Source organism: Mus musculus, chromosome 19 (assembly GCF_000001635.26).
Source record: "Mus musculus strain C57BL/6J chromosome 19, GRCm38.p6 C57BL/6J".
Taxonomy (NCBI): Eukaryota; Metazoa; Chordata; class Mammalia; order Rodentia; family Muridae; genus Mus; species Mus musculus.
The window spans coordinates 35958031-36074754 of NC_000085.6; the positions used below are offsets into that span (position 1 = coordinate 35958031).

Here is a 116724-nt window from a genome sequence, read left to right on the forward strand (position 1 = left end):
CTTTTCCTTCCACTTGCCTGCCTCGGATCTAAGGTGCAGTGCACACATGGGATCTAGATCCCGCAGCTACCGTGGGGCAGAACGTGACATGTGAGCATTATAACCAGGCAGGGTAAGAAGTTGGTTTGGACAGTGGCCATCTTAATTTTAAAAAGTAAACAAATACCATGTCTAAATTAATCCGACTATCTAGCCATAAGGTCCTGCCTTACTCTGGTATAAAGAAAACTATCACTTTAGGCAACCTGCTATGGCACTTCGTTCTGCATTGATGATCTGACATATGGCTGCTGGCATCCTGATAGCAAATCCCTTAAAATAAGAACTATGTCACATCTTTGCCCTCCCAGCAGTGCCAATCCCAACAGGACCAAGAGACAGGTGTTTATCAAATCAACAAACACTTTTTTATTCAATTTTTTTTAATTACTAAAGAGATAGGTTTCTACATTGAAATGTAATTTAGGATAAACCTGTCAATTACTTTCTAGGAACTTTTTTAAAAATGTCTCTAGATGTAAACTCAGACTGTCTTCAAACTTGAGATCCCCCTGCCTCTGCTTCCTGTGTGTTAGGGTTATAGGTGTGCACCATCATCCCCAGGTACCTGTTAGAGGTTTAGCAAGCAAGCGCAAGCTCAGAGTATGCACCCCACCCCCACCATCCTTTGTAGAATAACATGTATGACATCAGACCTTTTATTAAAAACAATTACTTAAGTTACTTTATTACAGCTACAAATAACCTTTATTTGATGTGATGTAATAAAACATTTTTTTCAAATTTAACAACATGTATATGACATAATTGTTATTTAAATTATGAATATAAGTATATACGTTCACTCTAGCGAATCTGCAGCTCAGGAATTTGTACACACTTTGTCTGAAAGGACAGTGCCTACCTCCCCTCCACAGGAAAGGGGTCCTGCTCTCATAATAAACATCAGTGACATCTGGAAGAAGTCCATAATCCACTTTGTAACTCTATTTTATCCTGTGAAAGGACAGCCTCCTTAACTGTAGGAAAATAATATTCTCTTTCAGTTCTCTTTTTATCAAATAAAGGTTTTCATTCATGTCCCCTTGTAGGCATGGGTACTCTTCTGATCTGTGCCTTTCCCTCTCCTTCACCCAGACTACTACATAGTAACATTTAAATGATACTATCCACAAAAAAAACCTTTCTGTTTCCTTATCTGTCCTTAACTTTGACCATTTTTATTGGTGGGAGGGAGTTAAGGGACAGAATTCATCAGGCACACATTTGATTTAAGATACAGAGAACACAGAGACAAATTCTCCACATGAAACAGAATGGTGTTCCAGAGTATTAACAATGGGGGTTCAAGTGAGAGCTAATTCACACAATTCAAACAGTCCAGTTGGATGACCATGTTTATACTGTCTCCAGAAACAACCACAATCATTCATGGATATGCTATTGCCACACTCCCTGCTCATAACACACCATTATGGACCAGCCCCGTGGGCTCCTTGTACCCTTGTAGAAGATGAGAGTAAACAACATGCCAAGAATCATGTTAATATACAATGCAGTGATGCGGCATTCACTCTTCTCCAGTTACCATTCTCTCTCAGGAGCCTTCAGGAGTGTGAGTACAAGGAAAAGCTTTATTCAGGTTTTCTGCCTCTCTCCATCCTGAGATCTGTTCCTGAGTTACACCATAATGATAAAGGATTTAACGGTGGACATACACTGGTGGAAAGTCACAAGGACCCTGCAGAAAAGCCACAGTATTTAACAGAAGCTTTGAATGAACACTGCTCCGGGGAATCGCTTGTGTTCGCTGATGACTGGTTTCTGTTTTCTAACATGGACATGCAACACATTCAACACGATGCTTACTGCAGTTTGCTTGGAAAGACACCCTTCTGATAGACCACAAAATGAACTCTGTCTCATGAATGGTTCCTGAAGAGTTACCACAAAGCCTAGACGGGAAGCATGGGAATTGTGCGTTAGGATTTCCCCCCACTCTCATGGATGTGGATTTGTGGAAAGCACCAGAAACTGCTTCCCTCCCCTCCCAGAACCCAGCGCTGTAGTGTGCTTACCGCAGAGATGACTGGCTGTCTGACACTGAGCATTTTTTTTCATTTAAACACAATATCACTGATCCACAGAAAAAAACAGAGAGAGGTTGCCATCTCCCTCAAGATACACTTTGTACAACAGATCACCCCTTGTCACATTTCAGCCATGCCAAGAAGACAGAAGCCAAGTTCTGTTGTGCAGTCTCAGCCAATGGTTTCGTTGTTTCCCCCTGTTCTGCATTACTTCTTCTCCAGGGTTCCGCTCTGGATCATGTATCATGACCTTTTTTCCCACAGTGGTCACAGTTTTGTCTACAAAAGAGAGAAAGACAAGAAAATTAGCCAGATCATAAACATGGGTTTTCATTTCGTAGTTGGCGAGGATTTTTCTTTTTTATGGTAGCCGGGGATTTCAATCACTGGTGACTTACGAGGTTTCACGAGCATCTTTAATGGGGAAGAAAATGCAATGTGCCTCTTTTTATAAATGTCAAAAGCTTTGTAACTTACAAGCCTACAATATATTTGAGAACGAACCCCAGAAAACCCACTTAGAAATCTTTTCTAATATAGATGTACCCAAAAATGACTTGGCTTTCAAAAAAATCTTATAATCTTTACAAAATAGTATAACCTTTTTTTCTACTTGAAAATAATGACTGTTAAAAGAATAATTCCAGTATGAGGACAGATGGGGCAATGTTGGAATTGGAAAGACTTAAGCAAGGGTGGGGAGGAAGGGATGAAAGGAGACTAAGCCCAATATAAAGATGTATTAAAAAAAAAAAGACAAACAGAAAACCTATTTTGTAGACTAATTAAAATACAATTTTAAAAAAGATTTGAAGAAAGGTACCTGTATGGATGGAAATAACTGTTCTAAGAAGATGTAAGTTGTTAAATGAAAAGCCAACCCAGTGCGAGGCATAGGATACATCCCTGTGGATTTTTGACCAGGGAACTTAAGAGGCACCAAAACAATACAGACTATTGTCATTTTGGAGGTTGCTTTCCAACATTAGATAATAAGACTGCACTAAAGACATCATACTTTGTATGAAATAAAGCAGGAACTAACCTAAAAACTTCTTCCCTGATGGCTAGCTTTCATACTGCCAGAAGATGCTGCACAGTGTGCCGGTAAAGAAAAATCAATAGTCGTATCTAGTTATGAATCCTTCACTCTACAGTGACTACAGTGACCAATGTGCCCATGATGGTTCTGGGGTAACCAGCCTTCTGGTTGGATTTGCTCTTTAGGAGGGAATTTATGTCACATACTCTAAAATGTTCAAAGACGGATGGCTTGGTCAGTCATAGATCTAGCCACTATTATTACTTTGCTAAATGGACATGGTTTCAAACTGCCTTTTAAATATTCATGTTTACACCTATAGATGAGTGCTACTGTCAGCCAGGGTCAGAGATGTTTTTTTTGTTTCTGGTAGAAAATGATTAAGCAATCACAATCAGTCAAAGTACTGGGAATAACTGATCACTGAATTCTCAACCTTCAGCAACAAACCTACAATCGCTCTTGCCAAGCCCAGAGAGCACTGAGGAAGAGAGAAGAGATGGGGTATAACAGCAGGAAGATGGGAAAATGGGCTACAAAACACTGTCCGCTGGACATGGCATGGATATTACATTCATGAACTTGTAGAAGTGGTCGTCAAGAGTTGAGGAGGGGCTCATGAGGTTAAGTGGCTACTGGGGAGAGGGAAGTCATATTCCTCAGTTGTATAGCTTTCTCAGGTAAACAAACCCTCACCCATGCTCAAGAAAGCAACACTAAATGCAGTGGATCACACCTCACACACACACACATGAAAGAGAGAGAGAGAGAGAGAGAGAGAGAGAGAGAGAGAGAGAGAGAGAGAGAGAGATTGAGAGAGAGGATTGTTGGGGACCTTGAAAAGAAGAATGCATTTGGCAGAAGGGTTTAAGAAAGAATAAAGGGGATATAATCAAAGTTCAGAGATCTCTCCTCCTCCTCCTCCTCCTCCTCCTCCTCCTCCTCCTCTCTCTCTCTCTCTCTCTCTCTCTCTCACACACACACACACACACACACACACATAAAATTGTATTACTTCCACTGAGAATCATCACCATTTCAAACTTAGAAAGATATGGTCTAGTGATTGACCTACACAGAAGTCAGAATCCTGCTTCCCTCAAGGCCTGTCTTCTAGACTCACAGAAGTGCTCTGTGTCATAGAGAAGTTTAAGCAACAGCTGAGACAGTGCTCTGGGTCATAGAGATGTTTAAACATCAGCTGAGGCAGTATCCATTCTCCTAACACAGAACAACACTCCCACAATGCAGCTCTCACAGACCCTGACTTGCCACAGGAGCACTATGTTTAGGAACTGGGATAAGCAGTCACTGGCCCAGGACTATGTTTCCACCTTAGCCTCCCTGCCCCACGTAAGGTGTCCCTATATCCAAATCCCTTTATCGGAAGCTCTCCTCTCAGCCCCATACTTCATATAGGGTGAGGCAGTGACTGAATTTTCCTGCTGATAGACTCCATTTCTTCATGAGACAAAATCTCCAGCTTTGACTCTCAACCTCACACAATAGTTCATGTGAACAGTTGCTGTATTTCAAGTCCTAGTCCCACAGTCTTGTTGGAATGGAGACTGGAAATAAGATATATCCTCAACAAATGATGCTCCAGAGACATTTCTAGCCTGGGACCTTTGGTTCTTCTAGCCCAGTGGAAGGACCACACCTAGCATCCTTTTTACTCAGTTTTGCTCCCACTGGTTCCTAAACTCTACTGAGTTCCTCCTGGCTCCACTCCAACATCACCTCCAGAGTCCATCTTTCCTTATCACACACCTGCTAGCCACAGTGATGATTCCAGGTTCCAGGGTGCTCAGACATCTTTAGCCTCTCTCCTAGTGTCATTGACACCTTCCTAGTATAGCTTCTCCCCCTCAACTCCCAAGTCACAGACCTCACCTCTAACATTAGTCTCATAACACAAATCCTTTCTGCTGTTAGTACATTCTCCATCCATTGTGGCCAGTACAATCTGGTATCACTCTTGTCAAAATCACACCTAGATCCCTGAGCTAACCCCAATCTACCCAACATCCTGATATTACTAAAGACATGTCCCAGATCCCTTGCCCACCACCATCCATAGATGGAGCAACTGTTACCAGACTATACTATCCTTCAGCACTGAGCAACCCATATGCTATGTCTTCTACATCTCTTATAAAAGCGCTTCTTTCATGATTTACCACGTAAATTATCTTTCAAAGAATGCCCCCAAGCCTTATTTTTTTATTGTGTACATTTCTGTACTATTTAACTTTACATTGTGCTACCTGTATTTATTACCAACTAAGGGAAAAATGAAAAAACAAAAAAAAAAGAAGAAAGAGGTAGAAGAGCAAGGGTTGGGGCTCACTAGGAAAGTTTGTAGCATTTCTGAGGGCCCTGGCTTTGATCATCAGCATTGTATAAAATACTGCATAGAACAATGTCCTTCCTACTTTGAGATACCTCAAGGCAAAACTCTGGGCAACTGTAAAGCATGAAGCAAAGAAGTTATTGTCATTACTAGTTGATGATGTAATAAAGGAGAAGCACTGAACTTGAACTTCAGGCAATTAATGATGAAGAAGAAAAAATCCTGTGAGAGACTTTAAAATGCCCAGGGACTAGCAAGCTCTTTGTTTGCTTCTGCCATTAAGGCAGAGACCCATCACAGACGCCTAGGATTGCAGGGGGCTTGATGTTCCTTCCCAGTTTCCCCTGGGATGTACCTCACTTCATTTCCTTTAAATTATCCCTTTCCACAAAGGAAGCATGCAATCAGGTTGAATTCCAAAGCTGCAGCCTAAAGCCCAGAGCAGCAAATTGACAGAATTCATGGCAGAAACCCAAGGTTATTCTGCTAGGAGTCAGTGCTAAGAACCACTGCAATTGACAAGGATTATAAGAGGTTCTTTAAAGAGAGAGACAATGCAGCCACCAAGGAGAGGTAGGGAGACAGAAAGGAAGAGCTGCTTCAAAACAATCCCATGGTATTCTTTTATAGCAAAGTATTTTAGAAACTGCTTTTTAGTGCTATTCATAAGTGATGTCAAAGAACAAGTTCTCATGGCATGATAGAAACTATTTGTGGCAGTTCAAGTCTATGAGTAAAATCATTCAATTAAAGAGAAAGAAAGTACCCTTGACTGTGTCACATGGTTACATTTTGTTACTTCCTTTATTGAAACACTTGGGGAATAGTGAAAGGCTTACAATGAATAGTAGTGAATTAAAATTACCAGTGCAACAGAATTCACAGCTTTTATCCCTGTATTCACTCCGTTACCCCAAGGTAAATTCTCCAGTGCCTTCTGGACTCCTGAGGCTCCAGTCATGCTGGTTAAGAAAATGGGAAGGAATGGGTAAATATTTGAAACGAACAACATATAGTCTAGATTGCTCACACAGAAAAGAAAAAAGGGAAATTGAGGTGTAGAAGAAAACTAAGGGAGCCAAGAAAAGTGAGCAAGAAGCAAACATACACACACACACACACACACACACACACACACACACACACACACACACACACACACAGAGGAACCCAAACAGCTGGATGTGAAGAAACGGGCTGAAGAAGTTATATGGAGTTTCCCAGAGTCCATAGAGTGGCCACCAGATGTGTGAGGGAATGTGGGAAAGTAGGGAGTGTGGGAAAGTAGGAGGAGTCTAAGGTTTTCTCCTTTATTCTGAGCTGTGAATTGGATGTCTTTGTCACTAATGACCAGTGACTGATTACGTTATCACTCAGACTGGGTGAGTATAACCCTAAATGTCACCCAACCTAATCATATCAAAGAGCAAGTGAGCAAAGCATGAGGCTTCAAAAAGCAACATATGTCAAATCAAGCCAATTAGCAGCTTTCCAATTAGTGTTTGCTTGAATGTAACTGTGCCCTATAGACCATGTAGGTTCTTACTCCGGTTGAATGATAAAGTATCACTAACCTCAACAAGACCTAAACCCACAAGAGTGTGAGCTTCCGGAAATAAAGACTGTTACACAATTCTCTTTCCATCCCTGCCATGCCTGGTGCTATATCTCATACACAGAAAGCCTTCCGGTATTTCTAGAAATACCAGTGAAGAAACTCTCCAGCCTTCTGATTCTTCAGTGCCTCTGAATCAGTGTTCCCTATTCAGAAATATTCTGTATCCACTAGATACAGAAGATATAGATGACTCATTCCCGTCCACAGTAGTTTCCAAACCTCTCACCTTGTGGGTTAGGTAGGTAAGTCTTTTCTGTGGGATGCTTTGTGTGCATTGTAGGGTAGCTGACAGCCTCCCTGACCTATGCCAGATGTAGTTGGCAGTTAACATCCAGACACACTCCAGCTATGACAACAGAAAGTATCTCCAGACATTGTCAACCATCTTTACGAGAAGAAGCAAAAATTCCTCTCAATTCAGAACCTGTTGCCTATACTTAAAGTCCAAATTCTTGGAGGCTGGCATAAATCATTAGTAACACGGTCCATGTCATATCTACTCTGATCTCCAACTGTTTTCTCCCTCTAGAGTCTAGATCTTAGTCTACCCTTTGCATAAGCTCCTAAGTTGATGGCTCTACATAAATGTTTCCTCTGTTTACTGTTAGTTATAACTGCATTGACGAGCTTCAAGGATGCTCCTTCCACGAAGTCATCTCTGACTAGTATAAGCACTAGATACATTTCCTTCTCCTTTGATGGACATGGCTTCCTACGTGTGATTTTTCATCCTTACAGAAAAAGCTGAGTAACCACATGCTGTGGCAGATTCAGGCCAATGTAATGAAAATATCATTTTATGGACATTTATGGGCATGTTCTTTATGTTGAGAGACTAGAAAGTCCATGATTGGTTTAACTTGGTATCTGGTGAGGTGCTCTGTCTCTTTCATAAACCAGTTCCTCTACTCAATTTATAAGGGCTCCCATCCCATTCATGAGAGCTCTGCCCTCATGACCTAGTCACCCCATAGAGTTCCCACATTTTCATACTGCTGCATTAGAGTCTATATTTCAACAAACAAATTTGGGGGAAAACACAAATGTTCAGATCACAAAAGTATGCATATATACTTTTTGTGTAGAAATACATGAACAACAGCAAGAATGATGTTGTATTTTATGAATCCAGCATAATGTATGATAGTCATATAAATAAACCAAATATGAATCTGCTAATATTGGGACTGATAACAAAACCCCATGGTATAAAGTTCTAAAATGGCCTCCAAGTAAACTCTATACGATAGTCCTGACAGTAAATACTTCCTAAAGTTGTTGGGTATTTTTAAGCCAACAATCTTAACTGAATTGCTTATCCTGCATGGTTATAATTTCAAACTGAGAGATATGTAATTAGATACCATAATTCTCTCTTAAATCAAGGGACAGCAGACTATCACCTGGGGGCCTAATCTGGCTGGCCATCTCTTTTGTAAATTAGTTTTGTTGGTACATACCCATGTCCTCTTGTTTGCTTAAGTGGATGACAATGGCGGAGATGAACAGTTTCAGGAGAGCCATATGGTTTCCAAAAGCTCAAAATACTGCTGTTTGGTCCCTTGCCACATAAGTCAGCTGACCCTGTCTAGAACTAACAGGAAACAGCACCCAAGCCTCAGCATTAGCTGAGGATAGACAGGCAAGAATCCTTGTGCTTTATTTGAGCTGATTTATTTTTATGAAGGGCACGGTAGCATGAAGCTAAAAGCACTTCTGAACACAGGCTTCCTGGGCTGAAATCCAACTCTATCAATCTCATCTGAAGGACCATGGGGAAATGACTTGATCTCGCCAAGTTCTTGTTTTATCATCTTCAAAATGGAATGGAAAAAGCTACCCCATCACACGGTTTTGAAGGTTCAGTGGTTCTCAGTGGAGTGTCTGAGAATGAATCCTCCATTAATGTGGGCTATTATTTCAAACAGGAAAACCTGCTCATGTTACTTTAAAAAAAATACTATTCTTATACCTTAATTATCTGTGAATTTAATACCTAATCAGTGAAATTATCCTGAAGGTGAACCAATGAGGCCTGTAAATAGAGAGATGACCAGGGCATCATCTTTACTCACCTAATTTGCACACTGGCTGCCAAATGGGACCTCTTACCACTTGCCTCGAACTCTTCTCTGCCCTTCACACCATTTCCAAATACTTTGCTCAAACACTTTCTGCACTGTGTTACTCCTAAGAAATAAAACCAACACACTTTCCTCTCTGCCTAAACAATCCTGATGCCAGTCAGAATAACCTAGCTATTTGTCTTAAGAAATAGCTGTTTCCAGGGGATACAACAGTATGCAGACAAAATAGGTTATCTATCAAATACCTTGCTTTCTCCTACTTACTGATGCAAAGCTATTTGATCTAAAATCTGCAGCTGTCATCAGTATAACTGTCTTATGCCTCAAAACCGCCCAGACCAAGTCCTATAACTCTTATCACTGACCCGGCTTTATTTCCTGTATCTGAGAATTTCCTGGGATTCTGATTGGATGAGGCCCTCCTACTGTACAGCATATCTAGCAATCTCAGTTCACTTAGAGTAAAGAAGACATCCTAGATGTCTTGTTAGCAAGCTGGTGTCCACTATTCCTAGGTCATCCATGTGGTAGCTCTTCTCTTCACTATCTCAGACGAAACTCAACCAACAAGTAGAGTTCTGTGATGATTATGGGTACATGGGTACATCTACTGGATGATCCATCCTGTGACTATGTGATCATAAGTCAATTATCTTGTGCCAGTTACCCGGAGTCACAAGTTAATTTCCTGAGAACTGGGTAGCCTGGTAGCTATGGCCATGACCATTAATATTCTATGAATGCCAGGCACAGGAGTAGATTATGGAGATAGAAATTTAAGTTATAACTCCTTCCCTAAAAATTTCAAAGTTGAGGGGTGAGGAGTGAGCAAATATTCACTAAGTGGGATCCTGTACATTTTGAAAGGCTTTGGGGATTGCTGGTAATGAGTATTCCAGAGCCAGATGTTACATGCTTCTTTCTAAATGCTGCCTTGTGTATTGTGAATGATTGCATGTGTGCAACGAGTATACACAACAGAAGCTACACCCAGCTCAAGAACCAGAGTGGCTATGCTCTAACAACTTCCCGTGCTAAGACAAGCATACTCCAGCATTTGGAAGACATGTGGTCCTAGGATTGAGGTTATGCGGTATCTAGACATAGTTGTGACATAAGTGTAGGGCAATGTCACTCTGGCAGGGAAGGTCCCTTGGAGACAGAGCCCTCACTCCTCTCTCAGTTCATCTCTCTGCTCCCTCATCGGTGCCCAGGAACATCTCCTCCACCAGGGTCTTCTAGGATTTCATCCTAACTCTCCTTCCAACTGTCAAATCTCCTCTACATAATTTTTTTTTCTTTAAAAATGACTTCATTTTACCTGCTTGCCACCCGACCATCTTGCCTCCCTCCTCTGTGATATCAAATTTAGTAATATATGAGTTACTTGAGAGGCTCCCATGTCCACATCACCATTGACCATTTGTAGTACATTTTCAAATCTCAATTCCCATTGCCCCCTGGAGTGTTGGGAGCCTGTCCCAGGCAACATCAAAAACTAAACAACTCCAGCAGCCATCAGTTCATGGCTACCATGACAGGAAGCACTTCTTGACAGCTCAATAGCAGTCAGAGCCTTGTCCCTGCTTGTCATCTCCTGTATACACGGAGATTCCATGCCAAAAAAAAAAAATCACATCTGCTTCCTTCCCCCTAAAGAGTCATTTCTCTAGGAACTATGAGGTCACCAAATATGTTTCATGAAAATGGAGGTACAAAAGCAATTAAAATGGTGATGTCATATGAACTCAGCTTCACAGATGGACATATTGAGATGTTATTTAAGATGAAAGAAATGGAGAACTTCACCTCTCGTGTCACTGGGCATATGAAATAAATTTATCAGCAGACCAGTCTTCTCTTCCCATTCAAATACCAACCTGTCTTGTGGGTTCTTTAAAACTTATCTTGAGGGAAAGAAAGTATTCTGAATTTACACCTGATGATGTCTGGTTGATGATGATGATAATAATAATAATAATAATAATAATAAAGCTAGCCACTGATGCAGGGGGCTTTCTCCAACATTCAAGAAGCGTCATGAAAGAGGGAAGGGGATAAAAGGATGGTAGCGATAAATGACCTTACAGCACAAACTCGCTTCTCTCAGGCCTCTCAGCAAGTTTCAGGGCTTCGTGCATGCCTGCAGCAGAGAGCTTCCGGTTGATATTCCGGTACTGGCACTGGAGTAGGCTACGATAGGTGGTCCTCAGGTCCCGGTTGAAGAAGGCATATATAAAAGGGTTAATGAGAGAGTTTGCATAGCCCAGCCACAGACATGTCCTCTCCACCCACAGCGGGATGCAGCTACAGGAGGTGCCACAGATAAAGGGCCTTGCTGTGGACAAGAGGAAAAACGGCAGCCAGCACACCGTGAAGGCTCCCACGATGATCCCCAAGGTAGTGGCTGCTTTCTGTTCCCTCTTGAAGATGGAAATGTTTTTCCTTTCGTGTTTGAGCAGTCTCGAAAGGTTCGCACACTCTTCCACCTCCTTCTGGAGTTTCACCACGCCATTCAGGGAGATGACGCTCTCCGGCTGCACGCGTGGGAAGCCTGAGAACTTGTGTTTGGCTGCGCTCTTCCTGGCGGCCTTGTAAATCTGATAGTACATGAACAGCATGACCGACATGGGGATATAAAACGCCACTGCGGTGGAGTAGATCGTGTAGCCAAAATCCTGGCTGATCAAGCACACTTTGTCATCGTTCACATTCTGAGCCCATCCGAAGAGAGGAGGTAAGGTGATGGAGGCAGAGAGAAGCCAGACCGACAGAATCATTTTGGCCATACATTTCCCATTCTGCCTCACGGGGTACGTGAGGGGCCTGGTGATCCCAAGGTACCTAGCAGAGAGATGGAAAGATAAGAACTGAATACAGTCATCACTGGCCACCCATGGAGTGCTACCAGCCAAGCCCTAGTAACGATCCTCACAACAGCCCTGTGGAACTGTTACTTCCGTTTTGCAGAAAGGTAAATTGAGGCACTGGTACCTTACCTGCCTTATTCCATGTCATTTCGTTGGACTGAAGCACTGCCAAGTTTTAAGTACCCTTTTGGTAACGCTTGCCCGTTTTTTACTTACACCTTGTAGATTCTGATAACCTAAGCAGCCAAGGAGGTAAAAATGAATTGCCTGTCCTCTTAAAGACAGGCGGGCCTAAGACATCACTCCTCAAGTGCAAAGTTGTGGCACATCTTCACAGCTTCGTAAGGGGTCTGTCACACTGACATTACATGCCCACTCATCTCCACAGTCTTAATTCCGGCTAGCTTTTAATGCCTTCCAATGTCCCCTTTGCACCGGAAAGGAGACATACCCAATAGGATCCCAGGCTTGTGAGCAATCTGAGAACGCTTAAAACTTGCAAACAGAAGTAGGAAGTGATTATTTTTACAGCCATAAAATTCCCACAAAACAGCAACATCAGAGGATCATTCTTTGAAATTAAAAGCAGCTTGCCTTGTGCAGTTTTCAGATGGATCACAAAAAAAGGGACAGTTTTCATAAACAGTAGGCAAACCCAATGTCTTCCCCATGTATGCTTCTAGAGAGATAATTTTTTTTAAAATCAGGGATTAACAATGCCAAAGGGACAAAGCTGTCAGATAGAGAAAAACAAACACAGTGAGCTGTTTGGCTAAAGACTTAATATTTGTAAATATTTGGAATTTTTTCCTCTTTATATTTAATAGACTTTAGAAGAGCTTGTCATTCTGGTGGGGGTGTTTTGTTTTGTTTTGTTTTGTTTACGTGTTTGCTTCCATTATGCATATAGAGGCTATACCAGAGAATCATGGATGGCAGCAACTTTTCAGCTTGCTAACCAACAGCTCTTTTCCTGAAAGTTTTCAATTAGTAGTGAAAAACTATTTTAAAATAAAAAAATCTGCTAATGTTCTTGATGCTTAAGTTATCCCACAGAACTTCAAATATCATGCTCTTTTTGGGGGGGAGAGGGGGGTGAGCATTATTGCATTGGTTCATCATTACAAAACAGAGATGTAGTAAAAATAGACAAGTCAGATTTGTTTATTCGCCATGAGTGTCTATCTCTTCATCCTTCAACAGATACTCCACTTCTGGAATTGGCTCTAAGATCCTCAGACACCAAAGTTGTCCAAATCCTTTATGTGGATACCACATTCCCCCCCCCCCCACACACACACACAGAGCTGTTGACATAAATCATGTCTAGATGACTATAAAGATATAAGCACTATGTAGATAGTGTATTGCCATAGTGTATTGGTAGTCCTGGCAAGAGGACAAGTCTGAACATGTCCAGGACAGATACAACCATGTGGTTGACTGTGTCTACCAATGGAGAAATCACAATACATTGTCATTTTGTGTTGACCATAGTAATAGACCTATTTACATATCAGGTACTTCATAAATGTGGCGTATAGAGCAGTAAATTACAATGATAAAACTCTTTGAAAGACAAAGTGCAATCCTGAGGAACAGAGGGAAGGGCTGTAGCCACAGTAAGTAAAAAGAGATTGTCTGTGCCTTCCAGGGACTTAGGTATTCATCTCATAGTTTCCTCATTTCACAAGCTTTGCCGCCTCCTCTCATAGTAAAACTTACCCATAACTATGGGCTTATCAACTGAAGTTAGGACCATGTTTTGGCTCCCCAAAAGATAAAAAATACAAGTGATAAGCACCCACCTCCACCCTGAAGGCCAGAAGACTCCAAGAAAGACATTTAAGCGTCTGCCGCAGTCACCTCTATGGTGGACAAATTGTGATGGAGAGATGGGAAAGATGGGGTTGCAGTGAAGACATAGGAGAGAAAGTAAAGCCTAGGGGGTTATGCAATGTGCAGAAAGTAGAACCAGAGACTCAACTGTGATGAGGAACAGGTATGAGGAGGCTGTGTAACCACCTGAGGCCATACTGAGGCCATGGCTGGGTCCCTGGTCCCTCTGCAGTTGAAGTCTGTGCCAATACCTGTGGCCCAAGTGACCACCAAAGGTCAAGTGGAAGTCCGTCACTGGAACTGTCTGGATGTCTGCCATGTTACAGGGGTTGAGGGAGGAATATATGTGATCTCAGTGGCCTGAGCTGCCACCTGAGAGGGAGTGGGTAGTTTTCAGTAGTTCAGTGGGTGATAGATGTTTGTCATCATTTTATGGGGGTTGGATGCAAGTCTTTAATGGTCTTGGTCCTAAAGTAAAGGATGTTAGATTCAGGAATATCTCTATTTCTTTTTTTTCTCTCCCCTTCTTTCTCTCCTATCTAATGTTGGGGAGAAGGTTTGAGAAGGGATAAAAAGAAAAAGGAGAGTTATAGAATGATAGGATAAAAGGGTAGATTATTGAATCTACTTTTAAACTAAACATCATTAACAAGCCAAATAATTTAACTTGTAAAGATTCTCTATATTGATACAAAATTAAGATATTTACTACAACATACTGTATGTTTCAACTCTTGTTCAGGGTATTTGACCTATGCAACTCATTTAAAAATACAATAAAAGTTCTAGTCCTTGAAAGCTACTGTTACAAACTATTTAGGATAATTAAGAAATCCAAGTTAGTATGTAGTCAATCAATGACTAAATTGGTCATGTTAGATAATAGTCTACGTAATTCTAAAACCATGCTTTCTAAGTTAAACAGATAGTAAACAGAAACAAGTAATTTTTGCTTAATCAGACATACTATAGATAGAGAGATGGTCTCCAAAAACCTCAGAGATCTACAGAATATGGCATTTGAAAATCTTTTATTAATAAAGTCATTTCTTGACAGTGAGACATATCAGCTGCTGGCACCACCCCTGAAGTGGAAATTTCTGGTGTCTTTGGAGACTCAGTTATGTCCTGTGGTATTTCTCTGTAAGCTGTCTTATGAGAGGATGTTTTGCTGAAGCAGACCTGTGAGAGGATGGTTTTGCTGAAGTTGACACATGGGACGAGGTAGACACATGAGAGGACGCGTGATGTGTGGAAAGAGTATAAGCACAAGAATCCGATAGACAGTGAATGATGCTTTACATTGGTTCACCTTGCAATGTTTCACTGGTCTTTGCTGATGATGCTCTTGCAATGGTATACCTTGCAGCATTTTGCTGGTCTTTACTGATCTTTGTTTAATCACAACTTCATAGAGAGAAACTCATAAAAGAACTTCTCAAGTGGTATTCCTGCTGCTTCTTGTCACTTCCAAGGACTCATGTCAATTCAGTAGAACCTCATGGTTTCTTCTGGATCAAGCCTCTGCTACTGATCCGTATTCAGTGTTTGACACTTGGACTGGATTGCTGCTACTGATTCCCATTTAATGTTTTTGACTATTGCTATCCTGACAACGAAGATTGGAATTGCCCTCAAAGAACTACTTCTAAAGAGGTTCAATATCACCCTGGTCCTATTAACCATCTTTCTCTCCTACCTCTGGTCAGTAGGTTAGAAGGGAGGTTGAAGTGTTTAAGAACCCTTATTAAAGTAGATTCTGAAAAATCTAAATCCACACACCCCCACTCCACGTCAATGAGAATTGAGTAACATCCATATGGAGTGCTACAAATGTGGCAAGCTAGCCACTGGGGAAGAACATGCCCTTACCTCAAGTACAGACATCATGCTTTCTAAGCTGTGGACAAGCAGGACATGGAGTAAGTCAACTGCCAAGCTTTTTAAGGACAAGATGGGCAAGTACTTCATAATTCCTGCTTCACAGAAAAGTCTGTTGGATATACTGGGCCAGAAGGCCAAAGATGATGCTCCAATGACACAGAAGAACCTTGGGTGACAATTCAAGTAGCCAGAAACTTCTGCCATTTCTATAATTTTGGAAGGTGTTTGCTCTGTACTCCCAGTTTACTCAAGTAATATTTATACTTCTCAGGTCTCTTGTGGGTTGAAGACTAGATAGTTATAGTCTCACAATGAAGCTTAAGTTGTTTTATATTTAAAATAATAATTTAAGATCTAAGAAGACATTTTTAGGTTGGTAAATACAAGTTATGATACAAAGTAAATTATGTACAGAACTTTGAATTCTCCATGGTTGAGAATAGAATAACTTCTCCAAAGTTGCCAAATACAAATGCACCAGACATTGTGCATAGAATTCTTACCTGATAATTTTCATAATTATTCATATTATGTACTGTTAATTAGTGTTAGAGAAAAAGCCACTTATTTGACTAAGAGGGGGAAATGTAGAAATAATCTCTTGTCCAGTACGTAAAAGCCTCACCTGTCAATAAAGAGTTGGATGGCCAATAGCAAAGCAGGAGAGAATAGGCAGGATTTGGAGCAAAGAGATAGGAACTCTGGAAAAGAGTGATGTGCAGGAGGATTTGCCACTCAGACTCAGAGGAAGTTGGACATGTGATACTGAGGAGAGGTAACAAGCCACATGGCAGACTTAGATGAGTATTAGCAGAATAACTGAGTTATGAGCTAGTGGGGAACAATGCCTCCTATAAGGCCAATGGCATTTATAAATAAATATAGTTTCTGTGTAGTTATTTGAGAACTGGGCAGACATAGAAAAACCCAAAGGATTACAGGAAGCTATTCCCTTCATGAGAAAAGAAAGGGAGGTGACAGGGGACTAGGTACAGCCTTCAAAAGCATGACCCAGTTCCTTCACCTACTCCCAGCTCCTGAAATGTCAAGAACTTCTTGAGATAGTGCCACCCTCTGGGGGATAAGCACACAACACATAAGGCCAAGGAGGACACTCCATACTATTGTAACAATGCTTTATCTGAAATTCAACTTTAAGTGAGCCTCCTATGTATTCTTTGCTCTTTGCTGATGGTCAACCAAGAACAACAGATGCACTGTGTGATAACTGACTGCATGGTTTATCCTTGCAGGCATAGCTTGTCTAATGTAACATTTTAAGACTCTAATTACCAAGCAGTTCGCAGGCAGTTTTGTGAGAAAGGGGTATTTTTCAAAAATCTATGTCATGTATTCCTAATGTTTTTTCTGTGTAGTTATATACGTGTGTACTTACCTAGTAGATAGTCTATGTAGAGAATTCTTCTGGTTCTAGTTTGTTTCTGCATTTTGATTACAAAAGCTACACAATGGTTGTAAAAGAAAATAAACAGCTGTAATAAAATGTTTCTCTGCAAAAGGAATATATACAGAGAAGAAGGGGAAAAGGAAAATATAAAGGGAAAGGAAATGTGAAATGGGATTTGTTTTATGTGGAATTATCCTAGTTGCAAGCTATAGTAAAAATATCCGAAAGATCTTTTAAATAAAAAAAAAATGACCCTGAAAAAGTACCTTGGCACTGAAAGGAGCCTCAAGGTTAGGCTGATCTAGCCAAAGACTGAAAGTAGTTGTTCCACTAAACGTACATCAGGATCTGCTTTAACTTAACCAACCAATGTAAGGTTCCCCAACTGAGGTTGGTTCACACAGTTTCCCAGGTGATCACCCAACACCTACTTATGGGGTGAAGGGTTTGACTTAGTAAAACCTCCAGGGAGGCAATAGAATTGCTCACGACAAATTTTATTTGGGTGACTGCAAAACAAAAAAAAAAAAAAAAAAAAAAAAAGTTAGCACTTCCTGAATTCACAAATTCTTGACCATTTATTAAATACAGTTCAAGTGTACCTGTGTTTTCTTCACACACCCCTGGCAGATGAAGTAACTATACATCAAGCTCAACTGAAAATACAGCCTTTCTCCTGTCTATGTAGTACAGAGAGTTCACAAATATTTGTGATTAGAAATTAACCAATGGAGTGCTAAATGATAACTCAGAACACTAGACAAGCATGCCTACATGTTAGCACACTTAACATATTTCAGGGGTAGAAGCCAGACCGTAGTCTGCCCTCAGTGCACAAATCATGATCCATACACACTGTCACACTTTGGCTACATGCTCTTAAGTTCTTATATCAAAGTCTACAATAAAAAGGTTGTTTCTTCTGCCCTGGACTTCATTTGGTGAAACTTTAGAAAAGTTAAAATCAACTGAAAGATAAGATACACACTCCTCGAGTGTTCCCTAATGCTTCTGGAATATAAAAGAAATAAACAAAATCAATACCTTATGTGCAGATGATTAAAATTTAAATACTATAAAGAAGATTACATTATTTAAGAACCAAATATTAGTACAATTAATATTTAAATATTAGTAAAAGGCTTTAAAAATATTCAAGGCTACATGAAGAGCATATAAAGCTATTAAAACCCATAAAAGAACACTAGAATCCATGAAGAAAATACTTCTTTTCTTTAATAAGATTATCTAGTACTAAGAACTTGCCAATTTTCCATTAACAAACATAAATCTCATACAGCCCCAGTTGAATAGCAGTCCAGGACTTGTGTTAACTTGACCAAATGACTTCACAATTTGGGTCAGTGTGTAAAAGTGGACATGTAACTTGAAAAGTAACACCAAAGTGATAGCTATCTCACTATACTGAAGATAGTATAAAAGCTACAGAAATAAATTGTTTTTACATAAAAGCAGGAAGGTACAGGGCTGTGTCTCGACGGTGGAGTTCTTACTTAGCACACACAAGACCCTGAATTCAATTTTAAACACCACCAAAACTAAAAACGACAACACATTAACCTCGTGAGTCACTGCGTCTTGGACTTTTTGGTTAACAGCAGGAGTGATGTCTTATAAACTAGTTCAAATATTAGGGGAATCATATAAATTGAGACATTTTAAAATCAGCAATAGGTTAAATATCCATGCATTATGATAACTTACTAGCAAGCAGGGTAAAAGCAACACTTGCATTTTCTCTTTCATCTTATTAAATATAATCCCAATCCCGCAATACCTCTCCTCGGCATATATCCAGAAGATGTCCCAACCAGTAAGAAGGACACATGTTCCACTATGTTCATAGTAGCCTTATTTATAATAGCCAGAAGCTGGAAAGAACCCAGATGCCCCTCAACAGAGGAATAGATACAGAAAATGTGGTACATTTACATAATGGAGTACTACTCAGCTATTAAAAGGAATGAATTTATGAAATTCCTAGGCAAATGGATGGACCTGGAGGGCATCACCCTGAGTGAGGTAACCCAATCACAAAAGAACTCACATGAGATGTACTCACTGATAAGTGGATATTAGCCCAGAAACTTAGAATACCCATGATACAAGATATAATTTGCAAAACACATGACATGACACTCAACAAGAACAAAGACCAAAGTGTGGACACTTTGCCCCTTCTTAGAATTGGGAACAAAACACCAATTGAAGGAGTTACAAAGTTTGGAGCTGAGACAAAAGGATGGACCATCTAGAGACTGCCACATCCAGGGATCCATCCCATAGTCAGCCTCCAAACACTGACACCATTGCATACACCAGCAAGATTTTGCTGAAAGGACCCTGATATAGCTATCTCTTGTGAGGCTATGCCAGGGCCTGGCAAACACAGAAGTGGATGCTCACAGTCAGTTATTAGATGGAACACAGGGCCCCCAATGGAGGAGCTAGAGAAAGTACCCAAGGAGCTAAAGGGGTCTGCAACCCTATAGGTGGAACAACACCAGTACCCCAGAGCTCTTGACTCTAGCTGCATATGTATCAAAAGATGGCCTAGTCGGCCATCACTGGAAAGAGAGGCCCATTGGACTTGCAAACTTTTTATGCCCCAGTACAGGAGAATGCCAGGGCCAAAAAGTGGGAGTGGATGGGTAGAGGGGGGGGGGGTATGGGGGACTTATGGGATAGCATTGGAAATGTAAATGAGGAAAATACCTAATAAAAAGTATATATATATATATGTGTGTATATATATATATATATATATATATATATAACCCCAAGTAGGCCAAACATTATTATGCCAAAAAGTAAACTGACGACTACAATAAGAAAATATACAGATTCCTTCAACATAGCCTGATGGAGTTAGCTCACATACAACACAAAATATTGAACTACAAATAATACATTTATAGCCTTCTTACCTTTTTTTTTAGATAATAGGATACTTTCTTTAAGTTGTCAAATATAAACGTACTGGACATTATGAATGTAACTCTTAACAGTTTTCACAATTGTTTCAAAAGTACTTCTACTGTATGTAGATTTTTATTATTTACAAAGAGTACATTATTAGAAAAAAAAGGGAGCAATGTAGGCACAATGATTTTTGTACACTATGTAAGTTTACCCTTGGGTTATTCAAATACTTATTTCTCTGATTTTATATCTTTTTAAAAAATATTTATCTTTAAATTTTTTTTACAGTCCAGTCATTATCCCCCTCCTGGTCTGCCCTCTAACAGTTCCTAATCCCATTCCTCCTCCCCCTGTCTCCAAGAGGATGTCCCCACAAACCCCACCACCTTCACCCCAACCAACTTCCAAACCACTACCCTGCCGGGCCTCCCTACTCTCTGGGGCCTCAAGTCTCTCAAGGGTTAAACACATCTTCTCTTTCTGAGGCCAGAACAGGCAGCCATCTGCTGTAAATGTGTCCAGGGCCCCATATCAGCTAGTGTATGTTGCCTGGTTGGTAGCTCAGTGTCTGAGAGATCTCAGGTGATCCAGGTTAGTTGAGACTGCTGGTCTTCCTATGGGGCTGCCCTCCTCCTCAGCTTTTTCCAGCCTTTCCCTAATTCAACCACTGGGGTTTCTGGCTTCTGTCCATTGGCTGGATGTAAGTATCTGCATCTGGCTCTTTCAGCTGCTTGTTGAGCCTTTCAGAAGGCAGCCATGCTTGACTCCTGTTTGTAAGCACACCATACCATCAGTAATAGTGTCAGGCCTCAGAGCCTTCCCATGAGCTAGATCCCAAGTTGGGCCAGTCGCTGGACCTCCTTTCCCTCAGTCTCTTCTCCATTTTTGTCCCTGAAGTCCTTTTAGACAGGAACAATTCTGGGTCAGAGTTTTTGACTATGGGATAGCAACCCCATCCCTTTACTTGATGTCCTGTCTTTCTACTGGAGATGAATTCTAAAAGTTCCCCTTCCCTACTGTTGGGCATTTCACCTCATCTAAGGTCCCTCCCTTTGAGTCCTGAGAGCCTCTCACCTTACAGGTCTCTAGTACATTCTAGAGCATCACCTCACCTCCCACCTCCCACCTCCCACCTCCCAAGGTTGCATATTTCCATTCACTCTGCTGGCCCTTGGCCTTCATTCCTGTCCCCCTCACCCCACCCCACCCCCAATACCTGATCATGTTTCCCCTTTCCCCTTCTCCTCTCCTCTCCCACTAAGGTTCCTGCTTCCCTCTGCTTCCCCATGATTGCTTTCTTCTCCCTTCCAAATGGGAAGAACTCCCATTTACTCCCACATATGATAGAGGGCTAATATCCAAAATATATAAAGAACTCAAGAAGCTAACCTCCAAAAAACCAAACAACCCAATCAAAAAATGAGGTATAGAGCTGAACAGAGAATTCACAACAGAGGAATTTCGAATGGCCGAGAAACACTTAAAAAAATGTTCAAAGTCCTTAGCGATCAAGGAAATGCAAATAAAAATGACCCTGAGATTCCCCTTATACCAATCAGAATGGCTAAGATCGAAAATTCAGGTGACAGCATATGTACATGGAGAAAGAAGAACACTCCTCCATTGCTGGTGGGATTGCAAAGTAGTACAACCACTTTGGAAATCAATCTAGAGGTTCCTCAGAAAATTGGAAATAGATCTACCTGAAGACTCATCTATACCACTCTTGTGCATTACCCAAAACATGCCCCACCATGCCACAGGGGCATGGGCTCCACTATGTTCATAGCAGGCTTATCTGTGATAGCCAGAAATGGGAAACCCAGATGTCCCACAACAGAAAAATGGATACAGAAAATGTGGCTCATTAACACAATGCAATACTACTCAGCTATTAAGAATGAGGATGTCATGAGTTTTGCAGGCAAATGGATGGAACTAGAAAATACCATCCTGAGTGAGGTAACTCAGACCCAAAAGGATCTGCAATGGTATGTACTCACTAAGAAGCAGATATTAGCCAAAAAAATACAGAATACCCAGGATACAATCTACAGAAGTCAAGAATCTTTTTACTTTTTATTTCAAATAGAAAACAATAATGGTGGTGGTGGTAGTGGTGGTGGTGGGGTCTGGAGAAAAGACTTGGCAACTTAGAGCACTTGCTGATCCTACAGAGGGTCCAAATTTGGTTCTTAGCTCTCATATCAGGTGGCTTGCAATGACCTTAACGCACCTCCAGAAGACATCATACCCTTCTCTGGCCTCCATGGGCACATGCATAAACATGTGCAATACATGCATGCAGAGACACATCACACAAGTAAAAACAAATAAAATTTTTTCCTCTGGAAAAATTAGCAAGTGGCATTTATTTAAATTTTAAAAGCACTACAGGAACAACTAAAAGTCAAACAACAAACATCTCCCAGCAGCTCCAACACTTGCTGGAGACCCAGCGGACAGACCAGTTCTGATCCAGGAATGGTGCATTTTTAGGCCCTAGTTAGAGCAGATTTCTTTGTTGTTGTTGTTTTTGTTGTTGTTGTTTTTGTTGTTGTTCTTGTTGTTGTTGTTCTTGTTGTTGTTATTTTTGGTTTTGGCTTTTGTGCAGAAGACAGCAGTTAACATAGAACTTGTCAAGGTGCAGAGGCAAATGACTACAGAGTGCCAGCCACAAATGGAACATCCATAACATACCTCTCATGAAAGCCAAGGAAACAACATGGAAGAAGGGGTGAATAGGTTGTAAGAGCTAGAAGCCAGGCAGAACAGGAACAAATCAGTATATTCTGAACATGTCAGGACCACTACTGGTGAGGTCATGGCAGCTCTTGTTGCCTACACAAGATCTGAACAAGATTAAGCCAATCAACATTCAAGCATGGAGGGGGAAGAGGCTCATGAGTCCCCACCCCTAACTAAAGAGCTACTGGCAATTCTAGGGGAGGGAAAGCCAGTCTTCTTTAAGGATATAGTTCCTAGTATGTTGGCCATGTGCCAGTTGATGGCTCTACACTCAGAAAGATGTGGTCAGCACAGATTGGAGTTGATGAGTTAGTACGTATTTTAAAGTAGACACGAAGTTTAAGGATAAGCAGATGGGGATCAAGATGTAAGGAGTTAAGGGAAATAGTTGAGGTAGGGTGAACAAAATCAAAACACATGGTTGTGAAATTTTCACAGGAGTAAAAATAGTTTTAAAAATAAGTAATAGTCAAACAAAAAATGGGATTCAAATGACAGTATCTTATTATTCATAGAACTCTGATGAACAACAAAAATTCCAATGAAATTTTTGAAGTAACTGACTGTGGTGGTTTGAATAGGTTTGGCTCCCCCTTGACATGTGTTTGACTGCTTGGCCCACAGGGAGTGACACTTTTAGGAGGTGTGTTCTCATTGGAATAGGTGTAGCCTTGTTGGAAGAAATGTGTCTCTGTGGGGGTAAACTTTGAGGTCCTGTACTCAAGGTCCTCCTAGTGTGGAAGATACCTTCCCACTGGCTGCCTTGGATCAAGATATAGAACTCAGCTCCTTCTCCAGCAACATGTCTACTTTCATGCATCCATACTTCCTGCCATGATGATAGTGGACTGAACCTCTGAAACAGTAAGCCAGCCCTATTTAAATGTTGTCCTTTACAAAAGTTGCCTTGGTCATAGTGTCACTTTGTAGCAATGAAACCCTAAGACAATGACCAAAGATGAAAATACTAACAGTCGATAAACACTTACAAATATGAAAACCTTTATTTATAATCAAAGAGAAGCAATTTTGAGATATGGCATATACTCTGATCCTTTCCCACGGTGTAAGAAAGACAAAATCTATACTGGAGAACTGGGGTAGCCGGAACTCCATTGCTCTGCTACAAGAGAGGTCTGAGAGCAACTTGTTAATTGACATCCACCATTATTTACCCTTTGGCTCAGAAACCAGACTTTGAATAATTTGTCTTGAGACAGTTGTGCAAAGGCAAATGGCTAATTTACAACGATGTTAACAAAAGACAGAGAAGGGTAAAGGTGCCATTTGACACTTTGACAAGAGAGTACATAAATGAGTGCGTCTCACATACCAGAATGTGATGTCATCAGCGATTCAAAGGCATTGTGCACGTATTTATTGAAAGACATGGAAACCAAAAAAAAAAAGGTGGGGGGGACAGAAAACAACATCTGGCCCTCAGGGATAACTAACAGATTATTACATCGCACGCTGTCTGGCTGTTCATGTGCAACCAGGTATATGCTTGTTTCTGTGCATATATAATGGTATATTCACACAAATGCACAGCAAAATGTCAATAGACATTTTATCTGAGTTGTACAGGTTTTGATGATTTAAATTTCTTTTTACAGTGCTTGTCCTGAAAGGTTTTGTTTGTTTGTTTGCTTGCTTGCTTGCTTGCTTGCTTGCTTGTCTGCTTTACTTACTCACTTTATATCCCACTCACTCCCCCCTCCAGGTAACCCCCTCCCACAATCCTTTCCCCATTCCCCTGCCTCTCCTCTGAGCAGGTGGGAGCGGTGAGTCTATAAAAATGTTGTTTTTCACTTTAAGAACAAAATAAAATATTTAAGATGATTCTAACTTTCCTAAATTACCTAAAGGCGTCTAACAACAGAGACAATCTAGTACATAAAACCCTTTGAAAGTGGATAATTAAATCTTATATTGTTTTATTTGATTAGCATGTCAAAAGTGTTTTATTACATTCACAGATTTGCACAATGGAACTCACGAGTATTTAAAGTCCTATAATTAACTATATTAAGCAATACTGCTATTCAGGGAAGTACTTATTCAAATTATACATTTATTCTCCCTAAAGCTTGTATAGGATAAATTTTACCTTCAACATGGAGAATTTTTTAAAAAGGGGAAAAATCATAGATTGATTCTGAATATTCCTTAATTGTACACAGTTAATATTTATAACACTAGCATTTAATTAGAAGGCTATGTATTTATGAAGCCTTCAGAAATGAACCTTAAAGTACATGCAAATGTTCAAATACAGTTGGTCTCTGAGACAAAGATGCCAAAGTAATATATAATTGAGAAATGCAAGCACCTCACATCAGGAGTTCAACTGAAGTAGGAGATTGAAAGAAAGAGGGTTAAGGAGCTATAATCCGCACAGAGAGGGATTGGAAACAAGCTTACTCCCATGCTTGCCTCCTGTTCTAGCTGTATAGAAATGTAGATAATGGCCCTTAATTAAACAGCTTCTCCTGCACTTCACTGCTGCGGGATAGTAAGAAGTATAAGAAATGGGTGGAATTGTTCTAAAATAAATTCGCACACTCAGAAAGCTTCTTCCACAGACTTTCTCCCTTTGGGGAAGAAAACGCCAGCCACAGGAGAGGTTCCCCAAACTGGTCAACACCATGGGCAGCTTCTGACACATGAGGGTCTACGGCCACCTTTCTCTTCCCAGAAAGTTTGAAGAGCCAGGAATGACTGTATACTTGGGGTTGTCTACATGGGGTCTTCACGGCAGACACTGGCAGGGTGTCTCCCTCTGTGGGTTCACAGGCTCTGTGCCTCTCTTCCTATGTCCTATCTCAGTTTCCAGTGCTGATGACCGATCATGTTTGTAGTCTCAGCTGCTTCTGTCCAAGGACTGCACTAAATGAGACAGTCTTAGCTTTTATGTCTTACTCAAGTTACAGGGGCTCTGGGTATGTAATACACAACAGGGTTTTGTAAACCTTTCTGCCACCATTCGTATTAAGAGATGTAACAAGCAAATTTACATAATTGATTAAAATTGGTATGTCTATATACATATAAAACTGAAATAAAGTCCTCTAAAAAATACCTAACATTATAACTACTATCTCCTCAATTCTATTGCATGCCATACTATTTAAAACTTTTTAGTGTGTGTTTGTGTGTGTGTGTGCGCGTGTGCGTGTGCGTGTGCGTGTGCGTGTGCGTGTGCATGTGTGTGCACGTGCGCGCGCGCACCTGCATGTGTGTGCATGTACATATGGAGGCCATAGGTTGACTTTAGGTGTCTCTTTGATGATCTTCCATCCTATCTTTTTTTTTATTAGATATTTTCTTTATTTACATTTCAAATGCTATCTCAAAAGTTCCCTATACCCTCCTCCGTCCTGCTCCCCTACACACCCACTCCTGCTTCTTGGCCCTGGCATTCCCCTATACTGGGGCATATAAAGTTTGCAAGACCAAGGGGTCTCTCTTCCAGTGATGGCCAACTAGGCCATCTTCTGCTACATATGCAGCTAGAGATATGAGCTCTGGAGGTACTGGTTAGTTCATATTGTTGTTCCACCTATAGGGTTGCAGGCCCCTTCAGCTCCTTGGGAGCTTTCTCTACCTTCTCCATTGGGGGCGCTGTGTTCCATCCAATAGATGACTGTGAGCATCCACTTCTGTATTTGCCAGGCACTGGTATAGCCTCATATGAGACAGCTATAACAGGGTCCCTTCAGCAAAATCTTTCTGGCATATGCAATAGTGTCTGGGTTTGGTGGCTGATTATGGGATGGATCCCCAGGTGGGGTAGTCTCTGGATAGTCCATCCTTTCATCTTAACACCAAACTTTGTCTCTGTAACTCCTTTCATGGGTATTTTGTTCCCTATTCTAAGGAGGAATGAAGTATCCACCAATTGGTCTTCCCTCTTCTTGATTTTCTTGTATTTTGCAAATTGTATCTTGGGTGTTCTATGTTTCTGGGCTAATATCCACTTATCAGTGAGTACATATCTAATGACTTGTGATTGGGTTACCTCACTAAGGATGATATCCTCCAGATACATCCATTTGTCCAAGAATTTCATAAATCCATTGTTTTTAATGGCTGAGTAGTACTCCATTTTGTAAATGTACCACATTTTCTGTATCCATTCTTCTGTTGAAGGACATTGGGTTCTTTCCAGCTCTGGCTATTATAAATAAGGCTGCTATGAACATAGTAGAGCATGTGTTCTTATTACCAGTTGGAACTTTTTCTGAGTATATGCCCAGGAGAGGTATTGCTGGATCTTCCAGTAGAATTATGTCCAATTTTCTGAGGAACCTCCAGACTGACTTCCAGAGTGGTTGTACAAGCTTGCAATCCCACCAGCAGTGGAGGAGTGTTCCTCTTTCTCCACATCCTCACCAGCATCTGCTGTCACCTGAATTTTTGATCTTAGTCATTCTGACTGGTGTGAGGTGGAATCTCAGGGTTGTTTTGATTTGCATTTCCCTGATGATTAAGGATGTTGAACATTTTTTCAGGTGCTTCTCAGCCATTCGGTATTCCTCAGTTGAGAATTCCTTGTTTAGCTCTGAACCCCATTTCTTAATGGGGTTATTTGAATTTCTGGAGTCCAGCTTCTTGAGCTCTTTGTAAATATTGGATATTAGTCCCCTATCAGATTTAGGATTGGTAAAAATCCTTTCCCAATCTGTTGGTGGCCTTTTTGTCTTATTGACGGTGTCTTTTGCCTGACAGAAGCTTTGCAATTTTATGAGGTCCCATTTGTCAATTCTTGATCTTACAGCACAAGCCATTGCTGTTCTGTTTAGGAATTTTCCCCCTGTGCCCATATCTTCGAGGCTTTTCCCTACTTTCTCCTCTATTAATTTCAGTGTCTCTGGTCTTATGCTCCACCCTATCTTTTGAGACAGGTCCTCTCATTGAACCCAGCGTTTGCCAAATGGCTGGACTGCTGGCCCGCAATCCCAGGGATCTGCCTCATTCTCATCGTCCCTAGGGATATAGAGACCATGCCTGTCTTTGTTACTCGGGTGCTGGAATCAGGTCCTTGTGTCTACACAATAGGTTCTTTAGTAACTGAGGCATCTCCCCACCCGTATTTCATACCTTCTAAATGTTGATTTTTTTTTTCTATCAGCAGTGCTGGACTCTCAAACTGAGAGTCCTCTACATGAGAGCAAGTATTCCACCACTGAGCAACATCCTTAGTCTTTAAATGCTTGATCATAATATATAAAAATTGATCGCATCACCTAATAATGGCTTATGACATAAAGTTGGAGAAGTAATAGTGTTCAATAAATATATGGAAAGATAGTCACCACATACCAAGAAAGAAATACACATAAAAGAACAATAAGATGCCTTGCCGTTTAGAGGAATTAAAGACGACAAAGATGATGATGATAAGTTCTGTGATGAAGCAACTTCAGTTCTTATACACCACTGGTAGGAGAGTCACTTAACCAGAAACTTTGAGAAACTGTTGCTGGGTCTGATCTGATTATACTACCTATAAAACTTAATAATATAATTCTCTGATCCAGTAATTCTTCTGGATAGGGAATGATGCTCATCCAAAGTGCCACATGTGTGCAAAGAATCTTCATAGAAGCACAATCTACAACTGTCCCAAATGAAGCTATATTACACTACGTGATAGAAGTGAGCACAGGGCTCCAAATACAATGGAGCTCTAGATTACAGCATGTTGACAGGATGGGAGTCTATGAAACAATGTGAAAGAACAGTCTACAGCTTAGCCATTAGCATTTGCTTTCCACAAACACTGCTGAGCTAAATCATCCCAAAACAAAAGAAAGCACATATTTTAAAAGTAGACAAAACTAGTTTAAGATGACATAAACAGAATAGTGATTAACTGAAGGAAAGAGGTTTATGAATGGGTAAGAGATTTAAAAATGGGAGTTCTATAAAGTCCTATCTCTTTATCTAGAAATAGTACATACATTTATGCACTTTCTAAAAAATAAACAAGCTGTTTAGCTATTTGTGCAATGTTCTCAATGTATGTAAATAATCTTATTTTTAATTAAAATTTAATACTTTTTAAAGATTAATTTAAAAACACACTAAGCCTACCATTTGACAATAATTTTCATGTTGATCAGTTCTATAATCCATTTCAGAATGATATTCTACTATTCCTTTAATCCATTTCACCCATGTTTCCAAGTTGCAATTATGATTTAGAACAGCAAACATTCTAGATTTCTTCCTCAAGTACTAATACAGAGGAATCGAAGCAGGTAGAAGAAGAAGAAGAAGAAGAAGAAGAAGAAGAAGAAGAAGAAGAAGAAGAAGAAGAAGAAGAAGAAGAAGAAGAAGAAGAAGAAGAGAAGAAGAAGAGAAGAAGAAGAAGAAGAAGAAGAAGAAGAAGAAGAAGAAGAAGAAGAAGAAGAAGAAGAAGAAGAAGAAGAAGAAGAAGGAGAAGAAGAAGAAGAACTGTGACAAAATACAATCAAGAAGTATGGAAATAGGATAGCAAAGTCCTCCTGTCTGAGAAAAATAAATTATTATAGAACAAGAAATTAGAGCTTTTGTTTTCAGAGATACTCAGACTAAATTAAAACAAATCAGTTAAGTCTACAAACATTTTTAAGATTTATAGATTATTAACTTACTGTTGCTACATTACCATGACTTAGTGTCTTAAAAATCTGTCAGTGTGGCTCAGTTCTGAAAGGCTCTGGCCACAGGTCAACTGAGTTCTCTACCACATGGTGTTACCAGGTTCAATCATGCTGTCCAAGACAGGGTTCAGTGTCCTCTGCCAAGTACACATAGTTGAAAACAATTCACCTCCTTAAGGCTTTAGAACTCATGAAAAACACCTCTCCAAGGTCACTTGAGAACTCTGAATCTCCCTGGCCTTTAGATCTTCCTTGAAAAGGGGCTCATCTTGTTAGATCATGTCTACTAACATTCGAGGGGAAGGAATTATACCAAGCTTGCGGGCTGTGGAAAAAGATTGAAAGCCACCTTGAATTTCTACCCCATATGATAACAGAAACTAGGGATACAGTTTTCTATTAATAGACTTAAACCATAACCTACTCACTACCTACTCAATAAGACACAAGATTTCCAACTGCACTTTACCTGAGAAAGTTGGTGGGTTGCGTTGTTGTTGTTGTTGTTGTTGTTGTTGTTGTTGTTGTTTTGTTGTTGTTGGTTGCTTAGTTGTTTGGTTGGTTGGTTTGGTTGGTTTGGTTTTTGTTTTTTAAGGGGAGATTGCTGTATTTTTAGTCAGTTCTATATTTCTCTTTCTTTATGTATATGAAAGCTACCAAAAGATTTTTAGGTCACTGAAGAAAATCATGAGAATGAATAGTAGTGTCAAAGATTAATGGTGACACTGAATTATGCTAATCATTTCAACTGTATCATCACTTACAATAAATTGAATTTTCCCACCTCAAAGATTTGGCCTTCGATTCCTCAGAAAGAAAGAAAAAAAAAAAAACAAAATTGGAAAGTCAAAATACTTACAACAAATAACAAAACAGACAAATGAAAGAGCTTTGCTTAGAATCCACAAGGTTTTAGAAAAGAAAACAAATTCTGGATTATGATCGCACGGCTTTAGCCCAACCCTACCCACAGAAGCAGTAATGATAAAAGAATGTAAGTGAATACATTCCTTAGAATTTGGTTAATAGGGACAAGGGGGTTGGAGAGATGTTCAGAAGTTAAGAACATCAGCTGCCCTTCCAGAGGTCCTGGGTTCAATTCCCAGCAGCCATGGCAGTTCAAAACTGTCTGTAGTTCCAGTTGCAGGGTATCCAGCATCTTATACAGACATACTTGCAGGAAAAACACTAATGCACATGAAATAAAAATAAATCATTACATTTTATCCTGTCAGTGGTGGCACATGCCTTTAATCCCAGCATTCAGTAGACCAAGGCAGGCAGATCTCTGTGAATTGGATGCCAGCCTGGTCTATGGAGCTAATTCCAGGACAGCTAATATATATAAACAAGCTTTGTCTTGAAAAACAAAACCAAACAAACAAAAAAGAATAATAAAAAGGAAAAAACAGGGCCAGCAAGAGGGAAAGGGGGTTCAGTGGATAAAGGCAACTGATACACCCGCCTGGTGATCCGAATCATCCAATCCTCAGAACCCTCATGAAAACAGAAAGAAGCGACTCAATCTGCAAGTTACCCCCTGACTTCCACTCACATTGTAATCATCTCATATTCCCTCTCCCTCCCCCCTCTCCCTTCTCCCTTCTCCCTTCTCCCTTCTCCCCTCTCCCCTCTCCCCCTCCCTCTCTCTCTTTCTCATCCTTCCTTCTCTTCCTACCTCCCTTCCTCTCCCTTGAGTGTGCCTGAAAATTAAAATGTATTTAAGTGTTGAAAGAGTAACTATAGAGAATCAAATAGAGGCACAAGAAGTCAGCAAACAGAGAAGTGGCAACCAATGAAGAACAGAAATCCTGAGATAGTTCAGCAGAGTCCATCACCAGCACTTGTCATCTCTCAGGACTGCAGAGAGAGAGAGATATGCCAAGTTCCAAAAACAGACACATCTTCTGCCTAGCAGAATATGTGCTGGGCCAGGACATTTAATGAAAGTCCATAATAACTGTAACAGTTACAGTGAATTCCACTCTTGTCCCTTCTCTCAGCCTTATTCAGGCTTCACAAAGTACCTATGATAAATACTGGCTGCAATGGACAGAAATAAGTGATGTTAAAGAAGGAATAGTACCAAGAGGCACCCAACCATACTGCACGAAGACAAACACTAAGTAAAACTAGTAACTGCACAAAGAATGAGCAAACCATCCAAAAGAACTCTGACGACAAAGAGTTCTGTACATATTACAAGACAATCTGGTCAATAATTACAATAATAGAGGGAACCAGAAAGAAGTGTGTGTAAGGCTTCAGAAGAATCAGCTCAAAAAGAAGACACGCATTGCAACAGAAGTAAAAGAAGACACGCATTGCAACAGAAGTAAAAGAAGACAAGCATTGAAACAGAAGTAAAAGACACGCATTGCAAGAGAAGTAGTCTTCTTACAAGTGCTTTCACTGTAAAGAACCATATTGCAAGTACCAATAATCACTGAAGCAGAGGCTCAAAGATTATAACAGAGCAGAATGAGATGGAAAAAGAAATTGTTGAGTTTGGGAAATAAATTGAGGCCAAAACATCATCAGGGCAGGTCTAATGATGAGTTAGAAGCAGCCTGGATAGAACAGACAGAGCTAAAAGCAAACCCTTTGTGTGAAGTAAAGGCTTGAGGCAATCACGAACAGCATGTACAGAAAAATGTATTCAAGGAGTCTGAGGTAAGGAGAGAGCACGAAGATCAGAAGGGTGACTCCTGTGTCTGACAAAAGAATGAACTTGAGAAAATGCAACAAAACGTATGTAGGTAAACAGAAGCAGACATGTATTATCCTATGTAAGAGCTGAATCTTAAAATGAAAGAGACATGCAACACAATTTGAAAAAAAAACTTATTCAAAATAATTATCTATGATCTCTATCCTGGCAACGTTACTGAGCTTTAAGAAATGAAAAAGACCTTTAGTGATATTTTGGTATGGAAAACAAATAACAAGAAATGTGTAAGGCAGAAAAATATCAGGCTAGTTCTCAACAGCACCATGTTGTACTAGAAAATACCAGAAAACTATTTTGAAAGACCTAAGGTATTAAAAACATGAATAACATTGGGCCTGTTAGCCAAGACTACAAAGTTCACAAGTAGACATTCTCAAACATTAAAGACCTCAAGGAATATGATACCCATAGGATCTCTGGAGTAGAGGAATAACATTCATCTACAAAATGATGATTCAAAATGAAGAATTTAAAACCAGAGATACCATAGCAACCACAGAACCTACTTAGTTATCAAACTAATGCACAGAAATTGCATTAGCAACAACAACAACAAAGGGAATGTAACTTTTACAAAATAAAAACACTGGAATCCAGGAGCTGGAGAAGTAATGTAGTCTTAAGAGCACACATCTCTTCAACTTTCATATACAGATTCATTATGCTAAATTTCAAAGTATAAACTCTTGCTATCTTCCCCATTTGCCCCTTAATTTTCATGTAAACTTTCACAAGCAAATATTTTTAAACTAATACTATTTATTTAAAGTTCTTACTTTGTTTTTTGTTTGTTTTTTTATTAGATATTTTCTTCATTTACATTTCAAATGCTATCCCGAAAGTCCCCTATACCCTCCCCCCGCCCCCCACCCCCCGCCCTGCTCCCCACCCACTCCTGCTTCCTGGCCCTGGCATTCCCTTGTACTGGGGCATATAATCTTGTTTTTTGTTTCTTTGTTTTTTGGGTTTTTTAAGTGAAGCAAGAGCCAATGAGATGGCTCAGCCAGTCAGTGAGCTCACCACCAAGGCTGATGACCTGAGTTTGATCCCCAGGACCAAAAGGGTGGAAGAAGAGAACTATTACAAATTGTCCTCTGACCTCCGGATATACACAATGGTGCATGTGTGCTCACTAACAAGCACATGCATACACATACACAAATAATACTAATAAATAATAAAATTTAAAATAAAGTAAGCTAAACTAGTTTTAACATTTTGTGAATATAGAGTATGATTTTATTCTTATAATTTTTAAACTGTGGACTTTCTGTCTACCTAAACTAGCCAACCAACTAGCCAACAAGCCCACCTTCTACTAGACATAGGCATAAAGAAACACCTAAAATACCTGCACCAAATTAGCATTCATTTCTTCTACCTGCATAAAAAGACTTTAGACAGCTTTTTTTACTTCCTTTCTTGCACTTTCTATAAATGCTTGACTTTTATAATGAATATGTATAACTAAACCGTTAAGTCATCACTCAACTACTGCAAAACTAGTTTTTTAATTTTATTTTATGTATGTGTATATGTATGTGAAGCGGCTGTGTGTCTGTGGCAAATTCATCCCATCCCATTTCAAAATGACAACTTTCCAGAGTTGGTTGTCTCCCTCCATTGGGAGTTCAGAGGTCATCAGGTCATCAGGCTTCTGTGGCAAGCTCCGTTACCCACTTCCCTAGCTTCACATCCTATTGTGATAAAATACACTGACAAAACACAGCATTAGAAGGTGTCTATTTGGCTCACAGTACCAGTGTGCACTGCATCATTTCAGGGCAGCAGGACTTAAAGTAGCTGGTCCCATTACACCCACAGACAAAGCATGTGTGCATGTGTATGTATGTATGTATAGGTCTGTGTGTGTGTAAGAGAAAGACTAGAACATCTAACCTCTTCTTTGAGCAAATTTAACAATACACTGCTGTCTGTAAGCCATCTTGTGACTCACAGTTTAAGGGCACAATATACTTCCTCTATCTTCTTTTTGTTTGTTTGTTTGTTTGTTTGTTTGTTTGAGACAGGGTTTCTCTGTGCAGTCCTGGCTGTCCTGGAACTCACTCTGTAGTCCCAGGCTGGCCTTGAACTCAGAAATCCACCTGCCTCTGCCTCCCAAGTGCTGGGATTAAAGGCGTGCGCCACCACTTCCCGGCTACTTCCTGTATCTTCTTGAACCATTGACAGGCAGGAGCTTGGGACAATTCCCAGTGATTGATTGAGCCATGTAGGAGAGCAACACCTGAACCAAATGCCATTTTTAAATAAGAAGAAAAAACGTACAGTCTGTGGTATAAAGACGTTATACTTCATAAATAGATTGTGTGTGTGTGTGTGTGTGTGTGTGTGTGTGTGTCCCCTCTTTCCCAGTTGCATCATATTAGATTGTTGTGTTTCTTCACGTATGTTAAGAGTCTACCATGTACTTCTGATCTAGGCAATGAAGACAGAATAGTAACAAAAGCAAGAAGGCAACTCATCACCCTTGGTTCTTTCAGAGTGTGAAGGACGTGGCGAGCTAGCTAACCGAGTCATCTGTGTAAATCCTAAAATGAGCAGCAGCCCTGTGGCCATGCAGGATTGAAAAAAAAATCCTTAGCTCAGAGGCCTATCCCAAGAACAAAACACAGCAGTGAACTCGGCCTTTCTAAAGATCTCGGCAGTGGCTAACATAGGTGGGTGGGAAGGAGAAAGGCAAGTCAGGGATGGCACAACTCTTACAGGTGGCATCAGGAGGCCTTCAGTCCTGTGCCAGTGTGATGAGAAACTCTAGAAACGCTGAGCAACAGCGACTGTCAACTGCCTGCTTACTTCAGTGGTGCTCACTCAGGTTGCTCTGTAGAGAAAAACCCTAGGAAGCAGGTTTCCAAGAATCTCTCAAAGTCATTCCTTCTCCTCCTCCTCCTCCTCCTCCTCCTCCTCCTCCTCCTCCTCCTCCTCCTCCTCCTCCTCCTCCTCCTCTCCCCCTCCCTCTCCCTCCTCCTCTTCCTCTCCCTCCTCCTCCTCCTTCTCTTCATCTTCCTCTTCCTCCTCCTTCTCTTCCTCTTCCTCCTCCTTCTCTTCCTTTTCCTCCTCCTCCTTCTCTTCCTTCTTCCTTCTTCCTTTTCTTCTTTCCTTTCTTTCTTTCTCTCTTTTTAATATGAAAGAGTAAAACTCTCTTCATTAACTTTTAAACAGGAGCTCTGACAATCTGTTCCAAAAATGGGATTTACAGCAGGATTGTTCAAGAGAAATATAATGCAAGTCACAAATGTGAACCATGTATGCATTTTAGTTTCTAGTTTTAAAAAAAAACAAACAAAAACAAAAACAAACGGAGTCAAATGACAAACAGGTGAGGTCTAGGCAGGTATCTCAGGCAAAAAGAAAATGCTTGCCCAGCAAGCATAAGCACCTGAGTTTGGTCCCCAGAATCCATATAAAAATAAATAATTAAAAATAGATCAGGTGTGGTAGCCTGCACTTGTAACAAATGTGCTGGCAAGGTAGAAACAAGCAGATGCCTGGGCTCATTGAGTAGCCAGCCTAGGCTACCTGGTGAGCTGCAGCCTGGGGAGGGACTCTATCTCAAAACCCAAGGTACACCCAAGATTGTCCTTACACTTCTACATGGGTGCTCACAAATGTACACATACACACAAACACACACACACATATAAACACACACACACATGTTCATTTTGATATTTTATTCAGCTCAATATAACCTAAATATAACTTGCACATATAATCATTATGAAAATGAGTAGGGAATTTTACTATGTTCTCTGCATGAAGTCTTTGAAATGTAGTGTGCATTTTGACAGCTTCCATAACTCTCACAAACTTCATTTCTAGTACTCCACATGCACCTCTTGGCTACTATGTTGGACATGGCCTTTTGAGAGGACAGTTTCCAGTGGCTTCTAGTCCTTTCTATTATATTCTTCATGCTACTTTATGTCCATGGTACTTCCTGCTTAATTTCCTTAACTATTTTCATTGTTAAAGGAATGGCTAGCTTGAATACGCAGCAGCGCTCAGCTCTCTTAGGCAGAAACTGCCTCTATCACTCTCTTGCTGCCTCTAACTTGTCACTTCAAAATGCTTGAACCCAAACATATTTTCGTGCATCTACTGACCATCTTCATGATTTGGTTGATCTTTTTCTTCCCTTTCTTGTGTTATGGGAACTGAACCCACGCCCCTGAGTATGTTAGGAAAGTACACTGCCACTTAGCAATATCCCTATATATTAGCCAACTCTAGTTCAGGTATATTTATTTGAAGAACCCAGAATCTAGGTAGTTTTCATGTCCTTTAACAAGCAGATAACTTCTATTAGGTATATATCACAGAAGATTAAATGTTTCCTCTGTATAACAAATTTAATTTATTCATACAGCTGATTTCCCAAACATCATCAAACATCACAATATATGTGAGACTGAAAACTCATGAGTTTTATTTTTACTTTAAAAAACCCATTGTGAAGCCAAGTATGAAGGTACATAACTTTAATCCCAGCACTTAAGAGGTCAGCCTGATCTACAAAGAGTTCCAAAGGGCTACAAGACTATAAACAGAGACCCTTTCTCAGTACACACATGGACACACGCACGCACACACACACACACACACATGCGCACCCGCGCGTGCCAAGAGTGGTGGTATAGCCGTCTAGAAGCTGAAGCAGCAGGATGATACAGAGTTCAGGACTATCCCAAGGTAAATAAAAAAACTTGAGGTTGGCCTAAACTATATAATGAAGACTTATCTTACAAAATAAATATTTAATCATAGTGGCAGATGTGAAAATATTGACTAACCAGACTACTTATGGAATAAATCTTACTAACTGAATTTCAAGATTAGGAATTTTTTCTCATACTGTAAAAATCTTTCTAAGCTATATTAGGCATGTTTCCACCTAAATAATATACTCTCCTGACTATGATAGAATTCCTTTGATGATTCCAGGAGTTGTGCCATCTCAGCAATGCTGGTCTCTAATAACCATCCATGCACAGAGGCAGAAAGGAAAGAAAATCCAATTAGTTAAGAGTCTTGCCTAGCTGAAGTAAGACAAGGATTTGTGATGACATGGTAAATCAAAGCAAGGCTTTTGCAGAGTTCTTGCGGGCATGGTAGTGTGGGAAGCTTTGAGCTGAGAACAGTCGTACCCAGTGTCAGGGGCAGTTGGCAGGGTCAGGTGAATCCACAAGGTCATTGGGGACCCAAGACCTTACTAAGTCTTAAAAAGTTCCAAGATTCATCTCAAACAGACATGCCTGTGGCTTTAACACTGACTCTACAAAACAGTGTCCGAAGCCATGTTCCAGGCAGAAAGTCAGGCCAAGGCAAGAAATAAGGCAACCAGGTCTACCTTGAAGGAGTTTTCTGATTGCTAGTCCCAAGAACTGTTTTTATCCCATTTATCATTTAAAGTATCACAAGTAAGCCAGGCAGTGGTGGCGCACGCCTTTAATCCCAGCACTCAGGAGGCAGAGGCAGGCATATTTCTGAGTTCCGGGCCAGCCTGGTCTACAGAGTGAGTTCCAGGACAACAAGGGCTACACAGAGAAACCCTGTCTCGGAAAAAAAAAAAAAAAGTGTCACAAGCACCCCTGAATTTTCCTTATTCTATGTGATCTCTGAGCTTGTGTTTAATCTCAGCTATCAGCAAGGAAGATCAGGCACCCCCAATGTCTGCACTGTTTACTAGACTAGGGGAGTCAACCACACTGAGGAGGGGGAACTGCTGCCCAGATTCTAGCCAAGAACACTGATGAGGTACCCAGAGAGAGAGAGAGAGAGATGGTACCCAGGATGTGAGACTGCCACTCCACGGTTGTTTACCTATGCAATCCCAGGAGCACTTCCTGCAAAAACAGGAATCACTCCCTGACCTTTAAAAAGAATTTTCAAGTTTTTCTTCCTCTGGAGAAAACTTCCTCTAAAGATTGGGACTGTGACAAACAGAAGATGGCGCTAACATCAGGAGTGCCAGAATGAAACTCTGTACACTTCAAAATCAGCTCAGAAGTAACACCTGGAGTGAGGAAGACTCCGTGCCTCGTCTTATAGAAGAAACAGCAAGACAGACAAGGCCTGCCCTGATCAGGCTCCTGCATTTGCCCCAACCTCACAGCAAGACAATCCTTGCCTCTATCTGCATTTTATTTTCCAGATACTCTATCAGTTCAAAGATACATTCTGTGCTGGTCACAGACAACTTCCAAATCACAGCATTGTTTTAACACATGTGACCTCCCTTCTGAGCAGAGGGGTCTCAGACAGTCCTCCTCTGTGAGAGGGTTCTGTAATGCATCTCCATATGAAGGAAAGAGTGCTTCAGAGACTCCACACCCACAGAGAAGGATCTTCCCAGAAAGCTAGCCTGCCACTTCTCCTCACATGCTGTTGGAAAAACCATCTGCTACAGCCTTGATGGACCAAAGCAGGCAGGGAAACGCATATAATTAATGGGCCTGTTTTGAAAATTAAAAGGTAATTTATATCATGCTCTCAAATTAGACTATCATGTATAAGATTTATTTAGATTATCATTATACATACTAGTGGCTTCTATGTGATATTGTAGCATGCTCCAATCAAGTCAACTTGCCCTTCCAAACCTTTAGCAATCTTTATTCTACTTTAAAGTCAACTTTCATTGTTTTAAACATCCACAAAGAAAACATACATCACTTATCTTTCTGCATTTGAGTTCTCACACTTACAAGTAATGCCAGGATGATTTAGTTATTCATTAGGGTTGAAACATATTCCCTGTGAATATAAACAATGTATTTATGCCTTCATCCACTGGTAAGCATCTATGTTGATTCTCTCTCTTAGCTATTGCGAATAACAGCCCACTACTCATTGACAGGCAAGTATCTCTGGTTTGCCAGCCATCCTCTGGATACTACCCTGTCATCTCTGCTTCTCAGAAAAGGCACCAAGAAGCTCCCAGAAGCAATAAAGGACAGGACTGTGAGTTTGGAAGTCAGGCAGACTTGATTCACACCTGACGGTTAATTCCTAAGCTATTGGGGGTCATTTGCTTTCTCCAAGGCTTCATTGCTCCATTTTAGCACAGGGTTAATAATGGTACTTATATAACACAGTTATAATAAAGTTATAAAAAGGTGGGATAAATGCTGCTTATAGTTTTGATTTAGAGCTGTGGCCCAAGGACCCATGTGTCAAAGGTCTGATCCTCAGCGCTTTGTGGTATTGGAAGGTGATGGTAAGAGGTGGGAACTACTGAGAAGCCAAGCCGTCAGTCACTGAGAGCATGCCCTCAAAGCAGATGTGGTACTGTGATCTCTTCCTCTTTCCCTTTCACTTCCCAGTCATTAGATCTTAGCTGCACGGGAAAATGCACCCTGTATTTCACTTATTTGATTACTAGAATGGTGTCCTGTTGCCTCTCCTTGTTGCCTGCTTCAGTTACTGTGCTGTTCCTGACATATTTCAGAGCCCTGACTCAAAATAATGCACCTGCACAGGACTCTTCTCTCTACTCTATCTGAATCCAGTTATTTACTGATAGTTGTTCTTCGATGGTCTGCTCCTAGGAGAAAAGTTACTATACAATTATTATTCTTATTCTGTGGCTTCAAGCAAGTGTTCTAAAAAATTTCATTCTTGACATGTAATGATAAAACAAATACAAAGAAAGATCACTATTAATTATACTTTTGCTAAGACAAGTCATATTGACTAGATGCTGTGAAACACATGTATCATATTATATAATACATATGTGGACTGGAGAGGTGGCTCAGCAGTTAAGAGCACTTGTCTCTTGTTACAGAGGACCCAGGTTAGGTTCCCAGACCCCACATGGTAGTTAACCATCTCTAATTCCAGTTTCAGGGGTTCAAACCCCCTTTTCTGACCTCCATGGGTGTCACATGGTACACATACATTTATGCAGTCAAAACACTCATATATAAGAGAATAAATAAATCTAAAACATTTATATATGTCACTATCCAGCTATATAATGCCAGCCAACCTGAAAGATATTAACATTTATCTCTCTATATTTTCATTATACTAAAATCAATCACAAATTAATCTTAATACCCCACTAATAATTTATTTGTTGCATGATCAATACCTATGTGTTATTCTTTCTCTGAGCTCCAAATGTTTTGGAGTCTGTGACCCACCTCTAGAACAAATAGCTGGGTGTGAATCCTATCATTAATGAAAGCTAAAAGCAGATTAGTTCATCTCTCAGAGCCTCTACCCTTCACCTATACAACCAAAATACCAGAGCCTTCCTTACGGGAGTGTGTTAGAACTTAAATAACATCGTTTTCTAAATGTATGGTACAGAGTTCAGTATAGCGTTTAAACTAAGTGGATGGCAATTATAATAGTTACATTGCCACCTATTTAAAAGACACACACACACACACACACACACCTCACTACAAAGGGAGTTCTGTGTGCATTAAATAATCTACAGCTAAGTCACAGTAACTGGAGGATCAGGAAACCAAGATGTGAGAGGAACAAGGACTAATGAGTGGCCCCCTTGACCATGTTCTATTCTGGGAGGCTCAGTCATGGGCAAGACTGGTGAGTCTCACTTTGATCTAGAATACTATGCAGCCCCTGTACACAGGACTTGGCCCCACCAGCACCAGCACTATATCATCTCCCTATATCCATCTGGGTGCATGGGGCCAACCATGCTGGAAGAGATTCTGGCTTCCACCGTCGCACAGGCAGCTGCTCTGCCTGGAACATCTCATGGTGTTCCTCAGACTAAGACCTATGAGTGTCCTGCTCTGTGTTCCAATGACATCTTCTCATTAAGTGTACCATGTTACAGGTACCTACTTATTTATTTGGACCTGCAGTGAGGTAAGATGCATTAAAATGAGAACCATGCTTCCCCTTGCTCAGCACAAAATCTACCTCTTATAGTATGACACAAGCAGTAACTACTAGTTGCATGTATTAATTAACTACTTACCTAATTAATGAAATACACAGTACTGCACCAATACTTCTTTGTCCCACAGACATCACTTAGACACAATCAGAAACAAAATCTATTTGATCCCTCCAACAAATGTAAATACTGGATTTACATAATCAAAATAGTGACAGAGAAGCCTACCTACCTACCGTACCTGTAATCTGAGCACTGAAGAGTCAGAAGCAGGAGGATCATATCAAATTGGAGGACTTCCTGATCTGCATAAGGAGTTCCAGGCCAGCCAAGCGACGAGTTACTTTTCTGTTGCAGTAATAAAGCATCATGACTAAGGCACTCTTATGGAAGGAAAGGTTTATCTGGGCTTGCAGAGGATAAGAGTCCATCATGGCAGAGGACTGTAGCAGCAGGTGGGTGTTCACATCTCCAACCCCAAGCAGAAAACAAGCCACGTAAATGTGAAATCATAGGTAGCTTTTGAAACCTCAAAGCTGCCCCCCAAACCCCGCCCCCACAACACTTTTTCAGCAAGGTCATCCTTTCTAAACACATGCAAACAGCGCCACCAACTGGACACCAAGTATTCATACATCTGAGCCTATGAGGACCATCTAAGTCAAACCACCATTCATAGTGAAACCTAGTCTTAGAAAGAAAAGGGGGACATTTCAAATTGCCTTCTCCGCATAAAGCCAATGGCCTTTAGGGACTTTTAAAACCCTAGCTGTAACTTCGGTTATGTCCCATCATCTGTCAGTCTGTTAGTCCTACCACCTACCCAACACACACACATACACACATAAGACCTCCATACAGCACAAGACTCAGCACCGGGTACTAAGCAAGCTATATCTGAATAGCATCTTACACTTTCACCATGGCCCATGTGACAGCATTTCAATCAAGTAACAGCAGAAGACTCACAAGGAGCCTCCTCCAGCCTCCGTTTGTGGTCCACTTTCAGTATCTCCACGGTTCATTTTTATCCTTTACACGGTCCTTCAGACTGTCTTGTTTCCCATTTCTTACTACTCCTCAGACTGTACCATACATCTAATGAGAAGGACTGAGCCCAGACTATGCTGCAAAGCTAGCTGAAAAGACTAACTAGAAAACAGACACTGCTGCCAGCCAAGCAGCCTGGGCAGGACACATCTGCCCCTGGTGTGTGTTTGTTCCCCTAAATTCATGGGAGCATAGAGAGGCGGCCTTTAGGCAGGGTACTTTCATACCAATTGGCTTCCATCTTGGATACTGCTCATTCCAGGTATTTCTGCAGAGAAGACCTCCTCAACACATAAGCCTGAGATTCTCTCTAACCCAAACCAGCCTAAATTCACATAATTTGGAAGACAGGCAGACTAATTCCTGGACTTCACTCAGCCTCACTCCGCATACCTCAAAAATCAGAATCACCACCAAGAGCCTCTACCACACTGTAGATCCTCAGGCAGGCCTCCATCTGGGAGGCTACATCTATTTCTCTGACAGGCACTTGCCTGTCGTGACAGATCTATCCATATCTCTCCAGGCAGCTCAGTGATTTTTTTTTTTAACCAAGTAGACTCTCTTGCAAAGTTGAAGCCAATAGGAAACCAGATGTAGTGCATTAATTAACCTCTCTGTGTGAATGTGTCCTGACGTCTGAATACAGAACACAGGGATGGACTACGAAACACTTCAAGAGATGGGAAAGTGAGGAAACCTGGGAATAACGGGCCAACTTGAGAGTTTAGCTCCCCTTATGCTTGGTGATTACCTGAACTTTTATTTTTGAACTACAAAGCCTTGGAATTCATGAATAATACAGGAAATCTATAAAGCGCCACTTTTCTGGAATAAGCGGGACATTAAAATGCAAATTGCAGTGCCACACACAGCTGTACTTGATGTGACAAATTAAGCCTTTCTTATTCTCAGGCTTGACATTTGCCGTCAAGATGTTTGTTGGCTGTACATAAAAAGCACCAAAGGGAGGTACCCAGGAGGGATGGAGACAGCAACCCAAGAGCCAGCCGGGGAAGACATCCTCACAAAGGCTTTGCAGGCACCTGCCCAGCTAACAGAACCCGCTGAGAAACTGTCCCCTGCATTACTAAATTTTCTCAGGAAGACTTCTCACGAAAATGGCATTGTTTAATAGCAAAGATATCTTTTTGGAATGACAAGGACATTTAGAAATCTAGAGGACACTGAGTAAGCTAGAAAGTTTCTGGCAGGGTACCCACTAAGGCCAACCTTGCACATTTTACAGGTTTGGCCAAGATGCACAGAGAGGTCCTCTGCCCTCCCTCCCTCACCAAAGGGTCCCTCCTTGCTGAGCTTTGTCACCTAATGCTGGCACCCCTCACAGGGCATGGTGAGTGAGTGCTCACTAAACATTTGATTCGCTGTTTATGACTGAATTCCACTTACCTGGGCCTGGAGCAACAATGGCAAGAATTAGCTCCATCTAGTGGATAGTGCCTGACACAGGCAAGAAGACCCTGTGGAGGGGGTGACAGTACAGTCAAGGCCACAGAGTTCAGGATAACTTGGGTTAAGGGGCTTTGCCACCACTCTACAGACTTCTGGCAGTTGCTTTCACAGCCTCTGCAGGCTTACTCAGAGGTGCATTCTTTAATATACATAATATATATACACACACACATGCATATATATATATATATATATATGTATATATATATATATATATATACTGCATATAGAATATACAGATAACATATATGTGCATACTGCATATAGTATATAAATAGCATGTATATACATACATGCATATATATATATATATATATATATATATATATGTACACTGCACAAAGTATATATGATAACATATATGTATACTTACATATATACTGCATATAGTATATATAGGTAACATACATATACGTACATGCATATGTATTTTTATATAGCAGCAGTAGGGGGTGGTACAAACATTCCAGGCACACATCTGGAAGCCAGGTGACAGAAGCACCCTCAGGAGCCGTTTCTCTCTTCTCACCTTTATGTGGGTCCTAGGGATCAAACTCAGGTTGTTAGAGTTTCCTTGCAAGTACTTGAACCTGCTGAGCCATCTCACAAGCTCAAATCAAAGGCTGGCCTTCCTGAGTAGGCTCTAACTAACAAGCTTTCGGTAGAGGTTAATATCTAGCTTCTTGATGTGTAAACAAAATTCCAAGCCCCAAACAGATGACTTGTTAAAAGAGTTTTAAAACATCGGGAAAGCGGAACATTTTTAACGGAGCTCTGCGGGGAAACCAGTGAGACTTGAGATTCTTACAGGAAAGACTGCTATGTTATACGCAACAGGACTTAACTTGAAAAGCAAATAAAACAAATCATTGGGGGGTGGGGTAGGGGTGAGAGCGGGAGAGTGGGGGATGGGAGTGGGCGGGAGAGCAATTCCAGAGTCTGCTCTTCTTTCAGCCCTGCTTCATAATCTGACAAACCCCTAGGCAACCTTGCTAGACCCTGTCAAGTATCCCCTCCACTGCACCGTCCTCCCAGTCTGCACCCTACCTCCAGCCAGGTCACCCCCAGTATGTAGCTCTCCACAAAACCACCAAGTATCCTAACAGTGCCAGCGCCATGAGTCCCCCTTCCTCTCTCATGAGTTTCCCAGCAGCACATCTGGCTGCTAAATGACCACTGGCTGTAAATAAGCATCTCTGAAACAAACGCCACTTTCTCTCCTATGCTCTGCATTGTTCTACAGCGAAATGTAAGACTGCACCAAGACCCAGCAATTCTGGGGCCTCAGCTTTCATTCTTCTTTCACGGTTTGGTTTGGTTTGGTTTTGTTTTTTCTCCTACATCCACTTTAAACCTAGTCTTCCCAAGCCACAAAATCAACAGTCATTGAAATGTAAAGCAGAAAGAAAAATAGCCTGGGCTTCGGTGTTTAAATGCTATTTTCTTCTCTTTTGCCAGAGATAAAGACCATCAGGAGGGAGGCCGCATGCGCAACCATCCGTGCATCTGCAATGAAAGGACTGTGGGAAGGTTGGCTGGCAAGATCAGATTCTACATCAATCCAAGCCAAGACAGTGCCTGTTTCTTCCGTTCCTGATGGCAAATGTACTGCTGAAGGTTAAGAGACGATTAAGAATCATCACATTTCCATGGAAATGAGAATCGAAACAGAAAGAGCAGCCTGGCATGATTGCCTAAAATCAGTTACAGCTAAACTAAAAATAAATAGGACCGTAGCGCAAAATGCATTTCGTTGGTATAGTCTAGGGGTTCAAAATTTGGGTCTGGGAGACTAAAAGGCCAGAAATGGGACCGGAGAATTAATTCGGTTAGTAAAATGCTTTCTAACAAACACGAGAACCGGAATTCAGTCTCCAGAAGCCATATTTTAAAAAAAGTTGAAAGCCAGGCATGGCAGCCTAGGGGAATCCCAGCACAGGGAAAGTGGAGACAAGATGGACTTACTGGAGAGCAACTGGATAAACTGCAGGGCAGTGGAAATCCCTGCCTCAAAAAAGAAAAGAGTGAGTTCTTCCCCTTGCCATTTCAGATTTGCTTTCTAGTCCATTTCCATTCTTCTGTGACTCATGCTGACCTGGAGAATCACTCTCTACCAGGAACCTAACTAACCTAACCTCCCCCCCTTCCCCTCCCCTCCCTTCCGTGATACACTAAGCTGGGCCTCAAATCAGTATGTTGCTCATCCCTCATCACAGAAACCCCTTCTAGAGAAACCCTGTCTCAAAAAACCAAAAAAAAAAAAAAAAAAAAAGCACACACAGAGACTCACAACTGGACAACATGCAGAAAGCGAGAGACTCTGCAACACTCAGTCCTAAGGAGGGGAAAGTGGACAAGGTTCCACCCCTAACCAAGAAGCTATTTGCAATTTATACCTGCTGGCAAAGGGCAAAATCACTTTCAACAACGAAGTATCACTGTACATCGACCATACTCCAGGTGGGCCCCATGTCCAGGAGCAGTTGGACACTGCAAACGAACTCCATGTTTTATTTTGTTGTGTTGTGGGTGTTTTCTGTTGTTTGGGCTGGGGGGGGGGTGTTATTATTTGGTTGTTTGTTTTTACATTTGTTTCATTTGTTTGTTTTGTTGTTTCTGTTTTGAGAAAGAGAAAACATGAAGTTAGATGGGTAGGTAGTTGAATAGAATTTGGAAGGAGTTGGTAGAAGGGGGAAAAAAATTGAAAATTTTTAAATAGAAAAGGTAAGGTAAGTGGCACCTAAGAAAGGATATTCAAGGTTGTCTTCTGTCCTTTACACATACATACATACATACACACACACACAGATATACACATACATACATACATACATACATACATACATACATACACACATATACACATACACATATAAACACATATATACCCATACATATAAACACACACATACACACACATAAACACACATATACTCAAATCCAGGCTCTGATGAACATATAAGTTGAACAACCCTGAACATAAACATAATCTCCCAATGCCTCTATTTTCTTCCATAATATAGGAAGGACAATATTTAAATCCTGGTTTTGTTATGAATGCTTCTGTGTTCGGCACACAGGAAAATCTCATTTGGTGGAGTTTACAATCGCTCTTCTTCTTTTCTAACTTACTCATCCATTGACTTTTAAAGACTAAGGACTTCATACACACACTTTGATCGTATTCTAGAGTCTTACCCACCATATGGTCACTGTTCACACCTTGAAAAGGAAAGGCATTAGACAGGGTGGAGCTTTCCCAGACCAGCCTCCATCATGCCAGAGGACCGTATTTAAGCTGCTACCAGGCCTCTGCAGTCACTGGATTCCCATTTCATTGTTAAGCTGTGTCACTCCTTTGCTAAAGTGGGTTAAAAGGCAGCCACACTCTCTTTCCTTCACTCTCATCTCTTGGCACAAGGTCCCGAGTGACTCTGGCTGTTGTGTCTACTGTGCTTTTGCTCTGTGACCCTTGACCATCAAGCTGCACTAGGAACATATTGGACCTCTTACAAGCTAACACTGATTAGGAAAACCACAGCTCTTGCTTTGTTTTTTTTTTTTCCATTTTTACAAAACTCAGACCTACACATGAACACATGTCTACTTAAAATTGTGCAACCAAATTCAATCCTGTGACATTTGTGGTTCTCTCAATTAAGGGACAAGATACATCCCCACGATATTTTCTGCCAAATGGTGGCAAATTAAACTGGCCAAGGAAGCCATTAATTGACTCCTTCAGCTGAGCACTTAATGGTCACTAACCACATTGCACTCTTACTTGCCGTGACTTAAATTTTAAGCAAGGATTTCCTACTCTTTAAGCTACTGTATCAGTTATGGAACAAGCTATTAAAAATACTGTAACAGCTAAATTAAGTAAACAGTTCTTAAAAGGCTGCCATTTTCATCTGTGTGGCTTTCTTAATGTCAGGCAAAGAAGGAAAAAGCAGGAGTGGGGAAGAAAAAGGGAGAGGAAGAGGAGGAAGAGGAGGAGAAGGAAAAAACCAAGTTAGACACTTAATTGAATGTGTCTGCAAATGTCTTACACACAGGTTGCCTCTGAAGTTTATTAAACTAGCTTGCTACTTCCCTGAATTATTATAAGAATGAAACATCACAAATTTAAACTAATAAATATATACTAACATTATAATTCCCTTAATCATTTTATGCATTTACATTTTAAACTTTCTTATCTGACACTGCATTTAAAACAGGCTTGGAGGGAGGCTCAGAAAGTTTTATACCAAGCCCTTCTATTTCGTGAGCACCTGTAATACATGTAAACACACACACATAACACGTACATATAACACACATATAATAACATAACACACATACATATAACTCACACACATATACAACACACATGCACAGGCATACTGCACAAAGTAGTTAAAAGGAGATAGATTTGGGGGTGACAGATTCTAACCTGGATGTTAAAGGCAAGTTATGTGGATAGCTTAGTGTTTAGGGGCCACATTGAACAGAATTCAGAGGAAAGGAGAAATGAAAAAATACCAAAGAAAGATCCAGAGATGAATCAGAGGATGCTCAGGACAGATAGGTGGTCCAGATGTGTGGGAATGCTTTGATTCATGTGTACTGAAAGGAAAAGGAACTATTATGGAGAATTCTTATAATTTTATATTGCACCATCAACCACTTAAAACATACGTCGAACTTTCTCATAACAGAAGCGAGTGACGCTTGGCTACGTTCCTAGTTCCTCATTGTGGTCAATCCGGTTATCTGCCTCATAGAAGTGCCTCTCAGTAGCCACTTCCCTGTGTGGCAGTTACAATCTGCTTGACAGACCTTGTTCACTTCCACATGCTGCACAGCCTGCACAAAGTCACTATAGAAACAAGTCTCCATCACAGAAGGAGTTCTTGAAGTTTCCTTTCTATCCACTGACAAAAATTTCCTGCAGAAAAACTTGTTTGGATAATGTGTTCTGAATCCATTAAAGGCATTGGCTCACAGGTCCCCATTTTTCTCTCTCTCTACTCCCTAGCCCTCATGTGTGTCTTACAGGTATCCATATGTTCTTATTGGCCTGTAAGTAATAATTAAGTAATAAAATACTTCCATCTTGCCTCTCTTAATAACTACAAGTGTGTTGCCCATCTTAAAGATCCTAAATGAAGACAAAAGTACAAGAAGATTTAAAGCTAGCCTAGAAAAACAAAGCAAAAAACAAACTAACAAACGAACAAAGAATAGCCCTCAAGTCTTTACTTAAAGCAAAGTTGCACACTGTTGGAAACCCCACCCCTAAGCCCACCTTCTGTAACCCAGCAACAACAGCAAGTCAGCAGCAGCAGGCAAAATACAACGCACTCTCCCTATGTGCATGCGCTGTATCTCTGTATAAAAACCAAGTGCCCTCTCTTCCTGCCCTCTTTTCCCTACCACCTTGCTCAGGGGCAGCCTTTGTAAAAAATAAAATAAAATGAAATGAAACAAAAACAAAAAACAAAATCTTCAGTGAGACCTGTTGTATGGTGTGATTTCTGCCCCAGCATTCCTTTGCTCCAAGCCACCAAGGATTTGTTTGTTTGTTTGTTTGTTTGTTTGTTTGTTTTTTTGAGAGAGGGTTTCTCTGTGTAGCCCTGGCTGTCCTAGAACTCACTCTGTAGATCAGGCTGGCCTCGAACTCAGAAATCCACCTGCCTCTGCCCCCCAAGTGCTAGAATTAAAGGTGTGTGCCACCACTGCCCTGCTCCAATCCACCAAGGGACTCTGCTGCTAAATCCTAACACACATTATATTTTGATCCTATCAACCTATGTCTAATGAACCCAAGGAGCCATGTTTTTGTTTTTTTTTTTTCAAATTGACTCTTCATTCTGCCTTTCAGCTTTTTTGGTTTTGGTAGTTAATTGGTTGGTTGGTTGGTTGGTTGGTTGGTTGGTTAATATTTTTTTCTTTTTTCCTTTATCTTTTTTCTTTTTTAGGGTGTTTTGAGACAGGGTTTCTCTGCACAGCTCTGGCTGTCCTGGAACTCTCTCCAGACCAGGCTGTCCTCAAACTCAGAGATTTGCCTGCCTCTAACCCTCAAGTGCTGGAATTACAGGTGTACATCACAATAGCTGGCTCCTTTTAATTTTTTTCATTTCTTCAAGATTTCTGGAAAGCAGAAGTTCAATAATAGCCCATCTCCTGGTCTTTCTTAGAAGTACCTCCCAAACATGAAATAAATTCCATTATCGGGAGTTTTGAGTCCTTGAGTCTGAATTATTCAGTCGCAGCTGTTTCCTGTAGATATTCGGTGCTTACCTGGGAAATCTCCAAATCTGTTTTTGGCATAACATAAAAAGACACATGACGCTAAAGAATTTTGAAAAGAGAAGTCGTGCAGCTCAAATTTCTCATTTTTAGAAGTCTCTGTCTCCCAGAAAGATTAGGAAACTGTTGAAAGAATGAGATTAAAGAGAATGAGAAACAAAATTCTCTTTGCGTGGATCCATCCCACTCACTCATGAAAGTGGCTGGAACATAATCATAATTCTATTATTCAAAATTTCGAATGTCTTGGCTTCTAGTAAAATACAAGACATGGTGGAGAATTAAAACAAGACAACACCAAGCCTCTGGTTCTGGAGGCACTGGTGTCTGACTGAGAAGACAAAGAAAAAAGTTGGGGCTTTGGTTTTGATTTGATTTGATTTTTTGTTCCTTGTCTTTTGGGGGGGAGCGGGCTTATTTTTTCTTCAGTGACACAAAAAGAGACTAATCTTAATTCTTGATTTAAAGCACTCTCAACACAGGTCTACGTGTGGCCCCTTTTGCTTACATACTTTTAGCTGTTCTATATTTAAAATTAATGAAACAAACAGCATAAATGACCCACCCATCTCCAAAACAAGAATACAACTGCATTTACCCTAGGGAGTCTCTTACCCTAGCCTCTCCTCCTGCCCTTCTCTCACAGGGAGGAAAACTACTTCTTGACATTGTAAAGCATGAATAGGGCTGGAAAAACAGCTCACTGGTTAAAAGAACATACCAGAGGGCCCAGATTCAGTTCCCAGCAAACATGTGGCAGCTCACAGCCATCAGTATCTCCAGGTTCCAGAGGATCAACTCCCTCTTCTGGCTCCCTTGGACTCCAGGTATGTATACAGTACAAAAATGTACATGTAGCCCAAATATACATGTAAAAATCAAAATAAATAGACTTATTTTTAAAATGCAAGTGTGAAAACCATCCCATTAACAACAACAAATGCATGACTCAAAAAGTTGGTCAGTTTGAGCCAAGGATAGTTGGTATGATTTTGTTATATAGAAAGGAATATTTGTATGCAAATAAAACAAAGTTCAAACGTACAAAAGTAGAACACAGAGAGTCTGCGTTCGTTATTGATACCGTAGCACATGGTTATAATCCCAGAAATCAGGAGGCAGTCAGTTCATAGCAGTCAGTTCATAGCAGTCAGGCTCCATGGGGAGGTCAAGGCCAAGACCAAAGCATGTGAAATTTGGTTCAAAATAAACAAATACTACAAAAAGGTTTAGAGGTAGGCAAAGGCATGTAAGAAGAATAATTGCACTAGACAACTTAATTGATGTCAGGGTTTCATGAGCTGCAATAGAAGACATATGTAGAGGTATAAAACTCTAAAAGCCACCAAAGTTTATTCTGAAGGAAAAGGGAGATAGTAAAGAACGTTCCTTATGGAAATAAATGATCAAAGTAAGATCCAAGTGGGAGTGTTGACAGATGGAAAAGGTATACTAAATGTAAAGAAAAACAATCAAAGCAAAAAGGGTTGTTTTAGAGCTAGAAAAACATCACAAATTGGCACCTGGCTACCATAGAGCAGCTCTCCATAAAAGAGAAGACCAAACCTAGCGCATTCCCACTGTCACATAAGAGTCTACCATCAACAAATACCCTCAGGGTGTCTCTTTTAATATTCAGTAACACATATGAAATAAACACAAATATAAAATCATAAAAAAATTAAAGATTATGATAAGGTATAAAATTAAAGGGAAGATAGGGTATTTGCTTGGCATGCTCAGAGCCTTGAATTCAAGGCTTCACACACATCTTTCCTGCTATAGTTTAAGTGTGAAATGTCACCCACAGTCTGAAGTATTAAGCAACTAGTCTCCAGCTCATGGAAAGTTCTAGAAACTTTAGTAGGTGGGGGCTAGTTGAAGGAAGTAGGTTACTAGGACACACCTTTGAAGGTTACACCTGGTCCCTAGTCAACCCCTTTCCTTGTCTCTGTTTCCAGTACGCCATCAAGAACCTCCCTCACCATGTTCCCATTGCCACGATGTTCTCCCCAAGTGCCAGCAGCGAGAGCACCATGGACTGAACCCTCTGAAGCTCTGAGGCAAAAGACATCTTCCCTTATTTAAGTTGTTTTGTGTCTATGTTGATTGTGGGTATTTAAAAGTAAAACATACACCATTGAAAAGTCAAAGAATGAAATAGCCACTAGGCAAATAAAATAAAGCATGCACAGGTCACCATATTTATTTCTGGTAATGTAGAATGTAAAATTCAGCTAAATTGCAATGTATGTAGGATATATATATATTTTTTAATATCTCCCCAGATCAGTATTCCTTGTAAATACATGAATAATACTGAAATAAACTGAAAATATTTTTCAAAGTTCTGAAACAAAACGGTTTCACTGATATATCTTCGTATATTATCCAAGAACACCAAGTTCAAAACTCCTAAAAGAAAAGTACTAGATATATCCTTCATGAATGTTGACGGGATGATCTCCACAAGTTACTAACAAACTAAATTTAATTAACATATTAATAGAATTATACACAATAAGTAGTATTTATTCCTGGAAAGCAAAGATGGCTCAACTTATGAAAATCAGTCACTATAACACAGCACATTAAAAAAAAAAAAAAAAGAAGAAGCTTTTTAAGGTCCAACACATTTTCATGATCAGACACATACAACCAAGCACATACTCAAAAGTAGATAGAACCCACCAAAACATAATGAAGGTCATCTATAAAAAGCTCACAAATAGCATCATAATTACCAATCGGTTGCCTGCCGCTGTGATAAAATATCCAAGAAAGTAAAATTAAATAAGACTTATTTTGGCTCATAGTTTTAGTCCATCATGAGCAACTCTGTTGTTTCTTAGCCATGGGGAGACCAAGTATAATGGGAGGAGATTATACAAGAGCAAAGCTGCTGACATCATGGCAGCCATGAAGAAGAGAAAGAGGGAGAGGAAAAGGGGGAGGGAAGGGAAGGGTCAAGTCCTCAGTGATCTTCTCCAGCTAGATCCTACATCCTAATGACCCATTTTCTTATGATTTGTCAAGGGATTAACCCATTGGTAAGGTTAACACCCACAAGACCCAATCACCTCTCAATGGCACCAACATCCAGGGCCAGCATCTTCAACACATGAGGCCATGAGCCCATGAGCCCATAAGGACATACACATGCCCATCCTAACATCAGTTAACTTGAAAGACTACAAGTTGTTTTTATTTCACCTATGATCAGAAACAAGCCAAGAACGCCTAGTTTAGCCACCTCTACTTAGCATAGAATGTTCCACTTATCCTAGACAGCGAAATTCGACTAAACAAATAGCACTCAAGCTGGAAACGTCTTTCTCTTTAGAAATAAAGTAGTCTTATATCTAGAAACTCTTGAAAGTTTTCCTCTTTAAAAAAAAAAATCGGTTACAGATAATAAATTCAAAAGAACTTCAAAATATAAAATCAACCTTTAAAAAAATCCATTTTTATGTACCATTGAATAATCTGGGAGTAAATTTCAAAACTTGTTCTGTTTACATAGGCAATCAAAACTAATGAAATAAATTCAGTCAAGGAGCCAAAAGACTTGTATAATTCAAACCACAAAACACTACAGAAAAAAAATTGAAGATGACACAAATAAATTTAAAAAAAAGAACCATTCCATACCCAGGTACTGAAAAACTAATATTGTTAAAATTTCATATTGTAAAAGCAAAAAAATAATATTATATGCAATGTCTGTCAAAATCTCAAAGATATATTTTGCAGATAAAGGACAATGTATTAAAGCATTCTTGTCAAGACTTAATGTGTATATTAAATAGACAGATTAATATTGAAAAAGGACAAAGCAGGATAACTCACACTTCCTGGTTTCAAAACTAACGACAGAGCTGCCATAGATAAAACAGTCTTTCACTAGCATAAAGACAGACCTTCAGCCCAAAAGAATTAAATGCAGAGTCTAGAATCAAGCTCTTAGACACAAACAAATAGTCACATGATCTTTCCCAAACTCCAAGGAAGGACAGTCTCATCAACAACCAAAACTGAGAAAACTGACTATCTACTCACAAACCAGTAAAGACGGATCCTTTTGTTACATGATGTGCCAAAAATCAATTCAAAATGGTCTCAAAACCTAATACCTCAGGTTATATAAAAGTCTTAGAAAAACATAGCTTCATCACAGTGGGTTTGGTAATAGTTTCACTTATGATACCCAAAGCAGACGCAACAGAAGTGAGGTTGAAGAAAGGTACAACATAACATTTTATAAGTCTATACCTCAAATAAAGAAATCAAGGGAGTGAAATAGTCATTGAGGAAATAAAGAGGGAAACACATTTGAACATAATATTCCTGATAAATACCTAATAGCCAGAATATACGAAGAACTCTTAAAACTTTATTGAAAAAAATATGAGCAAAAAACTAATTGACATGGCTTCAAAGAAGATACACAGTGACCAGGGATAGGGCTCAGCTACTAAAGTGATTGGCAGGGAAGAGATTCTAACACTGGTAGGTAGAGAGAGATTCCTGGTGTCAGGGACTCTGGGGCAATCTAGCCAATCATCAAACTGCAGGTTCAAGGAGAGACCAAGACTCAAAAAGTAAAATAGAGAGTGATAGAGGAAGACTCATGTTGTCAGTCTATTACCTCATGTGCACATGAGTACCCATGGACATGGACACAAAAACACCCACACACATACAAATTAAATGCATAGTAAGAGTCAGAAAATATGCTCACCACGAAAAGATGCCTCTTGCTCCCAGTACCACAGGCAACATAAAAAAATAAATAAACAAACAAACAAACAAAAAAAGAAAAAAAATAAGCTAACATTGCAGAAAAACATGGAGAAATATAAAACTGGTAAATAATATGCTTAAAATATTCAAAATGGTAAGTAAACTTTATACTATGTATTTTTACCACAATTAAAAATTAATGTTTTTCCAATGCATAGATTAAATAAGTAGATGAAAAGCTATGCAATTATTTTATGAAATTAATATAAACCTGATGTTAAATCAAAAGTCGCTCTAGATGGGGCTCAATCGTGAAAATTACCGATTCCATCATATAGACCTGTTCCATCTTCTCTTACTTCCCCTGGCGCTCACAAAGAGCCAACTGTGATCCAAGCACTATGCTAGCACACAAGGAAAAAATTATATCCACTTCCATCCTGGAATTTACATCCTGGCTATTTAAAAAGTAACTATAATAGGTACCATTATGGTTTGCAATTTTGTACCAAAGTACCCTGTGCTGAATGGTTGGTTTCCAGCATGTGGTACTATTAAAGGAAGGTGGAACCTTCCAGAGGTAGTCTAGTGGGAAGTCTTAAGTCATCAGGAGTGGGAGGTGGGTCCGAGAAGGGGATATGTGGGTCCCTGCCCCTTTTTCCCTTTTTAGCTTCCAGCTGCAGGGTGAGGCTTCCTCTGCTCTTGTCTTTCAATGATTCATGGAACCAAAGCAAGCAGTCATGGGAAACTTCCAGAACGATTACCCAAAGAAACCTGGCCTCTCCTTAAATTGTTTCAGGTGTTACCAAGGAAAGTTGACTAAGGGGTTGAAATGTGAAAAATCTGTGACAACACACTTAGAACTTTAAATAAACTAAAAAGAATCTTTAGTAGTGACCATGGAAGAGTCTAATCTAAGGAGGATAAAGTCAGTTTAATATTCGATAAGTACACCTGAGTACAGGGGAGGTAAAAGGCAGGATAGGAGATGGGGGATGGAGAAGTGAGGAAGACAAACCTACAGGCCTTAGAAGAAGATGAAGGACATCTTTCCTTTACAGTTCTTTCATTCGCCGATTCATGGACTCAGTTGTTTAAGACCCACTCATTTATGGACGTTTGGTGGGAACCAAGGAAAAAGCCGCTGAGTCCTTTCCTCAGGGAGCTAGTACTCTAACAGACCTATTATCTTATCAGTAACCGTAAAACCATGTTAGAAGACTATTTTTTTATAGATGAAATAAGTCCATTCAAATCAGATTAAAATGTGCATATAAACTCGGGTTTTTTGGGAAGTTGCTCTAGCAGGCCAGTTCACGATTGAGCCACAAGGAGGAAGGCCAGGGAAGCACCACCGTGGAAGAAGAAGGGGCAGGTGGAAGAGAAAGAGAAAAGGTTTGTGCACAGAGAGAATGAAAAAGGGGTGGGGGGAAGAAGAGGAAAAGGCAGAGGTGGGGAGATCAAAATGTCTGGAATATATAGGGAAGAGCCTATGGGGGAAGGGCAGCCCAGCCCACGTGCGGGTTGGGGATAGGAAGTGCCAAGTCCGGACTGAGGAATTCTGAGAGAACCAGGAGGCCAGTCTGCTTTCATATGTAAGATGTGCAGTTTAGCCCCTTGTCCCAGGGTCTGAAACCAAGCAGGTGGGTTCTAGTTCAATAAGATACACAGTAAGAAGAACTAGAAATCTTTTCCAAGTACAAAGTACAATTTGGGGTGCCAAATGCTTTGAGTTAACACAAAGCGATACAAAGACACAAGATACGGTCACAACTATTGGAACTGTCAAGGAGAGAGAAGAAAATCAAGCCACAGAAAAGAATGTATATGGGAAACAGTCCTTCAAAGGATTTTTTTTTTTTTTCTGAGCACTGGATGTTTAAGCAGCAAAAACGTTGATGAGTATTTTAAAGTGCAATCTGTCTAACTTGTGTGCTTTCCAGCCCTGGGAAAAGGGATCTATAAAAACAAACTCATCTAATGATTCAGCATCCTTAGCACAAAAGGCAGGTGCCATGCTGTGTGTGGCTCAGCCTGGCCCTCAGGAGCAGCAGCGAGGCTGTGAACGGTTCCCCAAAGCCAGACCCAGATCTCTATGTTTTTCATTCTTGAATGCTTTTCTCCAGCTTTTTATAGCTTTTATCTCAAACACATTGTACTTTAGAGTTATAAAGGACATGGAGATTAACTGGCTGAAGCCAGTAACTTTTCAGTGGAGGATGCCATTTCCCTTTCCGCACCCAGGACACTCTGGCTTCTGCTTGGCTGTTTTAAAGTGTTAATGTGCCTGCTGTGAGCCACTTGTCTCCCTTTTCTGCTTCTAGCCAGACAACTGGGAAGCCAGAGAAGCAAACTTGTTAGAACCGCACCAAAAATAACCATAATCTAATGAGGAAGTATTTGAAGAATTGGGAGTAAGCATTTCAAAGTTCTCTGGGGCCAAGCACCCTGCTTACTTCGAAGGCTCTTTCTATCTTCCTGTTTGGGTGGTTTGCTATGCAACACAAAAACTCTCCAGCCTTTCACAAGAAAGACACTAATTCTCTGAGAGTAAGAGCCTCCTTTTATGTGTGATGGAGTGAGCCTTGCTTCCCCTCCTTCCCCCACATGAAGGTTAAAAAAAGAAAAAAAAAAAAAAAGAGCCCAACCCAGAGGGATAATTGACCTTAAACATAGTCATTTGTTTGAAACAATGCTCCAAAAATGAGACTGTCTTCCTTTTCCATTTATTTAAGAAGGAGAGATCATGTTTGCAAAAGCTAACACAATATATTCTTAAATGCAGCTCAGCCCAGACTAGGTCCAATCATACAAGGGCTCTCCACAGGGTTTCTCAAAGGTCGACTTAGCAGAAGATGGCCTACTCATCATTGGGAAGAGAGGCCCCTAGGTCTTGCAAACTTTATATGCCCGAGTACAGGGGAACGCCAGGGCCAAGAAGTGGGAGTGGGTGGGTAGGGGAGCAGGGCAGGGGGGGAGGGTATAGGGAACTTTAGGGATAGCATTTGAAATGTAAATAAAGAAAATATCTAATTTTTAAAAAGTAACCCATAAAAATTTAAAAAAAAAAAGAATCAACAGGAGGCTATTAGAAAACTATCAGTTTATATCCTATGGGCAGATTCCTCTGGGCATCAAGTGCAGTACATATAGGCATATTTTGAGAGATTCCCAAATTATTCCTATAAAAGTCTGAGTTGGATTCAGTGTCTCAGGGAGCCCCTTCAATCCAAGCTGATACTGCATAGATCAAACCCACTGACAGGACCTGGAGAGCTGGATCAGTGGGAGCTAGAACCCACAGTCAGGAGGCAGGAAGATGAAAGCTAATGTACAATCCACTTGTGTGCAATTCACTTACAACTATTCACTCAGTCCTGAACTCCCATGAAACGGTGCCACCCACAGTTAGGCCAGGTCTTCCCACCCCAACTAACTCAGTCCAATCTCTTACAGACTTGCCCAGAGATTTTTTTTCTACATGATTCTGAAAAGACAACATAAACCCCCCTTGTCTCCACTTAAGAACTAGGCCTGATTTCAAAAAAGGCAGTAAGACACTAGCTTCAGGAATAGACCATAAGTCCTAGAAACTAAGTTATAAGGCACCAGCTCTAGGAACAAAATCATAAAAATTCCTTACCAAAAACAGCCTGGGGATAACCACAAAAATGGGGAAACACCTTATCGCAGAACAAGCCACCTGTGCTAGGCAGCCCCTATTTCATCACATGATTGAATGTTTATGACATATGCAAGTCACTGACCACCTATGAGCCCCTAGCACCCACTAATAATTACCTAATCCTTCTAGAGAATTCCACCAGTTCCCTATATGAAGGCCTGCATCCCTTTCTCTGTGGTCACCGTTTTAAAGAATGTTTGCCCCCCTCATGCTGATTGTTTCTGCAGAATAAATGCTTTTTGTGTTTGCATACTATGAGTCTGGGGTCTTCCTTCAGTGATTTTCAGACTCTTACAATTCTAGATCCTGTTAAATTGGCCATTAGTGTTAACCATTCCAGGTCTACTCCTTGTCAATTTCATACTCAAACATAATCACTCTGAAGCTATAACTTTCTACTTCTTCTCACCCTAAACTCAAGATGCAAAATGTGTCCAATCTCTACAGTCCTCAGTCTTCAGTGTTCAAAAGTATAAATGCAGAGTCTCTATGAAACTGATGCAATCTCTTAGCTATGAGCCCTGATAACATTTTAATAAGGAAAGTTATATACTCCTAACCTAAAAAGAGCACAAAGCAGACACTCCTACTCCCAGAGGAAGGAATTGGGACATAGAAAGTAAAGATGGACCAAACAAGACTGACACCCAGTAAGACAAACACAAATCCTGCAGTTCCATGCCCAGCATCTGAGGCTTATAAAGAAATCACCTGAGCTCCAAACTGAACTCAGCTCTAAGAACCCTGTCACCAGTGCAACACACACAGCCTTTCCTTGCATGCCTTTGCTCTGTGCATGCAGCTTTCTTTGGCCGGCATCCTATGGTCCTGCCATTTCTAACATCCTAGGGTCTCCATGGAAACTTACACTTCACATTTACAGCTTCACACAGTGAATTCTCAGAGCCTCTTTGCAGGGAATCTAACCCTTTCACACACTGCTTGCTTCCAGTGGCCTTCTGGAACCTTGGGACAAGGTTCAATTACTCTCAGTCACGCATCTATCATACCTGTAAGACCAGTATGGCACAAACTGCATTGCCAAGTTCTAATAACTTGATATATTGCCTGTCCCCCTTGGATCACAGTTGTACCCGCCTCTGGGTACCCTCCAGGCTAACTAGATCTGCTTACAACATTCTAAGGTTTTCTAGCTCCAAGTTTCAAACTCTTCCACATCTCTTTGCCGAAACAATTCCAAAGACCCAAGAACCACATGGCTAAGTTTATCACAGAGATGGATATACTTTTAGTCCCAATCTTTTTTTTTAGTTATTATTGTTTCTTGTTATTTTGACAGAATACTTCACAAAAGTTACTTAAGGAAGGAAGGAAGGAAGGAAGGAAGGAAGGAAGGAAGGAAGGAAGGAAGAATATATTTTGTTTCATAGTTGACAAGTAAATCCTTCATCATAGGGAAGCCCCAGGGCAAGAGATTGAGTTAGTCTCATTGCATCCACAGTAAGAAGGCAGAAAGATGAATACAGAGGCTCAGCGCATCCTCTCCTTTTGATGTTTTAAATGATTATTATATGTGTTTGTACATGGTGGGGGCACCTGTGCCACAGAATTCATGAAGGGGGGGGGGGGGTCAAAGGAAAGCCAGATGCAGTTTGTTGTCTCCTTTCACCTTCAAATAGTGTCTTTGCTTGGTTTTCTATTGTTGTGATAAACACCATGAATAAAAGCAACTTCAGGAAGAGGAGATTAGTTCAGTTGACATGGCCCAGTCACAGAGCATCATAAAGGGAAGGCAGAGCAGGAACTCCCAGAGACAGGAACTGAAGCACAGACCATAGAGAAATACTGCTTACTAAATTACTACCCTTGGCTTGCTCAGTCTCCTCCTCCTGTCTCATACAACCAAGAACCGATTGCCCAAAAAGGACACTGCCACGATGGGCTGGGCCCTCCTATATGAGTCATTAAATAAGAGAATGTCCACAGGCTTGCCTTCAGCTGATCTGATGCAATTTTCTCCACTGACATTTCTTCTTCCAAGATGACCCAAGCTTATGTAAAGTTGATTTTAAAAAAACAAAGTGGCACATATAGTCCTGGGGATTGAACTCAGGTCCTCAGGCACCAAGTGATTTTACAAGTTGAGCAATTCCACACTCATTTCCCCTTGTTATGGACTCCAGACCATGGGGCCATGCTACCCACAGTTAGGTTAGATCTTCCCATCTCCATGAACCCAGTCTAGAAACTCTCTCATGGACTTGCCTAGAGATTTGTCTCTTTGGTGATTCTAGATCCTATTAAACTGACAATCAGTATTACCCATCACGGTGTGAACATAAAAGACTGAAACTTCCAGGCACTGATGTTAGAAATACAGAATTGCCTTAGGAAAAAGGGTTGTCAGTGTTGTTATGTAAACATATTATATACTTTACAAAACTAAACATATATACTAGCAATTGTATTCACAGGTCTCTACCTAAGAGAAATAAAACCTCTGTCCACCCAAAAATCTGTATACAAATTCTCAAGAAAGAATTATAGACTAAGTTGTTCTTATCTGTGGGACCAGATGAATACCTAGGGTTTACATTTTTTTCATATTTAACACATTTGCATACACTTAGTGCTATAATCTGCTTGTATTTACTACAGCTAAAAGTAGAAGCCTTTCAAGTGTCTCCCAGCCATTGAATAGATAACCCGAATAGAATATACGAAGACAATAGAATCTATTCCGCAGAAACAGAGCTATTTATGCATACTGAAATATGGATGAACCTAAAGAAATATAATGCCAAGTGAACATAGACAAACATACATATTATATGTTGTATTGATCCATTATAAAATTTCCAGAAAAAGGTAAATCTATAGAGACAGAAAGCAGATGCACGTTGAGGTCAGAGAGCAAGCACAGGTGTAGGCATTGACTGGGAACTTTGGGGAACGATGAAAATATCAAAGACTGTATTGATACACAACATTCTTACTCAAACACACTAGTCTATAAACTATAATGTACTTACAGTGAGTAAGTGTGCCATATACATTATATTTTACTGAAGTAGTTGTCTTAGGATTTTACAGCTATAAGCAGACACCATGACCAAGGCAAGTCTTATAAAGGACAACATTTAATTGGGGCTAGCTTACAAGTTCAGAGGTTTAATCCTTAATATCATCAAGGTGGTAACATGGCAGCATCCAGGCATGCATGGTTCAGGGGGAGCTGAGAGTTCGACATCTTCATCTGAAGGCTGCCAATGGAAAACTGACTTCCAGGCAGCTAGGATGAGGTTCTTAAGCCCATGCCCACAGTGACATGCCTACTCTAACAAGGCTACAACTCCTAAAAGTGCCACTCCCTGGGCCAAGCATATACAAACCATCACAGTGGTTAAGCAACAAAAATAGATGAAAATATGGTGGAAATATCAAGTTTTCACTCACATTCTTTCTTCTATACCTTCTCTGACTCTTTATCTACTGTGGGCTGGATCTGACATCTACCGGAGTCTGCCAAGATTGGGAGATTCACTTCGAACAATGATTCCATTTTCTATTAACTTCTCCTAAATAACCACTGATTTGTGAGAGCCTTGGAAGCCCAAATCACCTCTCTTAAAGATCCCATTTCTTCCTCTAACACAACCACTCTTACTATCTCTAGGTTCCTTAGCTCATTTTTGTCTTACCTCTAGTTTAATTCAGCCATACTCCTCAAAACATAAAACCCTCCAAATATTAGCTCATAACCTAGGCCAAAACCTTCGTTCAAATTGACACCATTTAGTTTCCACCTCTGAGGTGGGGTGGAGTTAAGGCAGTATCTCAGAAAAAAATCCCACTCTTCTTGAAATATTGAAAAAAAATTTTAAACATTTTTCAAACCCACACACATTAGTAATTATACTTTAGTATCAGTTGATTGAAAAAGTACAGAATGACAGGATCTACTATGATAGCTTAAATGTTCAGTAAATTTGCACTTTATTCATCATAACTATGTTGACATTTATCAGATACAAAGAAAACTGCTATTCAAAGCAGAAAGAAATATTTGAAAGGTACTTCTTTATTCTGGAAAAATGTAGAATTTGCTTCAAAGAAAGTCGTGTCATTGTTTGAGATGACACAGTCCCTAGGCTTTGAAGTAGAAGGCTCTAGTCTACTGAGATAACAAGGGGTGAGTTCCCAAGCTGAAAAGAAATAAATTATTCTACAGAAGGAAATACTGTAATAAAGATCTTTTAAGTTGTTCCCTAGAAGTTTGAGAGAATAATGAATCTTTCTTTGGTTTATACATTTTATTGTTATTGCTGGAAGGGAAGGAGGGAGGTAGAAAAGTAAAGGAGGGAGGGAGGAAGAAGAGGGGCATGAACCCATAAAGAGATTTTGTGGGAGCAAAACTTTTGAAAGAAGGAATTGCTGAATGTGAATCCAGACCACAGCTACTGCTTGGTAGCCAGGTCTGGAGGCTGCCAGACATTGTGGCTACCAGAAAGGTACAATTGCTACAGGGAAAGATAGTCTCTGATGATGCTCTTACATTATCTAAACATCCTCCACATGGCACGAATAAAGATCTATTACAATTGGTTATTGATCAGATTAACTCATAAAAGGATAGTCATCTTTCAGTTGCTCAAACAAGGGGCAAAAATTCATCCTTAACTATTCTGTGCATCTTGCATAATCCATCTTAACAGTACTAAAATTTTGGCTGTAAGATTCATATATTGCTGAATATGCAGCTCTGACAAGATTCATCTGCGGGGATGCTGAAATGACCTGATGCTCCATTTCCCTTCCTCCTGATGCTGTTCCCAGAGACTTGCTTCCAGAACAGCTTCAGGAATAGCTGCTGAATCCTAATGGACTCTGTTCATCCAGCCTTTCAGACATATCTAGTCAGAATCTTAGTCAAGCCCTGAGCCTTCTAAGAGTACAGAGACTGGATAACAGATACTAAAGCTAGCTTTCTTAAGTCTATTTTTTCTAATTTTCCTACCCCTCCACACCCCTTAAATTTTTTTTTCATTGCCCCAATTCAGTAGGAAGAAGTTATAGAGAGTCGTCATCTCAATTCATTGGGTTTGGGTGTCTGGTTGTGGTTATTTTATAAATTATAGAGTGGTTGTCATTTTAAGGGATAATTTGGAAATGGTTATAATTTTGAACAGGGAGAAAATTAAATAGAGAACTTAGACTTGGTGATTTCTGTCCATCCTTTCCTCTTCTCTATCCTTTCCCTCCTAGGTAGAAGGAAGGGGGTTGAAGGGAAAAAGGGGAATAGAGTGATATTTATTATAAGATACTAGATATATGGGATGGATTACTAAAACTATTCATAAACAAAGCATTGTATAGTCATACCCTTACATTAGTAGAAATATTTATATTTGATGCAAAATTGAAGTTATTACTTATATTTATATAGAATTTGTATATTGATATGGGTTGAAGGCTTTCATTGATTAAATCTTTGTATATTGATAAAGCATTTGAAATTAGTACTGTTACTCTTAGATAGGCATGGTGCCTACACAACTCATTTAAGAATACACAGTTTTGACCAGTCCTTCTAATAGCTGCTATTACAAACTCTTTAGGATGATTAAGTAATGCAAGTTAAGGGTATTGCTTAATTACTTAATTAATTAGTAAACTAATGGCTACTAATTATAATGAGGTGCTTTCATTATTATTCAACTAGAAATAGCTAATAGTAGTCAAGGTCTAACACTTCAGATATACTATATACAAATAGTCTTCAAAAGAATCAGAAATCCACAGAGTATGACATTTAAAATCATTGCATTATTAATAGATGTTTGATTAAGAGACATTTCTGCTCCTGACAGTACCCTCATTCATTGTTCAAAGAAGATACTGAGCATCATAACCTCCATATAGAGTTGTTCCTGTTGTGGCAAGGTCACCACTGGTAAAGATTTCCCTAATTCATCTACAGACAAAAATTACTGTCCAGGAAAGGATACATGATGCAGAATAGTCAACAGCTTAGCTTTGCCAATACAGAGTAAGCTAGTCCTTCATAATTCCTGCTTCACTTAAGGTCTGTCAGATGGTTCTGGGCCAGAAAGCTGAAGACAGATGCTCCAACGTTTTGATGAATAGGGGATTTCCAGGTAGTAGTCAGCTGTCTCTGTAATTTGTTTAAGTTTTGGAAGCTATGTTTTTTTGTGCTTCCTACATTTTCAGGCTACATTTAATTCATTCTCAGATCTCTGATGCGGTTGAAGACTAGTTATAGTTTCATAATCAAAATTAAGTTGTTAGACATTGAGGAAGATAATGTAGATTCGAAAGGATGATTTTAAGATGGTAATGCAAGTTAAAATCAAAACATAATTCAGGAATAGAATTGTAAACTCTTTAAGTTAGGATAGATGTTAGAGTATGTACCTAAATTGACAAAATTGATGAACATTATTAGCGTATATCATACCTTAACTGTTACAACTATGTTCATTGTATATCTGAGAGAAAAGGCCTTTTTAGTGGACAAAAAAGGGAAATATTGTGGATTTGGTTTAATATTTGCATTGTTATTTGGGGGTCCCTAAATTACATGAGAATCCCACATGTGAGGAGCTGAGGGCCCCTGCCTCTAACTGGTTCTGATTGGTAAATAAAGTTGCTGTGGTCAATGGCTGGGTAAGGAGACAAAGGGGAGACTTTAGGATTCATTGGTAAGGGGACCAAGGAAGAAGCAGAATCGCCATGCCAGAAAAAAGAATAAGATCTAGGATTGAGACATACAGAAGAGAAAGGAAAAGTGGACCCAGGGCCCCCAACATTAGGTCTAGGGTAGCAAAGATGGAATATAGATTTTAGTAAGCAATACTTCAGAAGTATTGGAGGGGAGGCACTAGCAATGCGGAAGTTTGGGAGTGACCCAACCATTGAGCTAATTAAGGCATATTAAAACAGAAGGCTGCACCCGTATGCACGCATGTGCAAGTGTGTGTGTGTGTGTGTGTGTGTGTGTGTGTGTGTGTGTCTTTCATTCAGGAATTCAGAACATTGGGCAGCGAAATTAAAACAGATCAATCAACTACAGCAACAGTAGCCCCTCAACAGCATAAACGTGCATTCATGAGAGAAATATTTATTGGCTATTTATCTTGTGTTAGTACCTCAAAAACAGCCAACTGTCAATAACCCAAGCTCGAATATGACCCAATAACTGTTCCCAGCACGTGCTGTGATGGAAGCCCTGCAGAGAAATATTGACTTGTGGACATTTTAGTTTGTTGGTGTTATTAAACAGCTAAATATTTTACATTTCTTTTTTTTAGATTAAATAATGCTATTTTAAAAATTATTAGATGTTTTCTTCATTTACATTTTAAATGTTATCCCCCTTCCTAGTTTCCGCTTCAAAAATCCCCTATACCCTCCCCCTCCCCCTGCTCCCCAACCCACCCACTCCCACTTCCTGCCTTGGCATTCCCCTACACTGGGGCATAGAATCTTTGTAAGACCAAGGACCTCTCCTCCCAATGATGGTAGACTAGGCCATCCTCTGCTACATATGCAGCTAGAGACATGAGCTCTGGGGGTACTGGTTAGTTCATATTGTTGTTCCACCTATGGGGCTGCAGACCCCTTCAGCTCCTTGGGTACTTTCTCTAGCTCCTTCATTGGGGACCAAAAAACAGATTACTTTGCAGGGCATTAGTTATACACACAAACCATGTGCCTATGTGACTTTTAAATCAGATTCACACAAAAGTCCCTTTGTAGCATTTTTCATTATGGAATATAGAGGATAAGCAAACGCTGTAAGAGATGTAATTCAAGTACAGAAGAACTGAGAACTGGTTTGAAAGTCATCATGGAAAAATTTGGAGCAATGAGAATACTCTATCAGACATGTTAAACCTACACCCAGGATAATTATAAATGTGGCCCAAACAAAACTGTAAACAAACTTACTTAAAATGTTTAGGATTTCTTTCTTTCTTTTTTAACTGGCTGTACAGTTCTCAAGCATGAACTTTATAAATGACAGTATTGTGCCATGATCTCAAATGGTTGGCTTGCCTTCAAGGACATGGAGAAGGTGCCCAGCCTCACTGGCTTTCCTCAGTGGGGTAAACAGTCTATCACTGGACAAAAAAAAGCAAGACTGTGAGCCTTCCACATCTGGTTGTATCTCTCAATAGCTGGCACAGAAAATGCTGGCTTCTCTGTGCTTCACACTTTTTCGTTGCAGAGTGTGAGATGGAGAGAACATGATCTCTAAAACTTTCTTTCCACTCAGTGTTCCAGTGAGAAGGAGAATGCACACTCAGGATAATTCCAGGAGAATATTTCAGGGGTGTGAGCTGGGGTAGGGAAATCACAGGGCAGAGTGTGGCAACAGGAGAACAATCAGGATCATGGGCACACACAGAGAATAGGGGAAGAACCAGGCCTGGAGGCAGGGTATTTAGCAAGTTCTCATTGAGGGGATGCAAGAAACAGAACAAGACTTCCAGTGCTACATTGAATACAAGGTGGGATGGGGAAGGGGAGTGGCATCCTGGTCTTGTTCCTGATTTTAGTGGAAGTACTTTTACTTTTTCTCTACTGGGCAAGATGTTGCCTATGGGTTTCCTATCTTTACTATGATGAAATATGACCCCCAAATTCCTAGATTTTTATAGGACTTTTATCATGAAGGGATATTATTTTTTTTTTTATCTAATGAGACGACCATGAGATTGGCTTCTCTGCATCTATTTCTGTGGTGGATTATGTTTGTTGATTTACATGAGCTGACCTATCTCTGCATCTCTGAGACTACAAGACCAATGAAGGAAATAAAGGGGATACAAATAGAAAAGAAAGAAGTCAAAGTGTCATCATTTGCAGAAGATATGATATTATACGTAAAAGATCCTAACGATCAGTAATCCCCTGAAGATGGCAAACACATTCAACACAATAACAAGATAGAAAATTAGCACACACACAAACCAGTATCCTTCCTATATACGAGTGATAAGCACACTTAGAAAGAGACCAGGAGCCAGGTATGGTGGTGCCTTTAATCCCAGCACTCAGGAGACAGTGGATTTCTGAGTTTGAGGCCAGCCTGGTCTACAGAGTGAGTTCCAGGACAGCTAGGGCTACACAGAGAAATCCTGTCTCAAAAAAAAAAAAAAAAAAAAACAAAAAACAAAAAAACAAAAAGAAAAGAAAAGAAAAGAAAAGAAAAGAAAGGGAAAGAAAGGGAAAGAAAAGAAAAGAAAGAGAGAGAAGGGGGGAGGGAGAGAGAGAGAGAAGGAAGGAAGGAAAGAAAGAAAGAAAGAAAGAAAGAAAGAAAGAAAGAAAGAAAGAAAGAAAGAAAGAAGGAAGGAAAGAAAGAGAGAGAGAGAGAGAGAAAGAAAGAAAGAGTGAGTCCAGGAAACCAATTCCATTCATAGTATTCTCAAAAACATCTTTCAATAAATCTAACCATGGAAGGGAAAGATTTTTACAATGAAAACTGTATTCCAAAAAGGAAACAGTAGAAAATACCCGAAGATAGGAATATCTTCTGTATTCTTGGTTTAACATTGTAAAAATTACAATTCTAGCAAAAGCAATTTACAGATTCAATACAGTCCTCATGAAAATCTCAGTGCACATCTTCAGAGAAATTGAAATATTCTTAAATTTAATATGGAAACACTAAATAAAAACAACCCTGAACAATGAAGAATGGCTAGATAGGTCACCATCCCAGATTTTAAGTTATGCTACAGAACTACAGTAATAAAAACAGCATAGTAACAGCATAAAAATAGATACGTTTATCAGTGGAATAGAACTGAGAACCCACACGTAAGCCCATACTCTTTTGTCTTACTGATTTTCAACCAAGATGCAAGCAATAAGCGTGGCAATGATACAGATGGGAGTAAACCTTCTACAAGTCATGCTGGCAGAAGAAAATAGATTCTTATTTCTCAATCTGCCAAAACTCAACACCAAATAGATCAAAGATCTCAGTGTAAGAACTGATATTTTGGATACAATTGAGGAAAAAGTAGGGAATTATCTTGAATTTGTTGGCAGGAGAGGACTTTCTGAATAGGACAAAGATAGAGCAGAGATTAAGAGCAACAATTAATAAATGGGATCTCATGAAACTAAAAAGCTTTTGTACACCAAAAGATATCAACATTTGTGTGATGATATCTACAGAATGGGGGGGGGGGGGGAATTCTTAACCAGCTATACATCTGACGGTGGTTAGTATCTAAAATAAACAAAGAACTCAAAGGTTAAATATCAAGAAAACAAATAACTCTTTTTAAAATGAGACATGGAACTAAACATAGTACTCAAAGGATAAAAAATACAAATGTCCCTAGTAAACACCACAACAACAAATAAAGGCGCAATGTCAGGAATGGGTTACCTCTTTTAGCATTGTTGGTAAATGAAGTCCCATAGAACCCAAATGCTACAGGATATTGCCCATGTACTTGATTACGGTCTGGAACTTGATGGTTAAGACCCTGCTCATGAAGACAGCACATACTTGAGTCTTACAACATAAAGAAATCAAATTGCTGCTCACTAGGAAACCTCTTCCCTACTGATTAGCTTTCATAGTGCTAGAAAGTATCATGCACGATACCAGAGGGGAAAAAAAGATTCATCACTCGTATACACAACTGTGAATTTTGTCAACTACAATAACAACAGCCCTGGAGAGACATGCCCCTTAGTACAATACTGGCATGAATAGTGTGATAGTAACCAATCACTTTCTGATTGGATTTAAGGCCCACTCCCAAAGTTGAAACCCATACCTAGCACCATTATTGGAGTCAAGAAACATAAGCTAGGCAAGTCACAGGCCTTAGGGAAGGACATATTACAAATACTCTGCTAGATGGGCATAGTATTCCACCAACTCCTGAGAACTTAGTGTTCTACCCACAGGTTGGTGCAGCTTGTTAGAAAAGCTTCCTTCCTGGAGTAAATAAAAATTAACATAGAGACCCACAACTGATCAAGGTGCGAGTTAAGAGACTTTAGAATGCTCAGTCCTATCCTCCAAGGTCCCCTAGATGACTCTCCATGCAATCTTAGGACCACCGGTGAGTGGAACACAACTTCTGTTCCAATCCAACCATGCAGTACCTGAGACAGCATTAGGGAAGCAGGAAAACCGGCCGGACCAGGGTCACAAGGCCCTTCCGGTCGGTGCCAGCACTGGGTCACCTGGGCGCAGAGTTGGCGGACACCCCCAAGATCCCTAGAGGACAGCTTCTGAGCCAGACCCCGTTTTGGACTCCAGACATTGGGGCACCTTCCCTGCCAGAGTAGAGGTGTCCGCCCTGCCCGGGAGGGCTTTGCAGGAGCATCTGGGGGAGCCATCTTGGATCATGGATCCCTCTGAGACTAGTCTGCCCAGGTGAAAGTGTGGACTACAGAAGCTAACAGCTTCTGTGACAGACCAAAGCAACACAGCTTCTGGGACAGGTCCTGTTTCGGGTCTTCATCTTCTGCCAGGAGGCAGGTCCAAAAGCCAGATATCTGTGCACCTTACCTGTAAGAAGAGAGCTTGCCTGCAGAGAGTGCTCTGACCACTGAAACTCAGAGGAGAGAGCTAGTCTCCCAGGTCTACTGAGAGAGGCTAACAGAATCATGAGAGAAACAATCTCTAACCAGAGACAACTATAACAACTAACTCCAGAGATTACCAGATGGTGAAAGGCAAATGTAAGAATCTTACTAACAGAAACCAAGACCACTCACCATCATCATAACCCAGCACTGCTCGCCCAGTCCTGGGCACCCCAACAGACCCAAAAAGCTAGACCCAGATTTAAAAGCATATTTCATGATGATGGTAGAGGACATCAAGAAGGATGTTAATAACTAACTTAAAGAAATACAGGAGAACACTGCTAAAGAGTTACAAGTCCTTAAAGAAAAACAGGAAAACACAACAAAACAAGTAGAAGTCCTTAAAAAAAAGCAGGAAAACACATTCAAACAGGTGATGGAAATGCACAAAACAATACTAGACCTAATAAGGGAAGTAGACACAATAAAGAAAACCCAAAGCGAGGCAACGCTGGAGATAGAAATCCAAGGAAAGAAATCTGGAAACATAGATGTGAGCATCAGCAACAGAATACAAGAGATGGAAGAGAGAATCTCAGGCGCAGAAGATTCCATAGAGAACATCGGCACAACAATCAAAGAAAATGTAAAATGCAAAAAGATCCTAACTCAAAACATCGAGGAAATCCAGGACACAATGAGAAGACCAAACCTACGGATAATAGGAGTAGATGAGAATGAAGATTTTCAACTTAAAGGGCCAGCAAATATCTTAAACAAAATTATAGAAGAAAACTTCCCAAACCTAAAGGAAGAGATGCCCATGACCATACAAGAAGCCCACAGAACTCCAAATGGACTGGACCAGAAAAGAAATACCATAATAATCGAACAACAAATGCACTAAATAAAGATAGAATATTAAAAGCAGTAAGGGAAAAGGGTCAAGTAACATATGAAGGCAGGCCTATCAAAATTACACCAGACTTTTCACCAGAGACTATGAAAGCCAGAAGATCATGGACAGATGTTATACAGACACTAAGAGAACACAGATGCCAGCCCAGGCTACTGTACCCAGCCAAACTTTCAATTACCATAGATGGAGATACCTAGAACTTGAAGTCCTAGCCAGAGCAACTGGACAACAAAAGGAGATCAAGGGGATACAAATTGGAAAGGAAGAAGTCAAAATATCACTTTTTGCAGATGATATGATAGTATATATAAGTAACCCTAAAAATTCCACCAGAGAACTCCTAAACCTGATAAACAGCTTCAGTGAAGTAGCTGGATATAAAATTAACTCAAACAAGTCAATGGCCTTTCTGTACACAAAGGATAAACAGGCTGAGAACGAAATTAGGGAAACAACACCCTTCACAATAGTCACAAATAATATAAAATACCTTGGCGTGACTCTAAGGAAGTGAAAGATCTGTAGGATAAGAACTTGAAGTCTCTGGAGAAAGAAATTAAAGAAGATCTCAGAAGATGGAAAGATCTCCCATGCTCATGGATTGGCAGGATCAATATAGTAAAAATGGCTATCTTGCCAAAAGCAATCTACAGATTCAATGCAATCCCCATCAAAATTCCAACTCAATTCTTCAACGAATTAGAAAGGGAAATCTGCAAATTCATCCAGAATAACAAAAAACCTAGGATAGCAAAAACTCTTCTCAATGATAAAAGAACCTCTGGGGGAATCACCATGTCCGACCTAAAGCTGTACTGCACAGCAATTATGATAAAAACTGCACGGTACTGGTATAGCGACAGACAAGTAGACCAATGGAATAGAATTGAAGACCCAGAAATGAACCCACACACCTATGGTCACTTGATCTTTTACAAGGGAGCTAAAACCATCCAGTGGAAAAAAGACAGCATTTTCAATATATGGTACGGGAACAAGCCGGTGGTTATCATATAGATGAATGCGAATTGATCCATTCCTATCTCCTTGTACTAAGGTCAAATCTAAGTGGGTTAAGGAACTCCACATAAAACCAGGGACAGTGAAACTTATAGAGGAGAAACTTATAGACAGAGAAACTTATAGAGGGGGAAAATTCCTGAACAGAACAGCAATGGCTTGTGCTGTAAGATCGAGAATAGACAAATGGGACCTCATAAAATTGTAAAGCTTCTGTGAGGCAAAAGACACCGTCAATAAGACAAAAAGACCACCAACAGATTGGGAAAAGATCTTTGTCTATCCTAAATCAGATAGGGGAGTAATATCCAATATATACAAAGAGCTCAAGAAGCTGGACCCCAGAAAATCAAATAACCCCATTAAAAAATGGGGCTCAGAGCTAAACAAAGAATTCTCATCTGAGGAACACCGAATGGCTGAGAAGCACCTGAAAAAACGTTCAGCATCCTTAATCATCAGAGAAATGCAAATCAAAGCAACCCTGAGATTCCACCTCACACCAGTCAGAATGGCTAAGATCAAAAATTCAGGTGACAGCAGATGCTGGTGAGGATGTGGAGAAAGAGGAACACTCCTCCATTGTTGGTGGGATTGCAAGCTTGTACAACCACTCTGGAAATCAGTTTGGAGGTTCCTCAGAAAATTGGACATAGTACTACCGGAGGATCCAGCAATACCTCTCCTGGGCATATAACTAGAAGATGTTCTAACCGGTAAGAAGGGCACATGCTCCACTATGTTCACAGCAGCTTTACTTATAATAGCCAGAAGCTGGAAAGAACCCAGATGTCCCTCAACAGAGGAATGGATACAGAAAATGTGGTACATTTACACAATGGAGTACTACTCAGCTATTAAAAACAATGAATTTATGAAATTCCTAGGCAAATAGATGGACCTGGAGGGCATCATCCTGAGTGAGGTAACCCAATCACAAAGGAACTCACACAATATGTACTCACCGATAAGTGGATATTAGCCCAGAAACTTAGGATACCCAAGATATAAGATACAATTTGCTAAACGCATGAAACTCAAGAAGAACGAAGACCAAAGTGTGGACACTTTGCCCCTTCTTAGAAATGGGAACAAAACACCCATGGAAGGAGTTACAGAGACAAAGTTTGGAGCTGAGATGAAAGGATAGACCATCTAGTGATTGCCATATCCAGGGATCCATCCCATAATCAGCTTTCAAACGCTGACACCATTGCATACACTAGCAAGATTTTGCTGAAAGCACCCAGATATAGCTGTCTCTTGTGAGGCTATGCTGGGGCCTAGCAAACACAGAAGTGGATGCTCACAGTCAGCTTTTGGATGGATTACAGGGCCCCCAATGGAGAAGCTAGAGAAAGTACTAAAGGAGTTAAAGGGGTCTGTAACCCTATAGGTGGAACAACAATATGAACTAACCAGTACCACACACACCCCCAGAGCTCATGTTTCTAGCTGCATATGTATCAGAAGATGGCCTAGTCGGCCATCATTGGAAAGAGAGGCCCATTGGTCTTGCAAATTTTATATGCCTCACTACAGGGGAACGCCAGGGCCAAGAAGTGGGAGTAGTGAGGGGAGTGGGGGGTGGGCATGGGGTGGGAGCACTTTTGGGATAGCATTAGAAATGTAAATGAAGAAAATACCTAATTAAAAAAAAAGAAGAAGAATGTTCAGTGCTAAGTGTTCCATTTGTACTGTATCCTCTTTACCTGCGGTTCAGGAATCATGGTAGAAGAGGTAAAACATTAGACCCACAATGAAACAGTGTTTTCCAGGCACAGCAGGGCAGTTGCACATATGAGCAGTTGTGACAGTACACATAGCCTCAGGACAAATGAAATTCCAGCACAGAGGACAAAATGTGAGCATGAAGTCCTAACTAAGGAGCTATTGACAACAGACAGCTGCTGGGGGAAGGAGGTTTAGTTTTCTTTAAGGCTGAAAAGCCTAGTGCGTAGACCAGCCTCCAGTGAAGGCTGCACATCCAAGACTATATGATCAGTATAATTTGTACTTAATAAGTTTTAAAAACAAAACCACATGAAAAGATAGGGAATACAAAATTGGGTGTGTAAGGAAAGTGGAAAGAATTTGGGAAGAATGGAGGAATGGAGAATATGATGAAAGTGAATTGGTCAACATTCTCAAAGAACTCGTAAAAGTTAGGGCAAATAAGAAATACAAAATGAAAACATGTTTAAGAAGAAGCACAGAAAGAACAAGCTGCCCCTACAGTGGCACAGCCTCTCTTCGCCCTCTGACAGGTCCTTCCTTCGCCCTCTGCTGTAGCATCCAGCCACAAACTATGGGTCCGTTTTCCAGAAGAGAAAAGCCTGGATAAATGTGGAGACTGGAAGTGAAGATATGAATTAGGGTAGATAGACCCTTTCCCATTTTACATTCTCTGATGTTTGATACTTTGTGGGACCATGAGTCCTAAATAGATGCAAAGCCAAAACGTGAAGGCACCTGGGAAGAACATAGACCCACACATGCAACTAGGTCAGCTCCTGCATCTAAACATCAAGATGACTCAGAAAGAAATTAATCTGCAACCCTATAGGTGGAACAGCAATACGAACCAACCAGTACCCCCAGAGCTCGTGTCCCTAGCTGCATATGTAGCAGAAGATGGCCTAGTTGGCCATCATTGGGAAGAGAGACCCCTTGGTCTTGCAAACTTTATGTGCCCCAGTACAGGGGAACACCAGGGTCAAGAAGTGGGAGTGGGTGGGTAGGGGAGCAAGGTGGGGGTAGGATATAGGGGACTTACAGGATATCATTTGAAATGTAAATGAAGAAAATACCTAATAAAAATTGGGAAAAGTTAAAAAAAAAGAAATTAACACGATGCTTCTGCCAACCAAGGACTTCATGCCCCTAGGTAAATCCCATGGTTAGATCAGTGATTTGATTTAAGGATATATGATTCATCATGAGTAGATAATTCCCATCCCTTTCTCAGTGAAACTCAAAGATTAAGATAATCAGGTCTGAAATAAGACACAATAATGTTTGGTTACATGGCCCAAGTTATCCTGTGTACCCTGATTAAGCTCTCTAAGCCTTTACTCATCTGTAAAACAGGAACATTAGAACCTACCATGTAGAGCTGTTATGTAGATTAAATAAAATGTTCATGGTGCAGCACAGGGTTTGACTAATCAGTGCTAATGTTTATTATTAATCTCACATTAGGCATTTATTTAACAAGTAATTCTTGGAAGCTTGTTAATGGCTTTGACCTGAGCTGCCTTGCTTCATTCTGACTTTGGAAGCCTTTTTCACTTGAGGGACTTCCAAAAGTGCCACAAACCTATCTGCAATTTGTACTGAAGCAACACATTAAATGAATTTGTTTGAAGAGTTACCACCTTAGACAGATGGAATTAATAGCTTTCCAAGGGAAAACTGTTCATTTTGCAAGTGCAAGCCTTTTGCATTGAAAAGAAAATATCTAAATAAAACATCAATCATCCCATAACAGCATGTGAGAAATGTAAGTTAGAAAAGGGAAACGTTGGCTTTTATCAAAAGGCTTTATTTCGGCTGATGTCTTTTATAGCTATATAATCCCATTTTTTTTTAAACTTGGAAAGACTTTGGCTTTGATCTGTGGGTCCACTAAAAAGTTATAAGGAAGGACAAAAGGCACCATAACTACAAAAAAAAAAAGAATATGAAAATACAAACCAATGATAATATAGTATACCCAATGCCAAGTTTTGTGTAACTGAATGGGAAGTGGGGAAGAAATACATAAGTAAGGTGCTAATGGTGACAAAGAAGCTGAGATTAAAAGACACTTATTGATGTGCATATATTTATCCAGTTTTTATCTGCATACACTTAGTCACGTTTTCAGAGTGGATGGTTGTGCCTGGCAGTGGACTTGGGATTACATAGAGCAAGTTTTTCACTCCTGAAGGCACTGCCCCTGTCACTGGAGTATGAAAGGTCTCCTAGAAAAACAGACTTATAAACTTACCCATCTGGACAGTAGGATAGGTATTGTACCATAATATGTGCAAATCAATATGGGAAAATAAATTCTGGAGACAGGAGAGTAAATTCATTGGTTAGCTCCCCGCAGGGTAACTAACCATTCTAAAGTTTGTGGCTTCAGCACCAGCTATTTATTCTGCTCCCTGTTTCGGCCCGGGCAGGTCTGATTCACCTCCACTGATTCTGTGGTCAGGTGGTAGATCTTCTGACATCTGAATAATTTATGATAACCTCATACATGCAATGGGCAACAGAAAGACAAGGAAAGCAGCTATGGGTCTCTTATCCCACTCAGGCTTTTTACCAAGGTAACTAGCATCACAGGGTCCCCAAGGCAGCAACTGGAGAAATGGGCATTGTTTCCAAGTCACATCGTGTTTGTCAAAGTTCTATAAGCCAAAGCAGTTTATAAGGCCAAGCCTAGAGCTCACATGTGAAGGCCACAAAGTCATGCTTTTAAAGAGCTGTACATACCAGGGTGGAAAGACCTCAGGACCATTTTCACAGTATGTTACAAGCCTGTGTGCAAGTGAGACACCTGCGGACAATATACCAGTCTCCAAGAAATTTGTCAGAGTAGGAGCTGTTGTCAGAGCTGTTCCCTGAGAGAAGAATCAAAAAGGAGCTAGTGCACACATATAAAAATTGTCTGTAGTTCAGCCAAGTGAGCAATGTGTTTGGGAAGGTTCTGAAGATAAAAGGAGTTCACTGTTTGATTTCCCATGTTGTGCAGGTATATTGGAAAGATCTATGCTAGAGAGGCTCCTGGTATACTGTTTCCACTGTCAAGCTGTGTCTCTGAGGCTTAGAAGCTAACCCAATAAGGCTTCTGGGGATGTTCTTATAATGAGCTATGCAGGTAAAACCCCGTTACACTGACTGCCCTTACAGGAAGACCTTACTGACAGAACATCCTGGGAATAAAATCAGCAGTGTCTTCATAAATCATATGAAACATAACTGTGCTTTCAAAGTCATAGACAAATGCTGCTGACAGCTGTGGTGAAGGGAAGGAAACAGGCCCAAGTCCAAACTGGTTCACCATTGATGACTGTGGCTTCCACATCTCTTCATTTACGCCTGGCTATATGTTCCATACTCAAGATTCTATTAAATAGTCATGACGTGCAAACTTGATTAGTTTACTTATTTAATCATTCACACATCCAGAAAACATGTATCAAATACCTTCAAATGCCAATATAGGCTAGGTGAAAACAAACATGAAAAATATGCCACCAAGGGTCTTACCACTTGACAAAGAGGTGGGGGCACACAAAAATTAAAGCAACAGTCTTGTTTGATGATGGTAGAAAATAAACGTTCCTGTACTGGCCACAGGAGAACGTGGGAGGAACACAGCCCAACAACCACTACACTTGTAGACTTTTCATAAAGATTAATCTGATTTGCATATCCCTTTTATAATAAAAGGAGACTCAACAAGGGGTCACTGAGTCCTCCCATTCAGCAGCTCTGTAATCCCCAAAGCCCTGACTGACTGGAGAACCTGAGTCCTTAGTGCAATGATGACCATCAGTGGGTGGATTTTAAGAGTCAGATCCTTGGCTAACTCCCCTGTTGATATAATCTCTGTATCTATAACTATGAAGAGTGAGGTTAAAACTTAAGGGATGGTGTGTAGAGTTACAGTTGAAGAATCAGTCAAGTTTAGAAGAGACTGTAACCTACCATCCACTTTCTTTTATTATTATTATTATTATTATTATTATTATATTTTCTTTATTTACATTTCAAATGCTATCCCGAAAGTTCCCTTTATGCCCCCCACCCTGCTCCCCTACCCACCCACTCCCACTTCTTGGCCCTGGCAATCCCCTGTACTGGGGCATATAAAGTTTGCAAGACCAAGTGGCCTCTCTTCCCAATGATGGCCAACTAGGCCATCTTCTGCTACATATGCAGCTAGAGACACCAGCTCTTGGGGTACTGGTTATTTCATATTGTTGTTCCACCTATAGGGTTGCAGACCCCTTCAGCTCCTTGGGTACTTCCTCTAGATCCTCAATTGGGGGCCCTGTGCTCCATCCAATAGATGACTCTGAGCATCCACTTCTGTATTTGCCAGACACTGGCATAGCCTCACAAGAGACAGCTATATCAGGGTCTTTTCAGGAAAATCTTGCTGGCATATGCAATAGTGTCTGGGTTTGGTGGCTGATTATGGGATGGATCCCCGGGTGTGGCAATCTCTGGATGGTCCATCCTTTAGTCTTAGCTCTAAAATTTGTCTCTGTAACTCCTTCCATGGGTATTTTGTTCCCTAGTCTAAGGAGGAATGAAGTATCCACACCTTGGTCTTCCTTCTTGAGTTTCATGTGTTTTGCAAATTGTATCTTGGATATTCTACATTTCTGGGCTAATATCCACTTATCAGTGAGTACGTATCAAGTGACTTCTTTTGTGATTGGGTTACCTCACTCAGGATGATATCCTCCAGATACATCGATTTGCCCAAGAATTTCATAAATTCATTGTTTTTAATAGCTGAGTAGTACTCCATTGTGTAAATGTACCACATTTTCTGTATCCATCCCTCTATTGAGGGACATCTGGGTTCTTTCCAGCTTCTGGCTATTATAAATAAGGCTGCTATGAACATAGTGGAGCATGTGTCCTTATTACCAGTTGGAACACCTTCTGGGTATATGCCCAGGAGAAGTATTGCTGGATCTTCTGGTAGTACTATGTCCAATTTTCTGAGGAACCACCAGACTGATTTCCAGAGTGGTTGTACAAGCTTACAATCCCACCAGCAGTAGAGGAGTGTTCCTCTTTCTCTACATCCTCGCCAGCATGTGCTGTCACCTGAATATTTGATCTTAGCCATTCTGACTGGTGTGAGGTGGAATCTCAAGGTTGTTTTGATTTGCATTTCCTTGATGATTAAGGATGTTGAATATTTTTTCAGGTGTTTTTTAGCCATTCGGTATTCCTCAGTTGAGAATTCTTAGTTTAGCTCTGAACCCCATTTTTAATGGGGTTATTTGAATTTCTGGAGTCCACCTTCTTGAGTTCTTTGTATATATTGGATATTAGTCCCCTATCAGATTTAGGATTGGTAAAAATCCTTTCCCAATCTGTTGGTGGCCTTTTTGTCTTATTGACTGTGTCTTTTGCCTTACAGAAGCTTTGCAATTTTATGAGGTCCCATTTGTCAATTTTTGATCTTACAGCACAAGCCATTGCTGATCTGTTCAGGAATTTTTCCCCTGTGCCCATATCTTTGAGGTTTTTCCCCACTTTCTCCTCTATAAATTTCAGTGTCTCTGGTTTTATGTAGAGTTCTTTGATCCACTTAGACTTGAGCTTTGTACAAGGAGATAAGAATGGATCAATTTGCATTCTTCTACAAGATAACCACCAGTCCTGCCAGCACCATTTGTTGAAAATGCTGTCTTTTTTCCACTGGATGGTTTTAGCTCCCTTGTCAAAGATCAAGTGACCATAGGTATGTGGATTCATTTCTGGGTCTTCAATTCTATTCCATTGATCTATCTGTCTGTTGCTGGACCAGTACCATGCAGTTTTCATCACAATTGCTCTGTAGTTCAGCTTGAGGTCAGGCATGGTGATTCCACCAGAGGTTCTTTTATTGTTGAGAATAGTTTTTGCTATTCTAGGTTTTTTATTATTCCAGATGAATTTGCAAATTGCCCTTTCTAACTCAGTGAAGAATTAAGTTGGAATTTTGATTGGGATTGCATTGAATCTGTTACCCTCTACTTTCTGTCTCAACAGAGCTCTTTGGCCTGTGACTTGGGTCATACCCATTGCTCCAGGAACCTTGGTCTAAACATCTCCCATCTCTGAGTTTTCCTACCTTCCCAACTCTACAACCAGATCCATCAGATTCGTTTATTCATTCAGGAATACATTTGAATCTTAGTTGGTGTATGTGAGACTTAAGATATGAGACATGGTCTCATGCCTAAGTTATTTCTATTCTAAGAGAATTTTCCTAAGGTCATACATCCATTCATCCAACTAAAATGACCAAGACCTACTGTGTGCCCAGAACTTGTGAGATTTGGGGTATAGAAGTGAATAATGAAGTTGGAGTTCTTGCCTATCCTAATGAAATGCAAGACGTGCATCAACAATTTGCAGCAGATATAGGGTTGGAATCTGGGTGCCTCAATGAGTGACTGGTGGTTAAACTTTTTGCAAGTGTTATACTGATTGTTTTCTGCTTCTTTCATCCATTCGCAGTCATCTTCCTCTCCTCGACCTCCCTCCCACCACTTCCCTGAAACTACCCTTGTCAAGATCACCAGTGACTTCCACATCAGCACACTAGTTACATTCCATCTTTGCCAGAACATCCTCCCTTTAAATTCCACAGTACAACCCAGGCATTTCTCATATCCCATGGACCATCCCTTCCTAAACTTTGTTGGCTCCTTCTCTTCTCTTGGCTTCAAACCACTTTATATTCCAAAGGCAACCTGAGGAGGTAAGGGTTTATTTCCTCATTTATCTTGTAGGCTTTCACTCGGAGAAGTCAGGACAGGAACTCAAGGCAGGAACTGGAGAAAGGAACTAGTGTAGAGGCCATAGAGGGGGTGCTGCTTGCTGGATTGCTTCCCATGGCTTGCTCAATGTACCTTCTTATAGCACCCAGTCCATCCAGCCCTTATATAGCATAACCTTCCCACATCTATCATCAATCAAGACAATGAACAACAGGCTTGCCCACAGGTGAATCTCATGGGATCATTCAAAACTAGCCAGCACAACATTCAAGTCTCTAGCCTTGTATCTCTAGCCTTGACTTCTTTCTGGAATTCTAGGATCATATGTCTAAATGTTTGCTGATAACCAATTGATCGATCATTCAAAATACAATTCTTTCCATTGACCACTGAAGCTAATACTCTCACATCACAGTTATCAGCATCATTGTCTCTTGAATTCCTTGAGCCAAAAGCACAAATGTGATGAGCTCTCATGCACAGTCTATCAGCAAGATGTACCAGAGCATCTCAAAGTACACCTGGGATACCTCTACTTGTCTCCATTTTTACTACCCAAACCCATTTCAGACTACAGCTATCTCTTGCCTGAACCATTGGGGGGAAAAAAGCCTTTCAGTAGATCTCCCAGTTCTCAGTCTTGTTCTTCCATGTCATTACTGATAAAGGAACCAAAATGAACTATTAGGATAGGAATCTGGCTGCTAACAATGGCTCTACCACATTTAAAATATTTTTTTATTTTATTTTTAATTTATTTTTTTACACTCCATATTCCATTCCGTGCCACTCCATCCACCCTCCATCTGCACCACATCCCACACCTCCTCCTCCCCACCCCACCCCATCTCCACGTGAATGTCCCCACCCCCCTACCCTACCTGACCTCTAAACTCCCTGGGACCTCCAGTCTCTTGAGGGTTAGGTGCATCATCTCTGAATGAACACAGACCTGGAAGTCCTTTCAAATAACTTTAAAATAAAATGCAAACTCTTTATCTGCCCTCATTCCCTAATATAATATATGATCACTATGATGCTTTCATCTCCTTCCAGGGTTACTTTGGGCCCTCCTTTCTAATCACACTGGTCCAGGGTCTTCGTAACAGTCGCTTTCTTTGACTGGAATGTTCTTCCCACATGCATGGATCCTTCTTGTCCTTTACATCTAGATATGGTTTTGTTTTGGTGTGTGTGTGTGTGTGTGTGTGTGTGTGTGTGTGTGTGTTGGAGGGTGCCACATGTGGAAAGTGAAAGGACAACTTGTGGAAGTCAGTTTTCTCCTTTCACTATGTGGGGCCAAGAGACTGAAGTCATGTCATCAGGCTTGAGAGAAAGAGTCATTACCAGCTGAGCCATCCTCACCACCCTTTCCTTTCCAGTTTACATCCTCAGAAAGACCTTCCACCATCACCCACTCCAACATGCCTCTCTATTTTAATTTTCTGTGTCCCACTTTGTCCTAACATATTCATCTCTCTGTCTGTACACACTTTCTTGCCCATTTTGTTTTGTTAAAACATAAGATGCCAGAATACAGTATATTTGTCTTGCTTTGGTTTCAGCAGAGTAAACAATACAGATTAGGGAACCAATACATGTAAAGAAGTAAGTAGATGAATCCCCTACGAGTCCTTTAATAATGAAGGGATGTCTTAATGTTTTCATAGATATTTTTAAGGGCTTTTGCCAATGGAATTTAGAACTAAGCCAGTATCATCATAGAAACCTGTAGTACCTAGAAAACTATCAATAGTAAAACCATAATCAATCCACTCATGAGCAAGAAAGAATTTTCAGGGCTTTTACAGAGTACAGCAGAGGCATTTTAAATCCAAACATACACTTGCATTTCTCAAAATAAAATTCTGCAGTATGGAAGCAGATGAACCAAACTGACCACTGCTAGATTAGGGCATGCCCTGTAAGTCTACTCGTGTTTCTGCCAAAATATTGATAGTGTCCTGATAGAGTGCATGGTTTTGCCTGATGTTCCAGATGAAAGAAACATTCAGAAGGAAGAAAGCTATCCATCCAGCTGCCTGCTAAAGAGTAAAAAGTATCAGTTTTCAGCAATACAGAACACTCTGGGATTTGAGTCAGAACAGAGGCCATATGAAAATTAAAGTGTAAATGGATAAATAGGCAATTAGAGAGTCATCCAAATAGAAGAACTATAGATGTCCCCAAAGGCCCACAGCTTCCCATCCCAAGACTGGCATCCTTAACTTCAACACACATCAGAAGAGTTAACTCTTGTCTTATGTCTGACCTACAGGGTATCATTTTATAGGAGTTCTTAAGAATTCTTTAGGCACAGAAAGCCTGTTTGAAAACAGATCATGGAATATCTGTTCCTTACTGATAGAACAAAAACATTTCAAATATTTGCAACTAAATGACTCATAACCCCTTCAGGAAAGATCATTCCACAAAGGAAAATTAGTGGTAATACAATGTCTCCAATTGAATGTTTTTCAAGCTCCAACATTTCTAATATGTGAATAAAATGATCCTGATACTCTTGGCTAGATAATGCTGGACACTGACTCTGTGTTCCTATTCACATTTACATCTTCAATACTTAAATACCTAGTAAGCAAAGAGGAGATTTGCTTATTAAATAATCCTCTAGCTTACTCACTCAAACTCTATCTCTCCTTCCTTGCTCTCTGTGTCTCTGTCTCTGTTTTTGTGGGTCTGTCTCTGTATCTCTCTCTCTGTCTCTTAGTCTCACTGTCTCTCTCTCTCTCTCTCTCTCTCTCTCTCTCTCTCTCTCTCTCTCTTACACACACACTCACACACACTCCCTATTAGAGTTCATCACTGACATTGTTCCTTGACCCTAGAAAGGACTGGGTCTAGTATCCTACAGTGATCCCATCTTAACCCTACCCCAAAAGCTTGCCAATATAAACAAGAGGGAGGATTCTCAGCTTGTTGGAATAAACTAGCCTCACTGCTGTTTCCAGATGCTAAGTTCAACTATATGCAGAAACTTTGAGATGCATCCAAGTATACTGAGCCTCTAACACTCCGTGTAAGCCAACCAGAAAAAGGAGTCTTGATGACAAAGTCACAAGTTATCTTATGAATTTTTATCCTACAAGTTTCGACTTACTAGGACTGTTCAATATTTCCTTAGAGATCCAATTCTTCGGTGCCCAGCAATGGACTCCCTGTTAAATAGAAATGCATACTTTAACACAATAATACTAACAATAGCAATGGTTAACATATCAACACTCAGTATGAACAAGGCCTTTGGTAAAGGATTTTCCACATGCCCCCAGTTTATAAAAACCTGAAAAATGAAGCTTTCATTATCAATTTTATAGGTAAGTGTCTTGTATCTTACAGGAAGGCCAAGGAGTATAGTTCAGACTAGCATACACAAGAGCCCAGATAGTCCTGAGCATTGGTACCCACTCCTTGACCCAAAACACCAGTGGCTTCAAATCCCAAGTTTCCCTACATTAGTTGTGAAACCTTAGGAATATTCACTAACCTCCTGAGCTATTCAACAAGAAGACCAACCAAGTCAACCTCCCAGAGACTGAACCACCAACCAAAGAGTATACACAGGCTGGACCTAGGCCCTTGCCCTGCACATATGTAACAGATGTGCTGCTCAGTCTTCATGCATATCCCCCAACAACCAGAGCAAGGGTCCTACCCTGACTCTATTGCCTGCCTGTGGATCCTGTTCCTCTAACTAGACTGACTTGTCAGGCCTCAGTGAGAGATTATGTGCAGTGACTTGATGTGCCAGAATGGGTTGGTATGGCGGGGCGAGGGGGGGAGGCGGTCTCCTCCTTCTCAGAGGAGAAGGGATGGGGGAGGAGCTGTGTGAGGTGGGCACAGAGGGAGAAGGGAAGGCTGAAATTGCGATACAAAGTGAATAAATAAATTAGTGGAATAAAAAGGGAAGGAACTAACAAAAGCCCCCTTACATGGGGCTCCTGAGAGGATTAAGTCAGAGCAGCAGCACCTACTGTGGGATAAAACTAATTTCAATTCCCAGGACTCTCATCTATAAACCTGACACCCAAAACGGTCTGAATGCAGATCTTTCTCTTAACCTGACAGTATTCAATTCTTTATTGCCACAAACTTAGCATGTAACAGCAGTGTGAGTGTATTATTCAGTAGTTATTTGGGCCCTGTGTGTGATGGGCACCTTCCTTAGCTAACACTGAGCTGGCATTAGAAGGCTGCAGTCTTTTCAAGACTCAAGAAGAACCCATTTCCTCCTTCTCTTTTCTGACTTCTGCAAGCTACTCACATCCCTTGGCATATGGTCCCTTCCATCTTCAAAGCCAGCAGTGGTATCTTGCATCGTCTTCCCAGGGAATACCACTACAAGAGCCACACCATCGTCTTGCCTCCTTCTCTAACTCCCTCACCCATCTCTTCCACATTTAAAGACCCTTATGATTGTACTGGGTGCGGTCAGGCAACCCAGAATTTCCCAACTGTCAAGTCAACTGGCTGGAAACCTTGATTCCACTGCTCCCTCACCTCCCCTGACCCTTTTATGATGCATAGTCACAGGTGTACAGGTTCCAGGGATTCGGATACAGATGTACTTGGAAAAGGGATTTCTTTCCTACTGAGTTTCCAGTAAGTCTCTGTGGCAGAAAAATATGAGGTGGGCTAATATTACTATTTTTTTTATTTTTATTATTACTATTAACTATTTTTTTAGACTTTAGTTTTTCTCCCCCCGCCCAGGGGGGGGGGATTGTTTTAGCATTTACATGAGTATGTCTTAATATAATCAAGACAATTCATAATTAATTGTCCCAGCAGCTATGTGATCTACATTCACTGAATTGCATTTCTAAACTCCAAAAAAAAATTCAGAACCCAGAAATACAGCCAGCCAGCCCAAAGAGTTTCAGACATAACATTAAGGAATTATGCTAACACTATAATTATGGTTATTAATATCTTCATCATCTTGTCTGTAAAGGAAGAGAAAATGCTCTGTGGTTGACAGGGTTAACAGATTGTGTTCACAATGCCAATACCAAAGGATATGCAGAAGGTTCAAAAGACCAAGTGTCAGAGCACATATACATACACATACACATACACATACACATATACATACATATACATACACATGCACCCCTTGCAATTGCATCTTTCTTTCTGAATATTCCTAGGGGAAAAAACATTTACCCTCTATCGCTAAATAATGTACTTCTCTTCTTCACCTTAGAGAGGTTTGAGTTCAGAATAAAAAAAAAAAAATCAGAATCATTAAAGGGGTTAAATAAAACAAACCGTGTAAGTCTCCTGTTAGTGGGCTTGCTATACAGCACACACTCAATAAATGGTATTTCTACACTCAGCTGCTCTACTCAGGCATTGCCTTCATCCCTAATACCTATGACTCTTCTTTACGAGGTTCATGAGTTAATTAAAAATCTGTTGATTCACTGAAAGGACAAGGTTTGGAATTTCCATTTAATTTTGTCTGATCTACAGCAAGCCATCCCTGGCTTTCAGCTGCTAAGGCGTTCATAGTAATGGCAACTTGTTAATGTCTGTTCCACAGGTGTAGAGAGCCATCAATGACTCACCAGCTTACAGCGCCTTGGGGAGGCTGTTCCCTGGTGTTATTGCTGCCTACACCTTGCTTCTGTTCCCCCCGACACAATCTCTTTCATCCTAATTTGGCTTCCCAAGTAAACTCCACATTCACCAAGAGGAATGTTCTGTAGATGTTGGAGAATAAGAAGTTAGGCCCAGATGTATCTGGAATCTGAGAGACCCTTCCTTCCTTCCTTCCTTCCTTCCTTCCTTCCTTCCCTCCCTCCCCCCTCTGTCCCTCCCCACCTTTCCCCTTTTCCCTCAGTCAATCTACAAAGATAGCTGAACACTTATTATAACCCAAATATTCTGCTGAGAACTAAAAATACAATTTCTAGCCAGACTAGTCCAGCTCCTGCCATTATAGATGGTACAGATGAGCCCATGAATCATGACTTCTAACAGTCGATTTCTCAATGTTTTAATTACATTGAAGTACTGCTAGAAGGAAAAAATGCAGAGTGATCTGAGGGTATTTAAGTCTGGGGATTCCAGAAATGCTTAACAACCACATAGTAGGCAATGGCTATGATGATGTAAAGAAACCAATGAGCTTTGGAATCTGACAGTTTCTCCCATATGCAATGTACGTGACTTTCCTCAGCATCCTTACCTACAGAATAGTCTTAGATGCAGTCATACATGTCATGCTCACTTTTGATCAGAAGAGACATTCGATGTCAGATACTTAGTGAAGACAGTTTACAAGGATGCCAAGAAGACTCAAATGAGATATCACTGGTTACTCTTCTGTGCCTATAAACCTCAGTAACAAGAAACGCTTATAAACTGGTATCTTATATCTGAAATATTTACAAAGGAGAACAATACATCTACACTGAGGTTTGAGGAAATGTGGAAACATTTGTAGGAAGAACAATCAAGTTTGGGGAAGAAACTGGTAGTTAGATGGAATAGTTCAGATTGAGTTGAATCATAATAGACAGCATAGTGGTAATGGTAAGAAGTTAAGGGCTCCAGCATTCCTTACACTGTGTGCCAAGATACCTGTTCTTCATACTCCTCTTCCTTCTAAAGTATGGCCCTTCACCAAAGTGACCAGACCTCTCCAGGCTCCTATTCTAGGCAACAATAACGGAGAGAAGACAAAGGTGAGGGAGCTTGTGCTAATTGTCTTAAGGGATGTTATCAGAAAGCCAAAACATTGATAGCTCTATTAGCAACTCTTGGACCAAATAGAGTAACATGGCCACACCTGGCTGCAAGAGAAGCTAAGAAGTAGTCTTTATTCTGCGAAGCTATAGCCTGGGTAAGGACGTATTTCAGTAACTAAAGAGGAAGGAGACTGGGGAAAAAACAACTGCAGAATCGGCAATAAGGGGCAAACTCTTACTGACTTGGGCATCTTCCTTACTATCCCTTCACTTAGAAGGCCTCCTTGCTCTCCTCTCTGGGCTCACTCATATGCTAAGTTAGAGCCTCCATCATGAGTGCTTTGCCTAGGACTCTTTCTAGTATTTCCACCACTAATCTAATTCTACACTTTGATTGCAACATAAAATAAGATTTATCCCCACCATTAACCCATATCTCAATTTCTATTATATTTATAAATGTATTTTCCTGTTATCATATATTTATATGTCTATATATATAACACACATACATATAACACTTTTAACATATGTAGCACATGTTATATATCATTCATGTGCTATGTAATATATAACAATACACAATAAAATGTTATACATAATGACATGTTATGCTATATATAAATATTATAAAATATATAAACATATATATAACATAAGCATGTAAATACGCATTGCTTGAATTAGTTTGAGCATAGTTCCATCACTATAAACTGTATATCCTTAGAGAAGTCGCCTGTGTTCTGAAGAGCCTTTGGTTCCTCTAACAGCACACAGGGAGAACAATCACTTCATAAAGAGGCAGAGAGATGAGAGGAGATTTGGTATGTGGAAGTGGCCTATGAAAAATAAAAAGCAATCCTGTCGGTTAACGGGAGAAAAAAAATGAAAGCTGTCTGTTTCTCTTCTCTCGTCTTTCCTTAGCAAAGCTAGAAGATTCCGACAATTCTTAAAATATCTGTACAAGCTGCAAACTAATATAGGAGCTGAGCAAGAATGACTTCCTTCGAAGAGAAAGGCGATCCTGAGAGGCCAGGATGCCCCTGCACTGCTGATCACAGCAGAACCAACGCCAACAGCAGAACTCAGATCATCGAAGGCAATGACTCATAGCACCTGGCAAGGAGGCAAGACTTCAGCCAGACACCAGTCAGACCTAAGCATTGTGGCTCTTGGAAAAGCACCAGATGACTTCCTGTAACTGTGAACAACCCAAAGATGACCCCTGCCCCCCAATATGGAGCTAGACACAAGGGACTGCTGATGGTACTTAAACAATAACTGCACCGGCTCAAACTAACCATATAGCTGAAAGAGAGCCAAAAAATGCACTTCACAAGTTGTCATCAATAAACACTTCTGTTTCTTTTGCTACAAAATAAATGATATGCTTGTGCTAGGAAATGCCTAAAGTATACGTGGATGCTTTGACAATCATTCTAAACTCTCATTACAACTCCTGTCAAGAAAGAGAGTGCTGCACTACCCAAGAAGCGTGTCACTTGCGTCACAATCTCTTTCCCACCTAGAAATGATTCTCCTTCTTCTCCTTAGCTGCATTCCCTCCTTATTTATGTTACTGATAATACACACCTCTACACCAGGTTGTGTAGTTCTTATTTCATTTGCATGGGGTCACATATCTTTATTCTTTTGTACTTTGTTCCTTCTGGTCAGCATTATGTATATGACCCTACAATATTCATTGTTAAAATGATATGGCATCTAAAATTTGATTTAATCAGCACTATGTATTACTTAGTAAACTCTCTGAGTAGTTCTGATTTATTGTCAATGTATTCACATATATACCATATCATATATGTGTATATGTACCCCAATTTATATAACATATATATACATATCTCACACACACACACACACACACACACACATATATATATATATATCACAATTTATTTACTCATTCTACCATAGACATATATGTGCATTAATCATCTCAAGCTCAGGAGTTTTAAGTTGGTGAGTACTATAAGTATTTTTATAGAATGCTTTTAGTAGACAAGAGTCTCTCTTATATACATTTGCAGTGAAGCAACAAAGATTAGTGTACGTGCGCCCTCAGTAACTTGTGGCAAGAGTGAAACACGTTCAGTGGTTCATCGCTTTACAGTCACACTACTAACCAATGAAAGTTCTCTTACTTCTCCTTTTTGCCAACATTTAGTAGTTTTTTTCTAGATATTTTAATTATTGATTATTTTGAGAGTTGAACATTTCTTATTTTTCAGCTTTCTAACTTAAGGTCAAAGTTAACTGTTATGCAACATGGTAGTATAAGCCTGTAGTCTCAGCGCTTGGAAGGTTGAGGCATGTAGATCACCAGTTCAAAAGCATACTAAACTGTGTTACAAGATCCTATCTCAAAAGCAAATAAGTAGCCGGGTGTGGTGGCACACGCCTTTAATCCCAGCACTCGAGAGGCAGAGGCAGGCGGATTTCTGAGCTCGAGGCCAGCCTGGTCTACAGAGTGAGTTCCAGGACAGCCAGGGCTATACAGAGAAACCCTGTCTGGAAAAAAAAAAAGCACTTGTTCCTGTCTCACTTCTCCACATCTTGTGGACTGTCTTGCTCTCTACATTCTGGTCATATTGATCTATTGTTTGCTTGTTTGTTTGTTTGTTTGTGTTGTTTTTCCCGTGATACCAAATGCTTTCCTCTATCAGCCCTACTCAAAGAAAAACCATTAAATAATATCCAGTCATATTCTGTATAACAACATTTTTAAAAATGTTTTTTAACCTTTTAAAATTTTACGTGAATGGCTGTCTATCTACATGTGTGTCTGTACACCATTTGTTTGTTAGATCACGTGGGACTGGAACTATTTATAGACATTTGTGAGCTGCCATGAGGGTGTGTGGAATGAAACTTCAGTGTGAAATTGGTTTCACAAATACAGGCAAGCACTGCTTAGCGGTAGAGACTAGATATACAGTCCAAGCAAGCTTTGCTTAGCAGCAGAGAATGGAAATACAGTCTAAGCAAGCATTGCTTAGCAGCAGAGAATGGAAATACAGTCTAAGCAAGCATTGCTTAGTAGCAGACTGGAGATACAGTCTGAACAGCACATTGACAGTCAATTTTACCATTATTGGAAACACAGTATATGCCCAAATTAAAATAGCATAACATCACTAGGTGACATAACCTTATGAGACTAAAATTGTATATGTAGTTCATCATTGATTGAAATGTTGTTATGAGAGGCTGGAGAGATGGCTCAAGGGCATTGGTTGCTTTTCAAAAGACCTGGGTTTAATTCCAAGCACCCTCATGGCAGCTCACAAATGTCTATAAATAGTTCCAGTCCCACGTGATCTAACAAACAAATGGTGTACAGACACACATGTAGATAGACAGCCATTCACGTAAAATTTTAAAAGGTTAAAAAACATTTTTAAAAATGTTGTTATACAGAATATGACTGGATATTATTTAATGGTTTTTCTTTGAGTAGGGCTGATAGAGGAAAGCATTTGGTATCATGGGAAAAACAACACAAACAAACAAACAAGCAAACAATAGATCAATATGGCCAGAATGTAGAGAGCAAGATAGTCCACAAGTTGTGGAGAAGTGAGACAGGGACAAAAAAAAAAAAGGTCCTTGTACTGTGATAGAAGGGTTTTAATTCCATTCCAAGCAGCATGAAAGCCAACAATGGGTTTTAAACAAGACATTTACATTATGTTGTTTCTATATTTGTATATTTAAGCTATTTCAGGCACACGCTCACTTGGAGCAATAATGAGATTTTCAGATGTTTTAGACCAATGTTTCCACTTAAAGCAACTATAAAAAGGCTTGATACAACACAAAACACACACACACACACACACACACACACATACCTTCTTGTAGATATCACAGAGCTCTTCAAACACTAGGACTTCAGGACTAAAAACACTCAGAAGACAGGAAGGTAGGCTTAAATCCCCTTGGGTCATTAGCCAAAACTGGGTCAGGCCTAAAAGGCTGAGGATCCAAGAAGAGCTTACATGTGGAGATGCTCTTAAGAGTCAAAAACATCAGAAGAGCTTTTGGCAATTGTCTGGGACCAGAAAGACAAAAATTGGAGACTTGAGAGGCCAAGATCCCAGTGAGAAGGGAGGACCAGCAGGCAAGGCAAGCACTAATCTGGCATTCCACTCAAGACATTTGCTGGATTCTGGAACTGAGAAGATCAGGAGGCTAAGAAGCCCGAGAGCTCCGATACTAAAAGTTTTCAGTGGGAGTTTTGACAGGCTCACAGTTCTCTAGAGACTAAAATATAAGTAAGTCATAGGGAGAAGTCACTGAGAGCATCCAAATCTCTGAGCTGAACTCCTAAGAAAGCTACATCCTAGAAAAGGGGCATCTGCCAGCACGACTTACAGGGACAGCTTGCGATGGTTTGCCTTCACTATCAATTAGATTGGATTTCAAATCACCATGGAAATGTTTTCTGATTGTGTCAAGCAGGTATTTCCAGAAAATTTTAACTGAAAAGGAAAGATCCCCTGCATGTATGTAGTCAGCATCGTATCATGGGCTAACAGGCTGGAGTTTATTTTAAAAACAAAATCAAAAACAAAACCACAAAAAGCAAGGACAATAAGCTGAGTACCAGCGTCCATCCCTCTTCTCTGAGTGAACAGAAGGTCGCGGTGTATCCTGATACTTCCAGCATGAGGCTCACACTACAGAGAATTATAGCCCCTCAAACTAAACCGAATCTCAGAGAGTGGGAGATGGCTCAGTTAGGAAAGTGCTTGTGAAATAAATCCAAGGAACTTAGTTCAGATCCCTAGAACCTGGGTAAAGGAAAGCCAGGTGTGGTGGCAGGTGTCTATAATCCTAGTGGTAAGGAAGAAGAGAGGAGTGCATCCCTGGGACTTGCTGGCCGGCCTAACCAGTTGGTGGGATCTGGATTTCATGAGAGGCTTTGTCTCGAAATAAAGCAATTCTCTTTTAAATTGCTAAACTTCAGGTTTTGGGCCACCACAACAAGAAACATAACTAATAAAGGAAGTTGGTAGCAGCAGTGTAACTGTTGCCATGATAAATTTGACCTAGTTCCTAGGTCTTTAGAAACTAATCTGCAGGGAGAGAATGGAAGAGTCTGGAGCTTGGAGCTACAGAAGTCCTAGCAGGCTGTCCATCGAGCTCTGTGAGCCACTCCAGTAAGAGTCTGGAAGGCCAAAATGACAAGAGACTGTGGCTGTCGGTGAACATCTCAGTTCACGAGGTTTCAGAGTATGATATGGATTCTATCAGGATCTAGGCTAAAGGTCGCTCGTATTATATACTTGCAAAGAATCTGATGGCGTTCTGCCTGTGCCCTAAGACTGTGAATGAGGACACATTTTAAAATAATCAACTAATTTTTTTGCATGCGAAATTTCAAGACGGCTAACCCAGCAGATGGAGACGTGGCTATGAGTTACTGCTCTTATCCAGGTCTACAGTGAGGAAGAGAGAGAGAGAGAGAAAGCGAGAGAGAGAGAGAGAGAGAGAGAGAGCAAATGAAACAGATATGAAAAAAGTGTGTGCAACTTGGTGAGGAAAGGAGCAGGGGGCAGGTGAAAGTTGTGAAAAGAGGGGGCTGCTGAGCAATAAATCATAATTGCTGAAGTGGTTAGCGCCATAAAGGGAAAACTCTCCCTCAGAGGTAGGATAATGGAAAGGTGCTCTGAGAGTAAGCCCCATCCATTGAGCAATGCATTGTAATAATTCAGATACATATAAAAGGTCAGAGACTGAACGGACAAAGGATTTTCTGTCCCAAAATGGCCTTCTATGGAAGTGCTTTCCCAGAGTCAGCCTGAAAGGCATGCAGGGGCTGCAGTAGTTATGGTCCAAGGGACCCAGGCTACACCTCAAGAGGCACTGTCTTACACATAGTATTGATTTTTCAGGAATGAAAGATACATGAGGGAATGAACAGGGTCCCAAGGGCCTTCACTATGGTTCTAGAAAGCAAAGGAGGCCAGGAGGCAATGTGTAGCCAAGTTGGATCCCCCTGCCCTGCACCCAAGAAAGCCTAGGAGACAATTTCATTAAGCTGGGAAAGTGAAGCTTAAGTTGAAATAGACTCCAGTATTTCAGAGATGCCAGAAACATGGGATATCTACCAAGTAAAGCCAAAATCACAGAGTGGAGCTGACCTCCTCTCCCCAGACTAAAGAAAAAGTCTGTCCATGCTATCCACACCATAACTGGAGGAGCAAAACTACATAAGATCATTGGAGCCCAGGTGATTCCACCTGAATCCCAAATGGCAGATATGGGTGTGGTGTTTGCCCTCAAACAACCACAGAGTTTTAGTCTTGTTTTGGGCTGATCCTTGCTCTGGTTCTGGTCTTTACTATCCTCCCATTCCTCCCTTTCAGCATATACATGTTTATTCTCTGCCTTTGTATACTGAAAGCATTCACATTATTTGTGGCTATTGTTTTTGTTTATAGGCAATCCTAGTTAAGACATGCCTTTGAATTTCAGAATAGCCTTTGGACCTCAAAACATTGTTGGAACTATGAAGTCTATAAAGACTTTTAGAGATGGATTAAATTATTTTGCATTAAAATGAAAATTAGACCTTAGGAGCCAGGAGTAGAATGTTACCATTTAAGTGATATTTTTGGATGTTGAATTACAAAGGGGTATTCAATGGTTATCTCCATTGTCAACTTGATTGAATGTAGCATCACCTCTGGGTGTGTCTGTATGAATGTTCTCAGAAAGGTTTAACTGAAAAAAGAAGACCCACCATCAATGTAGGCAACACTATATCATGACTAGCCTCCAGGACTGAATTACAAAGAGAAAGTAATATGACCATTATCCATCTTTCTCTACTTCCTTACTGTGAAAACGTGGAAACGGTCACTTTACGTCCTGCTGCATGCCTCCCTGCAGTGATGGGCCACACACTTAAACTACAAGCCAAAATAAACCTATTCTACTTTAAGTTGCTTCTTATCAAGTATTTTGTCACAGTAATAAGAACAGTACTTCATAGCTCATTCCTTAATTGAATTAAAATAATCAACCCCTCAATATGTCTGCTTTGCATCTCTTTGAATGAGATGTTCCCTGTGGTCTTGGACAGTTGAATTTTTGGTCCCCAGGTGGCAGAACTGTTTGGGGAGATTTAAGGGTATGGCTTTGTTGAAGGAAATGTGTCGCTGGAGGTGGCCTCAGAGAATTTAAAACCCTGATCATTCCAGGTTTGCTTTCTCAGCTTCCTGTCTGGTTCAGGATGCGAGACCTCAGCTTGCTGCTCTAGCCACTATGCCTGCCTGCTACCATGCTTCCTTGTCATGACAATGATGGACTCTTATCCCTCCAGAACAATAAACCCAAATAAACCCTTCCTTCTATGCGTTGCCTTGGGCATGTAAGTTTACCACAGCAACCAAAAAGTAACTAATACAAGGTTTGCAAAGTGACTTGATGAGCAATCAACCTTCAGAGTAGCTTTATACATAGTACCATGTATAAATTATTAGTAGTATAGTTGAATCTTATGGGCATTATGATGAGCTTAAGAAGGATTCCGGGTGTGGGTGCTTGAGCTGGCCACGGTGACACATGCCTACCATCCCTGCACTAGGAGGAGGGAGTCAGGAGGACTTTGCCATTCAGAGCGACAGAATCACACCTTGTCACAAACAAAAGACCCACAGAAAAGAGCATAGACTGTATAATTTCAGTTCTACCTTTCTAAAAAGTTTTAGTAGGGCAAAATTATGAAGCTAAAAGTCAGGTTATTGGCTTCCTTAGGAAACAAAATGACAATTTACTCTTTATTCATTCTCTCCTGAGCACCTAACAGAGGTTTCAATGTGTATTGTGAAGAGAGGGGGAAGAGGGAGGACCTCTGTGAGGTTGACACTGTTGCACTTGTTTATACTGTTGACTGTAACGATATGCTGCTAGTTACCAAGCTCTGCACTTAGGATGTGTGCTGGTCTATATTTGAAATGTATACCTTTTTAAATCCATTTCAAATGTATGAAGAGCTGTACAAATAAGATTGCATCTACCTTGGAAACACTAAAAAAAAAAAAAAAAAAAAAAAAAAAACTTAATAAAATTGATTCCTGATGCTGATTCCTGATGGAACCCACCCAAGATAAACCTCTCTCCTGAATGGATGTCCATCGAGCCTCTGAACTGTTTTATATTTCTGTATCTTTTTTTTTTCCAAGACAGGGTTTCATTGTATAGCCCTGACTGTCTTGGAACTCACTCTGTAGACCAGACTAGCCCCAAACTCTTAGCGATCTTTCTGCTTCTGCCCCCTGAATTCTGGGATTAAAGGCATGTGCCACTATATCCCAGCTACATTTTTTTAATACTTCTAAATCTTGTATATGCTCAAAAAACAACAAATCAAGCTTATTTTACATATTTTAAACTCTATATATTAGGTAACTTGAAGCTAGGCATGGTAGCACACATCTAAAACCCAAGTACTTAGGAGACAGAAGCAGGGTGATCCAAGGCTACTCAGGGTCTACACAGCACATTTGAGGCCACCCTTGGCTATCGGACTTCATTGTGGAAACTGTCTAGGAAAGGTACAAAAGAGCTTTATAGGGTGACAAAACTTTATCTTTCCTGTGTTCCTTTTCTTTAATAAATCTATGTTTACTATACTAATAATAATAATTATTATTATTATAACAATTATAATAATAATAATTAACCATTCTAGATCCTTTATTGGAAATGAATTGGAGTGGGCAAAAGAAAACTAAAAAGATGAGTTTGAATGTTACAGTGTCCCTGGTAATATAGAACTCATAAGGTGAATGGTAGAGAGGAAAATACAGTTGTGGGCACAGTTCTTTGAACTTAACCATTTAGTGGTATAAAAACTAGAAAAACAAATAAGTCCAAAAATGAGGTGTTCTTAAAGATGGAAGACTGAAGTTGACCTAATAGAGAAGAAAAGCCAAAGACAGACCGAAGTAGAAGCATGAGTAAAAATCCAAGCCTTTGAGCGGGATGAGATGGAAGGAGAGTTTTGTAATCTAACAGTGGACAGGAATCATTCTCCAAAGGGGGTTCAGGATGGGAACTTTGAGGCCTTTAGAAAACAATATGGTTTTTATTAGACAGAGTTGAGAAAGAACCCAACATGGTAGGACATGGTGAAGAAAGTTTTCAGGGTTCAATTTAGACAGGTCAAATGTCCAACAGATATCCAAACTCATACAATGGTGTAGTGTGAGCTGAAAAGAATAATCTTACTCATCCTTGGTTGTCCAGTACAAAGCACAATGTCACCTATTTTAGCTACTCGGGGAAAGAAAGAAGGATAAATTGTTTTGATGGTACATTTTGTGTCATCTGGCAAGTTCTACAGCAGTGCTGAAGAAATTACCTTTTTCCTGAAATAATTCACTTTAGTTATAAATGCATCTTCTTCCAGCTTCTAGCTTTGGAGGTTCTTGGGAGAAAAATCAATATTTCTGTCAATTGTATCAATTTTTCATTTTATCTAAAGGAACAATATGCAGACCTAAAAAAATTATTTAGGAAAAAAAATCACCAACAGGTCAATTCTTCAGGAAACAAAATATATAAGATATGACTATATTGCCGTAATTTGTAACAGTCCCAGGGATATAATTAATAAAAAGCTGAGAATCTTGCCAAGAAGGATTAACCATTGCTCTGTACTCAGGACATTCCTGCTGGTACTAAATTGCATGTGCACACAGATGCCATTAGCCCAAGTATAGGAACCACAGGGTGGGCTCAGCCTAACATGGATGTGCCCTCAGCAACAGAAGCACAAGCTGACAAGTTAGCGCAAGGTGCTATTTATCATTTTCGCATTATGAGATGAAGAAAGGGTTATAAAGACATCACTTGCAGCCTAAGCTGATATCTGTTTTAGTACACGTAGGTCCATTTACAAGGACTCCATTCATGGGAGAACTGTTTTCGGTTGCTGAGCAGGCGAGGTCTATGCATGTCATTCATGGATACACTTATTATGTGTATTAGGTGCACTCTCCACATTCCCGTTGTCATTTCCAGACTGTAAATGCATATGTTTTTTTGTCATTTTTAACTACAGTAATTCAGAACTTCAGCTGCCAAGCCTGGTGCCAATATTCTCACAGAGGCAGTTCATGTTCCACTCTTAAAATAATTCCTTGTTTGCTGTCAGAAGCCACTGTCATGACACCTAAACTGGCAGTATCATTTTTAAAAAATAATAATAATAAGCCACTACCTAAATACAACTACAATGTGGTTTTTTTCCCCTTGACAAACATTCCCTTTACTACCGTACCCTTTATTTAGTAATTATAAACTTCGGTCATAAAGCAAACTAGAAGATCATTTTTAACATAACAAACCACACATTGCAATGTTTTCAAGGAGGAAAAGTGGGAGGAAATCTCAGTTACACGCCAATCCATCCTCTTAGGCACTGTCATCGTAAATGCAGAGGTATCAATTATTCTCCCCATGCTGAAAGAGCTACAGATTTAAAGGCTCTGCGGGTCCACTAAGAAAACCAGCCACTATTTCTCTCTATCATTAAGCACAACAGGGTATAGTCCTGTGCTGGGTTGAAATCACCAGCAGAATTCCAAGTATGGATATTAAGGCTTAATATTTCAATCCCAAAGGAAACAGAATTGTTCTGTAGCCAAGGAGTATTGAAACCATACTTCAAGTTGTCATTTGCATGTGTTTAAGGCCAAAAACCAGCTCCATCAAAATTCTGTATTCTTAGAGTCTGAAGAAACTCCCGGGATTCTCCTACTCTGTGATGACACTCAAAGCGGCATTTCTTTTTCTCTTTCCCCAGCATCCCTGACAGATGGTCAACCTCTGCTTCAATTACTCCACTGGGGGAGTTCTCGATATTATATCCCTAGATTCCCAGGGGATATGACGAAAGACTAGAACCAACCTTTTAAGACAGGAGTAAGGCTCCAGTAAGCTTTCAGGAGACCGACAGCATGGCCAAACACTGAAGTCAGACTTCCACAAGATCAAGATTCAGAATTAGCATTTCATAAGAGTGCGGCATTTAAGAGCCCAATACTAGGACCATTCAAGGGCCTTTCTTCATCCTCAGAGTAGCTCCTAAAATCTGGGAAGCACCGTGTCTTTCTGACTGATGACTTAAAGAGAGAAATGACCGTATGGATCACAGCAATGGTTTGTCAAGCTAGGAGCATCAGACCAATTTCTCACACACACTTCCCCCCAAAAAGAAACAAACAAAGGGACCCCCCTGGTGGAATTGCTAGTACTTTTAAAACTCTGGTCTTAGAACCATCACTACACTAAACCGGAAACATTTCAACGTTTCTTTTAAAGGTTTGTTTGTCTTTAGCCTGTGCTTGAAGTTGCTTGGTTGGTGTAGGGGTGATGGGTGCGGGGTTGTATTTTTAAGCTCAGCCCTTATTCCCGCCGTGAAGTCTAGCTGGATCGATCCTCCCAGAAAAGGCTGGCACGAGCTCAGCGCCCTGCACATCTCCAGCAGAGCCTGGGACGGGGCGGCCTGTCCCTTACCTGTCGATGCTGATCACGCACAGGGTCATGATCGAGGCCGTGCAGCACATGACGTCCATGGCGATGAAGACGTTGCAGAAGAAGTGGCCGAAGATCCACTTGCCCCCGATGAGGTCCGTGACACTAACGAAAGGCATGACCGCCACGGCCACCGAGAGGTCAGCCAGCGCCAGGGACACAATCAGGTAGTTGGAGGGCTGGCGGAGCTTCTTGACAAAGCACACCGAGATCACCACCAGGCAGTTGCCCGCGATCGTCAGCAGCGTGATGAGCGTCAGGATGGAGCCGATCACAACTTTCTCGACTCTGCCATAGTTGATCTGCTCCCCGCAGCCGGAGACATTGTCCGGGGGCGCGTCCCAGGTGGGCGCCGGGCTAGCTGTCACCTCTGGGAAGCCGCTCAGCAGGTGCGGCATCCAGGAGCTCACCACCGAGTGGGCGCCACCGTCGGGGCTCAGGTCCTGCAGCCTGCGCCCCACCTCCGGCAGGATGAGAGAGCGGAGATGGCCGTAGAGGTCGGGGCGGCCGCTGCTGTTAACGTCCATCATCGTGCCGAGCGCCGCTGCCCATGGAGCCGGCGCCCCCGCCAAGCGCTCCGGCAGCCGGCCCCAGGGCTGGATTCACCTTGCCCGCTCGGCTCCGCGCGGCCCAGCCATGGGGTCCGGCGCTGGCCACTGGGGGGCGCCCGGCTCGGCCTCGCGACCCCGCACGTCCCAGGGTCCCCCAGACGCTGCGGGTGACGCGTGGGCGAGGACTCCCCGCGGGAGGCGCCAGCGGTCCCCGACGGGCACGGGGGAGGCGCAGGGTGGCGAGCCGAGCCCGGCCGGGCTGGCCGCACCGCAGCCCCGCAGCGACGCGCGCCGGGGCCGAGAGCGCCCGGCCGCCGTGGCCGAAGTTGCGGAGTGCGCCCCGCCCCTCGCGCCCGCCGCCGCCGCTCCCCTGCGGCAGCCGCGCCGCGTCCCAGCCACCGCCTCCGGCAGCCGCCAGCGCCCCGCGCGCTCCGGGACGGGCTTCCCCTGCTGGGCAGCCCCGCCGCTGCGCACCGTGCAAATGCCCAGCCCTGGCTCGCCCTGCCGCAGACCCCCTGGCCTCAGCACTGTAGCAAATGACAAGCGGGGTGGGAGCGGTTTGCTTTTCAAGAAGACTCGGGGGTCACTGCATGAACCGGTGAAGAACCTTGTTGGAGAATATATTTTAAGCCCTTAATAAAAATAAATAAATAAAAATTAAAGGGAAAAATTACCTTTTTGAGCACTACATCAAGCATCAAATAGATAGTTCCGTTTCCCATTTTGACCACTTATGAGAGAAATCGAAGATGGAAAAAAAGGAAGCAGCCAGATGGGGTGGGCGAAGGAGCTCTGGTGCTCTGATGAAAAAGAAGAAAGAAAGAAAGAAAGAAAGAAAGAAAGAAAGAAAGAAAGAAAGAAAGAAAGAAAGAAAGAAAGAAAGAAGAGTAGGAGTGCCCAAGGCCCTGGCAGCTAGGATAGCACTACGCACTAGCTTCCGGGTGGCTTCAACCCTTCCTAACCTTTTTGAGGGCTAGAGACAGGCCTCTCCACTTGAAAATGCACCCTGGCTGCCTTTACATAAAGGCTTCCAAATATACAATATCGAGATATGGCTTGAATTTCCCTTCACATCCTGAAAGTCTTGCATACACACGTAAAGAATGACCGGTTATAATGGCCTGCAGACCTGGAGACGTCTGCCTATAAAAGCTATTGCCTAAAACCCCCTCTCTGGTATTCAAACTCTGTCAGGGAGGCTGGATTTTATTATTCATGAGACGGCTTAGCTTCATTCCATTTGTTTAAAAGTTTTATTGGAAGCCATAGTGATTTCTATAGTTAAGGTTCCAAAAAAAAAAAAAATTCAAATGCGTTTTCTTTTCTAGTTAGACCTGATGATTTAGAGGAGGGGGGTGAGGGGGGAGGAGGAGGAGAAGAAAGGAAGGAAGGAAGGAAGGAAGGAAGGAAGGAAGGAAGGAAGGAGAGAGAGAGAGAGAAGGAGGAAGAGGAGGAGGGGGAGGGGAGTGAGAGGAGGAGGAGGGGGTGGGAGGAGGAGGAGGAATGTGGTGCTGAGTAATACTCTCAGTTCTCAAGGTAATCGCTCTATTTTGGCAGATAATGAGAGAGTTACTCCTGCCATGCCCTAATATACTCAAACTCAAACTTGGCTAATGTGCAGGTCTATAATCTTCCCCCTGTACACTGAAAAAAATTAAAGAGGAAAATACATGCCCTAAACGGAGGTCCAACACTCACAACATCTTTGCTAGGATTTACAACCCAAGACTATTCCTGCTGAAATAAGCGATGCAGTGGGAGTGGTAGGTGGGGTCGGAGGATCACCGAGGCCAAGGCCACAAAGTAGCAATATCTGATGTTAGAGGAGAGGGGAGATGGTGCTTCTTCAACATGACCTAGCGCTGTATATGATCTCAAACAAACAAACAAACAAACAAAAATCACGTCTACCTGGAAGGCAGCTCTGCAACCATTTGTTCACCCATTTATGCAGAGCAAGACACAGCAGCTTAGAAAAGTTTAATAGTTCAGGATTATGTGTGACTACACTAAACTATCTCAGTGCTTGCTCTCGAGGTTTAGACCTGTCCTTGGGCTTCTGAAAAATCACTCGAAGTGGTTCATCTCAAGAGACAGTTTTGCCGGTTTGAATTTTAACTCATTTCTACTTCTCTCTTAATTGTTTTCCTTCTTTACTCCTTCCTCATTCATTCAGCATATATGTTCTACCTTGGCACTTTAAAATAATATTTCAGAATGGTGAATTATACCACGGTTTGGAAGTTGCTAGTTTTGATATTGAAATCTTATAGAGTCATTTTATTTTCCAGCTACATACTTGCCTAGTTCAATAATATCTAATAGACACTTCTGGTTCTTGCCTTTGCTCTGTCTTAGTCCATTTGAGCTGATATAACAAAACCACCATAGACTAACTGACTTTATAGGTGTGGGGGATAATTTCTCACAGCTCTGGAGACCCAAACATACAAAACAAAGGCCAACAGACTCGGTGTCCGGGTGGGGCTGAAATTCCTGGTTCTTAGGAAGCCATCTTGTTCTGCCTTCCTGCTGTGGTGAGAATGGGAGGGCCCGTGGGTGTCTCTTATATAATGACACCAATACCATCAAAGCTCTGCTTCTACAACCTAACCACCCTCCAAGAGGGCCCCCCTAATGCCACCACACTGGCCAGCGAGATTTCAGCATATGAGTTTAAGAAGGAAAAACCTGTTTGCTCCATAACAACTTTTAAATTATGTGGCATAGAGCTACTCCAAGTAATCATGAAATGCGATTTTCCAAGTGTCTTTCCTTTTCATTGTCAATATAGGACATGGCCCAAACTCCCCTTTTTCTAGAACAGTCACCTCTATTATATTGTCACTTCTAGTGGCTGGGTCTGTTTCCTAAGATTTGCTAGATTTTTAATTTATAAGCTGTCACAATACATAAGCATAGTTATTGAAAACCCTGCCTTCTGCAGCATTACCTTGTTTACGACAAGTTTAAGTTTCATCTATCATTGTATTACTTGGAAATTCTGACAGAACAATCTGGAGTTCTTGCGGCTTCCCTCCAGCCTTCGCGAACAAATAATTGTGTCATAATAAAAATGCTAAAATCTCTCATCTGTTTCCCAATGCTTTCCTTACGTGGGAAAAATTAAAGGTATAGATTCATAAAGTATTTACAAAACACCGAGGTGCCGGTCTGAATTTGCTGTCTACCCCTGTAGCTTCCTGGTCTGTTCAACACGTGGGTCAAGGGTCGCTCCTTCCGCTCCTCCTACCTCCTCGCTCTGGAGATAATAAATGAAATGTTGGCATCCAAATCAAATCATATCTTCAGTTTTAATCCCTTTTATTTCCTTTTTTAAATATCTGTTTATTTTCTGTATATGGGTACACTGTCACTCTCTTCAGACACACTAGAAAAGGGCATTGGATCCCATTACAGATGGTTGTGAGACACCATGTGGGTACTGGGAATTGAACTCAGGACCTCTGGAAGAGCAGTCAGTGCTCTGAACTACTGAGCCATCTCTGCAGCTCCCCTTTTATTTCTTCCACTAAGAGAAACTCCAGCTTTAAAATACACCAATCCTCAGCCAGACTCATTGACTGTAAAAATCATTCTCATGGAATTGTCAGTGAGGGCAGGTGAGATCACAGATTCCTGATGTTTCCTGCTGGCAGCCGCCTGCGGTCAAGACTGCACTGGGGGAGTGCAGAAGAACAGCTACTGTGAGGCTAGGCCAGTGCCTGGCAAATACAGAAGTGGATGCTCACAGTCAGCTATTGGATGGAACACAGGGCCCCCAATGGAGGAGCTAGAGAAAGTACCCAAGGAGCTGAAGGGTCTGCAACCCTATAGGTGGAACAACAATATGAACTAACCAGTACCCCCCGGAGCTCATGTCTCTAGCTGCATATGTATCAAAAGATGGCCTAGTTGGCCATCAGTGGAAAGAGAGGCCCATTGGTCGTGCAAACTTTATATGCCTCAGTACAGGGGAACTCCAGGGCCAAAAAGTGGGAGTGGGTGGGTAGGGGAGCAGGGCAGGTGGGGAGGGTATAGGGGACTTTCGGGGTAGCATTTGAAATGTAAATGAAGAAAATATCTAATAAAAAATTGAAGAAGAAGAAGAAGAAGAAGAAGAAGAAGAAGAAGAAGAAGAAGAAGAAGAAGAAGAAGATCCCGTCGCTCCCTCCAAAATGTGAATTCTTACCTTTTCTATGTGCCCTTCCTCCCTCGGGCTACTCATCTGACTCGTCCAAAGGGACAGTCTTCATCAGAGCTATGCAAACCCACACATGGCTGTACATAGGACACAAACAGAGGACAGCATGGTGTTCCATGAACCAGAACATTTTAACAATCTAGGCTTACTTAAGGTGCAAAATAAGATTAAAGATTCCTCTGTCAAAGACAACTCACCCTTCAGTCAAGTATGCTAATGGCTGCCTGCGTGGGTTCCAGTGAGACCCAGGGCCAAGGCAGCAGACATCTTTAGCATCTTTAGTCTTTGGCTTTTCCGAAATTTCAGCCTTTCATTACCTAACTCAAATGAACTAATAATGTGGGTGTCCATTGGCCCACATTAATCTTTAAGAAAAGATTAAGTGGCTATATTATAGGTTGGGTATCTGTTGTTTGGCAAAGACCCAAAATTTTCTCATTTCAGATATCTTTCTGGATTTTTGTATTTCTGCACATATAATATGAAGCCATTCTTGACACATTCTTTTAATCCTTATATAATCACATATCGGCTCCCGATTTGTAGGCATGTGCTAGTGCTAAAGGAGCAGAGTATCTCTTTATAGTTCCGATTCTTCCGGATTTTGAGTCTTTTTGTATGCATACTGAGATATCTTGGAGATGGGTCCAAGTCTACCCGCGGAATTCCCTCGTGTTTCACATTAACTTCAGAACCTAAAGGTTCTATATAATTCTATTTAATACTTTTTAGCGCGCCTGCGTTTTAGCTGTGGAATTTATTTTTGTCATGCGGGTGCTCAGAAAGTTGCAGATTTTAGAGCATTTGGGGTTTCAGGTTTCCATATTAGAGATGCTAAACCTGTCCAGGATTACTGTATGTAAATATTTAAATCCCACCCTGTGGCCACTAAAGAGCTCTGCTGCGGTAGCAGATAACAGAACATGTGTTCTAGAGACAGAACGAAAATCTGTCAGCAGAAACATTCTGAGGCCTCGTTGTGATGAAAGTAAGTGAGCCTGGAATACACGAATGTCTTCTTTGTGACAATCCCTGTCACCATAGTTACTCTTATTTTTTTCCTAGGGTCTTCGAGAGCTTTTTCTCTATCTTTGTTATAGTACTTACAATGCATTACATCTTATTTTTTACTTATTTCTATTCTTAGGTGTATAAGTGCTTTACTTGAATGTATGTCTGTGCAGCACATGTGTGCCTGATCCCCGCAGAGGTCAGGAGAATTTTAGTTCAGACATGTGCATGCAATCGTATCACTTTCATTTGCATTGGATCTTAAACGATTAAGAATGTGCTTGCTTCCTTCCATTGAGAAACCGATCCATTCTCCTTACAAAATAAAGTTTTCATTTGCAACCTTCACATTCTTTTCCTCTACTGGGCATGGTGGCACCTACATTTAATCCCAGCCCTTGGGATGCAGAAACAAGCATATGACTGATATCTCTGTGAGTTCCAGGCTAGTCTGATCCATATAGTGAGTTCCAGGTAAGCTAGGGCTACATAGTGAGACTCTGTCAAATAAATAAATAAATAAATAAATAAATAAATAAATAAATAAATCAGGGAACACACAGGCTTGGTGATACATGCCTGCAACAGTAACATTCAGGATGCAGAGATGAGTGGACCTTCATGAGTTCAAGGGCATTTTGGCCTACACGGCAAGTTTCAGGCCAGGTGGGACTACAGAGTTAGACCTGATGAGGAAGGAAGGAAGGGAGGGAGGGAGGAAGAGAGGGAGGAAGGAAGGAAAGAAGGAAGGAGGGAGAGAGGGAGGGAAAGTCATAGAATAGATACATTCAAACGCACTTTATGTATTGCTCAGTATTTTCCCTTACTAGGTCTTTTTATTTTAACATATAATTGATACATGTACACCCTCTAGTGGGGATTCTATTCAATAATGGAAATTCCACAAAGAAAAAGTCCAAGGAAAGCCATAGAAGAATTGAAAAACATGCCAAAGGACAAACTGTGAACCACCACATTCCATAGTCCAAATCTAATGAAAAAGAGACATTAAGCTTCTAAATTTAAAAGTCATAGATAAAGTTAGCCAAGGGACAAATTTACTTTGGGATTGTCTTGGATATCCAAGTGCAGATGTCAAATCAAGTAGGAGGACAAAAGTTCAAGGGAAAGTTCCTCCAGAGGACATACGGAGAAGCAGCCTGAGAAGGTCCCACAGTCTGAGATAAGGGAAAGGAAAAGAAAGAGAAAAAGACTTGGGAGAGGCCAGTTCATATGGCAACCCAGCAGAGATTTAACACCTTAAGTCCAGGAAAGAATACACTTCAAAAAAAGAACATCTTAGTCACTTTTCCATTGCTGTGATGAAACACTATGACCAAGGCAACTTATAAAAGAAAGCATTTAATGTTGCTTACTGTTCCAGCAAGGAACAGGTGAGAGCTCACATCATGATCTGCAGCCATGAGGCTGGGGTGGGGGGTGAGGGTGGAGAGGGAAAGAGAGGAGTCAGGAGTTGGGGAAATGGAGCTCAAAGACCCACAGAGAGAGAGAGAGAGAAAGAGAGAGAGAGAGAGAGAGAGAGAGAGAGACAGATAGAGAAAGAAGACAGAAACAGAGAGACAGAGAGACAGAAACAAAGACAGAGACAGAGTCAGAAAGACAGAGACAGAGAAACTGGAAATGACACCAGTGTTTTGAAACCTGGAGTTCACACCTAGTGACACAACTATCTCAACAAGGTGACACCTCCTAATCCCTCCCAAACAGTTCCACCAAACAGCCTCCTCCAAGTACTCAAATGTGTGAGCCTATGGGAGCCATTGTCATTCAAACCACCACAAAGAGGGAAACCATTAAGAAAGACCCAAGGAAGTCAAATAACAAGGAGGGCCCAAGGGAGGACATTTAAATCTTTCTCAGTAGAGGAAATAAAATAGTCATCTGAAGGTGAAGGGAGGGAGGGAACCAGATGGGAGAGGGGATAGGGAGGGAACAGGGTTAGAGGATCAAGTGTGGGGAAAGCATGGGAGAAAGGACAGAAATTTGGTAGTAGGGGTGGGGAGAGGGAAGAGAGGACATTTCTAGGATGTGCCAGAGGCCTGGGATTGGGGGAGGTCCCAGGGATTTTATGGTTGTGACTCTAGCTGAGGCTCCTAGCAATGAAGGATATAGATCCTGACACCTCCTGTAGCTAGGCAGAACTTCCAGGACACCATCCCACCCACAAAACCTGTGACCCAAAATGTTGTCCTGCCTACAAGATGTACAGGAACAAAAAAAAAAAAAAATGGAGTAGAGACAGAAGAAATGCCCAATCAATGATTGTCCCAAATTGAGGCCCATACAATGGGCAAGAACCAATCCCTGACACTAGTAATGATACTCTGTTATACTGGCAAACAGGATCTTAGCCTAATTGTCCTTTGAGAGTCTCCACTCAGCAGTCAATGGAAACAGAGGCAGAGACCAGTGACCATTAGGTGGAACTCAGGGAGTCCTGTGAAAGGGTTGAGGGAACGATGGAGGGACCAGAGAGGATAGGGACTCCACAAGAAGACTAAAAGAGTCAACTAACCTGGACCCATGGGGCTCCCAGAGACTGAACCCCTAACCAAAGAGCAAGCATGAACTTGCTCCACACACACATATGTAGCTTAAGCTTCATGCTGCCCACACACACAACTGCAGTTGGGGCTATCACTAACTCTGGGCTGCCTTGTCTGGCCTCAGGAGGAGAAGATATGCTTAGTCCTTCAATGACTTGATATGCCGGGGTGGGAGGAGGGTACCCGGGGGGAGGATCCTCCCCTTCTCAGAAGAGAACAGGAGGGGATAAGAGTAGGGAGGAGCTATTTGAGGGAAAAGAGGGGGTCTGCAAAGTTAATTAATTAACTAATTAATTAAAGGCAAGTAAACAATCTCAGCGGATGGTAGGAAGGAACAAAAGCAGGTTGAAGCAGATTCAAGAACAGGAAAAGAGACAGTTGGCAGGCAGCATTTACAGGGGTTTAACTCCAAAATATGGGAGCCAAGGCTTCAGGCAGGAGCTGCAGGGATGTGTGGCAGGGAGAAAATTAAGGGGGTTTCACTGAGGAATTGGGATTCATCTAACTCTGTATTTTCTAAAGCTTTTTAACATGTTGAGACTTCTGTATTATTCAAAAATCATATTTGAATCACAATGAAAATTGCCAAGCTGGTGTTGACACACACACACAAAAAAAAAAAAAAAAACACAGTGGTCATCTTAACAGAAATAAGAGATGATTTACTCTGGAGCCATTTTGAGTGACCATGGACTGGGAAAACAGATTTAGGTTACCCCAAGTTCCACGTCCCAACGTGGAAGCAGTTTCATGAAGTTTTTATGGTTTCATTAAACAGGGAGAGTCATAAATGAAGGCAAATTCAAAATGCATTGGTTGGAGCAGTGAGATAGAGAAGAGGAGTTAAGTAGTCCTAAGATGCTACTTGATAACACCCTTGGCTTTTGGATCTGCAGAAGCTAGTGTTCTGCTCAGCCAATAGATTCTAAAGGGATTTTATCTGCTGTCACAAGATATTAGTTCCAATACAACGTGGGGCAGGAAATAGCTGTTCTAGAAAGCTAAAACAGCCCAAAAATGAGGTAATTTGCCTCTAAACCTAAAATATGCAAATCTCTTCACGGTACTGAAATTCCAGTTGGTCCATCAGTCTCTACAGACATAGACTTCTGGGAGTTTTTCATTCATAGCTGGCAAAGCTTCTTTTGAGGAATTTTTATTCATAGTAGATATAGCTCCATGGGACAACATATGCTTAGCATGTAGAAGATGCTGGGTTTTATCCTCAAAATGTAGTAATAGGAAAAAAAGGAGGAATTCTACTTTGAATCCTATAACTGAAAACAATATTTAGTTTTATTCATGTTCTTAACCAGAAAGGGTTGTGGGGAAATATAAATACTTCTGAAACAAATAGGTCTTTTATACAGAGAGTTTTATAATCAAATAGAGATAGATAGATAGATAGATAGATAGATAGATGATAGATAGATAGATAGATAGATAGATAGATAGATAGATAGATAACCTGTATAGATATATTCATACACTCTACTAGCCAAACAGCTAATATTTTAGGCTTTTCAGATCAAAATGCAAAATCATGCCATTCGGCACTTAAATGGCTAGGGAGAAAACATTTCCACAAATTTGAACTAAAATTCGAAATGTAACAATAGTACCATGTGATTTTTCTTGTAATAAAGGTTTACTACTGAGAAGAATGTCATTTATTCTGAAGAGTAACATTTAACTTAATTGGTGTTCAAAATTAGTGATGGCCTATCATCAAAGCAATTAGATATGTTCGTTTCTTAATGATGCTCTGTAATGGCATTTTAAATACTTCATCTTTGAAAGGGCCCTGTCACAGAGGTACTGCCAAATGCTCCCGACAATCTACCGGCATATGTATTTTTATTGACATGAAATTTACATAACCTAATATTTGAAAGTGCATTAGCAATTCAGTGATTTGCAATATATTCACCAAGTTGTACAGCCTCCACCTCTAGATAATTCCGTCATCAAGTTTAGTTTCCAACATCCTAAGGAGATACTCCATACCCATTAAGTGAGTGGTCCCTCTCCTGCTCCTCTGCCTAAGTGTCAGCTTTCTGTCTCTACAGATTTTTCTATTTTGGCCATTTCATATAAAAGGAATAAATCAGTTTGTGTTCTTTGGTGTCAGGTTTCTTTCTCACTGAAAAATATTTACAATGTATTCCCATGTTGGAGCTTGCAATAATTCTATTCCTAAGTAATTTTAATTTCCCAATGAATAGGTAACCCAAATTTAACTTAGCTGTTTGTCGGTTATTAAACATTTAGAGTGTTTCCACAGTTTGACTAGTAAAAAAAAATGCTATCAGAAAAAAATTGTATATAATATTTTGAATGAATTTGTCTTTTTAGCTATCTTTCATTCTTGTGAGTAGAACTGTTGGATCACATGATACCCTTTGTGTAAAGATTTAAGATGTTTCAAAATGTTTCCCCGGGTAGTTACATCATACTACTTTCTCACAAAGAATAACGAAGCTTCCAATTCATTATGTCTTCATCACATCACTTCTTGTTACTTTCTCTATTTTTTTTAGCTTTATTAGATATTTTCTTGATTTACATTTTAAATGCTATCCTGAAAGTTCCCTATACCCTCCCCCGCCCTCTTGTTACTTTCTAAATTTTTGATTTATTTAATTAAGTATGAAATGGTATCTCATTTTGATCTTCTTGTAAAGCTCTTTAGTGATCAGTGGTAGTGAACATCCGCTCATGTGCCATCTGCTCACTGTGTGTCTCCTAGGAGAGAGATCCAAAGTTCAGTCATTGGCCCTTTTAGAATTGGGTTGTTGATGTTTTGATGTTGACTGGTAAGAATTCTTTACATATTATGGATATAAGAATCGTTTCAGATATATGGTTTCTAAATGGGTTTTTTTTTTCAAATCTTTGAGTAATATTTCACTTTCTCAGTAATGTACTTTAACACACAAAGTTTCTAACCTGGCATCAAGACACATACTTACAATCCCAGCACTTGGATGGCTCAAGAAGAAGGCAGGAATTTCAGTCCACTCCAAGACACATAAACCAGAAAATGCTCACTTTTTAGGAGGATCAGCTTGTCTTTTTTTTTTTTTCCTATTTCCCCTAGAATTTTGATGTCCTATCTAGGAAGAGTATTGGGAAAAATAACTCAGCAGTTAAGAGTACTTACTGGTGCCGGGCGTGGTGGTGATGCACGCCTTTAATCCCAGCACTTGGGAGGCAGAGGCAGGCGGATTTCTGAGTTTGAGGCCAGCCTGGTCTACAGAGTGAGTTCCAGGACAGCCAGGGCTACACAGAGAAATCCTGTCTCAAAAATAAATAAATAAATAAATAAATAAATAAAAAGAGTACTTACTGGAGAGATGGCTCAGTGGTTAAGAGCAGTGACTGCTATTCCAGAGGACCCTGGTTCAACTCCCAGCACCCATGTGGCAACTCACAATTGTCTGTAACTCCTGTTCCAGGTGATCTGAAATCCTCATCCAGAAATATGCAGCCAAAACACCAATACACATAAAATAAAAATAAATAATTAAAAAATAATTATTTAATAAATAATTTAATTTTCTACTGAGAAAAGCTGGGAGCAAGAAAAATGGTTCTCCCCAGGGAAGAACACACTAGTTGGTTGTCCAGTGCCAAATGGGCAGCCCTGAAAACATATGTACAAGTTATATATGAACTGAACAAGTAATATTTAGGAATATATATACATATAGATGCGTGCAATAACAGAAAAGAGAAAAAGTGAATTTAAAAGAGAGCGGGAGCAGTGTGTGGTCAGATTCGGAGGGAGAATAGGGAAGGGGGTGATGCTGTCATTTAATTATAACCTTAAAAGTAGAATAAAATAATTTAAAAGATAAATAGAAGCCTGGTTGTAAAAAAGAACACGTGCTCTATAGAGGACCTGGGTTCAGTTCCCAGGTCCTAGTTGGCAGCTCACAACCATTTGTAACTCTGGTTCCAGAAGATCCGATGCCTTCTTCTGACCCCAAGCATCAGAAACACATGGTATACAAACATATATACATGCATACATACATGCATACATACATACATACATACATATATACATATATACATACACAGAGAGAAAGACAGACAGACAGACAAACACTCATATCTATCCATGAAATAAATTAACAAATACCTTTTTAAAATTTAGCATTTTCTAACCCAACTCCATAAATATTTGCACCCATATTTCTTCCTAAGAACCTTATGTTTGGGTGTTTTACCCATTTCAAGTTACTTTTTAAAAATTATTTATTCTTTTTTTATTTTATTTTATTTTTTATTTTTTATTTTTTTATTTTTTTATTTTTTTTTATTTTTTTTGGTTTTTCGAGACAGGGTTTCTCTGTGTAGCCCTGGCTGTCCTGGAACTCACTTTGTAGATCAGGCTGGCCTGGAACTCAGAAATCCGCCTGCCTCTGCCTCCGGAGTGCTGGGATTAAAGGTGTGAGCCACCACACCTGGCGGGTCATTTTTATTCTATACACATTGATGTTTTGCCTGCATGTTTGTCTGTGTGAGGGTGAGGATATCAGATATTGGAATTACAGACAGTTGTGAGCTGCCATGTGGGTACTGGGAATTGAACCCAAGTCCTCTGGAAGACCAGTCAGTGTGCTTAACCACTGAGCCATCTCTCCAGCCCCTCAAGTGATTTTTTTTTATGTATAATATGATTAAAACTCATGTATGCATGCCTGAGTATTCGGTGTGCCAGCATCATTTGTTGGAAACCTTATTTTTTCCCTATGAAATGGTCTTGGCACCTGGCTGAAAATCCTCTGCTCATGAATGGCTTTACTCCCATACTCTCGACTCTCTCCACTCTCTGTTTGCCACATTGATTTGGTTTTAGTAAGGGCATGTCCCGCAACACACCCTGCTTCATCAGGGTTTTCTGTTTCCAGTGTAAGGAACTTGAAGCTTGGCTTGCCTACTTCTGCATTAAACTGAATTTAAAATTGTTTCAAGAGAATGTCTAGCTCTCTCAGTGGGTAAAGGCACTGGCCTGCAAACTTGATAGCCTGAGTTCAATCCACAATAACCACATATTGGAAAAAGAGAATGGAATCATACAAGTTGACCTCTGAACTCTCTACCATGGCACAAGTACATGCTCAAGTGCACACACACACACACATACACACACATACACACACACACACAAACACACACACACACACACACATACACACACATACACACACACATACACACACACACACAAACACACACACATACACACACACATACACACACACAAACACACACATACACACACACACATACACATACACACACACAAACACACACACATACACAAACAAAATTGTGTGGGGAGCGGGTGTGGCGGCAGTCCCAAAGGCGCCAGGGACTGCAGCTAAGTCATATGACTTGCACCTGACTTCCTCATATAAGACACAAACATCTTGAGTGCTGCGCAGGTGTACCAGGATACAGGTGAATCCAATTTGGTGGAGATTTGCCCCTGCTGCCCTGATTAGCTGAAGCTGCGTGCCTGGTGAGGTGGCGTGGCCTGCTGTGCGTGGATGGGAACTGAGAGTATAAAAGAGTGAGAGGCCCAGGATTCGGGGGAGATATAAACAGGGGAGATATAAAAACAAGGGAGAGATATAAACAGGGGAGATATAAAAACAAGGGAGATATAAACAAGGGAGATATAAAAACAAGGGAGATATAAACAAGGGAGATATATGGAGAAAGAAGAAACAGGACTGAATAAACGTGTGCAGAAGGATCCTGTAGCAGCGTCGTTCTTCCTGGCCAGTTGAACGCGTGTAACAGTTGGTGCCGAAACCCGGGACGAGAAAACCCAGGACGAGAAGAACTGGGACGAGAAAACCCGGGAAAAGAAACATCTTCAGGCATGAGCGAAGACCCCCTGCTACAGGGAGGATTCAGAACTGCATAACGGGGAAGAAGGGGTTAATAAAGTGTTCCCGTAAAACAGACTGTTGAGAAGGATCCGGCGTGGATTCAGAACTCTTCAGCTGGGGAACGGTACTGATGAAGAGAAAGAAGAAAGATGAGGACTGAATAAACTGCTGTTAGAAGGACTGGTGGTCATGTCGTTCTTGCTGGTCGAGAGCGGGTGCGACAATTGGTGGCCCGTACGGGAAACCGACTCCCCCACCGAGTTCAGAACTTTCAGCAGTCAGTGGTTGCTGGCAGGGTAAGTTCACGGTGAGTGAAACTTGCGACCCCAGGAGTTTGGGAAGGACCTCGGATAAAATAGAGGCAAGCATAAAGTTGCCAGGAAGGAGGCACAAAGTAACGATAAGGTTCCTGGCTTTGGGACAAGTTAAGGTTCCCGGTTTGGGGACAAGTTAAGGAACTATGATAACCTCAGTGTAGTGATCAATAGATCCTCGCTGTGTAGTTATGCTTTTTTCTCCCGTTGACCCTTAGTGGGTAGGTCTGATAGTTTTGGTCTTGTTTGTTCTGATATATGGACTCTGTTACTGTTTGAATCAAGAGGCAGTCAAGACAGGTCAGAAAATCCTTATAGAGCAACAAGAAAGTATGTCGGAAAAGGAGAAGGGCTTAAAAAGAAAAAGGAAAAAGAAAGGAGACACAGTGTTATCAGGTGGACAGAAAGGACAAAATAAAAGAGCTGAGGCGGAGGAGGAAGGCGAATTAGCTTCTGTGCCTCCTCCCTATGCCTCCTCAGCAGTGAAAACTTGACTCTCGTATTGACTCCCCAGATGGACACACAGGTGATTGAGGTTATGGTCTCATCACCACGAGGTATTGTGTCCATCTCCCCTGGGGATCGACAGGATCAGGTGTTGACGTGGGCGAGAGGGTCTGTTTGTGTGTTCCCACAGGACCAGACGGAACCTCTTTGGGTGCTGGAGAGATTGGTGAGACGCTGCAAGAATGAGGCTCCTGATCCAGTTGCCCCTGTGGATGTGGTGGATGATCCCACAAGCACAAAGGATGGAGCCGAGATGGGAGATCCTTTCGGTATTCCAGAAGCCGATACCAGCTCGACATGACATTCAAATTTTTCCACGCTTTTTGATCCCTGAATTCCCCTTAAAGAGATAGCCCCGCTGGCCATCTATCCCTTGCTTCAGGGAAGATGAGCAGGGATGAGAGCCCTGGGATGTATGCTTGTTATAGTGTGTGTGTGTTTTGTGTTTGGCACATGTGTTAGGTGCAGAGTGTGCGGGTCCGCACTTTCGCCATGGTAGCGTAGGCTTTTGCTGCAGTGGAGGCGGGACAATCTCCTCAGATTCGGTTTGCCGCTCTAAAAGAAATTATGCTGCGTTATGCCGTGGGGTGCGAGGCTAAGCACTGCACAGAGGATAGCTTGCTGTTGGCATCCTGTGGAAGGCACGTCTGATTGCATGAAGGTTCAGTGTCCTAGTTCCCTTCCCCCAGGAAAAACGACACGGGAGCTGGCCAAGACCTCTCTGGGTGATGAGCCTAAGGGATGGTTTTGTGTAGGGCCCCTATGCTTGCACACTGGGGATCAGACCTCTACCTTCACCCATGAGGCTTGCTTGCAGCAATTAAGATCTGGCCATAGATTAATCAACATCCTGGCCTTTTGATGCACCTGCCGCAAGCAAAACACAATCTCCCCAGGTGTGGCTTGGCATGATAGAGAGGTAGTCAGTGATAAGACTCCCTGGGCATGTCACCAACCTAAGACAGGGATCAAACCAATGCTGTTTGTCACCCAAGGACGGGTAAGGGGCATGGCTGCGGGGGGCTATCTACAGACATTCTCTCTGCCAAAAAAGAAAAAAGGGGGAATTGTGGGGAGCGGGTGTGGCGGCAGTCCCAAAGGCACCAGGGACTGCAGCTAAGTCATATGACTTGCACCTGACTTCCTCATATAAGACACAAACATCTTGAGTGCTGCGCAGGTGTACCAGGATACAGGTGAATCCAATTTGGTGGAGATTTGCCCCTGCTGCCCTGATTAGCTGAAGCTGCGTGCCTGGTGAGGTGGCGTGGCCTGCTGTGCGTGGATGGGAACTGAGAGTATAAAAGAGTGAGAGGCCCAGGATTCGGGGGAGATATAAACAGGGGAGATATAAAAACAAGGGAGAGATATAAACAGGGGAGATATAAAAACAAGGGAGATATAAACAAGGGAGATATAAAAACAAGGGAGATATAAACAAGGGAGATATATGGAGAAAGAAGAAACAGGACTGAATAAATGTGTGCAGAAGGATCCTGTAGCAGCGTCGTTCTTCCTGGCCAGTTGAGCGCGCGCAACAAAATTGTTTTAATTATCTATTTATATCTTTATGATTAAGTGTTCAACTGAAACAACTTCAGTTATTTCTCCTGGATTCACCAGCTGTGCTAAAGAAATGGGAGGAATAATTGTCCTTTTAAGGAGATAATGTACTTTTCTTTCCCAGAAAGCTTGTCCCTTGTACAGTCACTATGTCACCATAGCCCTGCAGCTGAGTTAACTCTGGCCATTTCTCTGAATGACTTTCCCTGTTTATTTCTTTAATCTCTTGCTTGTGGGCACTAGACAGAGCCGAAGTATGCTTTCACACTGTCTCTGAAGCCCTCATCCCTATCATGAGGCTGCTCACAAATGCCAAGGATCTCTCTTCCTTTTCTCTACCCCCCTCTAGACAATAACCAAAACTGTCTGTCCTATGGTTTTATTCTTTTAAAGTCTAATAAAATTGTCTTTACATTTACTTCTAAGCTTGTAATAAAATCATTTTATTAATGAGATGAAGAACCCTAAGAGGAGCACCTGGGTAACATATGGTGTCCCAGGTGGACTCCTCAAATTTTCAAATGATAGAATAGATGTTGTTTATAGAAAGAATATCTATGTATTATGTGGATTATCATCTGTCATTTAAAAAGCCTGCACCCAATAGTTTAGGCAGGAAATAGAAGATGGGACATCTAGGAGGTGAAAAGAATTCTGGGATAGAACCAGGCAGGAGAGCTGACAGGGAAGATGTGAGGAGACAAATGCATGGTACTTGAGGATAGGTAACCAACCACGTGGCAGAATGCAGATTAAAATAAATGAGATCGTTTAAGTTAGATCTAGTCAGAGAAGAGCCTATCTATATAGCCAAGGTATATGAAAATATACTTTGAGTCTGAGTCTTATTTCTGTGAGCATGGGGTTGTGAGGAAGAACCAAGACCTAACTTTACATTGGTTGGTTTTGGAAAAGGTGTGACAAGAAACTGCTTTGCAGAATGATCATTATCAGGAAAGACAAGCGGAAGGAGAAGGAGAGAGGGAGGGAGGGAGGGAGAGGAAGAGGGGGAAAGGACAAGGGGAGGGGAGAGGGAAAGAAGGAGGGAGAGAGGGGGAGGAGAAAGGAGGGAAGGGGAGAGGGGGAGAGAATTGTGAAGATGGAGGAAGGTCATGATTGGTAGGGGAGCATTAGAAGAGGCAGAGCATCAGACTAGCTTTAGCATAAAACTGCCTTTGAGAAAAAGAAAATGTCTTCCCTCCCAAACTCAAAAGGGACCTAAGTTATTAGAAAGAGAGTCCTGAAGTTGGGAAGCACGCATTCAGGTCTACATTAGAAGAGATGGCTGCCATGTATTGCATGGCAGAGGGCCTGAAAAATAAACAAACAAACAAAAAGGAATTCTCTTCTTTTTATAGATTTTTCAGGAATGGTAAGAAGTTCCACATCATGTGACTTAGTCTAA

At 40.9% G+C, this 116724-nt stretch overlaps 1 protein-coding gene across 7 annotated transcripts; it reads right to left on the reverse strand.

The window, feature by feature from the left end:
* Nucleotides 1–384: 384 nt before the first annotated feature.
* Nucleotides 385–100103, reverse strand: Htr7 (5-hydroxytryptamine (serotonin) receptor 7). 7 transcript variants are annotated; one of them, XM_030250756.1, is made up of 5 exons: nucleotides 98676–99345; nucleotides 83525–83582; nucleotides 11279–12034; nucleotides 6351–6447; nucleotides 385–2369 (listed from the first exon to the last, which is right to left on the reverse strand). In XM_030250756.1, exons 3-5 carry the CDS (start codon nucleotides 11977–11979, stop codon nucleotides 2358–2360), a joined length of 810 nt encoding a protein of 269 aa, XP_030106616.1. In that variant the 5' UTR covers nucleotides 11980–12034; nucleotides 83525–83582; nucleotides 98676–99345; the 3' UTR covers nucleotides 385–2357. The 7 variants fall into 7 exon arrangements, with proteins under 7 accessions (XP_030106616.1, NP_001347226.1, NP_001334371.1 ...); NM_001360297.1 differs by lacking the exons at nucleotides 83525–83582; nucleotides 98676–99345 and adding an exon at nucleotides 99919–100103 and having other exon boundaries at nucleotides 388–2369; NM_001347442.2 differs by lacking the exon at nucleotides 83525–83582 and having other exon boundaries at nucleotides 388–2369; nucleotides 98676–99330.
* Between the last annotated feature and the right edge of the window lie 16621 nt (nucleotides 100104–116724).

What these genes read in the sequence shown, in the direction of transcription:
- Htr7 (NM_001347442.2), bottom strand. Translation starts at nt 99,223, where the DNA reads ATGATGGACGTTAACAGCAGCGGCCGCCCCGACCTCTACGGCCATCTC. An exon ending in TGCGTGATCAGCATCGACAG is followed by an intron (nt 12,035 to 98,675) that starts GTAAGGGACAGG and finishes TCTCTCTGCTAG; the next exon opens with GTACCTTGGGATCACCAGGC. An exon ending in GAGAGAAGCGAGTTTGTGCT is followed by an intron (nt 6,448 to 11,278) that starts GTAAGGTCATTT and finishes TTTCTTAACCAG; the next exon opens with CATGACTGGAGCCTCAGGAG.